General features: G+C 50.1%; 2 protein-coding genes and 1 long non-coding RNA gene across 16 annotated transcripts; 1 reads left to right on the top strand and 2 right to left on the bottom strand.

The window, feature by feature from the left end:
* Positions 1-28,595: 28,595 nt before the first annotated feature.
* On the top strand, positions 28,596-34,289 carry TPBGL (trophoblast glycoprotein like). 8 transcript variants are annotated; one of them, XM_044929365.2, is made up of 3 exons: positions 28,596-28,727; positions 29,133-29,326; positions 29,684-34,289. In XM_044929365.2, the coding sequence occupies exon 3, from the start codon at positions 29,850-29,852 to the stop codon at positions 31,014-31,016; it is 1,167 nt and encodes a 388-aa protein (XP_044785300.2). In that variant the 5' UTR covers positions 28,596-28,727; positions 29,133-29,326; positions 29,684-29,849; the 3' UTR covers positions 31,017-34,289. The 8 variants fall into 8 exon arrangements, with proteins under 8 accessions (XP_044785300.2, XP_044785301.2, XP_044785303.2 ...); XM_044929366.2 differs by having other exon boundaries at positions 28,607-28,727; positions 29,138-29,326; XM_044929368.2 differs by having other exon boundaries at positions 28,610-28,833.
* An 8,270-nt stretch (positions 34,290-42,559) lies between these two features.
* On the bottom strand, positions 42,560-120,216 carry ARRB1 (arrestin beta 1). Of its 7 annotated transcripts, XM_044929363.2 has the most exons (17): positions 88,948-89,039; positions 69,935-69,965; positions 68,067-68,127; positions 64,757-64,801; positions 63,833-64,029; positions 62,470-62,529; positions 61,587-61,654; positions 58,470-58,605; positions 57,306-57,390; positions 56,818-56,890; positions 55,732-55,869; positions 54,494-54,577; positions 53,242-53,265; positions 50,982-51,052; positions 50,141-50,192; positions 49,925-49,993; positions 42,560-48,806 (listed from the first exon to the last, which is right to left on the bottom strand). In XM_044929363.2, the coding sequence occupies exons 1-16, from the start codon at positions 89,022-89,024 to the stop codon at positions 49,972-49,974; spliced, it is 1,224 nt and encodes a 407-aa protein (XP_044785298.1). In that variant the 5' UTR covers positions 89,025-89,039; the 3' UTR covers positions 42,560-48,806; positions 49,925-49,971. The 7 variants fall into 7 exon arrangements, with proteins under 7 accessions (XP_044785298.1, XP_025122202.1, XP_044785296.1 ...); XM_025266417.3 differs by lacking the exons at positions 49,925-49,993; positions 88,948-89,039 and adding an exon at positions 120,059-120,216; XM_044929361.2 differs by lacking the exon at positions 49,925-49,993.
* LOC123465005 lies at positions 79,348-83,694 on the bottom strand. The gene is made up of 2 exons (XR_006640089.1): positions 82,931-83,694; positions 79,348-82,534 (listed from the first exon to the last, which is right to left on the bottom strand). It is a non-coding gene; the product is annotated as an uncharacterized LOC123465005 (long non-coding RNA).
* Positions 120,217-142,599: the final 22,383 nt, after the last annotated feature.

Genomic DNA, 142,599 nt, shown 5'->3' with positions numbered 1-142,599 from the left:
GAACTCAGAATTGAGAGATTCTGGCTCAGAATGTCTCATGGGGTTGCAGCTGAGTGTCAGCCAGGGGTGAGGTCATCAGAAGGCTCAACCAGAATCGGAAGATCCACTTCCAAGCTCCCTCTGTGATTGTTGTCAGGTCTCCATTCTTTGCTGGCAGTTGGTCAAAAATTTCAGTTCCATTTTACACAAGAGGCTCCATGAGACTGCTCATGACCAGGGGGCTAACTTTCACTAAATGAATGAGCCAAGAAAGAGAATCTACTAAGATGGAAGCCACAGTATCCTTTATAATCTAATCTCAAAAGTGGCATACCATTACTTTTATCATACTCTTTTGGTCACACAGACTAAACTTGGCACAGCATGGGACAGGAACACACACCGGTGTGGATACCAGGAGGAGTGTGGATCTTTGGGAGCTGTTGGAAACAAGCTACCACAAGTGTCAAAACAGGGCCTGGCACCCAATAGGCACTTATTCATTAGCAGCTGCTATTATTCTCCCAATGCTCACAGACTAGCCAAGGAGACAAGATTTGGACATGAAAAGATGAAAAGCTTGGCAAAGTAGACTGTGAAGTGAACTGGGCAATGTTCAATTACATGATGGAAGAGGATCCGCAGGAGAAAGGGGTGGAAATAAAGAAAAGCCACCTGGCAGAGGTGGAGCTGAGAAGGGAGGCTTCAGAGAGGAGACAGAGAGTAAGTGTGGCATGCACGGTTGGTTGCCTTCCAACAGCCAATCCCCTTTTCCTCTTTCCAATAGCAAGGTGCCCAGGCACAGGATGATCCAAGCTATTCATGGAGATGAATGGCTTTGCCAGTGAGTAGTCTAAGAATGAACGTGTGACTTTATTTTGGTCAGTGAGATATGAGGGGATGGTCTTCTTGGAAAGCGCCCCTCTTGGATAAGAGAGAGGCATGAGAGAAGATCCTTTTCTTTTCCATGCCCTTTCTTCCTGCTTGGGAGGTCATGATACTTGGTGCCACATCAGCCACTTTGTGATCATAAGGAGAACCTCTCTCTCAAGGGTTAGAATGGAAAAAGTATGGGTTGTCAGAGACATGGTTGAATAGCCAGACCAACCCTGACTCCACGTCCCTCTGGCTTCCTTGTTAAGGAAATTAAAAGTTTAAGCCATCAGTTGTTTTTTTTTTTTGGTGGTGGGGGGGCAGTTCTGGGCTTTTGTTGCTTTGCACGTGGGCTTTCTCTAGTTGTGGTGAGTGGGGGCTACTCTGTTGTGGTGCTTGGACTTCTCATTGAGGTGGCTTCTCTTGTTGTGGAGCACAGGCTCAGTAGTCGTGGCATATGAGCTTAGTTGCTCCGTGGCATGTGGGATCATCACAGCCCAGGGATCAAATCGGTGTCCCCTGCATTGGCAGGCAGATTCTTATCCACTGCACCACCAGGGAAGCCCCCCACCAGTCGTTTTTTGTTTGTTTGTTTGTTTTTGAGGTTGGGTGCTCTGTGTGCTCAGCTGTGTCCAACTCTCTTTGGCCCACCAGGCTCCTCTTTCCATGGAATTTTCCAGGCAAGAATACTGGAGCAAGTTGCCATTTCCTACTCCAGGAGATCTTCCCATCCTAGGGATCGAACCCACGTCTCTTGCATCTCCTTCATTGGCAGGTGGATTCTTTATCACTAGAGCCACCTGGGAAGCCCTTTTGAGGTTGGAGGAAAATATATTTAAATTGTGAAAAATGTATAAGAACTAAAAGAGAATTTTAAACTAACTGGAGTTGCTACTGTGTGGAGACAGGGGTGTGATAGATTGGAGTGGGTGACACAAGAAAACCTGAGACATCCTCTTATCTGGGAAAGGAATTTTGAGAGATATGAGAAAGAAAGGAATAAATACATCAGAGAGGGAGGGTGGCTGGTTACATGATACCTGAGTGAAATTTTTGACAAAGCAATATAGTGAAAATATTTAAATTTCCAGCTGGGCTGATGTGCCATCCAGTAAAGCAGGGAATGCATGTCTTGAACTCTTCAGCTAAGACTCATGTGATCAATAGTGTGGGGACTGAAGTGTGTTATTGTGATGGCCTCTGTTACCCGGAGGAGTGCACACAGGGTTAGAAGGCACGGTGAAGTGAGGATGGACAGAAAGTTATAGGAGCTTGATGATAAAACAGTACAGAGAATACTTTAAGGAGACACAATACCTTGCCCTGTCCTCCATGCTTATTTATGGATTTGATAGTTACCCCAACAGAGAAAGTTTCAAATATACACTCTGTTCAATATATGTCTCAGTATTTCCAAAAGTGTAGTAAGCCTAGTCATGGGAGCATTCAGAATCATTTTAGGTGGTGTGCCATAGACATTTGGCTTTTTGGTGTTGTTCGTTTTTAAATTTTATTTATTTCTTTATTTTTGGCTGTGCTAGGCCTTCATTGCTGCAAGTGGGCTTTTTCCTAGTTGCAATTAGAGAGGGGGCTGTTTCTTAGTTGTGGTGCATGGGCTTATTTTGCAGTGGCTTCTCTTGTCGCAGAGCATGGGCTCTAGGGCACACGGGCTTCAGTAGTTGTGGCTCTCATAAGCCACCAGGCTTTCTCTTACTTGCATTCTAACTGAGAGCAAAGAATTCCAGTCCCCTCTGAGTTTCCTTTTCCCCAGGAAAGTAGAGTGAATCTGTGGTACATGAAAGGGTCCTTGGCTGGGAGGCAGGAGTCCTTGGTCTAACCCCAGTCCTGTCTCTGAGTTGCTCTGGGATCTTGAGCAAATCCCTGCCCCTATGGACCTCCAATAATCATAGCTAATATTTATTGACTGCTTGCTGTGTGCCAAGCATTCTGCTAAGAGCTTCCCTTGCATTATCTCATTCAATCCTCCCATCAACTGTGCTATGTCAATATTATTATTGTCTTTATTTTTTAGATAAGGAGACTGAGGCTCAGGGATTTTAGGTAACTTGCCCAAGGTTACAGAGCAACTTGGATTCTGAATTTAGGCTCATCTCTCTTCTCAAAAGACCCGGCTCCTAAACATAATGCTATACTGCTTTGCAGTAAAAGGAAGTCTCTGGACAAGATGACCTCTAAGGGCCTTTCTAGCTCAATATTCTTTGACTTGCTGTCCCATTTCTAGCTACATGATGAACAAACCAGCTTATCCTAGAGAAGAAAGAAATAAGGACTGTCTTTAGCCATCTGAAAAGCTGTCGTGTAAGTGAAAGATTAGACCCAGTGTAGCTCAGAGGACATGAACTGGACTGATGTGGGGACACTACAGGCAGGCAGCTTATATAAGGGAGAGCTTTTTAGCTTCCATTCAGCCAGGGGTTGGGGTATGCAGAGAGGCAATGACGCCCCTGTCATGAAATTGACACAGGCTGTGCTTGATAAACATTTGTCAGAAGTACTGCATTGAGTAGGAATGGAGTTGAATGGCTTAAAACCTGGGGTAGGAATTAAATGGGATCATATACTCTAGTATATTCTAATACTCCCAGCACCATAACTGATACAAACAGAGTCAATAAATTGCTGTTTCTTTTCCTTTTTGACACTGAGATTCTTGGATTTTAAGATGCTCTAATATGGATTGTTGGCCCTTTGGCTTTAATATGCCACAGTTCTATAATTTCAACACACAGTAATTCTGCCCTGCTAACATGCTATGATTTTAATATTCTAACTTGCCATGATTGTGTGACTCTAGAAACTGCACAGTCTATGATTTTGTAATTTAATCGTCTCTAGCTTTAACAATTCCAGATTCAATAAGATGTCTCTTACCAGCTCCAAAAGCATGAAGGAGTTGCTCTGAATGTAGTGCTTCACTGGCCTGGACACACATTGGGCTACCTCCCTGCTCAGGTTATCATCCCACTGCCATCCCCCACCCAGCCTTGGGCACTCTATTCCAACTGACCCTCCTCCCTGATTCCTACCTCAGGCTCACTCTGCAGTCTCCACACCCACAAAGCAGGTATATTCACTCTCCATCTTCTGGTGATTGTTCATTAAATATGAACCTCCTCCGTGCCCAGGCTTATTCTTATTCCAAAAGGAATATAAGAGAATGAAAAGGCATGATTGTAATACCAAGGGCTCAAGTCCCTTGCTTTTAGTTTCAGCTCAAACTCACCTCTACCAGAAAGCTTTATTTGATTGACACTGAATATCTAGCACCATAAACTTTAATCACGAATGTGAAGATCTGACATCTTTGGTTGATTATAGAGCATATTTTAATGTATCTCATCTCTCTGATTATAATTGAGGTTCCCCCATAAATGAAGAGTGTCTCTTGAACCAAGCAGAGTTTTATAGAGGAAGACAATGTCTTCCCCATCAGAATGGAGGCTCCTTATAGGCATGGTCTATGCCTCTCTTCGGAGAAGGCAATGGAACCCCACTCCAGTACTGTTGCCCGGAAAATCCCATGGGTGGAGGAGCATGGTAGGCTGCAGTCCATGGGGTCGCTAAGAGTCGGACACGACTGAGCGACTTCACTTTCACTTTTCACTTTCATGCATTGGAGAAGGAAATGGCAACCCACTCCAGTGTTCTTGCCTGGAGAATCCCAGGGACGGGGGAGCCTGATGGGCTGCCGTCTATGGGGTCGCACAGAGTCGGACACGGCTAAAGTGACTTAGCAGCATGTCTCTCTTATATCACACTTGAGCTTCAGTTAAAGGCAGAATCTGGTTTCTCCACCAGATTAATAAATTCCCAAAGATAAATTCATTTCTCTGCCATAGACTTAGGACTTTATAAAAGCAGAAGATATATCTCCCCTTAATATGGGGAATCCCCAAAGATCAAGGACTGGGTTTTTCCCCTCACACTGGGGGCAACTTCCTGAAATCAAGGGGTTCAGGGTGCTTCCTTCTCTTTCTATTTCTTTAACCCCAGTTCAGGACTCTAGTCTTAATAAGGGATATTTTCTCTAAATCAGATAGACAAATGAAGAAAAGAAGATTAGACGCTCAAACCTTTCCCCCAACATATCCAGACCTTTTCTTGCTCTATCCTGGGCCATCTCCTAGGAGCTGCCGTCCCTCTGCCCAGATTGGGCCCCTCCCAGCAACTCAGAGCAGTAAGTGAAGATGTCAGCACCTTGGACAGCGCCCAACCCATTACAGGACTCGGAGCCAGCGGAAGCCAAGCTCTCCAACTCCCTTAGCCTCTGGGTGATGGATTTCCTCGTTCTCAATTTGATTAAAGCCCAGTAGATAACCAGAGCGCCTTGTTCCTTTCTCTTCTCTCTTCCTGATGAACATAATTAACTCCGTCAGGCTGGGAATACTTGCTCTTAAATACTGCCTGCCCAGCCCCCACCTAGACATGAATCAGGAACACATAGCCAGAACAACTGAAAGACTCACATTTTTTTCTTGGAGAATGGAGGTGGGAGAGGAAGTTCTCCCTGAAATGTATAGGGGGCTGTGACTGGAGATGAAATGTAGTGGTTGGGTAAAAAAAATCCCAAACTGAAAGTCAGGAAATCTGAAGCTTAGTTCTGACTTTGCCACTAATCTAGATAGGATCTACAGCAAGTGGCATGCCCTTTATGAGACTGTTTTTTTTTGTTTTTTTGTTTTTTTGTTTTTTTTCATTTTTAAGATGAGGATGTTGTATTAGGCAATCTCAAATGTTGTGTTCAGTGCTAAAATTATTTAAAACAGACAGGGGAAGAGATTTGCCCAAGGCCATATAGCAAGCTGATGGCAGAGGTGGGTCTGAATTCATGGCTCCTGGTTTCTACTTCAGTGCTATATCCCTTGCATAGAACTCCCCACTTTGTCCACATCACAGACTTTTTGCCTGGGAACAGGGCTGAAGAAGTCAAAGACAGGCGGGATTGAGTTCATTTGTACCAACAAAAGGAAATAAAGTTCAAGATATGTGGAAAAGCTAATCTCTCTTCAGAAAGCATGATAAAAATAACTAAGATTGGGGGAAAAGAACACCTGACAGACAGGAATTCAGCCCTAAACTCAGAGAAATCCAGAGATGTTTTGTGTTTTGCCCAAGGCCATCAGCAAGGCAACTGTAGAATCCTCTTAAACAGAAGAGTGAACTCTTATCTTGATCAAGTGTTGGGGGTGCCCCCATCAGAGAAGGAAAAAATATCAATCAGGAAGTATGTATTAGGTTACTAAAATGTGCCCAGATCTGCACTAGGCACTTTGGCGGGAACATACGAAATGGGACATGAATTCTGCTTTCTATACTTTGATGTGCTGCTTCTACTTAGAATTATTTCCAATACATCTGTATATGTCCAAATACTGCTGTCCCATCAAGGCTCAAACCAAAGTTTCCCCTGTTGGGAAAGCATCCATAATCTTATCCAGATGCCACTTCTCTCTTCTCTGAAACTCCAACACATTTTCTTTCTTCCTGTTTATTGCACTCAGCATCATCTGTCTTATCTGCTCCCATCCCCTCCCCTGAATAGACAGAGAGCTTGCATTTTATTCGGCTTTGAAGCACTCAGAATACTTAACACAAGATCTGAGATGTGATAGAATCTCAGAAAGTATTGGATGGATGGATAGATGGATGGGTGATGAATATTGATGTATGGGTGACTGGGAAAGAGAGTAGATGAAGGGATGGATGTGTGGATGGGTAAGTGGGTGTATGGGTGTATGGTGGGTGAATTTATGGATGGACAGCTAAGTAAAAAATATAGGTGGGGAAAAGGTTATCAGGTTGGTAGGTAGGTGGGAAGATGGACAAGTGAATGAGTACATGAGTGATTCTATGCACAGCTAAACGAAGGGTATGTAGGTGGACAGTGTGGTTGGTGAGTGGATAGATTAATACATAGATAGTTGTGTGGGCAAATGCTGTATAATTACATGATTATATGGTAAGATAAATGTCAGGGTATATGGAAAGAATAATTATGGGAAACATGGAGACATTCTTACATATCATAAAGATCATCATGGAGACTTTCTATTGCTAACATCAGAAAAATGACCATGGGGGTGAGCTGACTCTATCCTTAAATTAAGTCAAAAGTGTGCTAAGACCCCAAAAGATCTCAGGCTGATATCAGTGAAAGTCTAATAACATGATCAAAAAAGGTAGTGGTCTTTTTCCGGGACTTGTGTTCTGCTCTGTGCATCAGGAGGGATGATGACATCCGTGTCTTATCCACATAGTAGATACAGTGATGAGTAATCTGTCAAGTCTACCAAATGAGGAACTGGTGAAAGAACCAGGAGTATTCAGCCTGGAGAAAAGTCAGGGATGATAATCCCTATGGCTCAGGATCTGGCTGGCTGGCTGTCCTGGGGCATGCCCTGTGGCCCCAGAGGCAAAGCTAACTCCAAGAGGAAGTCACAAGACTGGGGTCTCAGCCTCATGGGAGAAAGGATATCATACAATGAGAAGGGCTTTCTTGGGAGAGCAAGATTTCCATCTCTAGGGCTGCACAAGAAGGACATCCTCTAGCAGAGAAGCTACAAAGTGGAGACTTGCTTCGTGTGGAAAGCAAATAAGGGCAACTCTACAGTCTCTTCCCACCCCGAAATTAAATCATCTGCTCATCTCTTCAATCCTCAACAATTAGGTTTAGCTGTGTCCTGTGTTCACATTAAAATGTGGGGAATTTCCATCTAGCACTGAGGGTTTGGGGAGATTTGAGACAGAAATAGGATCTAATGGAACCCTCAACTTTCTGTTTGGGTCTGGGGTATGAGGAATGAGGAGAAACTGAAAATGTCCTTTCAGAGGCCCAAATGACAAGGGAGGGGGAGAATCAGAGCCACCCAGAGCCAATCCATGACCTAGATTCTCTGTAATTAATGAGCCGACGTCACGGACGTGTTGGCTTCTGATCAACACTGTCTCCCCAACCCCGCCCTGCTCTCCAGTATGAGAAGATTAAATCAATTAGGAGGAGGAGGAGATCTGGCTGGCGCTGGTTAGGAACAGTGGATAATTCACTTACATAACAGGGGATTGAGGTTTAGACTTGGCCCCTGAGTAGTGGGCATAGATCCCAGACCCCAAGCTTTTGGGAAGAGACCTCAGGGGTTGCGAGTAAAAGCAGAGGGGGAAAAGAGGGGCTGCAGGGGAAAGGGCAGCCATGAGCCCAGACGGAGGCCCATATTCCATCTTCCTGCTGAGAACTAACTCCCTGTTCTCTGGTCTGGGAGAGGGGCAAATTGAAAAAATGACCCCCAAATGAGGTGTCCCAGCCACCAGGATTTTTCAGAAATGAAAATCTGACCAAGCCTCTCTCCTTAGCCTGGCATTCAAAGCCCTGCAAATTTGCCAGCTGCATCTCCTGTCTCCAAGGGGTGGGGGTGGGTAGAGAGGCAAAAAATACCTCCTAGTTTTTCTCTCTCTGCCTGGTCCTAGCTAGGCACTGGAGGTACAGAAAGAAACAGACCGAGAAGTATGGCCAAGTGGAGGGGACATATACCTACAATGTTCTATGCCAAGTGGTACAACATAGGCCCGCATGGGCAGGACCCAGAGAGGTCATGATGTGGAAGACTACCTGGGGCCAGTTCCAGAAGGCTCCCCAGGGAAGGCAGTAATTGCACTCACTGAGCCTTAAAGGAAGGATGGATTAGTGGGAGTTCACTGCGCTGACCTGGTTGAGGGAGGGCCTTGGGTGGAGGGAACGGCATGTACAAAGGCATGGCAGTGAAAGAGCTTGGCACACATTCAGGGAACTAGTTGGTGCGTCTGGAGCCTAGAGAAGGACATAGGAATGGGGGAGATGAGCCAGGAGAGGTAGCTGGTCCCAGTCTCGCTTCTGATGGCATGCCAAGAAGGGACTGAGGCAAGGACCCCAGAGTCTCTCTGATCAACCCTCACTTCCTGAGCACTGACGGTGTACCAGGCCCAGTGCTGGGACTGGGAGCAGAGGGGATTGGGGATAAAGAGATGAATGAGAACCAGGTCCTGTCCTCCAGGAGTTCTAGAAGTGCATGCAAATATTTCCCCTTACCAACCTCATAGTCCCAGCTTGGCTCTAGGTAGGACTCAGGCCTGGCTGATGTCTCTGGAGCTCTGTTTGTTGGCTGGATTTGCCTGCAACCCCTTGCCCAAGGACTGAGATACCCAGGCAAGCAGTCTTGCTGGTCAAAAGTGACCTGGCCTCTGGAGGCCTGTTCCTGACACCTAACTCCTGAGGACCAGTCCTGTGGCAAACAAGGTCTCCATGAACAAATTCAGAGAAGATAGGGGAGAGTGACCAGCTGAGCTGATGTCCTAGGGAGGGAGACAAGGCATGGATCAAGAAACATATAAGAGTTAGACTCGAAGGGTTTCAGGAGACACTAAGGGTTGTTATCTTGGGTCATGCCATCCTATGGGAAACAGGAGGATGTAAGGTCAGGAGCTGCAACAGTTTCAAGCTCCTCAATTACAAGATTCATTGGGTGGTGGCCCATGGAACCTTAGGAATTCAAGTGACCCACACACAAGCGGTCTGTAGGAAGTGGCTGGTGGAAATCCTTCCCTTCCCTATTCTCTCCCTTCCTTCAGTCTTTCCTTCACCAGCTCTCAGTACCTCTTCTCTTCAAGCAGGCTCTGGGTTGAACAATGAGGCACAGACCTAGGGTCATCCTGTTCTTTGTCCAAATGACCAGCATTAAGCACAGCATTCCAGCACATCCAGAACTTGTCTGCATCTAAAATGTTGTCTGGGAGTTGAAGCTAGGGCCTGGAATTTAGTCTACTTTTAAAGGATTTAGGAAGTAACCTTTGTGATTGCAAACAAAAGAAACGTACTGAAACTAAGCAAAACAGAAAAAAAAAAAAAAAAGATTAGCAGTTCCACTGGGCAGCTAAGAATGGTTGAGAAAGCTGGAGAACCAAATGAGCATGCAGCTGGACTCATAGCCAGGATTATATAATACCACAGGAACAACTGGCCCCAGCACTTCCACCAGCCTGCCCTTTGAACATCACCATACTGCGACCCGGACATGGCACTGCTACATGATGTAAGCACAAATGAATGCTAAGGAATCTTCTTTCCAGCCTCACTAATTGTCTCACCAAAGCTCTGAGACAGGTACAACTGGTCAAACTGGCAGGAGGTGGCAGCGGGAGAGAATCTGGCTCCTTTTGACTTTGAAATTGAAGATTGGGTCTTAGTTTCCATAAGGACTCGCCTAGTGGGAGATTCACTCAAAATACAATACAAAGCAATGGATTGGTCTTCAGTTCAGTTCAGTCGCTCAGTCGCTCACTCGTGTCTGACTCTTTGCGACCCCATGAATCACAGCACGCCAGGCCTCCCTGTCCATCACCAATTCCCGGAGTTCTCTCAGACTCACATCCATTGAGTCAGTGATGCCATCCAGCCATCTCATCCTCTGTCGTCCCCTTCTCCTCTTGCCCCCAGTCCCTCCCAGCATCAGAGTCTTTTCCAATGAGTCAACTCTTCACATGAGGTGGCCAAAGTACTGGAGTTTCAGCTTTAGCATCATTCCTTCCAAAGAAATCCCAGGGTTGATCTCCTTCAGAATGGACTGGTTGGATCTCCTTGCAGTCCAAGGGACTCTCAAGAGTCTTCTCCAACACCACAGTTCAAAAGCATCAATTCTTTGGCACTCAGCTTTCTTCACAGTCCAACTCTCATTAGGCAGGAGAAAATGTGACAAATGCCCACTACACCTTTATTGACGAGTCACTAAATGCTGGATGTATTCCAGGAGTTCTACATAAGCAAATCTGCAAAGCAAACTCTCTTTTAAACTAGATATTGGTTGATCCCATTTTATAGCTGAGGAAATTGAGATTTGGGAAGTGAACTAACATTCATTCAACTGGTAACTGATGGAACCAGGATTCCAATACAAGTGGATGGTTTTGTTGTTTTAAATACATTATGCTGTCTCCCAAATTGTAACTACAGAGAATTTGTGTTTATGACTCCTAATTTTTTTTTAAAGCATGGGGCAAATAAAAATGACTAGAAGTAAATGTTCCAATATCTTCACACAATGATTGATGGGCTAATAAAATTATGAATAATTTTTCCCTGCTTTTTTATGTTTTTCTGTACTTTCTTTTTAAAAAAAGAGTATAATTACTCTAATAATTATAAGACAAAATAAAATGACAATAGTTTAAAAGATTCTACAGGTATTAACACAATCATGGAGAAACTATGCATAGAAAAAGACTGGAAGGAAATTTGTCCAAAAAGTCTCTGGATAGTGGGATATGGGTCTGCTTATTTTTCTTTCAACTTCTGTTTTTCAAATTTTTTTATAGTGAGCACACTCTGAAACAAACAGTAAAATAAGTTTTATTTTAAAACCCAGCATAAAAACGGTATTAACTAAGAGACAGTACAACCCCGTCTTAATCCTTTCCAGTTCCTGTGTGTGTGTGTTAGTCACTCAGTCATGTCCAACTTTTTGTGACCCCAAGGACTGTAGTCCGCCAGGCTCCTCTGTCCATGGAATTTCCCAGGCAAGAATACTGGTGTGGGTTGCCATTTTCTTCTCCAGGGGATCTTCCCCACCCAGGGATCAAACCTGGGTCTCCTGCATTGTAGACAGATTCTTTATCATCTGAGCCACCAGGGAAACCCTTCAAGTTCCCATAGTCATGTCCTATAGTGGTTGGAAGCCAAGTTGGTTCTGGGTTTTCTGGAGCAGCCTGGCAGCCCCTTGCAGTGTTTGCAGCAGAGCTGGCATAGCTGGCATGCATCACCACCAGTTATCTCAGGCTGAACACTCTGAGCCATCATGGGAATAACCCAGCATTCCTACCTCTTGTTACAATGTACATGTTATCAGGCTCTACTAAACTCTGAGGATTTAGCTCAGGGGGCTGGGCTCTTCCTCTCTGCTGGTTTTATCTCTCGTTTCCCAGGCTTCAGGGTTCACCTTCCCTCCTATGAATGGGGTGGGGATGCTCAGTCATGGGAAGTTTAGGTCCGTCAAAGGTGCCATCTGCATCTCCTGGTCTGAGTTGCAGGTCCCCTATCCCCTCTCCTCTCTGCACTGCCCCAATGCCAAGTGAGGTTTGGTCCTGTCTGGCCCCTGTCTGGTGGGAGAGTCAGTCTTCCAACCTCAGGGAGACTCTAGACTATTCCCTGCCTTAGGAATGTCCCAATCAGGGCTTCCCAGGTGGCTCAGTGGGTAAAGAATCCACCTGCAATGCAGGAGGAATGTCCCAACCAGATGGAAGAGGCAGTGTTTTTCCACTAATGGGGAGTGGCATGGGGAGACAAGACAGGAGAGAGTAGGAGTTGATTCATATGGAAGAAATCAGCCTCAGCCAACCTTGATTCCTAAAGTTTCTGCCCCAGGAGCCCACTACCTCCTTACCCCCTCCTCCAGGGGGGACAATCCCAGTCATAGCCTCCTGGGCCCTCTGCTCCCTCCCCTCCCCCACCTCCCCCAGCACACAGGGGTTTCTTGTGCCCTGTGTATCATCCCCGGCATCCTCCGGTAAGTCACACACACCACTACCCGTCAATTCTACTTCCCCCTTCCTGCTCCCCTGGGCAAACAGAGGGAGCTAGATTATCTGACAGGTCCTCCATCTCAGTGGGGACATTCTTTTTTTTTTTTTTTTTTTTATTTATTTATTTATTTTTTTTTAATTTTATTTTATTTTTAAACTTTACATAACTGTATTAGATTTGCCAAATATCAAAATGAATCCACCACAGGTATACATGTGTTCCCCATCCTGAACCCTCCTCCCTCCTCCCTCCCCATTCCATCCCTCTGGGTCGTCCCAGTGCACCAGCCCCAAGCATCCAGTATCATGCATTGAACCTGGACTGGCAACTCATTTCATACATGATATTTTACATGTTTCAATGCCATTCTCCCAAATCTTCCCACCCTCTCCCTCTCCCACAGAGTCCATAAGACTGTTCTATACATCAGTGTCTCTTTTGCTGTCTCGTAGACAGGGTTATTGTTACCATCTTTCTAAATTCCATATATATGCGTTAGTATACTATATTGGTGTTTTTCTTTCTGGCTTACTTCACTCTGTATAATAGGGTTAGGGTCAGTGGGGACATTCTTATCTCACTGCCCCTTCCCGGACCCCTCCCCTTCCCCCTTCTTTCTCAGTTTCTTCACCAATCCGCTCCCTCTTCTTCTCCTTCCTTGTACACCCTCTTCTTGCTGAGCCCCCAGAATCTCCAGGTGGAGGCCCACTTGGCTCCTGCAGTGGCCAAGCTGCCGCAGTAAGGGATGCAGTAGGGTAGAGTAGAGGTGTCTGGGGAAGGGAGAAGGGCCCAGGCCAAGGCAGAGGTCGCCGAGGCTGGGCAGGGCGGGGAGCCAGCCTGAGAAGCCTCGGCCAAAGCTGCCTCAGCAGCTTCTGCTAAACTCCAGCAAGGCATCTACGCTCACTGCTCACTCTGCTCGGGTAGCCACTCCAGAGCTGAGAGGCTCTGGGGGAGGAAAGCATCTGCTGAGGTCAGCACAACCTCCAGAAACCTCTTCTGCAGAGGAGGAGGCCCCAGAGAGTCCCAGCCTCACCTCTGGACAGAGGGATAAGAGGAAATGACACTTCCTCCTCCTTAGGGAGTATGACTTGTGACTTAATTTCTGGCAATCTAGAATCCAGGGCTGAGAGGGTCCCCAAACAACACCTGCTGGATACAGGAATCTCTTCTACTCCCCAGTGGCTGTAGAGTACTCTCAACGTGCCTTCTGGGGTGGGAAGCACCTTCCCTCCTACAGCAGCCCAATCCACTGGGAAATTGTCCACACTCAGTTATCAAACTGCCACCAGCATCTCCTCTGTGCCAGGACCCGGGCTGGGCCCTAGGGATGCAGGGATGAACATGGTCCCTGCCCTCAAGGAGCTCTCCATCTAAGGAAGGAGACAGATGTTGAGCACACACAGTGATGGGGAAGCTGTGGGAACCCAGAGGTGGCCCAGAGCCAGCAAGGTGGGGGTCAGGAACTGCTTCCCAAGGCAGGCAGTGGATCCCAGGGGGCCTTGAATAACCAAGCAGCTTCAAATTACAACCTAAATGCCAACAACTCCCAGCCTTGCAGGTCCAGCCTTGACACGGCTCCCGAATGCCAGACTTAAATATCCAACTGCCCGTTCAGCATCTCCACTTGGATGTCTTGGCATCTCTAACACATCAGGATCAAGGCCAAGTTCACCCTCTCTGCCCACCCCGCACCTGGCCTTCCCTGTCTCAGTGTATGATCACATCATCCACAAGCTGGACACCCCAGAGCCATCCCTCCCCCAGCCCCATATCCAGTCTGTCACCAGGTATCAAGTGACAAACCCATCGCTACTCCCACCCCCATGCCACCACCCAGCCCAAGCACTGGCATCTTCCACCTGCACACCCCCAAGAATATCTTCAGTTGTTTTCTCACACTTTCCCCCCTTGTCCTGCAGCAACAGTGGTCTTTCCGAACAGCACATAAAATTGTCACCTTTCTGCTTAAAAGCCTTCGTGGCTTCTCCTTGCCTTTGGGAGAAAAGTTAACATCTTGGACAAGGCCTGCAAGGCCCACAAGGCCTGGCCTTTGCAGACCTCACCAACTGTATCTCAGCAACCCTCTCCTCCATCTCTTGATCTCTTGTCTCTGCCCCACCCGCAGCCTGGGGCCCTCACCTCAGAGACTTTCGTACATGTCATTCACACTGCCTCCCCCTTGGGCACAAAGACGTGGTCTGCCATCTTTTCCTTTGCCAAATTGACTCCATGGATGTCTGTTCTTTGCATGTTCACCGTCGCTGAACACTAGTCTCTGGCCCTTCTCACTTGAAGGAATAGCTTAAGCACACAGCCAATGGTCACAAAGTAACTGGCAGATTTGCTACCCAAGGTCTCAGCATTGCCAGAGGCACAGCCCCGACTCTGGCTCCCAGGTGCCTTCCAGAACTCCCACTCTTATCCTGCTTTTCCCCTCCATTTCTGGACTGGGGGCTGGGAGTGGAGGGTGGGCAAATCTCACCATCCCCTCAGCCCAGACACTTTCTGGGCCTTACAGTGAGCTCAGAGGGGCACAAATGAAGTGCCCAGGTTGGTACCCTCTGCCTGGGCTTGGAACCCTGGGCTCCCAAGTCACCCAGCCATCCTCAGGCCTCAGGCCAGGTACTGCCTTCTCTGTAGTTTTCCAGGACTCCCTGAGGCAGGAGGGCTGTCTTCCCCAGGCTCCCACAGCACTCAGTATGCCCAGAACTGCCAATCTGCCTGTGGTTGTGTTGGTTTCTCTGATCAGCTTGCTTGGGTGCTGGGTATTACATCTCTGCACCCTGAATCTGGCTTCAGGGTGATCTCAAAAGAGAATCTCACCTGAATAGAGATTTCTCCAAAGAAGACATACAGATGGCTAACAAACATGAAAGCATGCTCAACATCGCTCATTATTAGAGAAATGCAAATCAAAACCACAATGAGATATCACCTCACACCGGTCAGAGTGGCCATCATCAAAAAGCCTACAAACAGTACATGCTGGAGAGGGTGTGGAGAAAAGGGAATCCTCTTGCACTGTTGGTGGGAGTGTAAATTGATACAGACACTATGGAAGATGGCATGGAGATTCCTTAAAAAGCTAGGAATAAAACCGCCATATGACCCAGCAATCCCACTCCTAGGCATATCCCCTGAGGAAACCAAAACTGAAAAATTCACAGTGCCCCAATGTTCATTGAAGTACTATTTACAATTGCTAGAACGTGGAAGCATCCCAGATGTCCATCGACAGATGAATGGGTAAAGAAGTTGTGGTACACATACACAAAGGAATATTACTCAGTTATGTAAAGGAATGCATTTGAATCAGTCCTAATGAGGTGGATGAACCTAGAGCCTATTATACAGAGTGAAGTAAATCAGAAACAGCAAGATATAGTAATCTAATGCATATATACAGAATCTAGCAAGACAGTACTGATGAATTTATTTGCAGGCTAGCAATGGAGAAACAGAAAAAGAGAACAGACTTATGGACATGGGGAGAAGGGAGGGGAGGGTGAGATGTATGGAGAGAGTAACACAGAAACTTACATTACCATCTGTAAAATAGATAGCCAATGGGAATTTGCCGTATGACTTAGGAAACTCAAACAGAGGGGTGGGATGGGGAGGAAATGGGATGGAGGTTCAAGAGAGAGGGTATATATGTACACCGAAGGCTGATTCGTGTTGATGTTTGACAGAAAACAACAAAATTCTGTAAAGCAATTATCCTTCAACTAAAAAATAAATAAATTTTAAAAAAGAAATAAGAGAGAGTCTCAGAAAAGCCTCAGCTCTAGAATTTGGGACTAACATCTCATAAATGTGGACTTTTGTCTTTTTGCATCAAGTGCTGTTAAGTGAGAAGGTGGAGTCTGACCAGCCTTAGTTTTGACATAAGCTCCACCTGTTTTTAACCAAGAGCAAGTGCTTAGCTTCTCAGGGCCTCAGTTGCTTCCCCTCAAAATGAGAGCAACATCCCTCTCTTAGGGGTTTCATAATTGAGTGAGTGATTGTATGCAAAGGTTATGGTAGATAGTGGAGAATCCCATGGACAGAGGAGTCTGGTGGGCTACATTTTATGGCGTCACAAAGAGTTGGACACAATTAAAGCAACTTAGCATGCACACACATGAACGTGTGTTCAATAATTCCTTCCCCTCTCCCTCGCCCAACATCCTCCCTGATAGGGACTTGGCATTTACCTGGATGAACTTGAACCTACAGTTGTCATCTATAGGCCAAGTCAATTCAGATCATTTTGAAACCTAGTCTGGCCATCTGACATCGCCACACTCCCACCTATAGACTAGATACACATTTTATTTGGCCTCATCCAAGTCCTTCAAAAATACATCAGACCCACGAGTCAACCTGGGGGATGGAGCCTGAGCAGGCCTCTAGTCTGCCCTCCAGGCTGCCATTGATCTGCTAATCAATTCTCCTCCACCAGGTAGCTAGGCAGCTAGGGATTCCACTGGAGTGTCAGTCACTATTTGATCCTGCCCCTCATCTTGCTATAAAAATACCTTGGGAGATGTTCCAAATGCCTTTTGGGTTTTTTTTTTTTTTTTCATGATTATAGTTGACTTACAGTGCTGTGTTAATTTCTGCAGTACAGCACAGTGATTCAGTTAAACATATATATTCTTTTTTTATATACTCTTTTCCATATGGTTTATCAGGGTACTGAATATAGTTCTCTGTGCTATGCAATGGGACCTTGTTGCTTATCAGCTCTCTATATAAAAGCTTACATCTTCTAACCCCAACCTTGCACCCCATCCCTCCCCCAAACCCCTCCCTCTTGGAACCACCAACCCCAGAACCACCAGTCTGTTCTCTGTGTCTGTAATTCTGTTTTTGCTTCACAGATAGGTTCATTTGTGTCATACTTTAGATTCCACACATAAGTGATACCATATGGTCAAATGCCTTTTTGAAATCAAGATTTTTTCAAGACTCTGATAGACCCACTGACCTCAGGTTCACCCAAAGGAGGAGATGGGAGATTAGCCTGAAAGTAAGTCTATGCTGGGTCTTGATGACCACTGCATTTTCTTCTTCTTCATTTTTTAATCATATAAAGCATTCTGCTTCTGCTCTCTCTGTTAGTGTTGTGAAATCTGAAGAATTTTTAGTCCTCAGTGGAAAGTTGCACTTAGAAATGAGCAAATTAACCCAGGCTACTTGCTTACAACAGTTGACTAGTGGCTGAAAACAGCTCAAAACACTTAAATTAAAACCTCCCTCAACCACAGGAAATTTGCTTTCTGGATGAAGGTTTTCTATAGCCAGGTAAATTTCTGTCCTGCTCTTCTGACTCATGATAAATGTGGAATGGTAAAATTCAAATAATCGCTGTCTTCTTATAATACTGAGTCAAACATTCACTTGTTAAAAATATAACAACACTGTGCCTTCATAAAAGCTGAGCTGTATATTTTAAGACCTAGCGAATAAGCTGGGCCGATTATGATTTTCAAAGTTTTGTAAGATTACTGAGAACACAAAAAGCCAGTACAAGAGGGAGAATAATGAAATCCAGCAGGAATAATTTGTAATTAGAAAACCCCATGCAATTCTTCAGCCAAGGATAATGGTGATCCATCTTAAAAACACACGTGTCCCATGCTGGGCACTGATGAGGCTAATCAGACACACTCCACTGACGTTTTTCACAATACTGAGGGCCCCATAATTGCTGGTGGGTGCAGACAGGCAAGTTTCTCACTGCTCTTCTCAGGAGATCATGATGATTAAGAGCAGGCCTGGAGCCAAAGAGCCTGGGGTGGAATCCCAGCCCTCCTCCTACTCTGCGACCTTAGGCAACTTACTTGCTTCCTCTGTGCCTGTTTCCTCAACTTTAACAGCCGACTTGAGAACCACTACGTTTCAGAGTGGTGGTTGTGAAGACTGAACCAGGCTTTGAAGTCAGCCTGACCCAAAATAGATCTCTCCTATTCTCCAGTTGCTACCGGGGTGTTCATAAGACGGGGCCAAAGGAAGCCCTCCCCTTCCCCACCCTACTGGCTCTCTCCTAAGCGAGGGGCATTCCGGCACCTCCTGGAAGAAGCAGCCTGCTTGGAGGGGTTCTGCACCCACAGGGGTCCTGTCCTGAAGCCCAGTGCTACCCCCCTCCCCAGTGCTCCCCCTGCCACTGTGGAGCACGGCCTGGCCTTGGCCCAGCTGGCCTGCTGGTGATCTGCCCGGGCTAAGCAGGGGTGGCTCAGCTCCAGCAAGAGCTAAAGGCTCCTCATTTTGTCTCTACTTCAGCTTAACCATCTGGGGTGGGTTGGGGGAAGGAGGAGCGGCAAAATGGGGAGAAGAAATGTACCTCTGCCTCGTCTCCCCACCTTGGCTGGGGACAGGCTCTGTTCAGTCCAGCACCGTCCTCAGCCCAAGGGAAGCCCCCACCCCGAGGGTCCCCTGCACAGTGTTCCCGGGCATGGGGGTGATCTGCCTGTCTTGGCAGAGCTTCCACCGTCCCTCCATCTGTCCTCCTCTCTAAGTCCTTCCCTGGTTCAGCCTGTCCTGCCTGTTGAATTCAGCAGCTCTTCTCAGCACTTGCCACGCACCTGCCCCTCCCCAGGCTGGGCACTGGGGGCACAGAGGTGACGTAGACCAGGGCTCTGCCCTCCCAGGGCTCATTTTATAGTACCCAAGCATAGGTTGCAGAGCCCACAGCCTGAACTGGACTCCCTACTCGGCCCCTTTTAAGCTGTGTGGTCTTGGGTCAACTACTTAACCTGAGTGTCCACTTCTTTATTTAAAAATTGGGGCCAAAGTACCTCCATTTCAGGGCCACTGTGAGCATTAAACACAACTATGTATGTAAAGCGCTGAACTCAGTGCAGTCAGCCGGCCTTCCCTCCCTCCCTCCCTCCCTCCCTCCTCCCCTAGAGCCAGCTGCCTCTACCAGAGGAGAGGGCCATGACTGCTGTGGATGGATGTGGTGCCCTTCCCCAGCCGGGGGTGGGGGCGAAGAGTTCGGGGTCAGATGGGCCCATGCACAGCCCTGTGCTGGGAGGTGCAGAGCACAAATCAGGCACAGCTCTGCCTGCCAGGCGCTTTCTTTCAGAAGTAGATTCAGCCCTCTGACCTCCTTTTTTTCTCTCTCAGTGGCTCATTAGGGCCAATTGTGGGGTCCTTTTTAGCCTTTCTTTTTCTGAACTTCCAACTGGCTTCTCTTTTCCTCCCCAGGGCAGGGCAGGAGACACACTGGCAGAGCCGAGCTGCAGCCGCCACCGCAGTCAGGCCCTGCGCTGAGGAGGGAGAGAGGTCTGCAGCAGAGCTGCTGAGTGCGGACTGCCTCAGTAGGAAACTGCTTCTTGACTGTATGGGCTGCTGCCTATTGTCTGCCCTGGTTCCTGTCCTAAGTCCAGGAACATGAGGGGCAGCCAATAATCAATGTTCTGGCAAGGCTTCAAGGTCTTGCTACCCATCTGCAGCCTTCCATAAAGTGATGAACTCAGAGAGATGCCAGGGGAAATCAGGCTCTTATTAGGGTTGAGGAAATCTACCCCTACCACACCTAAGGTTGAATGCTTTCTCTACCATTTTGGGATATAGTTGGGAAAATCTAGGGACCTAGAATATGACCCACTGGGTAAATGGTCAACATGCATCTGGGAAAGTAGCAGAGGCTCTGGGGTGGCAGGAAACCACCAAGCCTAGGCCAGTGTGGCAATAGATGGTCTGTCTGCAGACAGCGGGGCTCTCTGGGGGCTGTTCCATGAGCTGGGAGTACCAGCACTAACATTTTCCATCACGAAGAAAGAACTGAAACTACAGTGAAGTAAAGCCGCTCCAGCTGGGTAGAGGGGGAGGGTGGCAGCGGCTGGAGCTAGACAGGGCTGTCACTTACCAAGAAGCACAGATCAATGGAAAGGGTAGGCAGGTCAGGGCGATGTCACATAGGAGCTCTGAGCAGAAGCAGAGAAAGAAAGACTTGGTGGGGTGATGGGGGAGGGAGCAGTGAAGTCATCAGGATGCCTTCTGAGAAGAAGAATGTCACCGTGAAAGTCAGGAAATCTGGTTCAGGAGGTAAACTGGAGGTGGGCTCACCCACAGTCTTGAGCACCAAGGCCTGTTCTGCAGTTACCTCACATTCCACGTGGGTGCTGGGGGAGTGATGCTGGAACCACCCAGGCCAAGGTGTCCTCCAGGATCCAGCTCCAGCTGGCAGGAGGCTGCCACATGTTCACATCACGCCTCCTCACCTGGAGCTGGAGCCTGCTGCCTGATGGCTCCTCTGCTAATGGCCTCCAGGTGTGTCCTTGGGCCCCTGGGGGGAGATATACTGGAGGACACACCCCCTCCTACCCAAGTCCCACCCCACCTGGTCACCTTCAGCCACAGAACCTGGGCTGGCCTGGGGCAGGCCATGGTGCACTGGTACAATCCCTCCCCAGGTGGGAGGCGTATCAAAGGTCAGACTGCTTTCTTTTCTGATTGGCTACTGATCTCTGAGCCCCCTCTTCAATGTCACTTCTGGGTCCTTGGTGTCTTCAGGACTTCAGCCTTCAGGACCCAGGGGTGACTTGTAAGTTGTCCTATGGAATAAGATGGCTGGATGGCCTGCATCTCTTTGGGGAGAGGGGCTATCCTGATACCTTTGTTAGACTAACTGCGTCTGGGCCTATGGGTCTCCATGACAATGGGCCTGTTTCTGTATATCTGTAATTCTCTCTGCATGTCTATCTTTGTAACCGTTTGTCTTATGTTGGAGGCTATGTGTCTATGTGTGTCTCTGTATATTTCACAGCAACGATTTCCTTGAGTGAAACAAGTTCCATCAATGTTTATTGTCTAATAAATGGAAGCCCAATATCACCCTTCCTGCTTCACCTCCCTAAGGCCTTAAATTTTCATTCCAGGGTTATTTCCAGCCTAAGTGGGGTGTGGGAGGGATCTGATTCATGCTCTTCTGGACTCAGGAAGGTGAGAGGCCCATGGCTGATGAACTGCAAAGCAGCAGGGGTGCCAGAAATCACTCTCCTGTGGCTTGGAGCCGGCCCCGAGCTCCAGACACCTTGTAGCCACTGGGTCTATCTTCTGGGTATTCTCCTGGTCCAGGCTGTGCTCCTGGCCATGAGCTTATATTGATCGCCAGCTTTATCATCACCTCCACCACTATCCTCACCACCACCACCACCTCCATAACCATTGCTGTTACCACCAACATAACTAGTATGCCATAGGCACCGTCACCGTCAGCAGCACTATTTCATCACTAATGTTAGAGATCTCTAGTTACTTTTCAGTAACTATTTCTCCTTCTTCCTCAGTAATAAGGACCACAGCTTTTTGCTGGGAAAATTGCCTCCTCCCCGCCGACCCAGTTAAGACTAAAGTTCCCAAGCCCCTTGAAGCTAGTTAGATGTGACCATGCCAGTGAATGTGTTGGATGAAACTATGAAAAGTAACCATAAAAGGAAAGGGCACCTTTATTTATCTTTTGCCTCCATCTGCTACCGGATGTGATGGCTGGTGCCCTAGGAGCCATTTTGTACCACAAGAATGAGGACCACACTCGAGGGAAAGCAGAGTGGGAGGCTGGAAGAAGTACTGATTTCTCATAACCATGGAGAAACCGTTCAGACTCTGAACTGCTACATCTAGACTTCCTTTTATGAAAGGAAAAAAATAACCCTCCTATTTCCATATCATTTAAGAGATTGTTATTTTGTGCATTCTGATGCCTACAGCTAAATCTAATCCTAATCAGTATACATCACCTCATATTAGTTTGCATTAAATAGTTCAGGCCAATGATCTGTATATGAAGGATGGGGCAGGGTGAGAAAGACAGGACATGAGGGGTGGTTTAAAGAGAGACAGGGAAACAGGGAGGGAGACTGAGTGAATTCCAGGACATGGGAGAGATTTCTTCCCTTGGGAAGTAGCCATTCTGAGACAGATAGAAGCAAGGATAGGCATTCAGCACCATGGACAGATCACAGAACTCAGTAAGGCGGGGACAGGGCAGGAAAAGATGAGAAAAGCTTTGTGGTGGTCGTGATGGTTGTTTTTCCTCAAGGTACGTTCATTCACCCTCACTCTATACCAGGCACTGTACCAGGAATTGGGATAAATATTACGACAAATTTCCACCATGTCCACATTTAGTTCCTAAGACCAGAGCAAGCAGATCAGCATGGGAAGGTTCTCTAAAGAATTAAGAACTGAGAAACCAACTGAGGAGTGCAACTGAGGAGTTGAAGAAGACTCTGTGACATGATGGACAGATACTGAAGAATCAGGGACCCTTGAGCAGGGAGCTCCAGGTTGGAGGAGAGTGAGTGGGTCAGTTGCTCTATGAATTAGAGGGCAGCACTGAGCAAGAGTTAAATGAGTTCTCAGGATCCTTCTATTCTTCAGGTACTGTATCAAAGAATCTCCAATACTGTGATTGTAGGGGTACGTGGAATCGGTGACAGATTCTACAAATCTAATGCTAAGGCTCTGAATCAGTTATCTACTGCCGTGTAACAAACTACCCCCAAAACTTAAAAGCTTAAAACAGAAACCACTTTATCTGTTCACAGTTCTGTGAGTCAGCAATTTGGGCTCAGGCCGGCTGGGTAGTTCTCTTGGTCTTATCTAGGGTCATGCAGGCAGCTGGCATCAGCTGGAAGATCATCTAGGAGCTGGTTGGTTTAGAGGGCTTCAGCAGAATGGCTCATTCCTGGTCTCTTCCCCTAAGAGGCTTACTGGGGTTTCTATGCCTGGAGATTTCAGCGGAGCAAGAACAGGGGAGGCCCCAGGGACAAGCACCTTTTAATCCTCTGCTTGCATCACATTTTCTGATGTCTGAATAGCCAAAGAAATTCACATGGCCAAACCAAACTCAGTGAAGGGACAGCATAAAAGTATGGATACAGAAAGACAGAGTTCATTGAGGAATATTAATATAACAACCTACCACAGGCTCTAAGTGCTTCACCACCATTCATACTACCAGCAGCATAAGAGTCTTATGTTCTGATTGAAACAGACCATGGTTCTATGGCTGCCAGCATCTGTGGTTCTTAAAATTCAGTGTTTTGATTCTAAAATTATGTAATTTTAGAAGCAGAAGCTTTGCTAGGGCTTCCCTGTGGCTCAAACAGTAAAGAATCTGCCTGCAATGTAAAGAATCTCCTCTGCAAAGACCAGGGGAGACCCAGCTTTGATCCCTGGGTTGGGAAGATCCCCAGCTTTGATCCCTGGGTTGGGAAGATCCCCTAGAGAAGGGAAAGGCTACCCATTCCAGTATTCTGGCCTGGAGAATTCCATGGACAGAGGAGCCTGGCAAGCTATAGTCGATGGGGTTGCAAAGAGTCAGACATGACTGAGCAACTAACACACACACACACACACACACAGAAGGCTTGGTACAGCTCAGGAGGATCATGAGGACCCAAGAGGATGCAAGGGAAGTAAAACAAAGCAAGGTCATTCCCAGACTAAGTGGGAACCCACTTGCCTCTTCCATTCCCATCCCTTGGCCCCCAGTTTCCTGCTAGAGCAGGCTGGGATGAGCTGGGAATCAGAAACCGTAGACTATATGCCCTCATTAGGGTCACCTCATCATGAAGTGACCCCAAGCACAGCTCTTAATCTTCCAGTGTTCTCATATAACCAATGCAGATATCAATCCTTGCCCTCCAAATGACACAGAACAGTGGTGAAGCCAGGAGAACTGGGCCCGCTAACTTTCATTATCAGGACCTTGATCCTGACACAACTTAGGAAGAGGGTTCTGCTCACACCTTCTCAAATTATATCTACAGCTGCTGAGAACCTTAGTCTTAAAAAAGCCAAAATTTAAATATTATTGCCCTTGGTCTGTCCTGACCTCCACCTGCAGAAGAAAGGAAGCGGGGTGGGGAGGAAGGGACAAAAGAATCCAACTCTGCTCTTTTCCCTTGCCCCCACCCACTCCTGTCTCTGACTTACACTGGAATCCTAGGGCCAGACCTTGCCTGGCCTTGAGCCTCAGTCTGCTCTGGCCTTTAACCTTCCCCAAGGAGAGTATGGAGGCAAAAAGTAGCTCCATGAGAGGAGACCTAGACCAGGGCACCAATTCATGAAACAAAAGGCGAGAGGGACCAGTGGCAACCCACAGGTTGAACCACCATGAAGCACAGGTGAGGAAATAGAAGCTCAGAGAGGGACAGGGACCTGCTCAAAGCCACACAGCCAGCCAGCAGCAGACCAAGACTTAAAGTCAGATGGGGTCAGTCCCCTTTTCTAAACTTCAGTTTCCAGTTCTAAACTTGTGACAACAAACCAAGTCGGGGGCATCACTTAGAAACTCTAAAGCACTGTGCAAAGCTGATAAGGAATCAGGTTTTCCTCCATGGCCTGGAAGCCTGGGTGGGGGAGGGTGGGTTGAGGTGCAGGCAAGAGCACTTATGACTTTCAGAGGATTCATCCAATTTTATTCTAGGCTTTCCCCAGAGGCCCTGGCCACAGAGTGGAGGAGGAGGGTATTAAATATCTGAGAGTTATTTAAAAGCCGGTTGCCAGTCCCTCAGAAGCAGAGTGTAGCCTCTGCTGACTCAATGGAGAAAATGGATCTTGGGTCTATGGATTTTCCTGTGTCTCGTGGCAGTGGGGCGAGGGAGGTGGGGAGTGAGAAATGGGAACAGTAAAGCCTGCAGTGGAGTTTCCCCCTCCCCAGCAGTGCCGGAGCTACAGGAGAGAACCTGGGGCCTCCCCCACTACCTAATGACTGAGCTTCATCATGTCAGGCCTGCCGGGCTGCTCCTCCACTTGCCTCGGAGGAACGGGGAGCAGATGGAAAGGCAGGCAGCATGAGGGCGACCAGGAAAGAGGGAGCCTGGATTGCAGGCTACTACAGCATGGGACTCAGGAGGAACCGAGGCCATCCTAGCACACTTTATAATTAAGGGTGGGGCCAGCTTCAAGGTCACATATTGAAAAGATGGGGGCACCAACTTGGGCAATTCCAGGACCCTCATCCCTAAAAGGCCATGGGGCAAAGTACTTAAAAGCCCTCCAAGACCATCCCCTGCACACACACATACACCTTTGCAAACAGGGAAACAGAGCTGGAAAGACAGACTTGCCCACAGGGTCCAGTAACACTGAGTCACCCCTAAGGGACAATATGGAACTGGACAAAATGGATGGGTAAGAGCTACCTGCTGGGTGACCTCAGGGAAGTTGAACACCTCTCCAGTTTCCCTATAAAGGCTTAGTGGAGGGTACAGAGGGTAGGGCCTTTGCAGGGAGAAGAGGATGTAGGAACTGGGGCTTAGCGGAGGGACAGCTCCTTGGAAGCCTGAGAGGGGGCTCTGGGACCTAGCGGGGTAACAAATTCAAGAATTCAGGTCCCTGGAGGCTGACATGGGTGCTTCACAACCTGGCGCATGGCAGACACGATCATTCTGCCTGGGCGGGGCTGTGGTGATCTGTCTCCTGAGTCCCAAGCAAACCCTGAGGGCCTGAGCTCTTTGCCCACAGGCTCCCCTGGAATCTGACCCAGTCACATTCCCTAGAGAGAGAACCTAGGATGGGGAGGGCTGTGGCAGAGAAGATGAGCAGGAAACCCGAGCTCCTGTCAGGCTCGGGTTCCAGTTCGCTGTGCAACCTTGAGGAAAGCACTTAACCTTTCTGGGCAGCTGTCTTCTGGTGTAAAGCAGAGGTGAAGGATCCTCACCTAGCCTGCTTCACAGGGGTGGATTGAGCCAGAGATTTTTAAATCGTTATTTCACTTAGTAAATGTTCCCTGGTGCCTTTTCCATGCTGAGCTCTAAGCTGTGTGCTGACAACACAAGAAATTAGACTTGTTGTGAGCTCCAGCTGCTGGCAGTCAGGGGGCTCAGGACAGCTCTAGCCCTCTGATCATTCAGTGAAATTCAAAGGAGAGAGAAGGAAGCCAGGAAGGCTTCTTGGAGGAGACAGAACTCAAGTTGAGCCCTGAGGGACAGTAGGCTAGACTGGAGGAAAAGAATCAAGGGGAGAGAGCACCCCATGAGAGTTAAACAGTGAGCAATCCACTGGATGCCTCAGGGAATAAACACACAGCCTCAAGACGCATTTACCAAATGCGTTTATTGAACACCTACTACATACTGAACAATGATATTCCCAAGACGCAGAAGGCTGTTCCTGCAGAGAACAGAGACCACCCAGATGGCTCACAGACTTGGTTCCAAGGGAAACTGGACAGAGATAAGGAACACCTGCAGAAAGAGGGGAGGTAGGGGAGAAGGCAGGGTAGAGGCACAGAGAGAGATGGCAAGTGGAGACTCATTCCTTCTACTATCTACCATGAATTTGAGGTGTTGGGGAATGAAGGAAGATGGAACAGAGCCAAACAGCATGGGAACTAATTAGTCCCAGAAAAGGGCAATGCCTCATCCAGAGTCAAGTGGGTGCTAGGTGCCTAGACCCTAATGATATGGCTTTTCTTGTTTCAAAACATTTTCCCTTCACATTATCACAACAGCTCTAAAAAAGACCAGAAATGACAAATTCAGAAGCCCACCTACTCTGCAGAAATAGAAGCTCACAGCCCAGAGGTGGAGAGAGGTCCAAGGTCACACCAGACCCTACCTGCCATCTGTTATTGGCCTCAGATCCCTGGGGTCAAGAAGAGATTTTCCTGTGGTGCTGGCCACTCAGACACACCTACTACCTTGGACAGAGCCCTGGGCCAGGTGCTGGGGTCAGGTTTCCAGGCAAAGCCCCGAGGACCACAAGTTTTTTGACAAGTCCCTGGCCTCTGGCCTCACCACCCCATTTATAAAAGACAGTCATTGTCTTGTTCTCTGTCCTTTGATGGTCCTAGGTTCTCTCTGGGCCTCCTTTCCCCAACTGAGGTGTCTAGTAAATGCACACACACCCCCACCCCCACCACCAAAGCTGCTGGCTCCCCCGCAGGGCTTCCCCTGGAGGGCCATCAGCCAATCAGAAACCAGCCACCATGGGGCCTGAGAAGGGAGATCTGGCCTTGACAGCTGGCCTGTGATGTCTTAGTGGCTGGAGGCTGAAGGGGCTGTACGCAGCAGGACAGGAAACCAAAGACCTTTTCATTCACTCATTCATTTACAAACATTTACTGCATAGTCTCTTGAGCTCCTGTGTGTACCAGAAACACAACAATGAGGAAGAGCCAGTGTCTCCCACTGGGGAAGATGTCAGAGCTGGGGCTTGGAGCTGACATGGGCCAGGGCTGGGGTGAATGCAACAGCTGAGGGCCCAGAGTCTATGGCATGCCTGAGCTCTTGTGCCATATAAGAAAAGACACCACACCCTGTTAACTCCATAGACCAAGGGTGTGGTGGAGGGCAGGAGTGGGCTCAGAGTGTGTTGGCTGACCTCTGGATGCATGTGCTTGCATAAGTCTGTTAGCTTGTCCCTCTGAAAACACACCCAGGCACCTGCATGGGCCCAGAAGTATGAATGTTCAAGTATGTACATGCTTATGAATCGATGGACACGTACCAGAATGCACTCAAATCTATGTTCACATGTGCACATATATGAATGCTCCTGCAAGTACGTGTAAGAAGCACATCTGAGCCTGCCTGGAACTGTGCACAAGCTTATGCAAGCCTTCCTGTGGATGTGTAGGCACACACAAGTGAGCATGAGTGTGTGTATGTGCTCACATGCGGACACACCTCAGCCTGCTACATGTTAAGTTTGCTTCTACACATACATGTGAGTATACAACCCCACTTCTGAAAAGACATGTCCAATATGCATGTGCAAGTTACTATTCTCATCTGCCAAACCTTGGGAGTGACAGTAGGGACAGGGGAGAGAGTGGGAAGGAGAAGGAGAAGGAGAAGGGGAGAGAGGAGAAGGTCTTCCTCCCACCCCCAGCATCAATAACCCTGGACTTCAACACTGACCCCTGTCTGAGACCCAGGCCTCTCCTTAGGTGGTACTGATCTGTTGGTTGATTAGTTAAATATACTTTCAGGGAAGGAGTCAACCCAGCAATCCCTAATTTCAGGAGAAAGAGACTGCTTCTTAGGTTGGGGGTAGCCTTTATCCCAACCAGCTCTGCTCATACCAGAAGGGCCTGAGGATCAAGTGTCAACTTCTACAGCCTGAATAATTCATGCCAAGGCCAGGAGAGCTCCCTTCTCAGGAGCCTGTCTCTTTAAATTAGGCCTGGAGCTTCCCAGTTCTTGGAGGGGGAGGGGGCGGGGGGGCGGGAATCCAGAACAAAACAAACCTATAAACAGCTCAGCTTTGGTCCCTTCTGAGACCCCCTACTCCAACAGTGCAAAATCTGCTTCTCGTCTCACCACCTCTGGAGCCCCAAACCCTCCTACCCATTCACCATTTACAGGTGGGGTACCCTGGAGAGGAGGAGGTGCAGCTGATGTCATCCAACAACCCTAAGGTCCTGAGACCCAGGACAACCAAGCAGGGGTCCAAGGTGCTGGGGCAAGGAGGTGGGCAGCAAAGAGCTGAATCACCACACCCACCGGGTCCCAGGGCCTAGGAGAGTGCTTGGGGGAGGAGTCCAGCCTGGTGGAGAAAGCCAAAGGGAAGAAATCCTGGCGGAGCAGCCAGTGACTTGGGGGGAGGAGGGATGGAAGGAAGAGGGGGTTGTCTTGACTTCCTCGGGTAGATGGGGTGGGGTGGAAAAGATGGAGGTCTCCCGGAACGTTCAGGGATGCTGACAGAGCCAGACCAGATGTAACTGGGGTGGCAGAAGAGGGGGCTGAGGCTGGGGATTTTCCTCTCCTAGCACAGCCCTCTCCTTGATCAGAGGAATTAGGAAGCAGCTGAAAAACGAGGAACTTTCCCAGCTGACCCCTCATCCCTGCCTGCACTTGGAGGAGGAACTCTAAAATCCTGCCCCTAAATTCTCCCTTGGAGATGCTGACCCACCTGCCAGCTCTCCCCAGCCCGGCCCCGTCCCGCCCCACACGTGCCTGAGAGGTAAGAGGAAGGAACCTGCTTAAACGCGGAGGGTGGGGGAGATGAGAGGGAACTAAGTCAGAACCTCGGAGAGTCAAACTTCACAGCAGTCTGGGAGCCGAAAGGGGGTAGAACAAGAGCAGCAGCCCAAAGACCTGGTTCTCCGGATCCTCCCACCCCGCCTCTCCGCTAGGAGGGCGCGGAGACACCGCTGGGGGCGGAGGAGGCGGCTGGGAGGCGGGGAGGGGGGAGGCAAACCCTGCCCACTCGGCTCTGAGCCCAGAACGGCCGCGGAAGTCGGAGGCCGGTGCGCAGGGCGAAGAGGGCACCGGGGGCGGGGGGCTCCGCTCCCTGCCTGTCCCCTCTCGCTCCAACCAGGAAAGTGAAGGTTCCTCGGACTCTAGAGCCAGCGGACGGAAGGACGACGACCGCCGGGCGCTCCGGGTCAAGGACTTGCCCCACCCGCCCCCCTCCCCGCCCCCAAGGCGCTCCGAACTCACTGGTGAGCGCCGCGACCCGGGCTCTGGATGTGGGGGCAGCTGCGATGGCCCCGCGCGCGGGACAGCCGGAGCACAGGGGCCCGCTGCTGCCGGGGCTGCTGCTCGTGGCGGCGGCGCTGAGCCGACCCGCCGCGCCCTGTCCCTTCCATTGCTACTGCTTCGGCGGCCCCAAGCTGATGTTGCGCTGCGCGTCCGGCGCCGAGCTCCGGCAGCCGCCGCGGGACGTGCCGCCCGACGCGCGCAACCTCACCATCGTGGGCGCCAACCTGACGGTGCTGCGCGCGGCCGCCTTCGCCGGCGGGGACGCGGACGGGGAGGCGGCGGAGGGCGGTGTGCGCCTTCCGCACCTGACTGCGCTGCGCCTCACGCACAACAACATCGAGGTGGTGGAGGACGGCGCCTTCGACGGGCTACCCAGCCTGACGGCGCTCGACCTGAGCCACAATCCGCTGCGCACCCTGGGCGGCGGCGCCTTCCGCGGACTGCCCGCGCTGCGCTCGCTGCAGCTCAACCACGCGCTGGCGCGGGGCGGCCCCGCACTGCTGGCCGCGCTGGACGCCGCGCTCGCTCCGCTGGACGAGCTGCGCCTACTGGGCTTGGCGGGCAACGCGCTTAGCCGCCTGCCGCCCGCCGCTCTGCGCCGGCCTCGCCTGGAGCAGCTGGATGTGCACCTCAACGCGCTGGCCGACCTGGACCCCGACGAGCTGCGGGCGCTCGAACGCGATGGCGGCCTCCCCGCGCCACGCTTACTGCTCGCGGACAACCCCCTGCGCTGCGGCTGCGCCGCGCGCCCCCTGCTGGCCTGGCTGCACAACGCCACGGAGCGCGTACCCGACGCGCGGCGCCTGCGCTGCGCCGCCCCGCGGGCGCTGCACAACCGGCCTTTCCTGGACCTGGAAGAGGCGCAGCTGCGCTGCGCCGACAGCGATGCCAACAGTCGCGGGGATGAAGTGGAACTCGCCGGCCCCGAGCTGGAAGCCTCCTACGTCTTCTTCGGGCTTGTTCTGGCGCTCATCGGCCTCATCTTCCTTATGGTGCTCTACCTAAACCGCCGCGGCATCCAGCGCTGGATGCGCAACTTGCGCGAGGCGTGCCGGGACCAGATGGAGGGCTACCACTACCGCTACGAGCAGGACGCCGACCCGCGCCGCGCGCCCGCCCCGGCCGCCCCCGCCTGCTCTCGCGCCACTTCCCCGGGTTCGGGCCTCTGAGCTTCTCCTGTTCTGACTTGGGGACTAACCCCTGCCAGCTGATGACCTTACTGAGGCCACCTCGCCCGAGACCGTGGGTATGGGACACCCGCGAGCTTGAGGCTTTGAGACCTGCCCCTGCCCTGAGACCTTTGGATTATGGCATCTCCCCCACCCAGAGGCCTGGACCTATACCCCTTCTCCCCAGCTTCTGAGCGCTGTCACCATCGAAGACCCAGAGACACCCTCTTCTGATTCCAGAACCTAGCCCCCCTCCATCCACTCATCCCAGGCTCTGAAAGCCCTCCTGAACCACCCGAAGCCCCTTCCCCCTTTCAGGACTCACTCGGAGACCCTGTCCCTCTATCCCAAGGCCCTGAGACTGCTTCCACCACCCTGTGCTTTGAACCCAGACCTCTCAGCAGGAAACACCCCCCCTAAACTACACTCCAGCTTGCAGCCCTCAGCTCCCTTCTAGTGCTCAGGGGCCCTCACATCCCATTCTAGTCTCAGAATCAGAGCACCCCCTTCAGAAGGTTTTTGTGGACTTTGAGCCTTTTTTCTTTTACCAGCTCATCCTGCATACAGACCTACATCTGGGGGCTCTGAGGGCTGGGCACCCTCCCCCAATCGGAAGATGTATTTCATGCCACCCACCACCCCAGCTCTAGCTCAAGCCCCTCCTTGGCCCAGGCTTGGCACTCAGCTCCTAACTCTCCCATCACAGGGACAGGGACACCTCGTTAAACCCTTAGTGTGGAGCCGATCCTCAGCATTTCCCACTTTGGGTTCTCATACCCCAATACTCAGTCCTTGTTCCCAATTTGAGACTCTCAGCTCTTTACCCGATCTGAGTTTCATCCCTCTACCCAAGTTCTGGGCTCTCAGTTCTCTCTAAACCCGTTGCTTGCACTCAGTAACCACACCTGCCGCTCACTGGGTCAGGTCCAGTGAGGACTCCATCCCTGGGAGATGCCCACCCCCCTTTCCTCTTAGGATGAGCTCTCTAGCCCTGCAAAACAGGCAGGTGCCAAGCACCGCCCCCCACCCCAACCATGCTAGCAGATCCTCGTGAGAGATCCTGGAGGAGAGAATCCTGGGGGTGCAAAGTAGATGGGCTGCCTTAGAACCAGGGTCAGCTGACCTTTGTGCCCACAGAGGGGGTGGAAGAGGAGGCTCTGAAGGACTGGGAGCTGTTGGCCACATCCTCTTTCCCATGTGACTCTTCTCCCCTGAAGTTTCCTTGCTGCCACCTTGCCATCCTTGCCCACCCCCTACCCCATATGACTTCTGGAAGAGGAAGGGGGCCTCTCCTCCTGTCTCAGGCACAAGCCCTCCTGTCCAGGGTCAGAGCCTCAGCGCCCTGCCTTCTGCATGATCCCAAAGCACAATTGGTGAGTGGGAGGGGGCTGCCTCTCCTTGACTCCCACCCCTAGGTCAAGCAGAATGGCTGGCCTGTGCTGCCTCTGCACACAGGAAGTCACCCTCCTCCAACATATTGGCTTGAGGCCTCCCCCTCCACCTAGAAATCTGGATCTCCTTTGGGCAGTTTTCTATAAAGTCTGCAATAATCTCATATACTCTGCTCTTGGAAGTGGTGCCATGTCATTCTTGCTGACCTTGGTCACTGAAGCGGGTGGGAGGGGACACTTAGAGCATTTTGGACCTTCCTGAGATGAAGCAGTGACTTTTGATGTCTTTTCTCAGACTGGGAGTGAAAAATGGGCTCTGACCGCACATCATAGGATTGGGGCTAGACATATGGAGGGACTTCCCATTGGGATGGCATGGCTCTCCAAACCAGTTTTGCTTTTCATCCTGAGGTAGAGTTATCCACAGCCAGGGTGGAACCCTATGCTTCCTCTTCATTCTCTTACCCTTTGACTCCTCAACACTCTGTGGAATGGGGGGTCGTGGGGGTGATGTCGTTAGACTGACAAATTAACTAGCATCAGATGAGTCTGTCGAGGGAGGAAGTCCAGCTACAGAGAATCAGAAGCAGTTAATTCAGGCAGGAAAGAGGAGGATGCGTGATCTGCTGCTTTGGCATCATCTCCTCTGTTGAATTGGGCTTCCCTGGTGGCTCAGACAGTAAAGAATCAGCCTGCAATGTGGGAGACCTGGGTTCGATCCCTGGGTTGGGAATATCCCTTGGAGGAGGGCATGGCAACCCATTCCAGTATTCTTGCCAGCGGAGCATGGCAGGCTACAGTCCATGGGCTCTCAAAGAGTCGGACACGACTGAGCGACTAAGCACAGCACCTCTGTTGAATTACCTGATCCTCCCTTATGTCCTGTGTCATGCCATGCTCTCCTGGCTACAGGACTAAGACCAGCACCTTGAGTATATGAGAGGCTGAGGGGAGGCAGCCTAGCAGTGTGTGTGTGTGTGTGTGTGTGTGTGTGTGTGTGTAGAATAGCCCCTTGAAATATGTGGACAAGAAGACAGGTGGGTTCTAGGCCAGTGGGGTTAGGACAAGAGGCTGTCTCCTCCTCAAGGTCCCCAGTCTGGATTATTTTACATTCAGGGTCTCAGAACCCTGGAACTGCGTGGCGAATGTCTAGAATTCTGGCATTTTAGAATCCTGAAGTTCTAGAATGTGTCTTCTAAACATTGAAAGGGACCTGCAAGGTGATGTGGGAAACCTGGTAAACTGTGTCAGCAAGGAGCACCCTCTCTCTGTGAAGAGCCCAATCCCTCCCTTCCACTTTTAGGGCCAGAGAAAGCAGCCTGGGACTCCTTGACAGTCCCAGCTTTGCCACGAGGCCAGGAACACTCCTCACCCCAGCTGGCTTTTCACCGAGTGAAAAGAGTCTCGAGTCTCCTTCTGTTCTCCCAGCAAACTTCCTACCCCTCCTCTCAGTCATTCCTCATGAGAAAGGGTTAAATTCTTTTGAAGCATTTCCATCTGTCAGTGGCCTTCAAAGAATGCTCTGCCAGTCCCGCAGGACAAAATAATAATGGGTTTCTAACAAGGTTAGAGAACTATGTCTCTAACAGGTCACCCCCACTCTCAGTTCCAAAGACATGTCCTCTGGCACTGTAACCTAAGACTGCAGTTAAGTCCTGGCATATAAAACATGCTACTAGCCGTGGCTCACTGTCAGCAAAAATCTTGGAGGGTTTTAGATGAGAGCTGATGCTAAGCTAAATATCAAATCAATAGTTGTCAAAAATCAACAAATTGAGTACCTAAGTTATGCCAGTTGACATTTAACCTTAGTATCATTCACTGATTCCCATTAAATGTTATCTCTGAGCTGCTTCCCTTTTTGAAGTCTTGCACTGGTCTTGAGCTTTATGGGATGATCAGCAAATCCCCAGGGGACCCAGCCTCTTCTGCAGATCCAGCCATTCGCTAACTCTCTACTGAATACAACTTTGCCAGTCCTAGAAAAGCTAATGACCCAGGGGAGAAATTATATTCAATCAAATTCTAGAGAAACGAAGTCACAGGAAACTGCGTGCTCAGAGTAGAGGCCCTTGTACCCAGCCTAAGGAAATTTCTTAAAGTCACATTTGAACAGGGTTTTGAAGGATGAATAGGAGTTTGCTGAACAGAGACAGATCAAAAGAATCAGCTTCTGCAAAGGCGTGGAGGCAGGAAGATCTATTAGTCTGAGAATTCAAAAAAACCACTTATGGCTGGGATAGATAGGAAGATGTTTGTGGGTAAGATGGTTCTGCATTCCTCTCACTCTCCACTGCACTAGAGGGACTTCCACCCTCAGAGGAGAACTCAGGGAAGCAGGGAGATGCGATATGTGGGCCAGGAGAACTGCATGCTTCTCTCACTTGTTCCTTCCTTCTTTTTGTGCCCATCCTTTTTGTGGCAAGCCTCATGCTGAGCACAGGAGACAGAGGAATCAGCTAAGCTGTGTCCACAGGAGGCCAGAGGGGAATGGGGGTAAGGGAAGGAGCTGCAAAGAGGCCTTGCAGGAAAAGGTGAGATGGAGGGGTCTGGTTGGTTCTCCCCTGACACCTTGATGCACCCCCTCACTGCAGACCCTCTCAGCAGCACCAAAGACCCACCAAATGGCCAGCCTCCCCCTCTAATCAGATGCTGTGAATGCTGCTGGAAGTTTGAGGTAGGCAGGGGACTACAGAGACCCAAGTGCCGGGGGTAAGCTCCATCCAGGATGTGCCCTTAAAGAGCAGGTAGGGTAAAGACTTCCCTGGTGGTCCAGTGCCTAAGATTCCATGCTGCCAATGCAGGGGACTGGGATTCCATCCCTGGTCAGGGAACTAGATCCCACTAGTTCTGCAACTAAAACTCAGCACAGCCAAACAAATAATTTTTTTTTTTTTTAAGAGCAGGTAGGATAGAGAGCAGGTAGAAAGGGAGAAAAAAGATGTGTGACTGTCAGAAATGTGACAGACAAGAGGCGGCTCTGAGGCAAGAAACCCGTCAGACTTCCTGGGGTTCGGTGACCCTGTAAAACCTGAAATTTCCTCTCAAAAACAGAGGAGAGCCACAATCACCATCTCCTTGAGAAGGCATTTACTTCTGCGACCCCATTCCTACCCAGGCCCCTCAGTTCTGGGATGAGAACCAGCGAGGGCCCAGCTGGAGTCCAGAGGGCTGGGGTTCAGTCTGAGCTCAGCATGACTTACCATGTCGTCTGGTTCCCTGGTCAGTCAGAAACACAGGTTAGGCCCCATTGTGTGCTTGGGTGCTGGGGATTCAGCAATGAACACCTAAGACCTGGCTTTTACCTACTTGGTTTGCCCCACCCCTGACCATGGACACCCCCTGCCCTTCCCTGGCTCCAGGTTCCTTCTGTCCAGACTGGGGCTGGACTTGTGACCTCCAGAGGCACTGTCTGCTCTCACTGAGGTCCATCTCCTTCTTCATTAAGTCTGCCTGGCAGACTCATGGCCCTAATTTATGGGCATGGCCTTTCCCGGGCTGGGAGAGGTAACCGGGGCAGTATTATTCCTGTGGCAATGCACTTGGCTGCCTTCAGAGTCCCCTTCTTGGCTCCCTCACCCCTCTCTCGCCGCCTCTACCCTCTTCCTTCAGCACCGCTTCGTGGTGACTTGCCCAGGGGTGGCCGCTCCTCTGGAGACCACCTCAGCTAACCCTTCTGTGTACTGATGGGGAAGTTGAGGCCCAGTGAGTGCAGGAGCCCAACCAGGTCACACCAGGTGTCAAGAGCAGAGCAGATCCACAGCTCCGGATGCCCCCTGGGGTCTTCCCTTGCCCTGCTCTGGGTCTGAGTACCTGGCAGGGCTTCCCAAACTCTGGACTCTGTATCTGTGCCTCTGTGGTCATTGCCTCCTGCGGCCAGGCCTGTGGTGACCTGGAGATAAAAAGCCAACAAAGGGGTGGGGAGCTCTCTTTAACTTCTGTCAGCAGCTTTCTGCAGGCCTCAGAAACCCCTCCAGCCCCCTACCAGCAGAAACCCTCCTGAGGGCTCCCTCTCAAAAGAAGGGAAATTTCTTCCCATCTCTGAGAGGAGAAAGGGGTTTGCTCTGGACCCCCAGGCTCCGAGGTCCCCCTGCCTGAAAATCATCCTTTCTGACCCTCTCATCTCTGCTAGCACCTGCTGAGATAGGCCACATCCTGTGCTTAGTAAAGATGGGGTCACTGGGATAGTGGAGGCAAGGGGGGTTAAGTCCTAACTAAGGTGACTGTCCAAACTAGGAAATCTTGGAGAGCGCAAGGAACCTCTATTAATAATTATGCTGGGACAAGAACAAGTTAGGACAGTACCAGGCTGCTGGCCCTGGACTCCAGTGACTAAGACCTGGAGGGGTAAAGAAAAAGTGCTAGACTGCTAGTCTGCCAGCACCAGATTCACTCCCTGTCCTTGACCCTGTCCTCCAGCCATGCTAGACGACTTCTTGAATGCCATTCTCCAGCCATACCAGGCTACTCAGATTTTTGGTATAAGAATCCAGCTATTCCAGGCCCCGCACACCTTTGCTCACACAGTACCCTCTGCCCGGGATCCTTACCCCCAACAGAGAGCAGCAGGATGTTTCAAGAGTCCCCTCTGCTTTCCTGACCTGTCTTCCTCCTGTCGCCAGACCCCCAGACCTCCGTGTGGGCTGATTTGCTTTCTGGCCCATTGTCTGCAGCAGACTAGACGCCCCTGCCCCAGGGGCTGGGCTCAGTTCCCTTTTGGGTGCCCGACCCTGGTGCTCCGAGATACGTGAGCACTGCCTCTGTCCCACAGAAATCCGAAGCACAGGGGAAAGCCATTACATGGGGCTTGTGGCCTCCCTCTGCTGCGTGTCAGATGTCCACACTCTCTAACTCCCACAACCTCTCACCTCACTGAACTGGGGCTGCAGTTACAGAAGGTGCCTGTGTGGCCAGCTCCTTGTTACTAGTCAATAAAGTGAGAAAACAGAAAACGCGGCTTTAGAATATATATGTAAAACATAATTTAGCTTTAGTTTCTAGACTTTGACTTTTTCATACGATTATCGCTTTCTGGTCCTCCGTTTGGGATTCCTGTCCAGCGTCCTATCTGGGCAACATCTACCTCTGGCTCTGGCTTGGTTCCTTGACCCAGGGAGCAACAGTGACATCTATTGGCCGATTTGTGTAAGAGCAGAACCAGTTTTAAAAAGTGTTTTCCATACATGTGCCATCTGCTGGTGGACATGGGAATGTGCCTTCTTTCATTTAGTAAAACTTGTTCAGCAAGTATTTTATAAAGTGCCTACTATGTGCCAAGCACTATGTTCGACAGAAGCTAGGAGTTTTTCTAGGCACTTTACATATATTAGCCCATTTTAGCCTGATGACAGTTCTATGAAGTAGGTATTATTTATTTTTGGCTGTGCCAGCTTTCTCTAGCTGTGGGGAGATGGGGGCTGCTCTTTGTTCCGGTGTGTGGGCTTCTCATCGCGGTAGCCTCTCTTGTTGCAGAGCACAGGCTCTACGCACTCGGGCTTCAGTGGTTGTGGCACATGGGCTTAGTCGTCCTGCAGTATGGAATCCTCCAGACCACGGACTGAACTATGTCTCCTGCATTGGCAGACTGCTTCTTAACCACTAGACCACCAGGGAAGTCCCTATGAAGTAATTATTATTATTCCTACTTTACAAATGAAGAAACTATGGCAACTGAAGGAGAATTTGCTAAAGGTCACAGTGCTGATAGGGGTCAAGGTAGGCTAAGAACTCAGAGCCCATGTGCTTGGACCATAAACAAGTACATAAGCAAGATACTTTTTAGGAGGAAAATAGAGTGATGGAAGAGTGATGGGCAAGGGTGTCCTTTGAATGGGGTAGTCAGGCAGGCTTCTCTGAGAAGGTGTCTTACCCTGAAGAACAGGAAGGAAGGAGCTCTGCAAAGAGCCTGGGAAAGATGAATCCAGGCAGGAGAAACCGAGTACAAAGGTTCTGAGACTGAATATTAAATATTGAGTGGGAAGCCAGTTCTGGCCATTCTACCCCTAAATACCTCACCAATCAGTTCTTCCCTACCTGGTTGCAGCCTCTGCATCTCTAAGCCAGATCCTTTTCCCAGCTTCCTGCCCGATCCTCTGCCTCTGGCCTTCCCCTCTGGTCCATCCTCTGAAATACAGCCACAGTGATCCTAAAAATGCATGAATCTGATCCATCACACTGTCCTGCTTAAAACCTGTCCCACTACCTACCTTCTGGATAAAAACAACAAGAAGAAGCCCTTTGGGCTAATTATCTGTAATCTTCCTCTCCGTGGCTATGGTTTGGTCCCATCTCCCATTAGCTCTTCTGGTTCCCTTCATTCTAGCCACATCGAAGTCCTTACAATTCCCTGAAGGTCTCAGTTTGTCTCACCCCTGAGGCTTCCCATGTGCCACCTCTTCTATTTGGAATGCCTGTAGCTTCTCCTCACTTAAGTGCTTCTCATCCTTCAAAAGTCAGTTGAAGGAATTCCTTCTCTAGGAAGCTTGCCTTAATTCCTACCCTATCCACCCCTCCTTAGTGCTCCATGGCATGACATGAGTGTGTGTCAGCCCTCATCCCCAATATCCCTCAACATCAAGTCCAAATCTTTGTCGTCATGCCTTATATTCTTGTGAATTTGTGAGCTCCTTGAAGTAAAGGATTATCTTATCTTTCTGTCTTCAAGGTCCAGCATTAGCCCCAGCAAATCGTACAAGCCCTATAAATATTGTTTGTAGTTTGTGAGCTATAAATTGTTTAGTTTTTTGCTTATTTTTTTTTTGCTTTTTATTGAGATACATATTTGCATAGAGTAAAAATACACTCTTTTCTGGCATACAGTTGATTTTGACAATCAAGATATGAAACAGTCCCATCACCCCCCAAAGTACCTCCTGCTGCTCCTATGTAGCCAACCCTTCAGATCAGCTCCAGCCACTGGCTACTAGTGGTCTGTTTTCCATCCCCATAGTTTTGCCTTTTCCAGAATGTCATATAAATAGATGTATATACATTTGTCCTTTTAAGTCTAGCTTCTTTCATTAGCATGATGCTTTTGAGACTCATCCTCATTGTATGCATCACTCATTTGTTCATTTTCATTGCTGAGTAGTATTCCATTGTATGACTATACAATAGTTTATCCATTCACACTAGCTTGAGCATTTGGGATGTTTTAAGCTATGTGTACATCCATTATTTATGTTCACATACAGGTTTTTGTGGGGACAGAACTTTTATTTATTTTGGGAGTGGAACTTCTAAATCTTATACTAAGTATCTTTAATAGTGGTAAAGAACCTGCCTGCTAATGCAGAAGACCTAAGAGTCACAGGTTCAATTCCTGGGTTGGGAGGATCCCCTGGAAGAGGAAATGGCAATCTACTCCAGTATTCTTGCCTGGAGAATCCCATAGAAAGAGGAGCCTGGTGGGCGACAGTCCATTAGGCTGCAGAGTTCAACACAACTGAAGCAACTTAGCACACATGCAGACTTATAAGATTATAACTGCCAAATTGTTCTCCAAAGCATCTGTACCATTCTCTATCCTTACCAGCAGTGTTCCAGTTCCTTAACAGCCTCACCAGCTCTATTTATGGGAAAGAACAATTAGATAGCCTTTGCACCTTTTTGGAAAATCAGTTGATATGTGCTGGCCTATTTCTGGAGTTCATTTCATTGATGTGTCTATTTTTTCACCAGAACCACCCTGTCTTAATTACTGTAGCTTCACAGTAAGTCTTGAGATAAGGGAGTAAACAACTCCAATTGTTCTTCCTTTTAAAAATTTCCTGGCTAGTCTAGTTCCTTTATTTTTCCATATAAATTTTAGGATTACCTTGTCTACATCTGTAAAAAAGATCCTGCAGAGATCTTGGATTGCACTGAATCTATAGTCAGTTTGGAAAGAAGCGATACCTTAACAATATTGAGTTTTCTAATCCATGAACATAGTACATGCCTCAATCTGTTCAGGTCTTCTTTCTTTCAATATTTGCTGCTTTAGAGATGTACATAGAGATCATGCACATATTTTGCTATACTTACACCTAAGTATTTCCATTTTGGTGCTATTGTAGGTGGTGTTGTCTTTTTATTTGGCATCGTCTTTTAAATTTCAAGATCCAGCTGTTTAATGTTACTATACAGAAGTACAATTGATTTTTGTATATTGAGCATGCATCCTCATTGAGGGCTTCCCAGGCAGTGCAGTGGTAAAGAGTTTGCCTGCCAATGCAGGAGACTCAAGAGACGTGGGTTCGATCCCTGGGTTGGGAAGATCCCCTGGAAGAGGAAATAGCAACCCACTGGAGTATTCTTGCCTGGAAAATTCCATGGACAGATGAGTCTGGTGGGCTATAGTCCAGGGAGTTGCAAAGAGTCAAACACGACTGAGTTACTGAGCACAGCACGTACTCATTGATCATTCATCCTCTTTTTCTGGTTCTTCGTACGTTGAGTAATTTCAGATTGTATCCTGGATTCTGTGAATGTTATATGGTGTAGACTCTGGGTTAATGTTGAGTTTTTGTTGTTGTTAAGAAGAAATCAATTAATTTAGTTTCAGACCCAAAGTTGTGTCTCACCTTCTGTTGGTGGTGGTTCTAATTTCCACACAAATCCATAAATGGGAAATTTAAACCATGCAGATTCCTTTTCCAAAGTTGTGCTCCCCTGGACCACCTGCCTGCTTTTGTTTGATTTTCAGAGTCATTAGGTAGTTGTGTTTTGTATTTTTGTCCAGAGTTTTTAAGTGATCAGTAGGAGAGACAGGTTTTAGTGGACTTTGTCTCGATTAGAATTTGAAACACCTATGCTGAAATTTTTAAAAAGCTAAGAGAAATGAAGTCTCAAAATGCCATGAAGACGGAGACAGCAGGAGAAAAGCTCAAAACTAAAGAGACAATAGTGAACACCTCTCCCATGTTTAGGCTCCTGTTCAGGTGTCAGGGCTCCTAAATGGTGGTATCCAGGCCAATAGGATTATTTCTGTTTTTTTTCGATGAGAGGATTAAAGAGCTGGTCATTTATTTGGTCTCAGGTCTAATCCCCTGATTTCCCCCTGTTCTATATTGCAAGACATTGACCATTGCAGGCTACATTTCCCCAATTCTGTGAATATTAGCTTCTAATTAAGAGTCTGCCAATAGGAGTGCAGGAGAGAAGAAACCAGAGTATTTCTCCCACTCTCTCTGCTTTGGAAGCATCCCAGGAACAGAGGTCTTTCTTCTATGGTCTGGATTCACCAGATACCCTCTCCCTCCACATCCCTACTGGGCTTCCCTGGTACTTGGCTCAGTAACACCACCTCCTCTCCCTGTCCTTCCACCCTACAGGTGGTAGTCATTTCCTGTGGTTACCTGGGTTGCCCTTTTCAACTCTTGCAACATTTTTATAACCAGTTTCTTCGTAAATACTGGCATAGGCTTTGTTTATCTGGACTTGGACTGACACAGACCATGAGGGAGGGCAGAATCAAAGCTCTAGCTCCTGTCTCCTGACTCACATGTCAGTGTCTTTCCACCACCCTTCTCTAGCTGGAAGAGAGAGTCAGAGGAAATAGACCACCTTCTGGCCAACCAGGAGGGCAATGCACTGATCTAAGCTGCACGTTATTTTATAGGAGTGTAAAAAAAAAAGTTTGTTTCACATATATGACCAATTTCCTAGAAGACTTATCTTGTAATCCAGCAGCACCTTCCTTTCATATGAATACAGTATCCTATCATTTAGGACTCTGAATCTTCCTCACCCATATCACCACTCCTCCATGAGTTCTTTTGAAACAGGCAGTGGGTAAGTCATACAAAACCCAAGTGACCTTGGGGAGATCCAACAGAGCAGGAGAAGAGACCTCAATGAGAACCAGGCTGGGACTGGGGCAGGACTCCAGCTGAAGAGGCCAGCAATGCCAAAGAGAAGATAGGATGGCTTTATCCTAGGAGCAAAGCAGGAGTCACGGGATCCAGTGGTGTCTGAGACGGGTCAGAGGTTTGGCAGCTCCCCCAGGCCCTAAGGCTGCTACGTGGCAGTGAGGGGAGGAGAAGCTGTGAGGAGCCTGGTTGGAGTTGGAACTAACACCTGACCCAGCCAGTCCAGGACAGCTGGACAGCATTTTCTGGTCTATGTCCTGCCATGGGCTTATGATACAGAAATAAAAGCACAGTCGGCATCTGTCACAAAAGACCTTTAATGGTCTCCTACTTAAGGTTCTTTTGTTCATTTGTCCTGTTAAGAGTTGATAAACTGTAATAACTTATCTGACATAATATGGAATGCCACAGGTAAAACAGATGAACCTGGAAGGTGGCCCAGGAATAAGGGTATCATGAAAGAATCACTTACAGAAGGACCACAGACCTGGAGACCAGTCTCAGTCAATTGTCACTCCCCATGCCCCGGCTGAGCACCGGCTCCCACTGGGAAGGAAGAGGCAGCCCCCTCCCCCAGCAACTGTGGCTAGACCCCAACACTGAGCAGAGATGCACCAGGAAGATGGTCATCCTACATGTATCCCAAGCGCTCTTGGATCTGCAGAGCAGGCCATGATACATCCTGAGTTTGTGAGTCCCCCTTCATACCCACCTCTCCCATGACCCTTGCAGTAATCCCTTTGAGGTGGGCAAAACCTGACACTGTCTCCACCTTACACAAGAGGGAACTGATGTCAGGACCTCAAGGGCACACTTGAACTGAACACAGAATAGCACTTGGCACTTTTTCTCCCACGCCACGTGGCTTGCTGTGGCCTAAGTCTCACATTTTCACCTGGGATTCCCTGGGTGGGGGCCAGGCAGGATTCTGTGCCAAGGGCTGGTCCAGGTCTCTCCAAAGTGCCCACCTCTTAGTCAGCCCTGGTGAGGGACCTGGGCAGAGGGGCAGGCCAGCAAGAAGAGAATTAGGGGGATGGCAGGTGGAGGGACCAGCCTCTCTTCAGGGACCCGCCTGTAGCCCACACACAGTTGATTGCAAATGTGGGAACAGAATCCTATTAGAATTGCTTCAGGGAGATTTGCTGCTTAAAGGGCATCTGGAGGAACTCTGCCTTCATAGGAGGGACTTTGGTCATAGTCTCCCTCAGCATTTCTTTTTTGAAATCTGGACTTTCCTCCATCTGGCTGTATATTAAAGAGGAACCCAACTCTATTTTCTCTTCCTATCACACTGCTCCTTTGTCATCTCATGGGCCCAGCTAAGGAAAGTCAGGTGTCACACTGGGGCATAGACACAAGTCCTGGGGTGGGGCTGGGCCTCTTTGCTTCATTCACGGTCCCCCACACTGCCTGGGCCAATATCAGGGACAAGACCCATCCTCACAGCACCAGGCCCCCACCCAAGTCAAACCCAGGCCAGAGCTTCAGTGGGGGTGAGCTACAAAACCATCAAATGTTTGCGTGTTTACTTGTGTGTACGTGTGTGTGTGTGTATGTGAATAAGCAAATGTTTGGGCCTGGGTCTGTGATGCAAGTTCCAATACGAAGATACTTTCTATTGGAATGCTAGGGCCATTCCAACATGAAAAGCAAGAATAGAACCTGTGCTTGCTGGTCTAGGATCAAACCTCAGAATGGTGGTTTGAAGTTCTTTTTCAAGAGAAGTTTGAAGGTGAAACCTTGATAGGCAAGACAGATAAAAGAAGAGTTGTTCCGGTGGAAGTAGGAATGATGGGGTGGGGAGGGCTGGAGACATAGCCTTTGCCTCCACCCCATCTTCCCACCTTAGCAGCCCCTGACAAAGCTCTGTGGGATACAGGGGTTCCACAGCACTTGGTTAGAAAACAAGTGCTTCAGAGTCTATGGGTCATGGGTCCCGGGGACCTGTGCTTTGACTTCCCTTTTGGGGTGAAGAGTTGGAAGAGAGTGATGGGTGGTGGAGGGGGAGAATGTTCCCCCTTCAATGGGCCTCTCCCCGGAGCCACTGTGCAGGGAGCCTGCAGAGGAGTGGTAGAGGTGGGGATCCTGCTCCACAGTTAGGCCATTTCAGTCCTGGAAGGAGGACAAAAGTGGTGGAGCTGCCTGGGCCAGGAGAACAAGGCAGGCTTACGTGTGAGGGTGGGGAGAGTCTGTTTTGGTCCATGTTGACTTTAAAAACATCAGAACGATTATAGGCCTATGTCCAAGGGACCCTAGGAGAGTTCAAGACTGGGGCCTAATGCCTTCCTCCAGGATGGGTGGAGGATGCTCAGTCCCCAGTCGCTGGCAGGAGGGAAGCTGCCTCTGTGGGCTGCTGACACCACCAGGGATGAGTCAGCTGGAACTCAGATCTGAGTTAAGACGCCTGGGCTTTCCTTGAGCCCAAATCCCTCCCATGTGTCACCAAGAAGCGACAACTGGCAGCTCTGGTTGATCCTGGAGGGGGCCTGACACTTTGAAGGGGCAGGCAATTTCTATTCCACCTCACCCTTGGGGTTCTTCAGCAGGGTACGGGGGGTGGGGGTGGGGATTCAGCCCCGCTAGGCCTGGGGGCTGGAGGCTCTTCCTAAACTGGGATCAGATCCAAGCCTTCCTGGCCTCTGACACCAAGATGCACCCAGCTCCCCAATCACTGACACCATCCATGTCTCTCTGTTTTGGTTGCTGGGATCACGGCCTGGGGGGGGGGGGGGGGCAGTGTCTAAATTCCTTCTCAGCTGGGTGATCAAAGCCAAACTGGCCTCCTCTCATTCTGGTTGACCTCTGCCTAAGTGAGACTGGAGCAAGAGATGGAGGAGGTGGGTGGGAGGGCTCAACTGGCAGCACACTTCTTGTGTGACCCTGGGCTGCTCCTGCACAGTGGCAGGGCCATGGCCTGAGCAGCCATTTGCAAATTACAGAGCTGATCTTCATCTCCTTTGGGCCTCACAAGTCCCTTGAGTTGGGTGGGAAAGAAATGATTGTCCCATTTTACAGTTACAGAAACCAAGCCCAGGGGGTTGAATGAGACATTCAAGGCTCCTAGGCTGCGTGGCGACAGCCAGTGGGGAGAGGCATCATGGACTTCTGGGCCAGGGTACTCTTCACTGCACCATGTGGGACCAGCTTGTCAGTAATTCCCCCAGCTGAACCAAGACCCAAGTGAGCTCACCTTGCTGGTCTGGGCTCTGAGACCAAGAAGGCTGGTGGAGTCCAGCCAAATAATTCAGTCCTTATCTTCACAAGGACTGCACTCCACTCTTGGTTGGGAAGGTGAGGAAATCCAGCTGGCTCTCTGCCTGTAAACTTTCATCCAGGCCATGCTCTTCCTTCCTGCCCAGACTGCTATCTACATGCCACCCACTGCAAAATCTCAGTGTGGAGAGATGTGGTCAGCACAGGCCACAAATGTGTGGACAGAGAGAGCAAGACTGTGGGCTGGTGCCTGGAGCCGAGTGGGGCTCCCCACCCCCAGTTTCACTGCAGGGGTTCACCGGGACAGGCTGACTCCAGATGGAGAGGGGCCCTGCAGAGAAGGGGCTGCAGGACGGGGTGGGGTCTGGAGCCAACCAGAGGCTTGGAAAGATAATCTGGGCCTTTCTCAGGAAGAAGCCTGTGTGTTCACTGTGCTGCCACGCATGGCTATGCAGGAGGGCACTCAGCCCATGGACGTGTGGGGCTGAACTCCAGCCTGTGACCACTTGGGAAGCTGTGCATTCCTAAGTGGGTTGAATCCACCTGGAAAAGGCAGTTTCTAACTCACATCAAGGCACTGTACGGGCTAGCAGCAACCATGGAGCCCTGAACGCCGTGGCCCCTCATTACTTCCCCTATAACTCTCCCTTGACCACTTTCTGAGGACAGGGGCTGGGACTGACCCAACTCTGTGTCTCCAGTGCTTAGCACCAAGTGGAGAAGTTATCAACCAAGCACGGTTAAGCCAAATGAACTTGACTACTGCTCATCTGTAGTCCTGGGCCCAAAGAGGAAATAAAAGGTTAAATAGGCCCATGATGCTTTTTGCAGCTGGAAAATTTCAGTTCAGCACTGTGATAAACCCAAAATGGTCAGTGTGATTTTGAGGTGGAAGGAGATTAAGAAACCAGCCTAACAAAGCTTTTGTGTGACTGCATTAGTCACATGGAGAGAGGTCTATTTGTAGGTAAGGGATCACCACAAATCCTAAAGGGTCTTGTACCAGCCCCAAGGTTCCAGAAGACAACCCTGAAGAGCGTATGCTGGCCATACCTGGTTCCAACAATTCATTAACTCTCCAGCTGCCCAATGAGGTACAAGCTGTCCGGCAAGCTCTGGGAGGGACTGGATGCAGCTGGGACCCTAGAATTGACTGGGGGAGTATGACTATCCCAAGCTGACTTGTTTCTGACCTGGAGTGGGGGTCCCTGGAGTGAGATTCAGCAGGGAAGGGCTGGGGTGCAGTGCCAGGCATATGAACTGGGTAATTTCACCATGGAAAATGGTTGCAAAGTCCATCCCAGGAGGGGCTGAACTGAAGAGCTGAGATCCAACTTGTATAATAAAACTTGGCCATCTCCCTTTTCACAAGTATGGGACACGGACAGAAGGAGGAAGAGATCCCCTTGCCCTGCTAATCAATACATCTGCTTGGGTATGAGGCAAACTTCAGGACATCCAAAGAGGGGGTGAAGTAGTGCAGGGCCTCTCACAAGCTCTCTTCCCCTCCCCCTGCCACGCCTCAGCAAATACAAATACCTTCTGTAATACTTGATCCCTAGGGCCAAGCGGCTCATGCGAACTACAGCCACAGCTTGCCATCAGGCAACCCCCCACCCTGGCCCAGCCCAGGGACCTTAGAAGGGCCCTTCTGAGGCCTGGAGTGGGTGTAGGGTGGTGGTGCTAGGTGCCCTCTATTGCCCTGCCACCCCTGGGGTTCAGTGAATCCTCGTTGGTGGCAGACAGACCAGAATCAGTGGTTCTGGCTCCACCCACCAGACCAGAAACTCTGATGTTCACAAATTCTTGGAGGCAGAGCTGGGAGGGCCCTTTGTGATCACCTGGTCGAACCCCTTGGTTTTCTAGGTGAAGTACTTGAGGCCCAGACATGGAAAGGAACTTGCCCAAAGTCACACGGCAATAAGCATCAAAGGTCAGAGAAAAATAGATAACTTTTAACACTTTCTGCCTCATTGTCTGCCTGCCCTGTTGCCCTGGAAGTATGCCCAATGTCCTAATCACACCAACATCAGCCCATGGGTACTGCACACCCATGAAACTGGGAACCACTGTGTGTGTGTGTGTGTGTGTGTGTGTGTGTGTGTGTGTTGGGAGGGGGGGTGGTCATCAGCTCCCCAAGAAAACAAAGGAGTCCCCCTTCCTTTTAGGTAAGGACAACTCAGTGGACCTTGCCATCTTCTATGGAAGGACCCCCTTTGACTGTGGACACAGTGGTCTCAGGGGCTCTCTTCAAGTCCAGCCCTGGAGACCTGCAAGGGCAGGAAGACATTGGTGGCCTCAGTCGTTCTGGCCCTTCAGCCTTGCCTCCCACCAGATCGCTGATCCCTCTTAAGGAAGGGGGCTGGGCAGACTCTCACCTTCCCACCCCGCCCCCATCTCAGAGTCACCCTTCAGGACATCTCCTCAAGACCGTGGTGTTTTCCGAAGGCCCCTCCCTTCTCTCTGTCGCACTCTGTGCATATCTGTGGATGACGCACACACAAAATACAAGGCAGCTAGGATATTACATCCTGATGGCACTGAAATAGACTTGGGCTACATCACACGACTTGCCTTAGACAAGGTAACTGCTGGTAAGAAAGTCAGCCCAACTGCTTTGCTCCATTCCTGGGGTCTACAAACCTTCACCAAGGTCACTGTCAGCCACAGAGGAACAGGGGGCAGGGACGAGGGAGGAAGAAGACAGCTGTTTGGTGGGTCTGAACTTCGAGCAAATCTGTGTGGACAATCTATCCATGGGTCTGTCCCCTCCCAGCCAGAGGAGGGTGGCCTTCAAAGCGGTTTTAGCTGCCAGAACTGTATTCATCACCTGGGACAGTGGCCACATCCTCTCACGCGTCTTGAGCCCCCATCCCCACCTCGCCAAGCCCTTGTGCCCCATCTTCCCCTTTCTGCTCCTCATCCCGAGTCAAATCCGAAGGCCAGAGCTGTGCTGGCCTGTCTGGGGGTCATAGGAAAAGAGGGGGAATGGAGAAGTGATGCAGTGAGAGGGTAAGGGTGCTGCCTGTGGCCCTGTTGGCATGGTGGTGGGGGCCAATCCTGAGGCCAGGGGTTCGCCACCGTGACCTGGAAGACCGCTGGGGCCCCCTGGTAGAAACTGGAAGAACAAAGGGGAGGGGGAGCCAGGACAGGAAGAAGACGAACAAGCATCCTAGTGCGAGAGAGTGGACCTGGAGCTGCCCGGAGGGAGGGCGGCCCCAGTCTATCTGTCGTTGAGCCGCGGAGAGCCGGTACCATCCTCCTCTTCCTCCTTGTCATCCTTCATGCCTTTTAGTCTCTGGCGGGCAAAGTCCTCAAACACAATGTCGTCATCGCTGGTGGGAAAGACAAGGAAAACAGGCATGTTTGCAGGGCAGGGGGAGGAGGCTTATCCAGAGGGGTCGGAGGGCCTGCACAGCCCGGCAGGACCCAGAGGCCGTCCTCCGGGACTGGTCTTGGATAGAAAGGCCTGCCAGGCCAGCACATCTGGATGCCCATCAACAACAGTGGGACCAGCCAGTTGCAGAAATACCAGAGGGAGGCATGAGTTTGCTAAGGGCTGGAAATTGACCCAGCTCCTGAGAAGCTGGGGTTCAGGCACACATCAAATTGTGGGTGGGGGCGGGGAGTGAGGCAGGGTTAGGGGCAGAGGAGGAACTTATTTCCACAAAGAGGCCAGGCCGACAGCGGTTTCACAGCATATTCTGAGTCCCCCAAGAACAGGCCCAGGAAACCCCATCCACCCCCACCCGAAGAACTACCCTCAGGAAGCATTCCTGTTTTCTGAGAAAACCCCAAAGGCCCTTTCTCCAGGGAAATGTCAGCTCACATTCTACCCTGAGGGATCTTGGATACACGGGGTCTGTGGGGGCTGGGGTGGGGGCTAGGCAAAGCCCAACAGGGGTGGGGAGCAGAAAAAATGTGAGTGGAGAAGAGGGTGCCTGAGAAGGGTTCCAGGGCTAAGGGCTGCCTCTAAGAACAGTGAGTTCCCTTCTACTAATAAAACATGTCCACGTGGGCCCACTCTCCAGGCCCCGGCCCCACAGAATTCAGCCAACTGCACGGGGTATCCTCCATGGGGTGACTTAAGACCCGACATATCTCCTGGAGGACAAAGGAAGCATAGATTTGGAGCTGGAGCGAGAAAGCTGCTTGGCCCTGGAGGTGGTTCATGTTTGCCCAGGTCCTCCCCTCCGGCCACTGTCCTGTGAAGTGACAGCCTTTGACCACAGGGCCACCCATACTGGTCCTCACGAGTCAGAAACAACAAGATCCCCAGAACCTTCTCCACCCCACAGCCTGATTCCACTGGCTGGACACCAGCCAAGCAGGAGGGTCCCAGCCCAGGGCCACAAACCAGCCCTGTGACAGCCGAGCAGGTGCTGTGGATGGACGAACGGAATGACGGACTGACGGACTGACGGACGTGCAAGGACGAGGGAGGAAGACAGACCCCACCAAGGCAGGAGGAAGAGGAACAGGCACCGAGGGTCCTTCAAGTCACATGCAGGCAAGCGGGTTGCTGAAGAGGCGAGCAGAGGCGGCTCTCAGCAGACGGGTTAGACCGCTGCTCCTCGGGGTTAATTAGCATAAAACGCAAATAACCAGGTAGCCCCGCCCACCGCCCAAAGCCCGCTCCGCCCATGTCTGCAGGCAGGGTTCTGCTTACTTGGTGTCAAGTTCTATGAGATTGGTATCTACTGGCGTCTCGTGCTCTGGAACTAAACACAGGGCAGATGACCGCCCATGGGTTACTGGCGAGTGGGTGAGGGGGCAGGTGGGCACAGGTCCTCACCCCGGGAACAACTAAGCTAAGGTAGGGGAGGGAAGGGAGAAAGCGGGAGTGAGGAAGCCAAGGCTGGTCCCTGGTCTCGGAAACACCCCAAATCAGCTTAAATGAAGGGAGGAGGGTCCAGGGAGAGCCAAGGAGGACTAGGGAGCAGCACCAGGGGAACAGAAAAATTTCTGGACCCTGCTCTTTTTGGCATGTCTCCAACACAACTTAGATTCATTTATTGCATGCCTGACTCACTAATATAACTATGTATCCACATTTTCACATCTCTGAACTTGTGTTATGTTTTACAGTCATTAGCATTTCATAGTTTAATTATGGGGACATTTTTCTTTCTTTGCAGTACGTGCTACAATGTCTCTTTTGACTGAAACAGTCTTAAGTTTAATGAAATATGACCAATCTGGTATCACTTGGAAATATCACTGGGATGGTGTGCCCAGATATCATCCTATCCATGCAGACCCTTCAACTGTGCCTGGATGCGAGACAAGGGCTCCTGGCATGGCCCTTCCCACCACCCTCACCACCCCCAGCCCACACAGAACACAGCCAGACCTTTCTGTCTACCAGGGAGTCAGATGCAAATAGGAGTGTGGGCCTAAAAAAGATCCTGTGAACTGGGGAAGAGGGGTGACCCTGGGCTGAAGGCTGATTCAGTGCAAGGTGGGGTGACAGGGAAACCCTGTTCCAGGAACCCACAGATTCTGCTTACCTTCCCGATGTGGGGGTTCCTCTTTGGGCTTGGGGTGCATTAGGGTGAAAGGCAGTTCCACGGCCACATCACTGAAAGAGACCCAGATAGGTTGAGCCTTGAGCCCAATCCCAGACTCAAGGCCAGACTCAATGCCCCATCAGTCTGAGGACTGGGAAAGGTTTTGTGATCAGAGGAGGTAGCTCTGGACCAAGAGGCAGGAAATCTGGCCCCAAGCCCCAGTCCCATCACTCTCTGAGCATCAGCCTATCTGGGATAATGGAAACTTCTCCTTATCTGAGAAGGCTCCTTGAATTTCCATGAGCTGGAAGGTGGCACGGGGCAGTGAGCATGCATCTTGCTTACCGGGTAGCTCCAGAGGGGCCCCAAGATCCTGCGGACCTCCAATGGTCACAGCCCAGCTTCCCCTGCCACTGCCCTTCCCAACTTCCTGATTGAAACTCCTCCCACCCTCACTCTCCTCTCTCTCAACATCTCCAGGGGGCTCCTATGAAAGCGCCCAGGTGGCCCGAGCCCCCTGCAATCTAGATGATGCACTGCTGAGGTCAGTTTAATCAAATTCAAGCTGGATGGGACCCAGGTCTCAGTTGTCTACAGAGCTGTCTACACTGTGCTCAGAGCCTTGAAGCCCTATGGGGGTGGAAGGATGGGAGAGGAGGTGCTACTGGCTAGAGCTTCTGACCAGGCTTCTCTGCCCTTGACCCTGATTGACAGAATAATAACAAGAACAGACACTGACAGGGTGCTGACTCTACACCAAGCAGTACTCTAGAATCACTCTTGTTAATCTTTACAACAACCCTACTATTAAATCCAATGTACAGATTGGGAAACTGAGACCAAGGAGAAAACGTATCTTGTCCAAGGCTCTACAGCTATTAAAAGAAAGTGACAGGCTGAGGATTCTGACTCCCTAATTCACACCCTTAACCCTGTGTGATAACAACTTGGAATTGAGAAGGTGATTCCACCCACCTTCTCTCTCCACTCTGGACAAAAGCAGGCTGGAAAGCTCCTCTACTCTGCAGGGGAGTGTCACCCTACAAGGCCCTGTCAACCTTGAGCACCTCCAGGCACATCACCTTCCTGACTTTGCTGCCAGGCCCGGGTTGAGGGAAGGATGGGGCAGGGGATGAAGTGGTCAGGGGAACCAACTATGCAACCAGGAAGGGATGCTCCCCCCCTGGCCCCTCTATTCACTGACGAGCAGTTTACATCTTTAAGTCTCACTGAGCTCACCTAGAAAACAGCGCTAACTCTACTCACCTTCTAGAACCACTTCCAGGAGGTAATGCAGGTAAAAGGCTTGGTTAAACTGTGAGGCTTGTGCCTGCCAGAATCATGACTTCCCCTCAACAGGGACATGGAGGTTTCATAAAGCTATTGAAACAATGTGGCTTTTTTGTTTGACTTTTGGTTTTGTTTTTTGCCTTTTTTTTTTTTTTTGCTTCCAAAGAGGACAGCTTCTTCAGTTCACTTGGGAAAGTGAGCTATCAGAATGGAAGCTGGTGGAAGACTGAGACCGCCATCCGGAATATGGATGGAAGAATGTGGACCTTAACCTTCCTTCCACCAGGTGACAAGCAATCATGGGCAGGGAGTGTGTCTGGTTCCTCTCTGGGACCTCAGTCTCCCTCATAAGGCTGGGCTCAAGCCTGGGTTCAAGAACTCCTTACTGAATTAGATTGAATCAAGTTGAATTGAATTAATTTCCCTTCTCCTAATGGACTAAGGTTTCTTGGGATGAGCAATATTAGCTTCCTGGGACAGGAGGAAGCAAAACCATTGGGTTTGGGGCACATGAATGTGTGGAAAATGCACGTGGATCCAGCTGGTTCCAAGGAGTCTTGTCTACAGAAGCAGAGCTCCTCAGGACTTCTTAGCAACACTCAGCCAGAAGTTAGTTCTCATTCATGTAGAAGGGTTTGAAAACCACAAAGCCTAAGTTTATCCAAAACATCCTGTAAAACAGACTGACTGGGGGCCAGTCCCCAGATCACTGAAGCCCATGTTGCTGTCTGCAAAGGTCCTTGTCACTTGGGTGGGATGGAAGAGCAGGGCAAGGTTTGAAAGGGGAAACAGCACCTCCCCAGCCCCTCCGGAGAGAGTCCTAGTCCCCGCACATGCCTGAGCCTGGCAATCAAAAACCTGAGTGCTAAGAGTCCTTCCTACCCAGGGCCCGTGGCTCTGGACGGTCAGGACAATGCTCTCTGGGCCCTTCGGGAAGGTGGGTTGATCAGGTTGAAGGGAGGGGCTTTACCTGGATGCAAGATCTCCCAACAGGCTGGGTGGGTCAGAGGAGGCGGAAGAAGTGGTCAGGAGAGAGTTCAGAGAGGAAGAAAACAGAAAGCACGTTCATTCACCACACTTAGGGGTAGTATAGACCCAGGGACACACTCCACCCACCCCAGGTGTAACTGCTCATCAGGGATATACGGAAGTGGTGTGAGCCCTGCCAGAGGGACTGAAACCAGGCCCGGTTCAGCCAAACTCCCTGCGAGGGCAGCCCCAGGGTCCTCATCTGTAAAGGAGACACACAAGTTCAGCCCTGTGCTGCCGGCCCTGGGGAAGCTGGGGCTATCCAATGGCAGAAGGAAGTACTTCAGGATGCCCTGAGGATGCCTCAAGAAGGAGCCTGAGGCACAAGACCCACAGAGTCTTGCAAGAGTCAGAGGACACAGGATTTGAGATCTGCAATTCTGAGATGTCCTGTAATACAAGGCCAGTATTATACACCACCACCGCAGGAGGCATTATTCTAAAAATAAAGGAGACTTGATGTTTAATGCTATTAGCTTTCCAATCTTTTCAAAGAAATTTATGAATTAAAAAAATCCCTCTGACAAATTAGAAATCCTAATTCTAGATTTATAACAACCTGTTGGCTCAGTATATGGGGAAAAGTGTGAATTCTTTCTGGGCTTCCACCTGACTCTGCTCTGGATCAGGGAATATGTTTGGTTTACTGTCGTTACCCCAGCACCCAGCCCGTGACCTGAGATTAGAGAAGGAGATTTCGGGAAATGTGTGAGGAACTGTTTTGGCCTCTGTTTCCCCATCTGTAAAATGGGACAGTCAGAGCACCCTCAAGCCAGCTCTGGGATTCTGAGCTCCTTGAGCCACTTCCCCAGCAGATCAGCCTGTGCATAAGTGGGGGTATGGTGGGTGCTGTGCCCTGATATGTGATGAGGGGCACAGCGCCCCCTTGGAAACCCCATGGCACAGACTCTTAGGAAGTTCCCGCCACCTCCCGTGTGCCCAGACCAGGGACAGGGAAGAGGAGGAGGAGGTAAAAGAAAAGGAAGAAGAAAAGGGGGAGGGGAGAAAGAGGGGAGGAAAAGAGAGGGGCTGAAAGCCTCTGAAGCAGGAGAGGGAAAAGGGTGGAGGAGAAGGAAGAGGAACAAGACAAGATCCAGCAAGTAGGCAGAATGGGGTAGTGGGTGTGGCCATCAGGGACTTAACCGCCCACCCTCTGGGGTCTGGGCTGGGCTGGGCTGGGCTGGAGCACTCACCCGCCACGAGACACCACCAGCTTCACTTTCACTTTGTAGGAAACAATGATGCCCAGGATCTCCCGGTTGGCTCCTTCCCTTAACCTGCAAGGTGACATAGGGAAGCCGGTTCATGGGTCTTGTGAGACACGGCAGGTGGGCTGCGCCAGGGCAGCACCGTAGGTCCCTCTCCTGACCACTCAGCCACCAGGTGCAGGCGGAGCCCGGTGTGTGAGAAAGGTGAGGTCTGCCCTTGGGGAGCAAGAACTCAGAGCACTGGGCCCCAAGTCTGGCTGTGCTGCCCTGGGAAGCAGCTCCTTCCCTCCCAGAGCCCAAGTCCCAGCAAGGAGGTAAGGGGTGGGCTCTTCCTGCTGGGTGGCTTCCCTTTCTCTTGCTGCTGGCAGAGAGGAGGGGGCAGTGGGCAGGGGAAGGGAGGTGCTGCAGAGGTGGGTCAGGCCCCAGGAAGGGCCAGACCTCAGCAGGTAGGGCAAGAGGGGTCCTCATATCCCCCGGTTTCCATTAAAGCAGGGTAGCCTCAGAGAGGCAGTGGTGACCTTGGGGTAAGATCCCTGGGATCCCTTCCTTCCAAGACACCTCCACATGTGGTTGAGCCCAGCTCACCACCCTCATCTCTCTGGACTCCCAGACCCCATCCTCATTCATCCTCTCCTCCCAGGATCCTTCCAGAAGCCCCTTCCACCCTTCCTTCCTTCTTGCCATCCTTCCTTCCAGCCTTGCTCTGCCTCAGGGATGCACTCTATCCAGCTGAAGACACAACCAGGTCAGGAGCTGCTGCCTCCTGCACAAAGCCTCTCCATGTCACCCTCCCCTGGGCAAGGCACCGACTAAGGGAGCCTGGTGGAGTGGTCCATCGTGTTCTCTGGGCACCCCTGGAGAGGGGTGGGATCAGGTGACAGCTGCCCTGGCAGTTCAAGCTCATGAGGACGGGCCCTCGACAATGGTCGGGGAGAGGGTAGCCTGAGCCTGTGCTGGCCCTGCTGGGACCAAGGTGGGTGTGGATCCATCTGGGGGAGGATGATAAAGAATCTGCCTCCAATGCAGACGACCCAGCTTCGATCCCTGGGTGGGGAAGATCCCCTGGAGGAGGGCACGACAACCCATTCCAGTGTTCTTGCCTGGAGAATCCCACAGACAGAGGAGCCTGGCAGGCTGCAGTCCATGGGGTCACAAAGAGTCAGACACGACTGAGCGACTAACACACAGTGGGGAGCCTGAGACCAGGGAGGGTGGGTCCTCACAGGGTGCTGGAGGCCAGGTTCGTGTCCTCGTGTTTGAGCTTCCCGTCCAGGGCGAGGCCCCGCTTCTCTCGATTGTTGGCCAGGAAGGGGGTCAGCGTGTAGACCTTGCAGAACGTAGAGCTGGGTGCCACTGTGTCACTGGAAAGAAGGGAGACTAGTGTGGAGATGCCCCCAGAGCCAACCCCAGCCTCACCCCCAGCCCATCCAGGACACAGAGCCCTACTCTAGCCTCCCTCCCCTGTGAAGGGCCCACCTTTAGGCCCAGCTCTGGCAGGGAGACCACTGCCACCCAAAAGGGGACGTCTCTGCTCCACATGCAAACAACAGTGACTCTGGGGTGACCCAACAACTTCATTCGTGGTTTCTAGGCAGCTGCAAGTTTTTAAAAATTCATTGTACTGTTTGCCCTGTGCTGTATGAGTAGGATAATTTTTTTTAGTGGAGAGAGTGTGGCCTGTTTTTCCCCTAACGTATTACTGTGAAAAAATTTCAAACATATAGGAAAACTGAAAGAATTGTGCAATGATCATTCACCTCCTAAGTTCTACAATGAAGACCTTACTTGCTGTATCTCATCTCTATCCATCGTGTGTAAGGTGTTTGGATTGTTCAGTTTTTACCTACTTTTGCTCTACCCCCCCAGCCCCTTTTCAACAATAAGAGAGCTGGGGTGCAGCAAGCCTTGGAGCCCCAGCTCTGCCACTGGCCAGCCCTGTGAGGTTGAGCAAGTCACATCTCTCTGCCCCCACTTCCTTCTCTGCACACTGCGGGCAGCAGCAACCCCGATGCAGAAGGCTCCAGGCAATCTAGGTTTCCATAGCCCCGCTCCTCGCAGATTCACAAGCTCTAGTGAATTCTAGTTTTGGTGGGTCTTTTCCCTGACTGGAGCATGTATTTCTTTGTAGCTAAACCAAGTGGCTGGGTGGTTTTTCAAAAAGCTATTCGGGGCCATCTACGCTGAGCAGCACGTCTAAGGCCAGACCCTCTGCCAGGTGGAGCAGAGCTACTGGACCTATAACTGGACCCAGGGCTTCTCTTTTCCCCAGCTGATTCCACCCATCCAAGGCTGGGCTTGTGCTCACTTACTCAGCCTCTTCCATGGCCACAGGGCACTTGTACTGGGCTGTGTTGAACAGACAGATGTCTGCATACTGGCGCACTGCAGATAAAAAGGGAAACGCGGTGGGTGAGTCCAGGGCTCCCAGGCTCTCTGAGTTGGGATGTTCAGCCCCAGGTAACAGCCAGAGGCCACCAGGAGTTTCTGCAGGAGATGGACCCCATCCTCCACCCAAAGGGCAGCCTGAACAGGCCCACTTCCTTCCATAACCAAAAATCTCCCTCTCAAGGACAGTTCTGTCAAGGGAACTTAGAAGAAGGGCTTCAACAGTAAACTCATTACCTGGCCAGTAAGCAGCCTCAAAAGCCTTACCCTTCAGCTTAGAGCAGGCCTTAGTCTTCCCTTCAGGCTAGTAGTTATTTACAGGGCTGTTAGCAAAGGGAGAGCCTTCGGCTGCCCCCAACCCCTGGGAGGAGTCCCCTTGCCCATCCCCTGGACTGGCCCTCCGCCTGGGTACCCGAGATCTTGATCTTCTTCACTGTCTTGTTGGTGTTGTTGGTGACATGGACGTTGACGCTGATGGGTTCTCCATGGTAGTAGATCTGGGGGTGGAAGAAGTAGCCGGGGAGGGGGGGAAGATTCCAAAGCTTTAGATGAAGGGGAGGGAGATGAGGCCCCACACACATCTCCTGGGGTTCCCCAGGCCTTGGCCACTCTGACGTTGGCCCCAAGCTCATCAGTCACTTCCCACTGATGCTAAGCCACCAGGCATGTTAGACTTAAGTTCCTCTGTGGACCTTGAAAGATAATTGAATTAGAAGGTAATAATCCTAGGCTCTGGGCTTCCCTGGTGGCTCAGATGGTAAAGAATCCATCTGCAATGCAGGAGACCTGGGTTGGGAAGATCCCCTGGAGGAGGGCATGGAAACCCACTCCAGTATTCTTGCCTGGAGGATCCCCATGGACGGAGGAGCCTGGTGGGCTACAGTCCACGGCGTTGCAAAGAGCTGGACATGACTGAGTGACTAAGCACAGTACAATCCTGGGCTCCAGTCCTGGGTCGGTCACCAAAAGTAATGATAACAGTAATATTAGCAATAATAAAGATGAGAGCGGTAAGGCCTTGGACAGGTTATCTAAGCCTAGGTTTCCCCCGCTGTCCATTGGAGGGGCTGGAGTAAGTGATATATCAAGTCCCTGCCAGCTCTGGCTGCCTGGAATTTAGACCTGGGAGGATCTGGAAGAAGCAGGAGAGAGGTGGGGAGGGGCTGACCCACTCCGTGAGGGAACTGGCTCTGAAACCTCACTGAAGAGCCTCGATTTATATCTTGGCCCAAGCACTTGCCTTCACTGTGCCCCTGAGAGGGAGAGGGGGTGTTCACACTTCAAAGGGGGATGGGAATGCAGGGAGACGGCCAGGACCCAGGACTCTTCAGAAGGCACACTGACTTCTGAAGTCAACTGCATCCTTTAGGCTCATGCCCACCCCGTCACCCCTTCAGTCCCTCTCAGAGGCTTCTCCAAATCTCCCAAGGGGGTCTCAGCTTCCCTGAGCCCTGTGGTCCTTGGGCTGGAGCCAGAAGCTCCTACCCAAGGAACCCCAGAGGCTGTGAGAGAGCTAAGATCTAAGGCTCCAGCCCTGGGAGGGCAGCCCTACCCATGCCAAGCCCCAACCTCCTACCTCCTTGTCCAGGGAGGCCTCCAGATGCAAGGGCTTGTCCGACATGAGGAACTGCCTGGTGGTCTCGGCCGTGGGCTGGGGGCCAGGCCTCTCTGGGGCATACTGAACCTTCCGGATGACCAGGCGCACAGAATTCCTAGTGGACATGGGCAGAGCAAATGATGACCAGAGTCCCTTGCCTCCATCCCCTTCCCTTGTGACCCTCACATCCTTCTCTTGCTCAAGAGACTGCCATGGTTCCCATCTCCTTGGACTCCAGTCCAAACTGCAAAGGTTGGCATAGGGCCCTGTTACCATCTGGTCCCACTCCAACCTCCTCCATCCTGGGAGTCCCCAGCCTCCTCTAGGTCCTCACTGTCATGCTTGATGGTCCCTTTAGTCCTATTTCTGAAGCTTTGCGTACCCTAGGTCCCAACCTATAACACTCTCTTCCAGCTTCTGCCCTCATTTGCTTCCTTCTGCAAGGCTCAGCCAAACACCTGTTCTTTCAGGAAACTTCCTAGATCCACCCACTCTGATCTTTTCCTGGTCTGAATGCCCACCCATCAGAGGCCAAGCCACCCCACGACAGTACTGTATGTGGATCTGTGTTTTGGTAGCCAGCAGGATGCTTCCCTGGTGGCTCAGTTGGTAAAGAATCCACCTGCAATGCAGGAGACCTGGGTTTGATTCCTGGGTCAGGAAGATCCCCTGGAGAAGGATCTTGCCTGGAAGATTCCATGTATTCTTGCCTGGAAGATTTCAGTATTCTTGCCTGGAAAATTCCATGGACAGAGGAGCCTGGCAGGCTGCAGTCTATGGGGTCACAAAGACTCAGACATGACTTAGCAACTAAACCACCACAACCAGGATGCTGAGAAAGAGACCATGTTCCACTTTCTGCATCCCTTATGTCGTTAATGGTATGAGCCCTTTAAGGCAGGGGTTCCCAGCCTCCGGTATCTAATGCCTGATGATCAAAGGAGGAGCTTATGTAATAGTAATGGGAAAATAGTGCAAATAAATGCAACACACTTGAATCATCCCCAAACTACCCCCCAGCCACTCACCGACCTTGGGCCACGGAAAAACTGTCTTCCTGTTCAGAAACCTGTTTGGCCAGAAACCAGTTCCTGGCTCCGAAAAGGGTGGGGACTTCTGCTTTAAGGACAGAAGTTTTTGTCTAAATTGTTCACTGCTGTATTCTCAGTATCTAAGACAGTGCTGGCTGCGATATAACAAATACCTGCTGCTGCTGCTGCTGCTGCTTCAGTCGTGTCTGACTCTGTGCGACCCCATGGAGGGCAGCCTACCAGGCTCCTCCATCCACGGGATTTTCCGGGCAACAGTACTGGAGTGGGGTGCCATTGCCTTCTCCCAAATACCTACTAAATAGCTATTAAATAAAAATATACACAGGGGACAAGGGCCCCAGGAAGATATGAGGGCGTGGAGAGGCGATGGAATTCAGTGACGGGGGGGCAGATTCCGTTAGCGGGAGAGAGGCCAGTACAGAGAATAAAGACTCAGAGAGGATGGACACTCAGAGATGAGGTGGGGCTCAATGAACATGATGGGCGCAGGGAGGAAACAGGGCCAGCAAGGTTTGGTGAGGGGATGGGGACTCAGTCAGGTGGAGTCCCAGCATTCCCACTTCTCAAATAAGCCACCTCCATTTCCTACAGCTGGATAACCAAGGTTGAAGTCCTTGCTCTTGGACTTCCCTGGCAGTCCAGTGGTTAAGACTTTGCCTTCCAATGCAGGAGGTGTGTAGGTTTGATGCCTAGCCGGGGAGCTAAGATCCTACACGTCTCACGGCCAAAAAACCAAAACATAAAACACAGGCAATATTGTAACAATTCAATAAAGTCTTTAGAGATGATCTACATAAAAAAGAAATCATTTTTTTAAAAGCCCTAATTCTCCCCATATGAATTATATGACCTTGAGTAAATTAACCTCTATGCTTCAGTCTCCTCATCTGTAAAATGGCGATGATAGCAGGACTGACTTCTTAGGGTTGTTGTGAGGATTAAATTAGTTTGTACATGTCCATCACTTTGAACTGTGTCTGGTACCTAATAAGCTGGTAAGTGTGAGTTGCTCTATCATTATTAGTAAATTCTGGTGTGGACTTAAAATGTCAAAATGGTAATAGGTTGAGAGTGCTGGCTCTCAATGTTGCCTCCCCTTCCTTGCTCTAGGTAGGCTACTTACCACAACCTACATCGCCCTTCCTTTCTCCTGGTCGCAAATCTTAAGAAGAAACGGGGAACGGAGAAGCAAGGGACAAAGGTCCCATCTCCCTACATGCTGTAAGTTGCCCAACTGGAGTTGGAGATGTGCAATGCATCATATGACCACCAGGTGGCAAACTCAGCCCACTCCCTAAGAGGATGCTGCGTCCTCTGGAAGCCTGCAGCAGGACGCAGAGTTGGGGACCCTGGCCAGCCTTGCCAGGAAGCAAAGCAAAACCCGACCCCAGGAGGGGCAGGTATGAGAGCAGGGTTGGGCAGCTCACCCCATAAATCAGGGCCAGCTATTTCTGGCTGCTGGCCTGGGCTGTCTATGCCCAGGGCTGTGTCTCTCCAGGAAAATGCTTCCCCTCTCTGAGACATGGCAGACCTCCTCTGCCTTGGGTGGGTTCACTTTCTCCACTTCCCTTCCCTGTTCAGAAGCCTCTATTGACACCCCCTACCCCACCCCCACAACCTCCTGCTGATGACCTCCCAGGAGAACTGGGAAATGGGGGTCCAAGCTGGCCGGGAAACATCTTGCTCACTGTTTAAAACAATCTAAATTTCAGATTTTTTTCCAAAACAAAATGAAAGGACATGCAGTCTGGAGAGGAAGAGATTAGAGGCAGGGCGATAAGGGAAGTGGGTACAGTGATGCAAAGGAAAAAGTGCTGAGGCCTGAGTCAGGGTAATGGAGCCACCTCCCCCAGGAAGCCCTCCCCACCTGCCAGCCTTCCCCAGTGCCCTTGGAGTTTCCAAGGCTGGAATGCAAGGCCCCTCCTCTCCCACTTCCAGGCATTGTTACTTCTGTCTTCCTCCGACTGAATCGTGCCTGTCTGTCTCCCTCCCTCTGCCAGAAGGCAGCCCGCACCCAGGCGGGTAGAAGCTGCACCCTCCTCACCGCTTGTGGATCTTCTCCTCCAGGTTCTCCGCACAGAAGGCTTTCACTTCGTAGTCCACACCGCAGGCCTGCAGGGAAGGGTCGCTGACCTCAATGGAGAGGGCCGGCTCCGTTGAGCACGGCCTACCCACCCTCTCATTTAACAGGGCTGCTGGATGCGAATATCAGTTCCCCAGGCCTGACCCCCTCGTCTGACTAGGAGCCCTGCACTCAGCCTGTGCGGAGCTGCCTCCCTCATCTGACCCTCCCACAGAGCTGCTCCGTGACCAGCTCCGCTCCAGAGTCCTGGCTGTCTGGGGGGCACGGTCCCCAACAAGGCAGTTGCCCAGAAATAACAACAAGCCTTTCAGCAGTCCTATTTAGGACCACCCACCCTCCCACCCCCACCCCAACCACACAGACCCTGCACTGGGCACTCCTTCAACATCTCGCCCTACCCTCTGGACCAAATGGTGAGGTACATCCCATCACATCCATTTCACAGATGAGGAAACAGGCTCCAAGCTCCGAGGCCTGGAACACTCGTGGGGTCACCTACGTCTGAGCCTCAGTTTCCCCACCTGTGAGACAGTGATGACTCCCCTCCACACAGGGTTTGTGAGGCCAGACGGTTTGCCAGAGAACATTCTGCAGCCAACACCAAGGCCAGCGAGAGTGACTTGGGAGAGGCCCTGGGCACATAACTGAGTGTAGGGTGTGAGGGTGATGCCATATGTGCCGCCCTGTCTGAAAAGACTGCTTATCTGAGGTGGGATCAGCCTAGCTTACACACGAGGAGGCTTCTACAGGGAGAATTCCAGCACCCTCCAGACAGAGAGAGAGCCGGGGACCTGAGGACACAGTGTCCTGAACCCAGAGGGATGCTCCCTGAGGGGTGACCCACCTTCCCTGTATCTTCAGGTCCCGGCTGCAAAGTCACAGAGCATGGGAGGTTCGGAGGGATCTGTTAAGAGGACAGAGAGACCTGTCATATTCACCACTGACCTCTCCAGGTCTCCCATCCCCACACACATTCATCAGACCAGTGCCCCTAAGGACTGACCACGTCCCTTCCATCAGACTAGGCAATTCACAGGACAGACCATGTTTACGCCATCAGAACATGCTAAGCTATGCCTCATGTTACACTAGAGGCCCCTGCAATAAAGCCAAGGGTTTCAGGGCATCATAGCCCCACAGAACAAGAGCTGAAAAGGTCTTTCTATGATGTGCACTGCAGTAGGTAGAATAATGGCCCCTGAAGATGTTCACATTCTAATCTCCAAAACCTGCGGTAATGTTACCTACAAGGGCAAAAGGGTCTTACAGTGTAATTCGGTGAAGCATCCTGAGATGGGGAGATCACCCTGGATTAGCCAGGTCGACCCACCATAATCACAGCATCTTTAACAGTGAAAGCAGGGAGCAGAAAAGTCAGCATCACAGTGATGGGATTCGAGAAAGAATGGACGGGCCATTGTTGGCTTTGAAGATGGAAAAGGGCTGGGCCAGGGGCCAAAGAATGTGAGCAGTTTCTAGCAGCAGGAAAAGGCAAGGAAGCAGTTTCTCTCCCAGAGCTCCAGAGAGAATGCAGCCCTGCTGACACTTGATTTTAGCCCATGAGAGCTGTTCTTGACTTCCGACCTTCAGAACTGTAAAATAACACATTTGTATTCTAATTGGCAGGTTTAATTATTACTAGGTTTGCAATGGTTCGTTACAGCAGCCATAATACGTCTATAACAGAGAGGATGGCTCCTTATCCTCTCTCCTTCTCTGACTCTCACAGTCAGGGGATTTCACTGAATCACAGAATCAGAGTCTGAGAAACTGAAAATCCAGAATCCTGGAATGGAAAGGCAGCTGAGCAGGGAAATCCAGTACTTGCCATTCTTGTTTGGGAGTTGGGTTGAAGCAGGGTTAGTGGGCAGCCAGTATGAAGGAGGAGACAGCCTTGCGGTGACCCAGGGGCCAGAAAGGACTCCTTCTTTCTCTGCAGCACCCCCCTCGACCCCTCCTTCTCCCACCGATGACCTGGACTTGGGAGGGTCCGGGTGGTAGTGCAGGGGTAAGGGTGACACCTCTGGCAGCGGCCAGAGAAGAGACACTTACCAGGCAGCCCAAGTGCCAGTGCCCTGGCCCCAGTGTATGCTGGGCAAACTGCGTGGCCTGGAGCTGCTGCCCCAGCTGCCCCCGTATGCCTGCCCAGAGGGCTTGCTAGAAGTGATGCTTCTGGAATGGGGCCCCGGGGGCTGGCAGTCCCTGACCTCAAAGGTGAAAGGGTAGGCGTGCTCGCCCAGCTTCTTGATGAGGCGCTCCTGCAGCCGCGTCAGGGGCTTCTTGTCCTCAGGGGCCGGCGGGAAAGACTGCACGTTGGCCACAAACAGGTCCTTGCGAAAGGTCAGGCCCAGGACATCCAGGTCCTCCCGGCCGTAGCGGAAGGCGCAGGTCAGCGTCACATAGACTGTGGGAGCAAGGGGGTGCTGAGGAGGGGCCAGGAAGGGTAGCAAACATGCCCCCCACACAGAGTGCCAGCTGCAGCCCGGGAACCGGCTCCCCTGCCAGTCTCTCGGAGGCACACGTCTGTCCCAGAGCTCCTGCGGGGAGGGCGGTGCTGCCCTTGGGACAAGGGTGTCAGGTGCTTGGCCCGGGAGGAGGCGAGGGCTGACTGCTGGATGGGTTCGTTCCTTCTCCACCCGCACTGCAGTCCAGGGCGTGTGCAGAGGGCCCGACAGGGTCGATGGGGGCCGGGAAGCACGTTGGGAAGATTAGAGGGTGGGGAGACCAGTGCTAGGTGGTGTCTGGAAGGTCCAGTGTCTTGTTCCACCCAACCCCCACCTCCCGTCTTCTTGCTGACCTTAGACAATCCCTTGACTGCGTCAGGAATAAGTCTTCTCTTCTGTACAATAAGACCCTAATTCCTGCTCCGTTTGCATCCCCCAGCCTTACAACAGTCACGATGGGTTGATGTAAAGGGCTCAGACATGAAAAGGGTCTCCCAAAGTGGGTACAGGCGGGGCTGCCCCAGGGGGCTGGAGTACCTGCTCTGATGCTGACTGGAGCTGTCATGGGAAGAACCAGTGGGGAGGGGCAGGGATGGGCTTGTTGCCTCTCTTATTGCCAGTGTTCTGCCAGGGAGTCAGAAAGGCCCCAGCCTGGAGGTCAGGCTGGGGGCAGGGGCCACAGCTCACCTCTCCTCTCCTTGAGATACTCTGGATCCACAAGAACCACTCCATCTGGAGGAAGGACAGGGAATGAGCAGACATGACCTCAAACTTCTGAGCCCCCAAAAGTGAAGTGAAGTCGCTCAGTCATGTCTGACTCTTTGTGACCCCATGAACTGTAGCCCTCCAGGCTCCTCCATCCATGGGATTCTCCAGGCAAGAATACTGGAGTGCGTTGCCATTTCCTTCTCCAGGCTATCTTCTCGAACCAGGGACTGAACCCAGGTCTCCCGCACTATAGGCAGATGCTTTGCCGTCTGAGCCACCAGGGAAGTCTGAGCCCCAAACACCATGTTAAATTCAAACCCAACCATTTGTCCGTTCACAAGCATCATGAGGGCTTCCCTGGGGGCACAGTGGCGAAGAATCCGCCTGCCAATGCAGGAGCACGGGTTAGATCCCTAATCCGGGAGATCCCAAATGCTGCAGAGCTACTAAGCCTGTGTGCCACAGCTGCTGAGCCTGTGCTCTAGAGCCTGGGAGCCGCAACTACTGAGCCCTCACACTGCACATATTAAAGCCCAAGCGCCCCAGAGCCCGTGCTCTGCAACAAGAAAACCACCACAATGAGAAGTCCGAGCATCGCAACTGGAGAGTGGCCCAAGCTCCCTGCAGCTAGAGAAAAGGCCAAACAGCAACGAAGACCCAGCACAGCCAAAAATAAATAAAATTATTATAAACAAAACAAAAGCATCATGAGAGAAACGCGAAGGCCAGCAGCCAGTGAATGACCCAGGCTGGCCTGACAAACCCAGCTCACGACTATAGGCAGGTTATTTAACTTCTCTTTCTTCATCTGTTAGTCAGAATAATAAGATGGGTTCAAAACCCCAATATCAGGTATACTGTGGAATTCAGAACTTTTGAATTATAGAAAGGCCATGTGGTCCCTCTTCCATATCTTCTCTAATGCCTTCTGCCAGTTCTGGGGCAGCATCCCTTGCCGAGCCCATTAAAACCTCTGCAGGGAAACTATTTTCACTAAGAGGTTAACTAAGGCATCAGTCACCTCCCATCAGTTCAGGCCAGGCTGCCACTAAATGAATTCTGTGTCAAACTCATGAACAATTTGGTGCTCTCAGGGCTTCTGGATTCGGGATTTGCAAACCTGTAGTACCCACCTCATAGGGCTCCTGTGAGGACTAAATGAATTAATACATTTAAAGTATTACCTGGTGCCTGGCACATGTGACCATGGAGAATGTCCCAAGGCCTGACCTTGGGAGTACAGAGTCCAGTTGAAGACAAAGGATGCTCTCTCTGCTCAGTGATGTAAGGGAGAAGTTTTTCTCACTGCGGGTCATTTGATCAACTTGATATGATGCCCCAGGACTCGCTGGGATCTACAGGGTCTAGCACAGGGCCTGGCATGAAGTAGGTGCTCTGTGAACACTGGCTGAATGGTTCTCAGGGTGCCTGTGTGTGCTAGGGGAGCCAGATCCCTCCTGCCCTTCTCCCCAGACCCCGTGATGCCCAGCCCCCGTCACCTTGTTGCTATTCTTAAAGGCTAATGGGTGTGAACAGCCCTGGCCTCAGACAGCCCATAGGAAACTCTGCCTTGGCCACAGGTGAGCAGGCCACAGGTGAACACGGGGATGTTTGCTCCCTGCCTCCAAGTTCACGGGGGAGATGGAAATGGCAGAGAGGCTGGTGAGCTTCAGAGAACACCCGACAGGCTGGGAGGAAAAGTAGGGCTGTCTGGCTCCAGGCCAAGAAGGGAAGGGCTCAGAGTAGAGCTGGACTCTGCAGCCCACAGCCTGCATAGTCACCCCAGGGACCCGCCAGGCCTCCCGCCCCAAGGTCACAAAGACCTTCCTCCCAGCGAGCTGACACCTGGCTCTCTGCTCCATCTGCTCCCACCTGGGCTCTCAAACCACACGTCTGTCCTGCCCTCTTGGCCCCAGGACAGCTCCCAGGCCACATTCTCTGTGAATGTTTCCCCCAAGCAACACATCCCACTTTCTTCATCTGGACTTAGCCTCCTGCAGTTTCCAGGGCCCAACCTCCCAACCTGTCACCTTCTTTGGTCTCACCAGGGTTTGTTCATGTCCCTCTTCAATCATTTAACCTCTCTGGGTATCACTGTCCACATCTGTAAATTAGGGCTAATCCCAGGCCTCCCTCCCTCAAACAAATTGTAGGAAGAGACAACGAGATTGAGGTTCTTTAAAGAGAGCTACAGTTCTTAGAATCCTAACCAGAGGTGATTTTGCCCCGCAAAGGGATATTTGGCAATGTCTAAAAACATTTCTGATTGCCATACCGGGATGGGGGGACTCCCAGTGTCTAATGGGTAGAGGCCAGGAATGCTGCCAAGCATCCTTCAACACGTGGGATGACCCTGCCAGCAAATGATCCAATCCAAAACCTCAAGAGTGCTGAGGTTGAGAGAAGCCCTGAAGTGGAAAAAGTCCTTGGAAGGTGCCTTCAGCCACAGCCCAGCCTCCTGGTAAGAACCCTATGTCAGTGAAGACAGCCTCCATTTCACAAGCCCCTAGGCTTTCTTTCAGAGAAGGCAATGGCACCGCACTCCAGTACTCTTGCCTGGAAAATCCCATGGACGGAGGAGCCTGGTGGGCTGAAGTCCATGGGGTCGCTAAGAGTCGGACACGACTGAGCGAGTTCAGTTTCACTTTTCATTTTCATGTGTTGGAGAAGGAAATGGCAACCCACTCCAGTGTTCTTGCCTGGAGAATCCCAGGGACGGGGGAGCCTGGTGAGATGCCGTCTATGGGGTTGCACAGAGTTGGACACGGCTGAAGCGACTTAGCAGCAGCAGCAGCAGGCTTTCTTTCCACCTCCCCACCCTTTGCCACCAGAAGGGAGCAGAACAAAGCATCTGTGGAGCCGGACTGCCCAGGTTTGAATCCAGGCTCCGCAGTCTACTAGCTCTGTGACCTGGAGGAAGTCACTTAACCTCTCCGTGCTTGGGATGGTAGTAACAGTAGGTCCCCCAGTGCTGGGCACAGTTAAGCCTCATGCTAAGTGGCAGCTGCAGTCATCAACATCCTCATTGTCCTTATCATCAGGATTCTTGCCCCACTTCTTACCTCTGTCCTTCCCACAGCGTTCTCTCACAAGCCCCGCAGCTGGAAGAGGAAAGCAGCTGCTTGGTTAGCCTTTGCTGACTAGAGCCAAAAGCCACACACATCCTATTCTTGGCACCAGGCCCCTCTGGAGACCTGCAGGCTATTCCTGGGCCACTTCAACCTGCCCTTCTCTGGGAGGGGTCAGGCCAGCCCTGCCTCCCCCGCCTCCCCGGCCTCCAGGGACTCACCCACGGGCTCCACGAGGTCGATGTGGTCCACAAAGTCCCGCTTTCCCAGATAGACGGTGAGCTGGGAAAGAGAGGCACAGAAGGCGTTAGCAGCAGTGGGCCCCCGCCCCGGAGGAGACCCTGGAAGCTGCCAAAACTCCCTGGACCCAACCCTAACCCTCATCATCGAAATCCTAACTGGGCGTGGACCTGATCTCCAGTCCTAATACTAGGAATAACAAGGCCTTGTATAAATTTTAAAGCACCTGTTTATCCCAAACCCTGCAAAGAAGTTCTTGTTCCCATTTTGCAGATGAGGACACTGAGGCCTGCAGGGACCTTCACACCAAGCACCACTGACGGTGGAGTGGCAGCAGCAAAGGTGCTTGCTGAGTGGGAGGGCTGGGCGCATCTCTGAGAGGAGGGGGGACCCCGAGCAGGGCCAGTGGCACTAAGAGGTGACGGGGCTCTGAACACTGAGCTCTGAGCCCTTCATAGTACCCCGCCTCTGTGCAGTCTGCAGGGATCCACTCAAACAAGGACTTGTTCCGCAAGGCTGTGAGCCTGTGCCCTGCTGGTTGCCAACCTTCAGGGCAGAACCCCAGAGCTAGAATCCAGAGTGTCATTCCAGATGTTCTCTACTCCTCCACAATCCCTAAATGCTGACGACTGACCCTCCATCAGATTTCTCTGTCTTCACAGCCACACTTGACAGGATTATGCACCAGCTCCTTGATTATCTACTGCCTGGAGCCTCCCACACCTGGGACCTTTCTCCCCACCTTAGCCAGACTGGTCATCCTAAAATACAAATCTAACCATAGAAGTCTGGTCTGAAAACACTCTAATGGTTCCTCAGTGTCCAGAAGCAAGATGACAAACGAATTTAATTCCAAATGTCAACTCTGATTGATTGGTAGGGGCTGCCTGGGGCCCTGGGTTGAGAAGAACCCAAGATGGAATATCACCTCAACAGGAAAGGGTGGCCAGTGATTAGTGATGTCTGCTGTGGGCGCAGAAGGGGGATGTGGGCACACACAATGATGTCATCTGCCAGCCCAGGCCAGGAGTCCAAGCTTCTAAGCCCAACTCCAAGACTCCAGGACCCAGCTCTGCCACACCCCCACCTCAGCTCCTGCTCCCTCTGCTCCCCGCTTGGCACCCAGATGCCCTGTGATTTATGTTCATGCCTCGAATGCTCTTTTCCTCCCTACCTTGCCTGGGAGTGCATCTCTCCTCAGGGAAACCATCCCTGACCGCCCAGGCTGCGTCTGCAGCCCCCATGCACTCCTCTATAACACAGTTGCACTTAATATTGATCAGTTTTTCTATGTCTGTCTTCCCCATCTGGCTGTGAGGGGCACAAGCTGTGCCTTATTTTTATCTCAGTACACCCTACTCCAGCCCCCACAGGCTCAGCCTAGACCTGACATGGAATGATGTCAGCCATACCCATTTGCTGACCTGCGAGGGAAGTAGGATCTGGCCTGGGGCTGTGTTAAGAAAGAGAGTGAGGTGGGAGCTGGGAGCTGCCCCGGAAAACAGGGCTCAGTAGAGGCTCCAGGGGCTGCTCATGCCAGAGGACTCAGCTCCCCTGAGGCCCTTGGCACTGGCTCTAATTACTGCACTCACAAGGCAAGGCAGCCTCTCTGGGATAGGCTGTGTCTCCCCATACCAGGGCAGGGGCGCCCTAAAGTCCAGGGGAGTTATACCGGCCCCCTCAGACAGTTTGCTGAGAGGCTCTCTGTTACTGTAGTCGAGAGAGGACAGGGCTGTGTCTCCCCCTCAGACAGGATGTGCCAGTCTTTCACGGCAGTAAAGATGCCCAAGAGAGGAGGAGGAGAGTTTGGGGACAGAGAGGAGCAGGGGTGGGGCTACCACAGACTCACCTTTCCATTGGGGCTCGCCTTCTTGAACACCCTGGGGAGAGAAAGAGTGGGAAGGTCAGGTTAGCATATTCCGCCCTGGGGGAAGGTGCCTACAGGGCATCTCTCAACAGGACCAGAACAAGGGGCCTGGAGTGAATTGCAGGCTCCATACAAGCGCTGAGAGCCGGAACAGTGCCCAGCACCATCGGATCTCCCCATCTCCACCACTCTGAGACACCGTGCTTGTCTTCATAGCTCCCCTGGGCGCCCTCGACAGCCCCCTTGGTCTATTCCTCACCCAGTAGGGGGAGGGAGTCTTCCAAGACACCTAGTCTTCCCAGCTCACCTAGAGGCACAGCCTTGCATGTCTGCCCGCCTCCTTTACCTCTCAGCACCACCTCTCCCACTCCCCTCCCGTCCCCTCCAGCCACAAGCCTGTTTGCCTTTCCTCCAACACACCAAGGCACTCCTTGCCTCAGCAGTCAGTCCCTTTTCCCTGGGACGCTCTCCCCCCATAGATCCGCCTGCACCCGCTGGCCCAGCCCCGAACCTTAAGTGATGAAGCTTCACCCTGCGCCTGCCTAGCAGTCCCAGTGCTCTCACTGTACTTGCCCTTCTCCCCAGCACTCACTGCTCCCTAACCCACTGTACAGCTGACTCTGGGGTTACATGGACCCCTGTCTATTAGCTCCACGAGGGCAGGGATCTTTGTCTCTTGCCCTCTGTTGCGTCCCAAGCCCCTAGAATGGCACACCTGGTAGGTATTCAATACACCTGTGTTCATGAATGGCAGGAAGCCAGCAGCCAGTAAATGTTAGTTGAGAATATGAATGAATGAATTAGGGAAGGAATCAACTGAAGCATGAGGCCAGGAAGGGAGGGGATGTGCCTGGGATGGCACAGCAGAGTGCAGGACTCGGAGTTAGGCAGAGGTGGTCCCCTGCAGCTCCTCCTGGTCTCTCCCTGAGCCTGGTCCGGGGGTCCTTCACCTGTCCCCCATCATCCAGCCCCAGAACGGCTCTGAGGAATGTTGAGCGGGGAGAGAATAAAGGTAGAGACAGAGACCCAGAGACAGAAGGTATTAGAGGAGGGTAGGGAGGGAAGGAGGGAGAGGAAAGGGATGCTGGCCCTGGAGGTGTGACAGTAAAAGATGGAATGAGAGATCATAAAACAAACCAACAAGAGAGGGAGAGATAGTCACAGAGAGACAGAGCAGACACAGAGCCGCAGAACAGCCACTAAGAGGGGCAGGAGGTCTAGCAGGCCTCCAGGCCAAGGCGGGGTGAGGCCCACAGTGCAACAGCAACAGCAAGTCCTCCCAGAAGGAGAGTGAGGTTGTGGCTCTGTGCTCCCTCCATAGCACGCCCCCACCCCCTCATCACTCCCACCCCTTACTTCTGGGGCCCAAGGGACCACTGATGGGTCTGAGCTTGGCTTGCAAATAGAAGCCTAGCATATCCCTCCCCCACCTACCCTAGGAGTTCTGGGTTTTCTCCTCCTCATAAATATTTATCATTGTTTGGAGTGTGAAGATGCCACAGTCAGCTGAGGCATAATAATTACTAAAGTGAGAAAAAAAAATACAGATGACACGATTTGAACCAACAGCTCCCAAATTAAGGCTGGCCCTGCAGAGGAGACCAGGGAAGTGACATGCCACCAAATCCCCGCTGCTTCTAGAAGCCTCAGTCCATCCCTTGGGAGCCCTGGGTCAGAGGGAAAGGAGAGGCCACAAACGCCTGAGGCCACAAAGAACTGAGTCAGGAGAAGCCATCCCAGTGACCCCTGAGAGGGACTAGGGGCACCCTGGTCACAAGAGACTGGGGGGCAGGGAGCAGCTAGGAGGAGTGATAGGGAAAGAGGGAAGGAAGGTGGGTAAGAAGAAAGTAAGAATTAACATTTAAAAGAAGGAACTAGTATTAGTTGAGTGCCCAATTAATACTTCTCATTACAGCACTGTGAAATGAGCAATATAATTCTCATTTTATGGATAATAAACTTAGGGTTCAGAGAGATGTAGGAATTTTCCCAGAAGCACACAGCAAGCAAGGGCTAATAAGTCAGGATTCAGACCCAGTTCTGCCTGTCTGCCTTCTGACAGTATACAAGGAGATAGGTAATTTTATGTTCAACCCTGCTGCTTTCCTAAAGCCGATGTTTTTATCAGCATCAAGAATAACAGAAAAGAAGGGAATTGACAGGAGGAGGGGGAAGTAATGAAAGAGTGAGTAAGGGGCGAGGAGGAGAGTGAAGGTGACCTGGGGCAGGAAGCCCGGCCGGCCCAGCACTGGGGGACGTCCTACTGCTAACTCAGTCCCAGGCCACATCCTCTGGGAGCTGGATGCTGATGGTTTCCTCAGACAACAAAAGCAGCAGCTGCCCGTGCCCTCTAGGCTTGAATACCCTTGTCATGGTCATGTCTCTGAGTATTTTCCCCAGAACACTGCTGTGGATCCTTCCACAATCCCATTTCAGAGATGAGAAAACCGAGGCTCAAAGAGGTGAATGATGGCTGCTTGTCTCCAAAGCCTGTGTCCTTTCCACTCTGTCCCACAGCCAAACCGTCCCTGAAACAACTCCACTGGCTTCCTGACCCCCAACACTGTCAGAAAAAAAGGCCCATGTAGGGGTGCTTCCAGTTCACCAGGACCCCCACCTGTGCAGCACCTCACAGATGGCTTCTGTCTGTCCACTTTGAAGAGCAAACACAAACATGCAAGACTGAAGTCAAAGGCAAACTTGCAGACTGTGGGATGCCTGGGTTTGGTTCATCCCCAAGTCCCATCTGTGCTCCGCAAGCCTGATCCTCAGAGCCAAAGCAGGGTCTCATACAAGAAATGCCAGCGGCGTTCTAGATGAGTAAGACTCCCTGGAGACAAGGAATAGAAACCCACCAAGCAGAGCTCAAGAAAAGGAGACAGTAAAGAAGGAAGCAAAAATCTCACGGGAAGGATATGCAGGCAGGACGCACGGGGGCTGGAGCCAGGAACAGGGAAGCCATCAACCTCTCAGGCGGCGGCTCTCTCTCTCCACCTTTCCCCCTGGAGACGCATGTTCTCCTGCCTGCGCTGCTCTCCTTGCGGCTGCTCCATTGTCTCTGTGGACCAACTCTCTCTGCTTACTCAGGGCTTTTCTGCCCCTCCATTATTTTGGCTTCCATGTGGCTCTCACTCTGACCCTGTTTCTACTTTGCCTCTGCTCTGCTTCCCACTGTTAACTGGCTGAATGGCCCAATTCCAAATTCCCAGGAGAGGAATTTGATTGGTCAGTTTTGGTCACGTGTCCCACGCCTGGGCCAATCAGCTAGGTGAAGGGTGTGTCATGTGGCTCATCAGGCATGGTCAGAGCAATGTGTTTCAAACCAGGGGTCACAATCCATTAGTTGACAATGAAATCAACTTATAGAATTGCCACTAGCACTTCTGCTGTTGTTGTTGTTGAATGGAATAGAAGATATAAGTATAAGGTGCAGATGGCAAGTAGTAGATATTATTGTATTTACCAATATTCTATCCCCTCTAAGGCTGGGCATATGTGTGGATCAAATTTCTCCAGTCTCGTGAAGTTAGATATGCCCATACAGCTTGCTCTGGCCAACGAAATAGGAACAGAAATGCCATATGTCACTTCCAGGCAGAAGTATTTAAGGGCTGGTGCATGATGACCCCACGCTGTTTATATTCATTTTCTATGGAAGCTACAATAAATGATCACAAACTTAGTGGCTTACAACAGCATAAACTTAGTATCTTACAGTTTTAAGTTCAGAAGTTCACTAGGTTAAAATCATGGGGCTTCCCAGGTAGCTCAGGGGTTAAAAAAAAAAAAAATCTGCCTGCAAATGCAGGAAATGCAGGAGATGGTGATTTGATTCCTGGGTGGGGAAGATCCCCTGGAGGAGGAAATGGCAACCCATTCCAGTATTCCTCCATGACTGAGCAACTGAGCATGCACGCACAGGTTAAAATCAAGGTGTTGGCAGGGCTGCGTTCCTTTCCAGAAGCTCTAGGAATTGATGTGTTTTCTTGCCCTTTCCACCCACATTCCATGTCTCAAGGCCTCTTCCTCCATCTTCAAAGCCAGCAACACCAGGTTAGGTTCTTATCACATTGTATCACTCTGACCTCCTCTTCTGCCTCCCTCTTCCACTTTTAGAGACTCACTGCATGAATACATGCAGCTCTCTACTTTAAGATCCACTGATTTTAGGAAACTCAATTCCATCTGCACCTGTAATTCCCCTTTTGCCACATAATATGACATATTCAAAGTTTCCAAGGATTATGGTGTAAACATTGTTGGTGGGGGCCGGTGGGGGGTGGGGGGGGGCGGTTCTTCTGCCTATCATGTCCTCTTTCCTCTGTCATTGAAACCAGCAATGATCTGGATGGGAAAGCCTTCAGAGACTAAATTCCAGGGTTCTCCTGCTAAATGACAGACAGGTAGCATGAGAGAAACCTCTTGAGCCACTAAGATTTGGGGGTTATTTGTAACTACAGCAGACCAGCTTCTCCTGACTAATTTTTTAAAAATTTAAGTATCATTTAGTAAAATTTCTATTTCAGGTGAACTGAGTTACAATGTAAAATGAATATCATGGTGCAAATTTTTAAATGTTTAAAACCCACTGTTGCAGAGCATGCCTAAAACAAACATGCTCTATCAGTGTCTGTGCAGCCTGTTAGATGCTATTTTCTGATTCTGCTGCTTTCCTGTGAAATACCAGCCCTCCCAAATATTCATGTGTGCCTGTAGGGAGAAGCCTGCATCATAAGGTACCCAGAACAAAGTACCTTCCTGGATAGATTACCCAACATTCAAGAGTTTGTCATTTTGTACAGTATAGCCAAACAGTGGAATATTGCATAGCACTTAAATTATGCTTGCATCTTTCATAACACAGGGAAATGCTTATGATAGAATACTAAGCAGAAATCAGGACTCAAAACAGTATGTTTGGCATGAGCTCAAATTTACACTCAATAAATATCCAAAAGAAAGAAGGAGAAGACTGGAGGTTGTTAAGATGGCAACACTCCTCAAACTTATCTATGAATTCAATGCAATACCTATAAAAATTCCAGCTCAATTTTTTTGCATTAATTGACAGGCTGATCCTAAAATGTATATGGAAATATAATACTGAAGACAAATCTTTTTTAAAATATAATTTTTATTGTAATTATTTGCTTGAGTGTCTCTGTCTCACTTTGCCCTCTTTTTCGTCTGTTTTGTTTTGGCGATACCTTGAGGTGTTGTGGATCTTAGTTCCCTGACCAAGGATCCAATCCGTGTCCCTGCAGTGGAAGAGCAGAATCCTAACTACTGAACCACCAGGGAAGTCCCAAGACAATCTTGGAAAAAAACAAGACAAAACAAAGTTGGAAGACTCAGACTTCCAAATTCAAAATTTACTACAAAGATACAGTAACCAAGACTGTGTGATCTTGGCATAAAGACAGACATAGAAATCAATGGAACAAAATTGAGAGTCCAGAATTAAGCCCATATATTTACAGTCAATTGATTTTTAACAGGGGAACAAAGAGAAGACAAAGGAGATAAAATAGTCTTTTCAATAAATGATTCTTGGACAACTGGATATCCATATGCAAAAAAATAAACCCCCCAACCTCACACCAGTTCCGTCCCTGATTGGGGAACTAAGGTCTCACATGATGCAAGGCCCAGCAAAAGAAACAAAGAGAGAAAAAGGAAAAACTATAAAACTCTTAGAAGAAAACATATGTATAAATCTACATGACCTTGGATAAGGCAATGGTTTCTTAGACATGACATCGAAAGCACAGGCAACTAAAAAAAAAGTAGATAAATTGAACTTTATCAAAATTAAAAATTTTGGAGTTTCAAAGCTCACTGTCAAGAAAGTAAAAAAACAATCCACAGAATGGAGCAAATATTTTCCAGTCATGTATCTAGTAAGAGTCTAGTATCCAGGATATATAAAGATATATATATATATATATATATATATATATATAAAGATCCTATTATGATTCAACAACAAACAGGCAAATAACTTGATCAAAATCAAGCAATGAATTTGAATAGTCATTTCTTCAAAGAAGGTATACAAGTGGCCAGTAAGCACATAAAAAGATGATTAGTCACTGGGGAAATGCAAATTGAATCCATAACAAGGGTATTCCCTGGTGGTCCAGTGGTTAGGATTCTGTGTTTCCACTGTCAGGGACCCCAGTTCGATCCCTGGTCAGGGAACTCAGATCCCACAAGCGATGAAGCGTGGCCAAACAAACAAAAAAGCCACAATGAGATATTTCACACCCAGTAGGAGACCTATAATAAAAAAAAGGACAATAAACCTGTGTTATCAAGGATGTGGAGAAACAGGAGCCCTCACACATTGCTGGTGGTTAGCAAAGTGGTGCAGTCACTGTGGCAGACAGTCTGGCAGTTCCTCTCAACAACACTGAGCTAACATGACCCAGCAATTCCATTCCTAGGTAGAGACCCAGGAGAACTGAAAATGATGTCCACACACACAAAAATGTTCATAGTGGCATTATGCATAACCGTCATATGCCACCAACTGATGAATGTGTTTTTTATCTGTGGCATATATATTCAATGGAATATTATTCAACCATAAAAAGGGATGGAGCAGTGATTCATGCTACAACATGGATGAACCTTGAAAGGATCAACATTGTATTTTAAGTGAAAGAAGCCAGACACAAAAAGCCATACATTGTTTGATCCCATTTATTTGAAATGTCCAGAATGGGCAACTACACAGAGACAGAAAGCAGTTTGGTGGTTGCCAGAGGCTGGTGGGAGGCGGGATGGGAAGTGATTGCCAATGGGTAGGAGTTTCTTTTTGGGGTGCTGAAAACTCTGGAATTAGTGGTGATGGTTATACAACCTTGTGAAAATACTAAAAACCACTAAAACTGCAAATACTATGGTATGTAAGTTATATCTCAGTTTTAAAAACAAACCCAATAAATGGATATAAGGAAAGGAAATGTGCCCAAATGTTAACAGGGGTTAAAGGATATTCCATCCGTCCACCCACTCACTCCTTTATATCCCTTATTTTTCCATGTTGTACAATGAGCACCAATTACTTCATAAAGATACAAGGCTTCCCTAACAAGATACGTCTCAAGTCTTAATGAAAAAATATTGTAAGTGAAGTAGAGAAAATATGGATCCTATCATTCTGAATGGATGTTAGAATCTCTGATATTGCAACTTTACAATCCCGAGTCCATGTCTCTGTGATTCCTCGGACCCTTCCCCAGACCCGCTGTGTCGGCTGTTACAACTGCGCACCATGCCTTCTCCTCAGTGTTCTCCTTCTCCAGGAAGCCTTCTCTGACTTCCCCTAAGTCGGGATTAGATGTACCCTGACTCCCACACCTGGTGCGTCCCCATCACAGCATCTACACACTGTAAAAGTCTGTTTACTCGCCCTGCGCTTCCCTTACAAAACTTATACGAGAGTGGAGGCCTTACTTAAGACACTGGATCCCTGGGGACACAGCATGATGCCTGGGCCACAGGAGGTGCTCAGTAAATAAATACAGGTGGAATGTTCTTGAATGAATGCCCTAAGAGAGAATTAGTCAAGAATGAGGATGAATGAAGTTTCAAAAGGTGGTGGTAAGGATCCTTTGCCCTGGGTGAGTGGACTCCACAGATTTCTCCTATCTGTGCTTCTCTTTGGCTGTCAGGATCAATAGGCACTGGGTTTAGAAAACACTTCATAGGGGCAGGGTCTCAGCCAGCATCAGGGTGAGCCAGGAAGATAACTGATACACCCAAATGGGCCTCTGCTCAGCTCTGACCAATGACTCTTCCATTTATCATTCACTTATCCAGTAAACATTCACACACTCCTACCACTGCCAGGCTCTGCAGGCACTAAGATGAATAATTCATGGTCACTGCTGACAAAAAACTGTGGTATAGCCAAGTGAGACAAACCCATCAACCACAACGGCCACCGTGCATTAAGCTTTCACTGTAAGCCAGGTGCTTTGCTAAGAACTTCAGCATATTAAGATATTATTCCATCTAAACATTCCCATTTTTCAAAGGAGAAACCTGAGATGCAGAAACCCTAAATAACTTAAAGTCTCAAAGCCAGTACCAGAAAACTCATACGGGAGAGAAACGCTATGAATGGGCCACCTATGGGAAATCACTTAGCCAAACATGTCTTACACAACATCAGAAAATTCATCCGAAGGAGATTATCCACGAATGCGGATTCACTGCCAGTGAATTGAGAGAGCACTGGCAACAATTCAAGCCTTTGTGAGCATCCGAAAATTCATGCTACGAATACAGTGAATGTGGGGAAAACTTCAGATATTAATCTCAATCAACAACAGAAATCTCTTCCAGGAGAGAAACCAGGTGCCAGTCACTGCTCTAAGTGTGTCTTAAACATGAACTCACTCGTTTTTCCGATAACATTTAAGAAGGTATGATTATAGTTCCCATTTCTCAGATGAGGAAACTGAGACACAGAGAGTCTAAGTCATTTACCCAAGGTCACAGAGCTAGTAAGGGGCACAGCTAGATACTGAAACCCAGGCAGTTTCACTCCAGAGACGACACTTTTCACCACTCACAATACTACGCTATAGATGGGATTGTGTGGTTCTGTCTGGAGGACCAGGAAAGGCTTCGAGGAAGGCAGTATATCAATGAGGGGGATCTTCAAGAACACACACAGGTATGGAAGAGGTGACGGCCCTGCTTGTGGAGGCCTGGGGAGGGCAACTGAGTCCACTCAGTGTTTGGGAGATAGTGGGCAATCTGAAGTATGTCCCTAGTGCCTAGGAAGAGTACCAGGGAGGAGTACGGGCCTGAGAAGGGTCCAGTCACCACCCTGCTAGTCACAGAGCATCTCCTATCCCCAGGCTCTGGGCAAGGTGTGCAGGGTCTCAAATGCCAGACTAAGGAACTCAGACCATATCCAGAAAGCAGTAACAGCCATAGACACTTAGTGGGGAAGAGAATGGCTGGGGCTGTCTCTTGGACGCAGAGATGCCATAACCCCACCCCTTTCCCTATCCCTGCCCCTGATGGCAGTCATGGTCAGCTGGGCAGGGTGGGGACCTGCAAGGGGGCGTTCGCCCTCAGGTACACCCGCCCTACATTCTGACCCACTTTCCTGGGTGTGAGAACAGCCATCAGGGAGCAGGGAGGTGTGAGGAGCAGGTGGCTGTAGCAGCAAAGAGGTTTCTAGGGCCCTTATCACACTCTCCCTGGTAGTGGGGTTATTTGTGTACAGGCTGCTCTGCTCTTCCAGGACTGAACAGCCCTCCCTGTGTCGGAACATTGCCTTCCTGTTTACCCACCATTAGCACACCTGCTTCTCAGGACAGCCCAGGAGAGGGGCAGGAGGCAGGAAGATAGGAAAGGTCACCCCTGTTTCACAGATTTGGAGAGTGTGCAGCCCGCTTTATTTCCCAGATGGAGACACTGAAGCCCAAGGGAGAGAAGAATCTTGCACCTGGGCCAGGAAACTAAAGCCCAGAGAGACTGGTGTGCCCAGAGTCGCAGACCAGCAGAGCCCCAAGCTGCTGGTTCTCTGGGTACAGGCCTGAGGGGTGAGGGGCAGTGGATGGGGGTCTGGCCAAGTCGAGCTCCAGGACTTCAGACTTCTCACAGGCTCCGAGGCACACAGCTATTGCTCCAGCCTCCTGCCCACATTCATGTGTCCACTTTTCTAGCCATGATCTGTATTTGTGAATACTTTCAGGAGCTGCAGAGGGAGGGAGGAGAAAAGCCACCAGGTGGCCACGGAGGTAGGTGGGGAGTTTCTTAAAGAAGCCTGGCCCATTTTCTAGTAACCCATAAAACCGGAGGTCCAAAAATCAAAGGCTAATAAAAATTTCACCAAGCAGGCCGACAGCTGGATCCCAGAGAGCCCACAGACCACACTTGAATGCTGTCCAGCCTTCTCGAGAGGCAGGAAGGGAAGGGTGCTGGCAGAGGAAACAGTGTGGACGCTGAAGCAAGCAGACCCCGCCTGGGTCCTGCGTGACCTTGACTTTCGCTTCCTCTCTGAAGCATGCTTTCAGTTGTCTGGAAAATGGGGTTGATGTCTACCCCACAGGTGAAGGCATATACAAAGCCTTGGGACCTAGTAGGGAATGATAAAGGGAAGCGGACGTCGCTACGGTGATGACTATTGTTATTATCACTCTGCCTTCCCTCCAGAGCCCAGTGGAGAGTTCTTGCCCAGATGTCCCTTAGGTGGGCCAGGATGGGTATGTTACCTCCACTGGAGAGAGAGAAGATTTTTTAGTTGGCTGTCTCCCTCCCTGTCTTGGATAGAAAACAGCAGTTTATGATATTCTTTTCCTAGTTTAGACCCTCACGTTCCGGAAATCTCCAGGGACACACCCTGCTATTCCCTCTCTCTGCACCAGCCTTTCCACCGGTTCCCCCACTGCAGTCCCTCCCATCCTTCCTCCCAAATACCACCTCATCCAAGAAGCCTTCCCTGACTGCTTCAGCTTAAAGTGGCCTTGCCCTGACCCCTTCCTCCTTCCCTCTTGCCACCCATCTTGGCTACTCTCCTCCTTGCTTTTTTTTTTTTTTCCTCCTTGCTTTTTGATTCCTTTTGTTTCTCCAATCTCTGAGCCTGACACTGTTCTTACCTCCAGGAGATACAGGCCCCTGTGTCCTGTCTCCAGAGCACCTACACTCTGGAGCAGGGGGAGAGAGAGAGAGATCCTCGACCAAGAAACAAAACCCTCTGTTAGAAGCACAGCAGGCGAGTAGGATGATTCAGTGTATGGTGTGCCCAGCTCGGCTCCAGGCACACAACCGCCATCCTACACACACACACACACACACACACACGTCTCTCTTCCCCTCCTCCACTCTGTCCATGTCCCCTCAGCACCCACATGAGCCTGCACATGTCCGCTCCCCAGTGGACGGCATGGAGCTGAAATACTGACAAACTCTAGAGAGCAGGAACCCCTTTCTCCATCATCTTCCTTGGTATATAATTGGTGCTGAGTAAATATTTTGAATGAATGAATAAACAAATAAACAAAAGCCGACCGCTGAGCTTGAAGATGGGTAAAAGCAGTACCTGAGCCAAGAGGCGAATCAGAGGTGGACAGCCTGGCCTCCAGAATGAGACATGGGTGTGTGCAACCTTAACAGGAGCACCTTACATGCAGGGCGGCCCCAGACATGCAGCAGCCAGGATTCTCCCTGTGGGAAGACTTTATCTAAAATTTTATTTGCTTGAGGCTTTTGGGGAGACAGAGTTGTTTGTTTGTTTGTTTGTTTTTCCAATTTGAACATATAAACTTTTGGGGAAGAGCATATTATATTAAAACTAAATATTAATTCAGAAGTATTACTTCCCTCACCATTCTCACATTTCATAGAACATCAGAACAGTTCAGCACAGTGGTGGGTCTCCAATGCTTCATCAACCACTCTGGGGACCAGTCAGGGGCTGAGAGCCCTCCGCAGTCAGAGAGCCCTCTGTCCAGACTGACAGCTACAGCTTAGGGTAGCGGCTCTTTCCAGAGAAAGAATTGTGGAGAGAAAAACCTAGGCCTTATATTTAGCCAGACACAGTGGTCATAATGTGCTGAAACTGGCTGGTACAGGCTCATTCAGAGCCAACTGTCACACTTGTAGGAATTCTGTGATCTAGTTGTTAAACATTGCCAATGGCTGTCTACTGGGGTTTATGTAACTGTCCACTGGGTTAAATTTGCTCCCCCCAGGGGACATATGGCTGTGTCTGGAGACATCTGGATGGTCACGACTTGGGGGAGGGGTGCTACTGGTGTCTAGCGGGTGGAGGTTAGGGATGCTGTGCGTGCAATGAAGCTCAGCCCCCTCCCTGCCCCCAACAAAGAACCTCAAGGCCAAATGTTAACCGTGCTGATGGTGAGACAGCCTGAACCAAGATGACAATTAAATAAACTATATTAAAAACAGAGAGGGGGAGGCTTCCCTGGTGGTCCAGCGGTTAAGAATCCACCTGCCAATGCAGGGGACACGGATTCCATTCCTGATCTGGGAAGATCCCACATGCCACGGGGCAACTAAGCCCAGGTGCCACAGCTTCTGAGCTTGTGCTCTAGGGCCCAGGAGCTGCAACTACCGAAACCCAGGTGCCTAGAGCCTGTACTTGGCAATGAGAGAAGCCATCACAACAAAGAGGAGCCCCTACTCGCCATAACTAGAGAAAGCACTTGCCCAGCAACAAAGACCCAGTGCAGCCAAAAATAATAAATAAATATGAAAAATATTTACAAATCAAAGGGAAGACATACTCAAAACTTATCACTTACTATTATTTTACTGAATTTTACTATAAAGATGGAATCCCACTGTGCATCTCTTCCCAACTCCATGTTCAATGACATCACATTAGTAGGGTGATGTCCTTGGTGGGAGAATTTACAAACACAGGAACTGGCAAACGCTATATCCCCACCTCACCCCCTTTTTCTGGACCGCCAGTTGTTACCAGTGCACCGCTGGGGGCAACCTGAGTAGAGAAGGGAAAGCCACAAGTCTGGTGGATGCTTCTGAGTTTTCAGCCCAAGCAGATGACTCAGCACCAGCCTCCCATATGCACTGCGGAACAAGGATCTGAATGTGGCCATATGGACAAACTCTACACACACACACACACACACACACACCACGCACACTATACCCACCACACACACAAAGACACACATACCCCACACACATCTACAGACAACACACCTATGTAAAACACACCACATTATGCACACACACCATGCACACCTGCACCACACCCCATGTATGCTTCACACCTCATACTACATGCATATCCCACACACTTATACACACCACACACACCAATACTAAGCACACTCCACGTGCACACCGGCATCACCCACCCCACACACACGTCATCTACAACTCTCGCAACATAAACCACATACACACCACACAAATACACAAGTGCTCCCATGGCAGCCCTCTAGCCAGCAGAGGACTAACCGAAATCATGAGAATGAGAGAAGGCCAAGCTAGAACTTTCATGGCGATCCAGCGGTAAAGACTCCACACTTCCACTGTAGAGGGCATGGGTTCAATCCCTGGTCAGGAAACATTGAAGATCCCACATACCTCACTGTGAGGCCAAAAAGAAAAGAGGATGCCAAGCTGACTGACCACCTTCTTTGATGCCTAGCACCTCTGCAGTAATTACTGCCTCCTCATCCGAAGGCCCATCTTTCCCACAGACCCCCACACCCAGCCTGCCAAAGCAAAGGTCTTGACACCCGCCACGAACACCACGCAGTGACCCCATCCCAGGCCCGTTTCTCTTGGCCACTGGAGCCCTGGCTGAGTGGTGGCCCATCCCTGCCCTGTGCCCAGCTCTCTGCTGTAGCCTCCAGGGCCTGACCTCCGCCCCCTCCCAGGACCCATGACAAGCAGTTCCCTTGGTAACTCTACCCACCCAGCCACTTTAGCTGCCACCGGATGCTGGTAAGCCAAACCTCCGTCTCCAGCCAGACCCGCTCTGACCCCAAAGCCACTAGCCTTGGGACATGTGTACTCCGATGTCCCCAGACTCCTCACACAAGTCCCAAACAGACTTCCTGTCTGCCCACACCTGTTCCTCGCCTACACTGTCCCCGCCCACCCCAGAGGTCAGCACACAGGAAGTGTTCAAGGTGAATCCCAGAGATAAAGGAATGCACTATGTAAATCCTATAAAGAGAGGACAAAACAAACTTCCTCATGAGGCAGATAGGAAGTCTTACCCCATTTTACAGATGAGAGCCCTGAGTCTCGGTGGAATTAAGGGACCAGCCCAGGAGCAGAAGCCGAGGCAGGTGGGGGCTGTGTGGGGAGGAGGGAGGCCGTGGAAGACCCAGCGCAGGGGGCTGCAGGCGGCAGCAGCAGGCTGGAGCAGGCCCGGCAGGATCCAGGATTGGCTCTCCCAAGCCCCAAGTGAGTGGGTTAGTTACAAAGAAAAGGAAAAGGCGTTCCTGATACGCGTCCTGTTTCCTCTTCTCTGGGCTTCTCAGGTCTTGGAGGGCGGATGTCTCTGGGCTCAGAGCACTCAGCCTGCCCACAGACAGGCAGAAGGTGAGGGTCTCCCAGGCTCTTCCCACCCCAGCAGTTTAGCCTGCAGGCAGACAGGGGCTCCCAAGTGACCCTCGAGTTTTGCTTTCCAGCCTGGAGGAGGCTCCCCCTTTACTCCCAGTGAGTACTCATCACAGCCAGCCACCTCCTTCCATCAGACTGCCGCATGGGAAGCCTCTTCCGTGTCACCTTTACTTGCCAGGGGAGCCCCTCTAAAGCACCCCCTTCTTCCCTGCCCCACGGCAGCCTAGCCCAGTATTCTGCCCAGCTCTCTCTGTGGCTATTGCCTGTAGACCAGGGCTCCCCATGAATCAGGCCAGGAAGGCAGGGAGCAAAGGCAGAAGCCGTCAAATGGGGCTTCTTGAGTGAGAGAACAAGATGAGCCTCTCCCATCAGAGAGACAAGGGGCCTTCCTGAGGACAGAGGTTGAATCTCCTCTATCAGATAAGAATTCCCCAGGGAAGAAAGTGGCCACGACTCCTCCATCAGATAGGAGGCCCCTCCAGACAAAGTTAATGCTTCCACCCTCAGACAAGGGGCTGCCAGAAGGCAAGAGGGCTATGTCCCTTCTGTAAGATAAGAAGTCCCAAGAAACAGAAGCCACATTCACCTCCCCGCTCACCACCCCCCTGCCCTCCATCAGACTGGTGCCTCTCCTGAATAAGACCATGCCTCCTCCATCAGACTATGAACCCCAGAGGGCAGAGAACGCCCTGTCTGCTGCCTCCTCAGCAGTTTCCAAAACAGACTTCACTTCAGCCTGAGACACAGAGAAGGACATCCCCCTAGGGCAGAACTGGGGGAAGTCTCGCCCACATATTCTCTTGCACAAGACCCCATATGCCAACTTCCCATTCCTGCCCATGACTGAAAGGAAACCGTTCTGCCATCCTTAAGACAGCCGTGTGTCTGGGCAAAGGCCAGCATCTGTCTGTTTCAGTCAGGAATGTTGACTTCTTGAGAGATGGTGATGGAGCCCACTGGGAGAGTCTTGACAAGAGGGTACCCAAGACAGGCCATGCCCCCAGATCCGGGTGAAAGTGACCAGATGTGTGGGCTGGATGGATCTATGCTCCTGACTCTGCCACGAAATGGGCAAATCTTTTCCCTATGTGGCCACTAACACTCCCCCTCCATCTCCAAACTCTGCTGGCACCCACTGCTGGCTAAGTGGCAGGAGGCGACAGGGAGGAGGGATGGCAGGGCCGGGCCCCGCCTGGAGGATATCACTGCCCTTCCCCAAGGGCCGCCCCTGAGCCTAGTGCAAGTTGCCTCTGTGATCATCTTCCCTACACGTGCCAGCTCCAGGGAGCTGCTATTAGTTAGCATCGATCCACAAAGTGCTTTGCCGACACTTTTTATGAGCTCAGCTTCACCCGGAGCCCTGGGGGCTAGGAGCAAGAGGCGAAAACCGAGCAGGCAGCCCAAGTCCCTGGGCAGAGAGCGAGGAGCAGCTGAGCCCCAAGATCAAGACCCAGACAAGCCCAGGACCAGCCAGTACTTAGTGAATGTTAGCTGAAGAGTATTGACTGAAAAGCAACCTGACTGGATTTAGTAACTGTATCTGGGTATATTTTCTTATAAAGAAATAGTAATAATTATTTTCAATATAACCTATTGTTATTGTTATTCTGCAACCCCATGATTTCCCAGGCACTACTGGAGTGGATTGCCATTTCCCTCCCCAGGGGGTCTTCCCCATCCAGGGATCAAACCCATGTCTCCTGCATTACAGGCAGATTTTTTTTTACCGCTGACCCACCTAGTCAGGTACTATTCTAAATACTATATTTAACTCATTTAATCCTCACAAGCACCCTGTAAGGTAGATACTCTCTTTCCCCACTCTATATATGATGAAACACAGAGAAATTAAATTACTTTCTCAAAGTCACAGAGCAGAAATAAGAAATATAAGCAGTTCAAACCATCTACTTGATATATGAGGAAGTAAAAATATAGTAACACTTCTGGGTTTTAAAAGAATTAGATACTGTTGAAAGGTACAATTTATCCTAATTGTGCTCCAAACCAAATACTTTCATTATTGGTCATCCTGCGGTATAGTTCCAATGTAAGAGGTTCTCTGAAATAGCTGTATTACAGATGTAAAATGTACACCTGTCAACTCAAAATCATGAAGAAGTTACCCTTCTTTTGAAACTTTTAACTGAGTAGTTTTATTAAACTTGAGAAAACAAATCCCCAAAACCACAATACCAATATTTTAAGATTTATCATGTATTTATTTGTCATATGCTAAGTATTTGATCTATTCCTCCTGTTTAATCTTGAGGACAACTCAAGTAGGGAAAAAGCATTATTCCTTCTAGGGGGGCTTTACCAAGCCTCCAGGCTGAGGGCACTATCTCATACACCTCCTGTGTGGGCATGATCCAGTGGGAGTTTGCCCCCCAGGATGGGAGCTGCTCCAGGGCAGGGACTGTGCACCAACAAGGGGCCACATAAAGGAGCTGTGGGCTGGGGTGAGGCAGGCCTGCTGCCTCATCAGCATGTGCTTCAGCCGTCTAGAGTGTTCAGCGAGGCCCTGGCACACAGTTAGAGCTCTGTCAGTGGTGATGATACTCACCATCATCACTATCCCCCACAAGAAACAGACTCACTGGGAGGCCCTGGACAGGTCCCTGATGGACAGGGTTCAGCTGGATCATGGGCTCTCAGTGAGGGTCACGTTACCTCGTACGGGTCCGGGCAGCACAGAGGAGGTGATGGGTACGAAGAGTTTCTGGGAGGCCAGAGTGCTGGGCAGAGACCAAGGCCTGGTATTGCTGAGCATTTTTAAGAACTGCATTTCCATGACTTCCAAGAACACACAGGCTTGCAGATGAGGTGAGCACAGTGAGGCCAGCCAAGAGCAGCTGCCCTCGGTGAGACAGCGAGCAGGGAGGGGCATTCTGGGGCACCTCTGAGCCTCTCCCCTCAGTAAGCCCCCTTCCACCTGCTCCTCACATGTCTTTGGGGGTAAGGTGGGGTGCGAGAAACCTGCTGGGAGGATCAGTGCTAGGTCTTAGCCACCAATCTGTCTGGAGCGACAGCTCAGTACCAGCTCCACCTTCCCCAACCTGGAGAACTCTGGTCATCTTTCCTCAAACCCCAGGAAGACCACGCAAATATTGAAGGAAATGGAAGAGAGTAATTGGGAACAGGGTCCAGATCTCTACCCTGGCACTTCACGGCTCCTCACCTCACCTATCTTCACCTAGGTAAGACCACCTCCAGGGTGTGGAGAGGAATGAATGGGCTGATGTCTGCCTATGCCTGGAACATAATCCAAGTTCACTATATGGTAGGACTAGGGCACTGAGAGGCACCAGAAGTGCCAGGATGAACAAGACCGCCCAGGGCTCTGGAGAGATGGGGGAAGACCAGAGAGGAGGTGGAGGCACCTTTAACCACCATGCCGCATCTCCCAACATTTATCCGGCCCTCTCTGTGTATCTGGTGGGCCTGAGGCACTGGGATATGAGCCTGCTGGGGATCCTGGAGTGTGGTGAGTGAAAGTTGCTCAGTCGTGTCCGACTCCTTGTGACCCCATGGACTATACAGTCCACGGAATTCTTCAGGCCAGAATACTGGAATAGGTAGTCTGCCCCTTCTCCATGGGATCTTCCCAACCCAGGAATCAAACCCAGGTCTCCCACATTGCAAGCAGATTCTTTACCAGCTGAGCCACAAGGGAAGCCCAAGAATGCTGGAGTGGGTAGCCTATTCCTTCTCCAGCGGATCTTCCCGATCCAGGAATCAAACTGGGGTCTCCTGCATTGCAGGCGGACTCTTTACTAACTGACCTATGAGGGAAGCCCAGAGTGTGGTAGGTGAGCTTATGGAATACACTCCTTAGGGCCTAAACAGCCTCTCCCCCTCCCTTGGTTCAGGTTTCACTCTTCCAGAAATGTTATGGCCAACATGGCCCTTTGGTATCCTGATTACGTATAGGAGGTCCTGGGCAGCAGGCATGAGTATGTACATCACAGAAAGCGAAGGGCTCTTATACATGGATGAATGGCCACCTGCTTTGAGCAGAGTCCCTGAATCTGACTGAGTCCCTCATGGGAATCTGCTCGATTCTAAGGACTGGACTGCCACGTGGGGACTTTGCCAAGCCCAGACTCCGGGAGATCAGCTCCCCAGCGCCTTCACCATCCTGCCTCTGCTCTACCACAGCCACTGTGGCCTTGAGAACTGGAGGGGCCTGTGACGAACGCACTGCCCGCAAACAGTGGAGGAGGCCCACTGTGAACAACCATCCTTGCATAAGGCACCCACAGAGGGTTAGAGAGAGGGTAACTCGGGGGAGGGAGCAGCTTCCTTCTTCCCAGGTGGACAGGGGGCTGCTGAGAGAGTTACAAAGAGCAGGTGACATCTGAGCTAGGACTTGAAGGATGATTAAGAATTTGCCAGGTCGTCAAGGTGCAGAAGAGAGAACGTCAAAGTGATGTGCGTATGTACGGAATCACACATCCTTATATAGCAGAGTGTACATTTCAAAATCACTATCTCACTTGAGTCTCTCAAATCCCCAAATGGTGTTATTACCCCCCGACACACACACACACCCACACATGCAAATAAGAAAAGAGAAGTGCAGTGAAGGCAGATGAAGGTGACCAATTTCTGGGCAGAGGGAAGGGGCAGGGATGTATGCTGGCTGAAATGGCCCTCTTCTCAGGAAGGGGACAGTATTCCTCTCTCACTTGCAGTTCCCGCTGGCCTGTGACACCCCCCTCCCATCGCCAGCATACATACACACTCCCTCGGACCCCAGGGCCTCTTAGAAGGAGCAGCTGGCACACACACGGAGCAGCACAGAGGAGGCTGAGGAAAGGCTGACAGTTCTCCAAGGCTCAGCCAGGAGGCCGGCCTCACCCTCTCCCACTCCCCCTGAGCACCGACAACCTCACCTCTCCCTCTGTAGATCTCCTCTGCCCTTCTCTCCAAGCAGCTGCCGCCAGCCTCTCCCTCCCCTCCCTCCACCCATCGCCCTCCCCAGGGAGCAGTGAGCTCAGCCTTTCCCATCAGCCATCCCTGGGAATGATGGGAAATGCTCAGTGGGCCAGGAACTGAAAGGAGGCCTGGCTCCGAGAGGGAGGGGAGAAGGGAGGCTTTTCCGAGGGCTGTCGGGGGGCATCCTCAATTCTGCTGCTTCCTATGCATCCCGGGCTAAGGGTGCAGTCTGCCTGACCATAAAACACGCTCGAGAGAAGGTGGGATCCAACTGTTACAATGGGCCTCTTTTTTCAGCTGGGGACTCAGAGGCCCAGAGAGAGGACTGAAGAAAATGTGTCTAGGGACTGACTGCCATGTCCCTGGTACCGTTTGATCCTTTCACAGTTCTCGTCTCATTTAATCCTCATAGCTACCCTGCAAGGAATGTGTGACAGGCTGAATCATGGCCCCCTGAGATGCTCACATCTCAATCCCTGGCGCTGTGAAGCTGTTACCTTACATGGTAAAAGAAACTCTGCAGACATGATGTTAGTTAAGGATCTGGAGATGGGAAGATAACCCTGCTTTATCTGGGTGGACCCAGTGTAATCACAAAGGTCCTTGTAAGCAGGAGGCAGGAGGGTCAGAGGGAGAAAAGGCAAGGTGAGGATGATGGAAGCAATGAGAGAAACTGGAAGATGCGCTAATGGCTTTAAGATGGAGGATGGGGCCAGAAGCCAAGAAATGCAGGCAGCTTCCAGAAGCTAGAAAAGGCAAAAGAATGGATGCTCCTCTGGAACCTCCAGAAAGAATGCAGCCCTGCCAATCTGTGATAGGACTCTGACATCCAGAACTATAAGAGGATAAATGTATGTTGTATTAGGCCACTAAATTTATGGTAATTTGTTACTGGAGAAGGCAATGGCACCCCACTCCAGTACTCTTGCCTGGAAAATCCCATGGACGGAGGAGCCTGTAGACTGCAGTCCATGGGGTCGCTAAGAGTCGGACACGACTGAGCGACTTCACTTTCACTTTTCACTTTCATGCAATGGAGAAGGAAATGGCAACCCACTCCAGTGTTCTTGCCTGGAGAATCCCAGGGACGGGGGAGCCTGATGGGCTGCCGTCTATGGGGTCGCGTGGGGTCGGACACGACTGAAGTGACTTAGTAGTAGCAGTAGCAGTACAGGAGCAAAAGAAGACTAACAAAATAGGTAACCCCATTCCCATTTTGCAGATGAGGAAACTGAGGCTCAGAGAAGGCACGTAATGTTCTCAGGTTCTGCATGCTCCCCTCCATACCACACTGGCTTACTGGGCATCTCCATGAGCTCTTAAGGGTGGGAGCCCCCTGGCCAGGGCACCAAAGCTAGGGGAGAGTCTGAGGAGGAGGTGGAGGTCTGTTGCTTGTGGAGTCAAGACCAAGGACAGAGGAGGGATCTGGGGAAGGTAAAGCCCTGCCTGAAAGGGGCTGCATTGTGACTGGGGGCTTCTGGGGCCAGTGGCTGAGTCCTACCCTGCCCCAAATTGGGAAGCAGGCAGGCATGTGACACAGAGGAAGGGCCCTGGCTATAAAGCTGGGCTCGGGGAGCTGAGTGTCTTCAGCATTAACAGAGATGAGATGAAATCCCCCCATTATCTCTCTTTGATCTTGATAAAATCCTTGGGAGAAGGTTCCATATCCTTCTTCCTACATTACTGGTGTGAAAAAGGAGGTCCTAGGGTTTCGTGACTGGCCCAAGTTCTCACAGTGGCTAAGAGTAGAATCTGGGTATTCATAACGTCCCATATAACAAAAAGCATCAAACCATGATGAATGGCTTTGAATGCTGCTTGCCTGACACTGTGTTAACTATCATTGGCATTTTTCTCAGTCATGCCAGACACAGACTTAATCAAGTCCTTTCTCCGCCTCAAACCCCTTAACTGCTCCCCACAAGCCCTTCACAATCTGGCCCCTGCTCAGCCCTCCAACCCTTACTCCACCACACTCCCTCACACCCCCATATCTTGCAGCCACACTGTCGGTCAGTTCTCTGGAGCCATCAAACTTTTTCCCCTTCCCACAGGGTTCGGCACCTCTGCCCGCTTTGCTCCAGGCCACTTGTGGTGGAGAAACCACGGGTCCTGGCCATTCCTGCTCCTCCTTGTGGGTAAGAGAGAGAGAGCAGGGCCAGGGGTCACGATGACAGGCCTGGGAGGCTGGAGCTTAGAGGGCATGGGTAAGCTGGTATTATTCTACACAGTAAAGAAACAGCGGCCTGGAAGTGTGTGGCAGACGTCCCCCCTGGGGACAGGCCCTCCCAGAGACACAGACCATAGGCCACTGCAGCTGAAGGGGCCTCTAAGAATGGCGGGTCCCGTCCTTCAGGGCACAGAAAAGTCTGGACTTGACCCCAGTTTCACAGTGTGTCACTACGGGAGTAGGAGGCAAAGCTTTGGGGTCTGCCACTCACTAGCTGGGTGACCCTGGCCAAGGAAAGAGTCGTTCTGGTCCTCCCCTCTGAAACGGGAATGGCAGTGCCTTTCTCTCCCTGAATGCACGGGAAGCGCCTGGTGCTGTGAAGACGGCGATAAATCAAAGTTGTGTTCACCACTGAGAGAGCGGGACCTGAACTCAGGATGCCCATAGGGGAGCTCACTCCCTCTCTGTGACACAGCTGGGGGGTTTAATTTAACCTGGGAGAGCACTGGAGAGGTGGGCACTCAGCTGTCTCCAAAGCCACTGCTTCTGGGCCCCCAATGGTGGTCCTTGATCATCTCCAGAAGAGGGCTTGTCAGCCTCATCTGTCTTACAGTTTAAGAAAGGACTCACCCAGGTCAGCTAGCTTAGGCTACAGGGGCTCCTAATTAAAAACCTGGGCTCCCCTGTGGTCCAGTAGTTGGGACTCCACATTGCCAATGCAGGGGGCATGCATTCAATTCCTGGTCAAGGAACTAGCATCCTACATGCCATGCAGCTGCATCAAAAGATTAAAAAACAAAACAAACACCAAAACCAGGGATCCCACTTGCACACCAGCAGAGGGAAACAGGAATCAACTCTGTACCGAGCGCTTCCTGCCGGTGGTGCTGTGGTGGGGCTTGTGTGTGCTCATCTCACTAGACCATCACCACAGCCCACCCAGAGGGGATTAGGAGGCCCGTCTACTCAAGAGGAAGCAGAGGTTTCCAAAGGGAGAAGAACTTGGCCTGTGGCACCAGCCGGCAAAGCCACATTCCTACTCTGCTCCAGGAGGCCTCTGGGCAAGGGTCTGTTTCTACTGCAAATTATTGCTGTTCTAGGGCCTTTGTGAAGGGAAGGGACCCAGACTGGGAGATGCGGCCCCACAGTGGCCTCCTGCTCCACCTGCGGACTCTGTGGCCCATGCCCTCCCTCCAGCCCTCTCATCTCACCTCAGCTTCCCCAGAGACCTGTGGTTAAAAACTGTGAAAATACCACAACACTGTCCAGCCCCACACCAAGTTCACATCCAATCCAGCTCAGATTTTTGCTCATCTGGCACTTCCTCAGCTTCCCAGGTGACGTTAGTGGTAAAGAACCCGCCTGCCAATGCAGGAGACATAAGAGACATGGGTTTGATTCCTGGATCAGGAAGATCCCCTGGGGGAGGGCATGGCAACCCACTCCAGCATTCTTGACTAGAGAATCCCATGGAAGGAGGAGCCTGGTGGGCCACAGTGCATGGGGTCCAAAGAGTCAGACACAGCTGAAGCGACTTAGCACACATGCGCACGGAAAGCCTTCAGGGACCCCCAACTAGGGCAGATCCCCCTCCCTTAGCACCCCCAGAGCACTCTCACAGTGTTCATCTCTTGATGTCTGTATCCCTGCTCCAGACCGGAAGCCCCATTAAGCCAAAGACAGTGTATATTTGCTGTCATGGCATCTCCAGAGGTGCGGGCCACATGGCCTCTGGAAGCTACCCCATACTAGCCTGGGCCAGGCCCCACGCCAACCGCTGAACCCACATGTAACATTTAATCCTCACCATCACTCTAGGCAATGGAGATTATCACTCCCCTGTACAGATGAGGACAGTGAGGCTCAAGGAGGAAGTGACTTCCCCGAGGACACCCAGCTAACCTGGAACATGCTGGGACCAGTTTAATAATCTGTGGTCCGAAGTGCAGAATGAAAACGCAGGGCCCCTTGTTCAGATTTCAAGACAGAGACAGAAGAGCATTAAACCAATCAGAGGTCCTCCTGAGTTCAGGCCCCTGAGTGAAGGCACAGGTTACATGCCCCTGAAGCTGGCCCCTTGGGCACCCATGTGCTCTGACTCCAGGCCCAAAGCCAGGCTCCTCCCACTGAAAGGCCCTTGGGCATCAGACAGTGGTTCTCACACTCGAACATACATCAGAATCACCTGGGAAGCTTGTTGAAAACCAGCTTGCTGAGCTCCCCCACCAGCATTCCCATTCAGTAGGTGAGAGGTTGGCCTGGGAATCTGCATTTCTAACCACTGCCTTTCTAGAGGTGATGTTGCCAAAGCTGGCGCTGTGGCCTGAGCGCAAAACCACTACCCTAAGGAATGCATACATAACTGGGGCGTTTTGAATCCAGGGCCTCCAGGAAGGAGAGGTTTCAGGTGAGTTATCAGGGCTGAGGGTGTCCAGTATCCTTCAAATCATTCTCAGGCCTCAGTCCAAAAGCCCGGCTCTCCTAAGAAGGGGAGAAGGATAGGGAGGACAGGGAGAAGCAAGGAGGAAAAAAGGAAAGCTTTCCACAGGTTACTTTGTTAGTTGTTGTAACAATCTTGAGAGGTAACATCTATTATCTTTATTGTAGAGGAAACCTCAGCATAAAGAAATCAACAATTTGCCCAGGGTCATAGCCAGGAAGTTACGGACACCATGACTAAATCTAGTTCTAGCTTACGTGTTGTCACAAAGCCTGCTTCAATCAGCTGGCCCTGATGGGTTCTAATCTCACAACCAACTCGGCCCAGGGGAGCAGAGCCAGTAGCCTTGGGTTAGATTCATATAGTCCCAATCCCCGAATAACTCTGACAAGCCCTGGCAACCCCCCAGGGCCCTCCACACATGGTGCCCTTCAAGGCCAGGCCCAAAGCACAGACCTGGGACCCAGCTGAAGGGGCCAACTTCTGACAGCATTTCAGCAGGTCAGGGTGCCCACTCCCAGACTGGAGGTTCTTCCCATATTCAGGTCCTTATCTGCAGCCTCCTCTCTGGTCACTTACTTACACTCCAAGCCCTAGATCACACACCACCTGTGCCTAGGATTTGCACAGGCTGTGTTCCTTCTTCCTGGAATGCCCTGCCTGTGTGTCCAACTCCTATCCATCCTTCAAAACCCCAGGTCAGCTCTGCCTCCTCTGAGAAGTCCTCCCTAAGCACCATTATGCCACCTTCTGCTTCCCTAGCTGCTCTCCAACCATTCATTCTATAAATATTTACTGAGCATCTGCCCTGCTGCAGGCACAGTGCAAGGTGCTGGCGAGGCAAAGGCCAGACCAAGCTCTATCAGGTCAGGGTACAGGTCTGCTTTACCCCATGAGCCTCTGCAAGGAGGGCGGACAGGGCAGGGGGTGGGTGAGCAGAGAGGGTTCTCCAGGGAGTGACGTTAGCTCAGCCGGAGATTTGAAAAGGTGAGGATATGAGAAGTAGTACAAACTTTACACTCCAGGCCCCTGCCAAGTTGTGGGGAGCAGCTCCCCAATGCCCTTGGCAAGCCCACAAAACTACTACCAAATGAACATAAGACATGCTATGTACCTCTGTGCCAAGGGTCTGTGCTGGCTGTGGGTTCCCCAGGAAATCAAGGCCCAGAGGGGGAAGGGATGAACTCCAAGCAGGAGGCAGCCCTGAGTGGGCCCCTCTGCCGCCTCCACCAGGAGATGTGGGCTTTCAACAGTGGATGGAGGAGGAGGCAAGGGTGCCCTCCCTCTGATGTCCTTGCCCTGTGGACCCCTCCTCTGGGGGCGGAAGGTATTAAGGGCACACTCTGGAAAGCCACAGCCCGCAGAAGCCCCAGGCAGGAGAGGGATGGCTGCGGCCTGCCCAGGGAGGGGAGAGGCTGGAGTGGAGCCAGGCTGGCAGAGGAAACATCTTGAGAGGCAGGAGGGAGGAAGGGAGGAGGAATAAGAAAGGAGGAAAGAGCCAGACATGCAAACACCTCCGCCTCCTCTTTCCAACCAAAACAGAATCCCCAGCAGACTGAGACCTGTGGGGAAGGAGACAAGAAACGAAGCTGGGGCCTCAGAGGGGCGGGTGGCTGGGAAGGCACCCAGGGGCTGGAGCCTCTGGAAGTTCAGTAGCCCTGCCAGGCATGGGGTAGGGGCAGGGGAAGCCCCCTCCATCACCAGAGCCCACCCAGCTCTGTGCCGCAGGAGCCGAGGATCAGGGAGGAAGGGGATGGGGACTCGACCAGGTCACTCCTATTGCTCCTTCAAGGCCCACTCAGGTACCAACTTTTCCCAAAGCCCCTGGGCCCCACCCCTGGGCTGGGCTGGGCTCCAACCGCAGACAGAACACAAACTCAGAAAGTACTGTGCTGCGAAACTGATCTGATGGGGGAGTCCAGGCCCAGTCCTTAGAAAGCCCACAGCCTGGTGGGAAACCCAGGGAATTAATTCAAAGGAGGGAACAGTCCCAGGCTGCGGGGCGGCTCTGGACTCCCAGACGACCAGGACCTGGCAAGCACCTGGCGCCAGTCCACAGAACCTAAGGGAGGTCTTTTCCTCTAATAGGACACACTGCTGGGATGGGAGTCAGGACAGAGGAAGAGGGAGGCATCATCTCTAACACACAGCCCCACGACGCGCGCGTACACACACACACACACACACACACACACACACGCTCAGCGCCAAGAGCTGAGGGGTTTCCAGGGACCCGGGCTCTGGGCCTTGGACAAATCAATCCCCTGATGTCTCCAGGTCTCTCCACTCCCTCACCCGTACCATGGGGGCTCCTGTCCCCCACCCCTTCCTCCCTGGGAAGGATAGACCTCCAAGTAGGTGAGAACTGAGGCCTCTGGTATGGCTTCAGCACTTGGGAGAGAACCTCATGCCCACCCCACCCCATCCCTGCTGGCACCCTCCTTCCTCGGGCCTCCACCCGTGGTACAGAGCCTGGGAGACAGAGGATGCAGACAGAAGAGGAGGCGCCCTGGCACCCAAAGGGGAGAGTGGCCCCAGAACAGATCCACCTTCTGTCTGGGGGCCCTTCTCTCCTTCCTCTCTCTCTGCTGGAGGAAAGCCCCGCCTCCCCACACATCCTCGCCAGCATTGCGATGACCTTCGTCTGGGTTTCCCCTCATCTGACTGACTCTAAGCTGCTGGAATGCAGGGGTTTTCTTTCATTCATTTTTTTTTTTTTTTTTTTTTTGGCCACACCGAACAGCATGTGGAGTGTCAGGTTCCTAAGAGTGATTAAACCAGAGGCCCCTGCATTGGAAGAAGGAGTCTTAACCACTGGGCTACCAGGGCAGTCCCTCATTCACTTTTTTATCACAGCGAACTAATCCGCCTCAGTTGAAACCTTCACTCACTAGAGGACATCAGTCAAATGACTCCCCCTCCCTCAGCCTATTTCCTCTTCTAAAAAGAGGGGACAACAATAGGGCTTATCCCATTGGATTGTTCTGAGGAATAAGTGTTCTTAGCGCCTGTTGCCCAGTAATACATATTTTGTTGTTGTTAAGTTGCTCAGTCATGTCTGACTCTTTTGCAATCCCATGGACTGTAGCCCACCAGGCTCCTCTGTCCCTGGGATTTCCCAGACAAGAATACTGGAATGGGTTGCCATTTCCTTCTCCAGGGGATCTTCCCCACCCAGGGATTGAACCAACCTACATCTCCTACACTACAGGTGAATTCTTTACCACTGAGCCACCAGGGAAGCCCTAATACATGTCAGCTCTCATTATTAATAATCGTAATCAACAAATATTCATCAGATGCCTGTTGTGTGTCAGACGCTACTGGCCACAGTGACTAGGGCAGATCCACGCAACAGCCCCCGCCTGTATGAAGTTTCCCTTCAGTGGGAAAGGCAGCGGGGCCTTGTGTTGCCCAACTCTGGGAGGATGCATGGCACAGACCATAGTGCCTACGGCATCCCCTGTACACGTGCAACACAACAGCCCTGCAAGAAAGACAGCAAAACGGAGCCAATAGTACAAAGTGACTCTCGGGCTACATGCTGTCAGGGGCAGGGCTCCACCAGCGGAGGACCCATCAGCCTGAGAAAGTCAAGGCTTCCCCAGCAAGTGACAGGTGAGTTAAGAGCTGAAAAAGAAGCAGTGATGTAATTCTGGAGGGGGCCAGGGTGGGATGCTGCACTGAACCAAAATGAAACAGAACCTTCAGTGGGAAGGCTCTGGGGGAGGAAGGCGCTGAGGGAGACGGGTAGGTGAGGCCAGCAGGGGCAGGGCAGCAGGGTCCAGTCACCAGGTGGCCTGGTCAGGAGGTGGATTTCACTGTCACAGTGATCAGACGGCAGCAGGGTTTCAGTGAAGAACAGACACGAGGCAGCTGTACTTTAATAAGCTTGCTTCGGCCACTGGCTGGAGACTGGAGGGCACAGAGGCCATAACGCACACAGGGAGACTAGCAAAGGGGCGGAATTAATAAGGAGGCTGCCCCAGGTTCAGGTCCCGGATCTGCCATTTATTTGATAGAAGAGAGATCACAACAGCATCTGCTTCCTTGGGTTGTTGTGAGGATTAAGTATTTTTAATATACCTTTTGGCCATGCAGTACATAAGATCTTAGTTCCATAACCAGGGATTGAACTGGAGTTCCCTGCCTTGGAAAGAGGCGTCTTAACCACTGGAGCACCAAGAAGGTCCCTGTTGTGAGGATGACATAAGCAATTTCATGTGAGTAAAGAGCTTAGGACAATACCTGGCTCGTGGAGAGTGCGGTGCGCTTAGTTGATATTATTCATCCAGGTGAAAAATGAAGGTAGCCTAGATTAGAGAGGCAGCCATGAGAGAGAAAGAGTGGGACAAGGCCAGACGCCAGGGATAAGATCACCAGGTCTCGCTGGAAGCACCCAGCGGCCGCAGCCTCACACCAGCTGCAACCACAGGAGAGCCCTGAGCTGGAACTGGCCAGCTGAACTCTCCCCATGTTCGTGACCCATGGAAACCGGGAGATAAAGAGATGAATGTTGTTGCTTGAGCTACTAAGTTATCAGGTGATTGGTTATGTAGCTAAAGATAAACGGAACACCTCATGTTGAGAGTTACCTAGAGGGAAACTCCTTTCCCCCAGAGGGAAGAAGGTGGCACTTACGGGCAGGAAGGGAGGAGGTGGTGGCGTGAGCCTGGGACCTCTGCGGCCTCCAGCATTCCACCCTCCAGAAGCGGTCGGATGACTTTAAAGCTAATCATTCCGACATTATTTACCATAGCAAAAACCCCGAAATAACGTAAATGCCAAATAAGGGGATGGTTCAATAAACTGCTGAGCAGTCACACGAGGAACTCTTATGTGTCATTAGCAAACACGGATATTAGGATAAGTTAATGACACGGGAAATGCTGAAGGAAAAAAAGCAGTAATCCAAATGTCATACACAGCTTAAGCGCAACTGTGTCTGAACACAGGTACGTGCATGCACACGAGGACACATACACACATAATAGCAAGGATCGCAAAGACGAAAAAAAAAATTGTTTTGTAAAGTTCTAAGTCACGAGATTATGGATGACTGCTATCTTCTTGTCCAAATGTGAAGCATTTTGTGTTTTTAAAATAATTACCGAACGATAAATGTCAGCTCTTTTAAATGACCCCTCAAAACTCTGGTCACTCCCGTCTCTAGGATGACAGCCTGGTGAGGCTGGTGAGGGTAAGGATTGTCACCTGCTTTGGTCGTGCTGGTGTCCCAGTGTTAGAACAGTGCCAGGGACGTGGCAGGCACTCAGCCAGCATTTGCTGAATGAGGGAATGAATGAATGGCACATATCAGAGGCAAGGCATCCCGGTGAGTACAAAGCAGCCTCTCTCATCGGCCCTCGGCAGGAACCAGGTCCCACCCCACTCTGTCCCCAGGGTTCAGCACAGGGCCTGGCACAGAGCAAAGACCGATGAATGAGCGAAGGGCTGAATAAAATGAATGTTCTGGCAAAGAAACCCTCCCTGATCACAGTGTGCCGAGCTCTCCAGGTCCGGGAACAGTGTCTATGAGAATGAGATGCCTGTGTCTTTAAGAAATAAGGGGAATACGAATACATCGGGGCTTTCCAAGACCCAGAGAGCCTGGCTTGGCCTGACTCTGCCCCTCCCCTCCTCTCCTTGTTCAGCTGCCTGCTTGGTACCTCCTTCCACCACCAGGGGGGCAGTTCTGGAAGGCCCGACTCACGCTACTCAAGACATAGCTTTGTTTTTAAAAGGAAACTGAGACAGCAAGCTCCTTCCTGGAAGGACTTTTCTGCCCTTCTGCCCTGAGACAACCTCAGTGACAAGCATCTGGGAAGGGAAACCAACGGTGGAGACCAAGCTGGGATGAGGGGCGGAGGGCAGGTGGCTGGAGAGCGAGGGATGGGGGGCGGGGGGGGGGGGGTGTGGATCCAGGTGTTGGAGGATGAGAAAGGGGAACAAGCGCTCAGCAAGACTTTGCTGGGGGTGAATGGGAGTGCAAGTGGCCAGGTGATTGTGTGTGTGTGTGTGTGTGTGTGTGTGTGTGTGTGTTGGTTGTCCCAGGGAGGGGGTAGGGCATATGACCGTGCAGAGGTCAGTGGAAAGGGTGGAAGGAGGTACCAAGACTGTGCCATAGACTGGAGGTCCCATAGACTATGGATGGCAACAGAAGAGGTGCCCACAGGGTGGCAGCAAGAATCAGATGGTTTGAGTCTAGGAGAGCTGTGGTCAGACTCTGCCTGAGTGATTACTGGGGGGTGGGGAATACTGACGGGGGCTGGTCATACCCAAAAGCGGGCAGGAGCCCAGTCCTTGAAGGCTAGAGCTCAGGAAGGACCACCTGTCCCCCCACTCCCTGCCAACCCCTACTGCCCCAGATGCCAGCCCAAAAAAAGACTGTCTACTTTTTATAAATTAAATCTCAGCAGATGTGACACCTTAGACCCATCCCAAACACTGGCTGGTGAACTATGTGACTCAGAGGTCTGGAGGCCACAAGAGGCTGAGAGGAACCCAGGGCACGGCCAGCTTGCCCTCCTCCTTGACAGGTAGAGAAACTGAGGCCCCGGAAAGCCCTCCCTCCAAGTCCAAGGCGCGAGCCCCCAAACCCAGGGGGAGTTTTCAGGAGGAGACCTGACTGATCCCAGGGGAGACATTGCCTGCTCAGGCAGCTCCGGAGAAGCGGGAAGTGATGAACAATTTTCATTAACAGCTGAAGCTGCAGGCACGGCCGGACGTGAGGGAGCTCCTGAGAGCTGACCCTGAGTCACGCTCACAGCTGTGTCCCCAGAATGCAGCCCGGGGGCCTGGCTCAGCAGGGGTGCTCAGTAAATGAACAAATAAATAAAAATGTGAATGAGCCATAATAAACGTGGCTAACACTTATGCAGATCTTACTTTGTGCCAAGCACTATTCTAAGCATTTCACAAATATTAACTAGTTTAATCCTCAAGAAAACTGTTAAGCTTTCCATCATAAAAGATTTCAGTTCAGTTCAGTGGCTCAGTCGTGTCCAACTCTTTGCGATCCCATAGACTGCAGCACACCAGGATTCCCTGTCCATCACCAACTCCCAAAGTTTGCTCAAACTCATGTCCATCAAGTCAGTGATGCCATCCAACCATCTCATCCTCTGTCGTCCCCTTCTCCTCCTGCCTTCAATCTTTCCCAGCATCAGGGTCTTTTCCAATGAGTCAGTTCCTCTCATCAAGTGGCCAAAGTATTGGAGCTTCAGCTTCAGCATCAGTCCTTCCAATGAATATTCAGGACTGATCATAAAAAATTTAGATTGCCATAATAAAAACTTAATGATTCCCATTTTCCAGATAGGGGAGGCTGAAACAAAGAGGGGTTGAATAACCCGCCCAAGGACACATCTTAGCCCCCAACCATTCTTATTCTGGAACCCTTGGTCCTAATCAGGCTCCCTAAGTGCCGCCCACTGGACACCTTTTCCCTGTCACAGCCCCTCCCTCTACCCATCCTTTCTCCATCAGCCTCACCCCCGAACACCCGTATCTCATCTCCAGGGCCTCCTCCTCACAATGCTGCTTTTATTATTAGCAATTAAAACAATAATTTATTGAGGTGAAATTCACAAAACAAAATTTACCAGCTTGAAGTCAACAATTAGCAGTATTTACTGCAGTCACAACGCTGTGCAGAACTACCACCTCTACTCGAGATCCAAAACATTTCCATCCCTCCACACTAAAATCCGTCTCTCCCAAGTGGTTTCTTCTCCCAGCCGCCCCTCCTCCCAGGCCCCAGCAACCACCAATGTCGGCTTTCTGGGTCTATGGACGAATCTATTCTGGACATTTCATATAAATGAAATCACACGATATGTGACCTTTGTGTCTGGCTTCTTTCACGTAACACAATGTTTCTAAGGTTCATGTTGCAGCATGCATCAGTACTTCATTCCTTATTTTGACTGAATGATGCTCCATGGTATAGACAGACCTCAGTTTGTTTACCCACGCATACACTGATGAACGTTAGGGCCACTGGTTTCCACTTTTTGTCCACTGTGAATAGTCACTCGCTGCCTTTTGATCCTCACCACAGCTCTGAGGGTGAGGACTATCATCTCACCTCGGTTCCCAGAAGATCTATTCCTGGGAGAGACAGTGCCATGGACTGAAGCCCCCTGCCTCCCAGACCACAGTGTCCTTCCTACATGTCCCATCAGCCGGTCACTTCTCCCCCAGGTCACATGTTTCCTGGGCATCAGTTACCACACACGAGGCTCTTGGCCAGGATCGGGCAACACGCAGTGGATGGCTCAGCCTGGTCCCCAGTCTCCACTGTGACCTGAAGCCAAGGGGTTCCAGGATCCAGGCACACCATATCCAAAACAGATACCTTTTCCTCCCTGGTCTCAGCTCTCCTCTCTGCAAAGACAGAAGACGGCCCCCAGCAGAAGGCTCCAGAGAGCTGCATGGTGGGGCTGTGGAGGGGAGCAGGAACTGCTGGGCTGGAAGAGGGGCCTTTAGAAAACACAGAATTCACAGTCCCTCTGTGGGGCAGGGCCGGGGGATCAGGAGAGCAAGGAAGGTTTCCCCTGCCAATCAGCCATTTCCCTCTCAGACATAAAGAAGGGACCCTGCTATTCCTGGAGATAAACCTTTTCTGAGGTTTCTCAGCCCAAAGGCAGGGGGCCAAGGTTCTGGGATTCCACATTCCAGGTTGGGATAAGGAGGCCGACCTTAGAGGCTACTTCCACTGGAGCCATCTCTTGGCGTAAGATGAGGCGGATATGACCACTAGAGACTCACAGAGGCCGCCCCCTTCCTAGCCCTCCAAGAAACCTCCTTCAGCCAAAGCTGGTCTGTTAATGGACATCCTGAGGGAGTTTCCAGCATTCACTGGGGACCAACAGTCACTAAGAGTCACCACCGCCTCCTCACGCCCCCTTCACACGCGACAGGGGCCGACACATACACGATGAATGAATGACCAAACGATCAGATGAATGTTCACTCCCTCAGTGATTTCCCACTGTTTGTCCTCTCGTCTCTAGTCTATTGCTCTACACAGCTGCTATGGGAACCCTCAGATCCTGCCCCTCCTGCATGCTGTGTGTCCTTGGTCAAATTCCTTAATTTACATGAGCCTCAATTTTTTCCATATTTCTTCATCTGCAAACAGGGACTCTACTTGTGGGGTACTGAGGAAGATTAAAAGAGAAGGCAGATGCCCAGCACCTCAAAGGCTAAGGTGGGGGCCCAGGAAAAGCTGCTGAAGGAAAGTTGTTTGTCTTTGGCCCCACCCCCCACCCCATCCCAGCCCTCCCAACCCTAATCCTCTAACCATTCTCTGCTCCTGAGTCTGGAAGAAGGAGCCTAGCCCCTGGGCCGGCCCCTGGCTGGATGTAAATGTTTATGCCAAGCCCAGCCTCCCAGGGACAAGTTATTTGCTCGGCTCGTAATTAATTGCAGAAGGCCCAGTTGGGTAATAAACTCTGCTGGGGAAACATAAACAGCTTGCACAGAGCTCCAAATCCATTGTGAGACCAGTGCAGAGGGTCTGTGAGGAATGCAATGTTCTCCCCAGTCTCCTCCCAGCCAGAGGCGGTGAGGTCACTGAAGGTCAGAAATGCGAGGACCCTTGGAGATCATTTTAAAAACAGGAGCTGATGTGATGGAGTCCTTACCTTGCTCCAGGCCCAGCTGATCACTTGATTAGCTGGGACCACCATTATGCCCACATTAGAGATGAGGAAATTGAATCTGAAAGAAGCAGGAAGACTTGCCCCAGCTGGAAAGGGGTTGGGCTGGGAGGGATACCAAGCCTGAGCTCAGAGAAGGGAAAGAAAAGGACAGCCAACAAAAACGTATGCGTGTCCCCTGTGCCAGGCATGGGACCTGGGGACACAGCTCCTGTGGCCCCTTGCATTCCAGTGGGGAGAGATGGATCTTAAAGGCTGACCAAAGACTGATTTGATTATATGAGTGCTAAGTGCTTGGAAGAAAAGAAAACAAAGCGGCCAGTGCAGAGGATTCCAGCAAGTTATCAGCAGCCACTCAAGCTCTGCAGAGTAGATTCCACACAGTAGGCCTCGGCAGGAGCGCACAGTGGGTGTGCACTCAGTTAGGGCTAAAACTTAGTCCTCTTTTCTTGGGGCCAGTGCAGCTTCTCACCAACCAATTCAAAGTGCATTGAAGGTGCTGTGCCAGGGCTGGAGCATAAAGGTGGATGAACTAAACACAACAGATGCCCCCAGGGAGTTCGCAGCCCAACTGAGGGCACTCTCAAAAGGGTAAAGGATGGAGTGCGAGACAGGATGATGAGGTTCACGGGGCAGAAGAGAGGGACAATCAGCATTTACTGAGCACCTACTGTGTGCCAGGCACTGTGCTTAGCCTACATTATCTCCTTTAGGCCTTACAGCAACCCTGGGGTGTTGGGGGAGGATATTATCACCTCCATTTGGGCAGAGGGAGGGGGAAGCATCATGGCTTGCCTCTTGCAGGGTCTTAGTTCTCCCAACCAGGGATCAAGCCTGGCCCCTGGTAATGAAAGTGCCAAGCCCCAACCAGCAGACTGTGAGGAAATTCCCTTATCAACCCTATTTTGAAGATGAGAAAAACTGAGGTCCATAAAAATTATGTATAACTGTCTCAAGGTCACAGACATAACACGCAGTAAGGGTGGGATTTGAAACCTGACCTGACACCAAAACCCATGTTCTTACCTCATAGCTCCCGCCTGAGCTCCTCCTTCCCCTACTCCCTGAAAGGGGCACTGAGGTTGGAAGTTGGAAGGGACAGGATGCAACCACCACTCAGCCAGCTTTCCCCAAATCTGCAGGGGGAAGCAACGCACCCTGCCGGCTTACCTTCCTTTCTGAGCAGGAAAGGTCAGCTCAGCCCGCACAGGCAGCTTTGCTCAGGCACAAACTCAGCTAGGCTCCTCACCACCACCAACCACCACCCCTCCACCCGTGGGAAAGGACAGTCCAGACTACCACCCTGCCCCTCCCACACAAAAGGGCCACTCAGTTGACAAAGAGAGCTGTACTTCATAGCTTATAAACCCTTTCCCTCCTCTTAGCTCATCTGACCAGCACCCCCTGCCCCACATCGTACAATGCAGGTGAATCTGACAGCTAGCAACACTATCCCAACAGAAGGGGTGGGCTCCCTGCATCATGTCCATCCAGCTTCTGCCAACATTTACTGAGCTCCCATGACAACCTTTCCGCAGCCTTTTCTGGTAGGAGCTATGCCCATTTCACAGATGAGTAAGGTTGAGGGCAGAGAGACCTTTCCAGTCTGTTACTGACACAGCAAGCAAGAGCTATGAGCTTGTTGTTGTTGTTGTTCAGGTGCTAAGTCACGTCCGACTCTCCGCAAAGCCTGGACTGCAGCACAGCAGGCTCCTCTGTCCTCCACTGTCTCCCAGAGTTTGCTCAAATTCATGTCCATTGAGTCGGTGATGCTATCTAACCATCTCATCCTCTGCTGCCCCCTTCTCCTTCTCCTATGAGCTTGGTCTGGCCCAGAACTGGCTCTCCCAGATGTCTTTCAGGTCCTGCCTCAGCAGTGAGGGCTCTAAGTGATGACCAGGTCCACAGTGGGATGAGAACTCCCTGAGGACATGCAGCGACGTGACGCCAACCTCCTGGCACAAAGGACTCCTGGCCAGAGCAGGGGCAGATCCAGGCTTGAAAGGGACTGAAGCTCATGTAGTTTGGAAGCTCTCTTATAAAAAACAAAAATATCTTCTTCCTTGTGCACATTTCTCAAGCCCTCTGAGCCCGTGGACACATTGCTGGGCCTTGGAAACGGCCCTGGAACGTGAAGGCCTGAAGTTGAAGCGGCACCAGCCTCACGGTGAATCCGCCTCTGGGCTGGAGGAAGGGCCCAGAGGCGATCTGAGCACAACCCGCCTTCACAAAGGCCCTGCCTCCAGCCCAACAGACAGACGAGGCTCCGGAACATTCCTTCTTCTTGTCCCGCGTCCTGCTGCTACTAAACCCTGCCATGTCTGTCTAGCCATCTCTCTCTTGCCATGGTTTCAGAAGGAGCAGAGCCACCCGAGCACAGGGCCTGGCACAGGGTTTGTGTGGTCACACGGACAGCAGTGCCAAGGCACACCCCAGAGGGTCCCTCTACGCCTGGTGGGAAGGGCCTGCCTCCACCTGCAGCTGGAACCCCGGAGCCGGCAGGAGCAGCTGTTCTGAGACCCCCTCCTCCCCAAATATTTAAAGGCTATGACATGGCTGACAAGTGTTCCCACCTCCTACATCCCACTGGGCCCACACGGCAGTCCTGCGAGTTATACAGAGCAAGTTTTATCGTCCCCATTTATAGACGTGGACAACCAACAACACTAGTTATGCACACACTGGGCTCCCCAGGTGGTTAAGAACCCACCTGCCAATGCAGGAGACACAAGGGACACGAGTTTGATCCCTGGGTCAGGAAGATTCCGTGGAGGAGGGCATGGCAACCCACTCCAGTATCCTTGCCTGGAGAATTGCATGGACAGAGGAGCCTGGCAGACTATAGTCCATAGGGTCGCAATGAGTCGGACACAACTGAAGCATCTAAGCACAGCCCAGCACATGCACATAGTGTTAGACACGCCACAGAGACTTCCACAAGCAACACCCCTCAAACGCCCCGGCAGGAGGGGCTGCCTCCCAAGGAACAGGTGGGGAAACGGAGGCCCCACTCTCTCTGGGCCTGAGCTGACGAATGGGGCTACAGCCCTGCTCTCCCACCTCCAGGCCCAGGCCTCCACTTCATCTGGAGTGGACATTTCAGAAGGCAGTGGGCAGACGGACCGAACAGGGCAGGCGGAGGAGCCAAGGCCTCCAGCTTCAAAGGCAAAGGAGAAACTAGGCGCTCGTGACAGACCCGCCAAGTGAAAGTGGACCTCAATGACTGCCTTCTCCCTGGATGAGTCTGACAAAGAGCACATGGGCCTTGGAAGCCTGAAACCTACTTGAAAGCAACAGCCTTACAGACTCAGGGCCTCTGTGTTCCCTGCAGAGCAGTATAGGGCCCGGTGGCCACCTCCCACCTTCTACCTGCTGGCCTTCTAGACCCTTCACAAGACCACTTCTCATGCCACAAGCCAGCCACTTAATGCAGGCTTTTGCTCTCCAAGTCCTGACTCTGTCCCTCATGATTTATTCATCCGTATATCTATTCTACAAACCCTTATGGAGACCATGGTATAGGGTGACCAACTAATGGTCTCCATTCACCCAGGACTGAGAGTTTTCCCTAGATGTGGGACTGAGACAGACCAGGGAAACTGGGATAGTTGATCACTCTAATGTACTGCGTGCCTGGCCCTGTGCTGGGCAGAGAGGACGCACTGGACACGCTCCCCCTCCTCAGGAAGCCTGCGGTCTGAGAGCAGTGCTCACTCCAAGACGGACCACTGTCAAAGGCACTTGTGCAGCCCCTCATACACATTACAAAGTGCAGCCTTACCGGGATGTGTTATTACCTCCATGGTGTGCATAGGAAGGGCTTCCCTGCTGGCTCAGCGGTAAAGAATATGCCTGCAGGGCAGGAGACCCAGGAGACACAGGTTTGATCCCTGGGTCAGCAAGATCCCCTGGATGCATGGCATCCCACTCCAGTATTCTTGTCTGGAGAATCCCATGGACAGAGGAGCCTAGAAGGCTACAGTCCATGCGGTTGCAAAGAGTCAGACACAACTAAGGCAACTTTGCATGCACGCATGCATAGGAAAACTAGGGTTTAGAAAAATGATGTGACCAGTCCTCAAGTCCCAGAGCTGTAAGTGACATGCCAAGACTTGGACTCCAACAAGACAGATAAAGGGAAGGACATTCCAACATGAACATTAAGACAGAAAAATACAAAGACATGTTTTATTTAATCAATTTTTGTAGCCCTAGTGCTTGGCATCTCCTCGAGGTTCAGAAAATGTATATGGAAGGAAGGGAGGAGGAGGTATACACCTATTTAATCATCTCTAGGCTAGGAGATCCCAACCCCTAGTAGAAAATGTATGCATTTCCCTTTCGATGGTTTCAGCTGTTTGCTTTCAGTCAGGCTCAGTAGGGAAGTGAGAAGAAGAAAGAGTGCTTCTCCTTCAGGTCAGCAGCCCAGGGTTCACTTCCTCCAGAGAATTTTCCTTGACTCACTCCTTACCCAATACCCAATTCTGGCCCCCATTTATTTAACAGCTGTGTGTGTGTGTGTGTGTGTGTGAGCTGCTTGTACTCTGTTTCAATGCACTTCTGCAAACCCAGACCTTACCCAGGTTGGCCTCACCCACAATCAGGAACTGGAGGTCCACTAGGTACCAGACACATGCCTGCCCTCTAGCACCGGAATCTGACATGACAGTAGCCAATTACAATACAAGGCTCTGTCTTGGAAACCTATAAGGCTCCAAGGGAGCATGGAGGAGCACACTGATTCTGCCTGGGCAGTGAACACAGAGCCAAGGGAAGGTATCATGTCCAAGCACACAGTAGGTACTCAATGCAGCTCAACTGCATTGCATTTAACTGAACTGCACTGAGCTCAGGTTCAACCTTAAAATACAAGGGAGATTTCACCAGGCAGGAGAGGAATGCATTCCAAACAAAGAGACTGGCTTGAACAGACACATATGTGTAGAAAGTACAAAGGCTGTGGGGGAAGATCCAAAAAAGTCAGTGTAGCCAGAATGTTAGCTGTGTGGTGGGGAGAATCGGGATAGGAGCCTGAGAGGAGAAGGCCTCCAATGCCACTGGAAGAATACGACCTTCTCACAGGAAACAGAGGAAACAGGTCAGTGTTTTCTTTGGGCATGCCACGCAGCATGCAGGATCTTCCCTGACTGGGGATCAAACCTGCGCCCCCTGTATTGGGAGCATGGAAATCTTAACCACTGAACCATCATGGAAGTCTCTGATTGGTTTTTAAGCTGGGGAAGGACAGGGTCAGATGCGAATTTCAGAATGAGAGGAGGGTTTGAGGGGTTTAGACCAAGCAGAAGACCACTGCGATAGTCCATGCCAGATGCAGGGGTTGGACTGAGCTGGTGGCTGTGGAATGGGGAGAAGAAAAGCACTTTGGTGATGGAACCATGTATCTATCCATCACCATCAGGCTGAGTGCCCTGACGGTTAGGAGAGGGTTTCTCTTCTCCATGGAGTTCGGAACCTTCCCCACCACCACCCCACCTCTACAATTCGATGAAAACTCATCTGTGCCAGGGCTCAGTTTAGGACTGGGTTATGGCTCTTTGTTCGAAAGTTCTACTAAAAAGCTTTATTTATTATTAATTTTTTTGGCAAAGTTGACTCTGCAAAGTTGTGAGCGTCAGAGATGGCTGAGATGTTTCAGGTATGCATAGGGAGTCGCTGCTGCCAAAGTGAACACTCTAAATAATATAAGAAATGAAAATGTGCATATTAACCATTCCATTATGCCATGTGATCATCTCTGTCATTTTTAGGATATTAAAATCTGTTTCAAAAAAAGAAAGTTCTCCTTACCGAGTTTAAAAATGCTTCCAGGTTTCTTCCACTGCCCTGGAGCTATAGAGACCCATAATAAAATCAACCTCCTAATGTGCTGGGTGCTTTCATTAGCATAGATACAGAAAGGATGGAAACTTTACGCCCAGAGGCAGAAAAACTCAGCACACAGACACAAAACTACTGATAGGGAGGGAAGGTGAGAACCCCAAGAGCTTCCTCTCTCTACCGCCACTACTTGGCCTCGGTGTTCCCAGATGCGGCCCTTGGAGCTGCAGGCATGTGCCCCACCCCCACTCTATGACCCCCCAAGGGTAGAGCTGTTTCTCATAAGACATGGTTTCTCTGCTCTTTCACGTCCATCACCCCTCTGGGAACAGTCATCAGACCTCTGCAGGGTCTTCTCAGCTGGAGTGAAACCTTTGCCCCCTCAACCCCCGCCCACCACCAGAGGAGACCCAGGCAGCCCCTGGTTTCCATGGAGGGCTTGCTGAGCCTGGTGTCTCCTCTTACACCTGCCCCATTTCTTCTCTTCAGGCCCGAACACTCACTTTGATGTCACGTGGCAGAACTTTTACTTTTCACCCTAGATTTTGTGTCCTCTAGCAGTCCCACCACACCCCTTATTGACACCAGAGGAAGAGAGTGTCTTGACTCGGGTGCCTGGCACATAGTGGATGCCCAAGTATCTGATGAAGGAAGTCAGTCCCCACTGAGAACATCAGTCGCAGGCACCACCAAGACAAGCGTCACTTCTGGTTCAAGTCAAACTCACCTTCCTAAGCTTGCTGCCGTGACCTCCCCGTTTCTGTGGAGCTGCCTTTAACCCTTATCCACCGGGCTTGCTCTGCCCGGGTTATAAATGAATGGGCTTGCTCCGCACCCGGTATAAACGAATTCCCATCACCCCACTTCTGACAGCATCCTGGTATGATCTCTTCCCTCTTCCCCAATGATAAGAGGGTGGAGACTTGTCTGTTTCCTCCTCATACCTCAAGGCCCAGCCTGGGGCCTGCGGTGAGGCAGGTACTCACAGAGGTATCTGTCCACAGGAACCTCCTAGGGAAGGCAGGGTTGGGGGAGGGGGGCGCTGACCGGGAAGGACATAAACCAAGGGCATAAACCAACCGTAAAAAAGCTTAGCCCAGAGGAATCCCCATGCTTCCTGTCATGAGGCCCCTGACACCCCAGAACCCAGGACAGCCAGACCCCAGTCTGCAAGAAAGGGCATGGTCTTAGCAGGAAGATGGGAGCAGAGCTGACTCTTAAGTCAGCTGCCCACTGGGAGAGACACGCCACAGCGGGGCCAGGGGCAGGGTGGGTGGGCAGATGGCTTCGGGAACATGCCTTGAGTGGAGGTCTGGGCCTGGCACCCGGCAAGTGCTGGGGAAATGTTTGTAGAACTGAGTTGAACAAACTGGAAAATGCTGATTATCTGTTCCTCTAGCTGCAGAGAGGTCAGCTTCCCTCCGGGCCACTTTGCAGGCAAATTATCTCAGGACACAGCCTGTTTCCTCTAATGAGGCTTCTCCCCTTTGCAGCTCTGCCCCAGGAGCATGGGAAGGGGGGCAGTGTGCAGAGCCGAGCCGGTGCCTGCAGCAGGGCAGCACGCGCAGCTCTCCTCCCAAGATGGTGTGGGCAGCGCCTATCACTGCCCTCGGCAGGGGCACGGTCTCAATGACCTCTTGGGCCCGGGAATCAAAGCAAAGCGGCAAGGCAGCACCTCCCAAGGCCTCTCTGGGGAGAATGGAAGAAGGAAGCAGGGAGTCCGGCTGAGTTATGTAACCAGCTTCCTTGGAGTCAGAGGCCCTGGCTTGTCACAGCCCAGCACTGCGGGGAGGGGCACGGGAAGGGACAAGGGGAGGCCGAGGCGGCTTTGGTCCCCTTCTTTGCTGCCTCTCCTCCAGACCTCACAGACCTCCGAGGCAGGCACTGCCTTCCAAGTGCCCTGGCTTCAAGCAGGCACCTCCCGCTAGGGGTTGAGAACCAGGAAGGGCTGTTGTCTGAGTGTGTGAAACAGAGGTCTGCTGGCTTCTCTGGCAGAAAATCAGGGCCTTGGCTCTACACCCGGCCCCTGGGGGTGGGGATAAAGGAGAGAAGCCTGGGACCCTCCGTGACGCCCTCCCCTGCCCCCAGCTTCCTGACCCCCAAGTTCTCCCCACTTCCCCGTAGAGAACCCACCATAAGTGAGGGGCCAAAAGGGAGGGGGGCCCGTCTGCCCTAGCACCAACTGCTCCACCCTCCCCTCCCCTGGGCAATCTCACTTCCCTTTCCAGCCATCATCTGACCTTCTCCTCCTGCCCAGCACAGCCCCCCACCCCCGCATACCCAGCAGAGCACACAGTCCTGGGCAGGACAGGAAGGGGGAGGGGATGCAGGAGAGAGGAGGCAGAAAGAAAAGCTTGAGTCCACTGCCAGTGTTAAGAGTCACAATGACTTTTATCAAATCCCTACCCTCTCTGCCCATAGCAACTACTTGCAATAGAGGATATTATTATCCTTATTTCATAAATGATAAAACTGACACCCAGAGAGTTTAAAGGTCAGGAAGCAATACTGCTAGACAACAAAGCCAAGTCTCTGTGATTCTGAGATCCATACTCCAAACCTGTGGCTTTACCTTCAGGGAACCCCATTCCTACACTCGTAGGGTGCGTCTTAGGAAATTTCTAGACTGTTGGAAAGGATACTGCACAACCTTAAATGGTCACTCGCTGAGGACACTAATTTGGGAGCCACAGGACGTCAGGAGGACAGAGCAGGGACAAGGGCACGACAGAGGCTGAGGACTTGCCCAATGCCATCTACGCCCTTCCCTCGTGATTAACCTACAGAGACTCAGTCTCAGGTTGGGTCAGTCCCGAGCAGCACCTGCCCCTTTCAGAAGACAGAGCTGCAAGAGGCCAGGCTACTGGGCAGAAACACAGTCTGCTGTTGACGCCTCCTCCCCTGCAAGCCGTTGAACCGAATCAAAGGGTTCCAGGGACCTTCCAGGCCAACCCTTTCGCTGCTTGACACACAGAGAAACTGAGGTCCAAAGAGGAAAAGCAGTTTGTCCATGATGTCACAGCGACAGTGACCAAGTGGGATCCCTGCCTGCCAGACCAGATGGCTGCTCTGATTCATCTCATTCGAGTGTGGCCCCCAGATAGCATCCTCTCTCATCTGGCTGCCCCTCTCCCTGCCTGCCCCCCACCCTCTCTCCCCATTTCCTGCTTCCTTTCCCAGCTGGGCTCAGCAGGCCCGGTGTCTGAACTCTCCCTGCGTGGAGCATCCCTCTCCTTCCCACGACTTTTCACCACCCCTCTTTCTCCCGTCTGCTGGACCGAGAAGCAGTGTTCGGGTGGTTTAATTAGCTGATTATGACCGCAGCCTGCTGGATCCGGTGCCCAGAACTCTGTCCTCAGTAATTAGATGGGTTCTGAGTACTTGCCCAGTGGGAAGCCGTGGGAGAGAACTGTGCTCTGCCAGCAGGCCAAGGGAGGGCTCTCCAGGTGCATAAAGAGCTCCTTGACCACCTCCGGGTCATCGGAAGCCATGGTCCCCTCCTCACGTCAGGTCAAACCACACTGGACATACTGTAGCCAGATTCCTAAGGGGTGATGACTACCCAGACCCAGGAGAGGTTCCATCAATGTCTGAGGATGGGTGTGGTGAACAGAGCCCACCCTCTCCAACAGGCCAGGAAGTGATGGCTGGGCACATGTTGAGGAAGTAGAATTTGGACAAGCAGAGAGAAGAAAGGATAACATTCTTGATGGTGGGAGCAGCAGGAACAAAGGCACAGAGGTTGGAATGAGCCACCGACCCCCTCGCCAGGTTGCCTGAACACACATTCTCCTAGCGAAGGTAAAGCCGTCATCCTGTGCCTTCTGTCCTTTGGATTACAGAGAACAATCGAATGCCTGTGACTCTGGGCCATCATTAGACATTTCAGAATCAGCAATGGTGTCCTTCTGTCCTCACCCACCACACTGCCCTCCCCAAGTGTATCTTTTCTCGGTGGAACACCTACATTAGCTTCCTTCACTGAACAAATATTTATGGAGCTCCAGGTCTACACAGGTGCAAAGGGACAACAGAGTCGGGCCAAGTGCCCTTGGTCTCACACAAAGGACATCATGAGTGTGCAAATAACCAGGACCTACAAAGAGACAGAGGCATGAGTGCCAAAAGAAAGAGAGAGAATGAATATACAGTTAAAAAAAAAGTCACAAGGCACTTGGAGATCAGTGAGGGCTTCCTAAAGGAGGAGGCCATGAGTGATCCATGAGTGATCCAGGCTTTGAAGGATAGGAAGGGGATTGTGAACCAACCTCATGTAACACTGCACTTGTGCCAGGAGCTTATCTCCTAGCTGTACCTATTTTAACTCATTTAATTCTTAAGACAACCTATAAGGCAAACACCACAGCTACCCCATTTTACAACTGAGGGAGTTTCTGCAGAGAAGGGGTTAAATAGTCACGAGAGGTTGCCAGGCTGGGAAGTGGCAAGCTGGCGTTTGAAACCAGGAAATCTGGTTCTTCCTAGAGCCTAACCACTATGCTAATCAGCCTTAATATATGCTAATCAGATCACAGAGGAGGCTGTGGGCACCTGAGGAGGGCATGGCCTGGGCAGAGAAAATGAAATGTCCCAGGACCTGCCTGCCAGTTCCTGCAGGTGCTTTGAGGGGTGGAAGGCTGCTGAGGCAACGACCTGGTCCCACAGGGAAGAATGCAACCCACAGCCATCTAGGCCCAGCTCCCCAGTGATCTCAGTCCCACTGCTGTGCAGCAGAGGCCTGAACTGCCCAGTCTCCCATTTCTTCCCTCCAGAAGGAAGGTCACCCCCAAACCCACTACCAGCACACAGGAAACACTGACTCCAGGAGAAGAGCTTCACATCCTCTGGCAGATCTGACTTCCATAGGGACACCAAGTTTCAGAGAGGGTGAATGTCGTGCCCAAGGTCACACAGCACTGAGAAAGCATTAGAGCGAATCTCTGAGCCTCCTGGGACAGCACAGCCTAGCAGTCCACTCCCCACCCCTTCTGTGGTCCTCTACCAAAAATTATCCACACCCACTGATTGCAACGTCTGGGAGGGAAGGGGGTGAGGCTGCAAAACGACGAGGATGACCAGTTGGGGGCCAGAGGCTCAGGGCCAGGATGAAGGGAGCACCTGCCTCGTGTGGGGCCACATTCATTCACCTTCTGGGCCTCTGAGCGTACCTGGAGAGAGGCTGGAGCCAGCATGGCCACCGAAGCACTCAGACCTTGAGTAAGGAGTCCTGCCTCCTGCTGCCCTGACACGGACCCCAGCACCCCCACCCCCACCCCTGCTCCAGATCTCTCTCCAGTTACATGAGGACCCACTGGCTATGGTCTCAGCCAGGCCAGACCCAGCCCCAGGCAGAGGAAAAGCAACTCCCAGGCTGTGGTGAATTCAATCACACAGAACTCCAGGACCTGTCTGGTCTGATCCCTGGGGCCGGGCCTCCCGGGGGCCTCATCTGGCACTGGGTCTCTTGGGAAGGAACAAGCAGTTCCTCTTAAGTGGGACTAAAGACGGGGCCAGGCCCAGGAAGGGGGGGGTGCGTCTCCAGAGAGATGGCCCTGCCAGGGCCCCTTGGGAGGGAGGGGGGAGGGGGCTGGGACAACAGTGTCCTTTGTTCCCCTCTCTAAAGCAGCCGCCCTGTCTTGTCCCACCCACTCTGTTCTGTATCCCCCTACTAGGACTCAAGCCACCCCCAGGGTAGGACCCATCCTGCACATAGGAGGGAAGGACGATGCTCAGGACCCATCAGGGTCCCTGTTCTAATCCCAGCAGGGCTCATCCTGAAGACATGTCCCACCCCCAGAAGTCCCCTGCCTGATGTCGGAGTCAGGGCTCCCACCTGCAGAAGCCTGTCCAATGTGGGAGAACCAGGCTTCACTTGCAGGAAGCCCATTCTGATAGGAGTGGTACTCTTCTCCTTCAGGACTTCTCAATCTGATGGAGGCGATGCCCCAGCACCAGGTCTCATCTGGGAAATATGGCTTCCATCTTCAGCATTCCCTAATGGGAAAGACCTAGGGAGCCCCTGGGCTGACAGTAGAGGCAAAAAGGGAAGAAGTAATTCAGTCCAGCCAACACATCCCTGCCAGGCATCTCCTATGAACCAGATCCAGAGCTGGACAATGGATGAGACAACAGGAAACAGAAATAGCCCCAAATCACAAGGAGCTCACCAACTGGGTAACAAAGACATGTGAGATATGAAAACCTGAGTAGAAAGTGCCTTGAAACCTACTCACTTCAGCATCCAGAGCCCACTCGCCATGGCTGCTGCCTCACTCCTCACGTGGACCTTCCCTGCCCTGTGGCTCCCAGGACACAGCCTCCCCTGTTCTTTCCCTTCTCCTCCTTCCACCCTTATGCACACGTGCTCTCCAAAGCCTCAAATGCCCCCAGCCACCATCTCTTCAAACTCTATATCCTTCTCCCTGTGCCATGTCATCCACAATCGTCAAATCAAATACCATCTCTAAACTGAAGACTCTCATAATGCTTGCCTCCCATGTCCATCCCTACCCTGAGATCTGGACCCATCTATGCAGAAGACCCCCGATATCTTCCTCAACTTCCAGCCTGGCTCCCTGTCAAGCTGCCACCCACTGCAGGTCTCATTAGATGGCCAGCATGGTCACTGTGGAGGATGGCCTGGCAGAGGCCAGAGGCCACTCAGGGTGTGCTGACTCCTGGCCTGTTATTCTTCCATTGCTGAATCCCCAGTGTATGGCACACCCACAACTCAGGACCCCTGAACCCATGCCAATGGGAGGCTTCAACCCTGGGGAAGGAGGCCCAAGCTCAGAAGGAACACAGCTGTGGAGAGGTCTGAAGCCCAGAGGCCAGCCTAGAGCCAGGGATCTGAGACGATGGGTCAGGCTCAATGCTTCCACTCCCGGCAGTCCCATAAGTGACCCTGGCCAAAGCCACAGGACTTCCCCCATGTTCCAGCCAAGATGGGTCACACAGAGCTTAACCACCGAGACCACAGCCAAGTTTCACAGAGAGCTGGTGATTACGTGTCCCCAGCACACCCACCCTCCTTCCTTGCCAAAAAAGAAGAGTTCATAAACATCTGTAGAAAAGGAAATGTCGCTCCATCCCATTGTCTCTCGGGAAGTCCTTCTTATTGTCTAACTCTGATCCTTTACATTGCCAGTTGAGTTGGTAGGAATAGGAAGAAACAGAAGGGATGCTCGACTTGAGAATGGGGCTGCCAGGAAGGTAGGGGAGGTCACCTGTGAGTCAGACAATCCCCTCCTTCTGGGTGAAAGCACAGAGCAGCACGGCAGATAGGCCTGGGTTCAAAAGCTCATTGAATGAATGGCAGTGCACAAATTACTTAATCGCTCCTAGTCTGTTTCCTGGTGTAGAAAATGGGAACAGTCCTCGCACTAATAGAATCAGAGGGAGGACCATGAGATCATGCATGTAAATCTGGCACATGTCTGGCACCGGACGAGTAGGGCTAATAGACTCTACCTCCTTGTTCATCTTTCTCAGTTCCATTCTTGCCACAGCCTTAATTCAAATCTCACTTTCTCCCAGGCTCCTCCTCAGCCTCCCCACTGGGCTCCCTGCATCCAGGCCTGCCCCACTTTCAGTTCAGTTCAGTCGCTCAGTCGTGTCTGACTCTTTGCGACCCCATGGACTACAGCACACCAGGCTTCCCTGTCCATCACCAACTCCCAGGGCTTGCTCAAACTCATGTCCATTGAGTCAGTGATGCCATCCAACCATCTCGCCCCCTGTCATCCCTTCTCCTGCCTTCAATCTTTCCCAGAATCAGGGTCTTTTCCAGTAAGTCAGTTCTTCACATCAGGTGGCCAAAGGCACCTTGCCACTGCCAAAGGCATCCTTCTGCAACACAAATCTGCTCCCATCCCCGCCCTCCCCACACTCCTCTCTGAGTCACTGGGGACTTCAGGAGAAAACCTCTCCTTAGCCTGACATCCCAGGCTGTTGATAACCAGCCTGTGCTCACTCTCGTCACCCCAGCCCAACCGGTAGGCGGCACATGTTGCCTCATGTCTCTAAACCTTGTCACATTCCTCACCCCACGTCAGGAATGACGTCCCCAGCCCCACCTTCTTGCTCCAATGCCATCTCCTTTTCAGGAAAGCACCCCTCACCATGCCCCCTGCCAAAACTGTGTTGGGGACTCCTCCTTTGGCCTCCCACAGCACATGTCACCCTGCAGGATAATCCCTCGCTCTGCTCTCAGTCTTTTGGAAGCTGAGTAGAGCCATTCATCCCTGAAGCACCAGCCCCAGCACTCAGTCAGCATTTGCAGAATGGCTGTATGATCGCTCCGTGAGCGCGTGTTAGAAGAGACATCACACGACCTGTAATTTATCCTATCCAGATATTCTCTCCTACCCTCTTTCCCCCCGACCCTGGACCTTCCTCAGGCCCAGTGACTGTTTCTGATTCATTCCCGTTGTCACTTTCATATGGGGGTGGCAAATCCAGATGCAGGATGGCTGCACGACTCCTGATCCTTAGGGTATTAGACATTTGCCATCTCCTCGTCTAAGTCAGAGATAAAGTAGAATCCCATGCTTTACAGAAAAGGCAAGGCACGGCCTATTATTGATTGTGTCTTTCGCTTCCAAATTACTCAGGAAATCTGTGTGGAAGGGAGAGGGAGGCCTCCTGGGACTACAGAGGAGCCCGGGAGAGAGAATGGGGCCACCATCCCATGGACTACAGCCAGGTCTAGGCACCAGGCTTCCAGCAGCACTTCCTCCACTGCCAGGTGTATTCAGAAAACACAGGGAGGGCCCTGAAAATGTTAGGTATGGATAGCTACGATTTACAGGTGGGAAAGCTAAGGTCCTCAAGCTCCCAGTGACTTAGAGACACAGCAGGGAAGTCATGGAAAATACCTAGCTCCAGAGATAGGGTCTCCAACAGGTGCCCATCCTGCTGACAACCTATGCCAGCAGGAGAGCAACGACACTTCCCCCAGTCACAGTGAGGCTAACCAAGGCCCAGGAGGGGCTGAGTCACCCTGATGGCGAAGCAGCACAAGAGGGACGACGGGGAGGGGGAAGGGCTTCTGGCTCCCTGCAGGGAGAAAAGTCCCACCTCCGTGATCAGGAAGATCCTGTCACTGGGGTACCTGGACGTGGTGGAAGAGACTCACACATGCTCCTCTGAGGACAGAGACCTGGGTCCCGGGTCAGCCGACTGCAACGGGGGCTAGCCATCAAGGTGAATGCAGATGCCTCGGCATCTTCTGCAGCCTCCACCACCAGCTGGGCCTCCACCCACAGAGCCATCCATCCCACCCGGACCTCAAACCAGGGTCCACGAGGGGCTTGACAGTGCCCAACAGTGAGCTCCAGAGAAACGGATCAAGCAGACTCCAGCCTCTGGCCCCTCTTGACCTTAAGCAAATCAGGGTAACCTCTCTAAGCTCTGGTTGCCCCTCGGGAAAACAGGAAGAGCAAAGTTAACCTCCTGGCAGAGCCAGCAGGAGGCAGTTTTTAAACCTTCAGAGCACAAGTTATCTCTGAGCCCCAGTTTCTTCTTCTGGAAGATGGAGCTAATCTCTGCACGACTTTTCTCAGGTTGTTGAGAGTGAGTGTCAGATGGCAATGAGTGTTACACTGCTTTGTCAGTGGTCCCGAAACATGATGGCCACGGGGGCCCTTTCTCTCTGGTCTATGAGCTCCATGGAGAAGGAGTGGGTCTTGCACACCTTTGTGCCCCACATTATGCCTCATACACACCAGGTGTTCTGTAAATAGTTATTGGAAGTCAGGAGAGAGTAAGGCAGGGCATAGACAAAGAAGAGACTGGGGAGAAGTGAGGTACAAAGACAGAAGAGGGTAAAGGAAGAAAAGAATGAATAAGAGGGCTCATGCTGTAAGCGTAAGAGGAGATACGGGAGAAACTTCTATCTGAACTGAAGGGAGTTGGTGGAGTGAAAGGGCGGATCTAGGGTGACAAAGATGCCTGCCTGACAGGGGCTTGTCCTGGGCCCCAGCCCCCCTCCCTTTTCTGTCCCAGTTTCCCATTTCAGAGGCAGACCTCTCCCTTTCTGCGTCAGGGCAGGCTCCTAGGGAGACCTGAGCCCCCTCTCCCCACCCCCTTGCTGGAGGAGATCTGCAGCCCTTGGGGAGGTCAGAGGGAAAGGAAGCCCTGGAAGGGAAGCATTTTTCCCAGGCTCCAGGGGTCCTCCCACCCGGTGTGGTGTGTGCGTTTCCACTTCACTTGTGGGGACTGGAGTGAGTGTGTCAGAGGCCCAATGGGCTGTTGGCATGCGATCCGGGGTGTCTGTCTGGGCATGAGTCTGATGTGTGTCTGTGGGGGTCAGCACCAGTGTGGTCTTTTGAACACTTTGTTGGTGACAGACATGCCCACCTAAGTGTTCCTGTTGGTAAGGGAGGCAGCATGGGTGTCTCAGTGAGAGTGTTTGCTACCATTTGTGTAAGTGTATGTATCAGGATAGGTCAACATGTGTACATGAGCATGAAGGTGTGTTAGTACTGGTATGTGTTGGAGTGTGACCTGTGTGTCCCCCCACACACAAGAACGTGTCAGCAAGAACGTATTGATGAGTGTGTACCAGTGAGTGTGTGACAGTGTCACTGGATGTGCTGACATGTGGCAGTGAATGTCAGTGTGTGCCAAAACAGAGCGCTCATAGATGAGTGTGCCTGTGTGTCCACATGAGCGTGTGCCATTGTGTGTCAGCCTGCCCCCTGCGTCCCTGAGCCCGGGTAGCCGGTGCTGGGTGTCAGCGAATGAGTGCGTGTGCGTGTGTCTCCGCGGCCAGGTCCCCGCGCCCCCAGCCCTGCCGGCGACCACACGGGAGACCTCGGGTGGAGCAGAGCCGAGAGCCGCGGAGCCAGAGGTGGCGGGGTGGCTGCGCACGCACAGCCGGGACACGGACTAGGACCCCCGCCCTCTCCCGGCTAGCCCCCACGCGCGCCAGACCGGCCGCCGCCCGCACTCACCGCGTCCCTTTGTCGCCCATGGTCCGAGGCGGCCGCGGGGAGGTCCGCGGCGTCAGCGCCCAGGCTGGAAAATCCCCGGCCGACAGGAGGGGCGCGGGCCAGCCGGTTCCCGGCTCCTGCTCCGCCTCCTCCGCGCTCCGGGCCGCCGCCCCCGCCCGGTCCCGCCGCGCCGCACAGCGCCCGCCGCGGCCGGGGCGGGGAGCCGGGGAGCCGGGGAGCCGGGGAGCCCAGCACCCGAGCGGGGAGGGCCCGCGGGGCCGGTGTGCGCGTGTGTGCGCGCCGCCCAGCCAGCCGCTGGGCAGGGCTCAGGCGCGTCAGGGCCCGGAGGTCGGCATTCAAGGTCCACACGGGTGCTGCCCCGCGTGTGTGTGTGTGTACGTGAGGGCGCACGCTGGACGGGTATACGTGCGCGTGTGTGAACGCGAGGGTGCGGGTGCGTGTGCACCGCTGTGTGCGCTGCCGAGTGGGGTGCGTTTGCCTGGCTGGAGTGGGGTGCTCGTCTTTGTGCAGTGTGCGTGTGTGCAGGCGCGCTTCCCTGCGCACGCCGGGGGCTGGTGGGGGGCAGCCTTTGCGTGTGCGGGGGCGTGGACGCCGAAGGTGCGCCTGCAACCCCAGGGCGGAGCTCCGGGCGGCTCCCCGGGTAGGGTGGGGGGTCGGTGGGAAACAGGGTGCCTGCGGTGGCGTTCGCCCTATGCCCCACCCTACCCGCACCCCACCTCCCCGCCCTTCTGGAGTGAGAACACACTACCACACCACAGGGACAGGAAGAAGGGGCGGAGGGGGCTGGAGCAGGCAGTGTCAGCGGTGGGGAACTGATGAGGGTGGGAGGGGGACCCGAGGTGGCTGTGGTGACTGCCCCGGAAGAGGAAGCGTGGTGAAAAGAGGAGATAAGGAAGGGGGCCTAAAGCTGGCCGGCTGTGGCCTGGGAGTCTGACCTGGCTGAGTTGCATAAGGGAAGAGTCCCTATCTAGCTTCATGTTCTGTTGTGGGTGACCCTGGACCCCAGCCCTCTCAGAGCCAGTCTACAAACATGTGAAGTAGGATATTAACACCAGCTTGCAGAACCGTCCCTAGATGTTGGCTAGACTACCCTGAGTGCCTGATGCACAGTAGGTATCCAGTGAATGTAAGCATGTCCTTTTGCAGGCTTCTCTGGTGTCCTGCAGAATCCTGCCTGGGACCCTGCTTTGTCTGAGATCCATTCCCCCTTTGCAGGTGGTAGGAGCGTGTGAGGTCTTTCCCACCCCCTCACTGCTGGGATTTGGCTAATTGGCCTTGTTAGAGCCCTAATATTGGTATATTAATGGGAGGAAAGGAAGCTATCATTTACTCTGATGTGATTGTGGGTCTGTAAACATCTCCTGTAATTATGCTCAGAAGCAGTTACCTATGCTGCTTATACATAATTGGGAAAGGATATCCCAGTACAATCACTATAATTGTGTTCAGATGGGCAGATGGTTGTGCAGGGGCCCTGTTGATGGGCAGACGGCGTGGTCCAGGGTCTGGGCAATGTTAGGAATTGGGAGAGTTGGATTAAGGCCCAGAACCCCCCTCCTGGCCTTGGCCTCTGGGCTTCGCCCTCACTCCCACAAGGGAAGGAGAGGAAGCCACCTGCTGTTTCTGTTGAGGTTGGGGACTTGAGAGAAGCATGCCAGAGTCCAGCATGATGACAGGAGGCTTATCGAGTGAGCCAGAGAGGACTTGAATCACTTTGGAGGGGCCAGGTCCGCCCATTCTCTGCATCCATTTCCCCACCTAGAAAACATTGGTTCAGCCCTACCAAATGATTTCCAGGGCCTCTCCTCATGATGATGCCTAAGGCACCTGGATTTTAAAATTCAGCCGAATTCTGCATTTGACTCAATAAGTCTTTGTGTTTAGTTAACTATAAGACATGTTATATGGGGCTTCTCTGGTGGGCCAGTGTTTAAGAATCCACCTTGCAATGCAGGGGACACCAATTTGATGCCTGGTCTGTGATGATCTCACTTGCCACAGGGTAACTAAGCCCTTGCACCACAACTACTGAAGCCTGTGCGCCTAGAGCTCATGCTCCACAACAAGGGAAGCCATTGCAATGGGAAGCCCGTGCACCACAACTAGAGAGTAGCCGCTACTCTCTGCAACTAGAGAAAGCCCATGCCCAGCAATAAAGACTAAGCACAGCCAAAAATAAATAAATATATATATACATTTTAAAAGATAATGTTCTAAATTACTTCCAAGAAAAACAGTCCAGAAAGATGTATCAGATGGTTTCAGGTAACTCCTGCTCCCACATAGCTCTTCCGAGCTCAGTATGGAAAACGTGGCTCTAACGTTCTAGGGACACTGAACATTACAGGGTTTCAGGTACATCCCCCTCTCCACTAACCTATAAACATCATGAGGGGGGCGTATGGGTACCTGGGACTACTTCATGTTCACAATTCTATGAGATCGACATTCTTCTCCTTTTTAAAAAAATGATATGAGCAAACTGACACTTGGAAAAACTAAGTATTTTGCCCAAATTCATTGCCTCCTCTGAACCTTGGCCTCTGATTCTTCCTCCCCACTGTGTGAGTGCATCTTCAGTCACTTCAGTCGTGTCCACCTCTTTTCGACCCTGTGGACTGTAGCCACCAGGCTCCTCTGTCCATGGAATTCTCCAGCAAGAATACTGGAGTGGGCTGCTGTGGCCTCCTCCAGGGGATCTTCCCGAACCAGGGATTGAGCCCACGTCTCCTGCATTGGCAGGTGAGTTCTTTACCGCCAGCACTACCTGGGAAGCCCTCCGCTCCTAGCCCTCCCTAAAGTGAAACTTATATTGGTAGAGTCAGAATCTGGCCCTTGATTCACTGTTGATTCAGTAACTGTTTATTGAATGTGCCATGCATGGTTCTAGGAACCTACAAATCATGGTCAGTAAGACAAATGAAACTGTCATTTCAGTGAGGGTTCCTACTGAGAGGAGAGTTTACTTGTCAGGACCTTTGGATAATATAGTTATTCCTAGTAGAATTAAAATTAATAAAAATGTAGAAGTAGTGATGTGGAGGAGACCTCTATAAATATAAAAAGTCTACTTTCAGGCAGTGATAGGTGTTATAAAGGAAATAAAAGTGATAAGACAAAGAGTGATGAAGGCAACTGTCCTAAGAAAAACGTTCTTCAAGGAGAGGACCTCTGGAAGGAGATCTGTAGATGAGGACTCGGCGATGTGTATCGTATGGGGAGAGCCAGGAGAAGAGCCACCCAGGCAGAAGGAGCAGCAAGTAAGAAGCTGGGCTTTCCTGAAGCACAAGAGCAAGGACAGGGTACCTGGGTTTCTGTGAACAGGGAAGAGTGGTGGGGATTGTGCAGGGCTTGTTGCTGAGGCTGAGGAGTCTACGGAGCCAGTGGAGGACTTAGGAGATGAATAACTGTGCCTGATTTACATTCTTAAAGGTCACTGGCTGTTGGATGGAGATGTTTTGGAGCAAGACAGGAGCAGAGGCGGGGCATCCCATTATTGTAGCAGGTCAGAGAGAACTGCTGGTTGGCCTAAGGTGACACAGCAGAAATGAAGAGAAATAAAGGGGTTCATCTATGTTTGGAGGTAGAGTCAACAGCTCCTGCTGAGGGATGTACTGTGGACAGTGGATGGTCCAGGAATGCGCTGAGCTTTGACGCGGGTCTGCTTGTTCCACCCTCCATGCAGCCCACCTCCCCACACATTTCTCCAAGGGCACTGATGCTTGAGAAGACTGGAGGCCCCCTTCCTTCCTCTTTCAGTTTATTTGTAATATATCCTCTGCTTGAAAACCAGAGTGAGTTTTCTAAAGGGTAGATAGATTCTGTAACTGAGGTGGTCATCTCTAGGTATGTCCCAACTTGGGCCAGTCACATCCCTGAAATTTATTACTCACAATAATTTTTTTTTATCAAGGAGAGAGGGAGGGAGAGATGGAAGGAGGGAGAGAAGGGAAGGGAAGAGAAGAGAGAAAAGAGCTATTCTTGGTTTATAGATGAGAAAATAAATGCTCTGGGAGGAAAAGCGTCTAAGCCAAGGACATAACAAATAAAAGAGCTGCAGCTCACACCTAAAACCTCTGCTTAGCTGGTCAGGTAGATGAAGGTCAGACTGAGGTGTGAGTGGGTCGGTGGGCGGGTGGGTGGGTAGATGAGTTTTCAGCTCCCTCCCCAACAAAAGTTGTGAGGCTGACTGGTACCCACCTTTGAGGTCTTAAAGGTGAATAAACTTTTCACCTAAGGAGCTTCCCTACCTCTGCCTCGAGCAGAAATCTGCATGTCATCTTTGACATTTCTATTTCCCCCCCTCAATCCATGTCAAGCTAGTCCTCTACTTCTGCCTCCTAAGTGTCTCCCAGTAAGCCTGAGATGTAGGCAGGAGCAAGACCATGCTGATCCTGGAGGGTTGTGTTAAGGAATTTGGTCTTTATCCAAAGATCAATAAAGAAGCTTTGAAACATTTTAAACAGAGCAGTGACATGCTCAGACATGTGTTTTGAGGAGATGGCTCTGGGTGCTGTATGAAATGTGGATTGGATATGGGCCAGGGCGATGTGGAGGGGGAGATCAATTAGGAGGCAATGTCAGCCATTTAGGGAGGAATGATAACTGCATTCCAGGGAGAGAACACTCAACAGCTGCAAAGCCAGGAGGGAGGAAGGAAAGGGCATGACACTGGAAGGATTCAGATGAATCTCTGGCCAAAACACAGAGAAGGGAGAGGAGGAGCTGCAAAGGAGGATGGGGGCCATATCCTGAGGAAGCAGGCTTACAGATGGGTCAGCTCCCCAGTAAAACAGCAGGGGCTGTTACAATTTGTCTAACAAGATCTGCAGATCGTCCAACAAGATTGCTTTGTGGTGAGATTATGACGGAGGACAATTCAAAGTTCCTTTTTTTTTTTTTTAACTTAAAAATATTTTATTTTTGGCTGCTCTGGGTCTTCATTGCTGTGCACGGGCTATCTCTAGTTGCAGCAATGGGGGCTGCTCTCTAGTTCTGGTGCTAGGGCTTCTCAGTGCAGTGGCCTCTCTTGTTTCAGAGCATGTCTCCTTCACTGGCAGGCAGATTTTCAACCACTGGACCACCATGCAAGTCCTCAAGGTTCCTACTTAAGATCATAGAAACCAATTCTGATTGACTTACTTATACAATGAGCTTATTGGCAAGACAGTCATGTAGCTACTACAGCTGAATGATGGATTCCACAACTTGTATCCCCACTATTGCCAGAACCAAATCTAGCCCTCTTGCTGCCTTAGAAAAAAAATATGGCCACTGCCACCTCTGTCACTAGAATGGATTCTTAGCTGGCTCTGCTCCTTTGAGTCAAAGTCCCCCATGCATCTGATTGGCTGAGCCTAGTCATGTGCCCTTGCCCTAAGTCATGTGATCCTACCCTTGCTATAAGGACACTGAGAAACTGTGTAGTTGGCATTTGTGATTCCATACTGCAAGGCAGGATTTCACTTACTCCAGTACCCAAAAAGGGGAGGATTCCCCAAACAGGAGTAAGGAGTTTCGAAGGTGAGTAGCAAAAAAATATCTGCTTTACTGTGAAATACAGTAGAAGGAACTTCCTCAACTTAATAAAGAAAAACTTTGAAGAGCTTACAATTAACATGACACTAAAGTTGAAATACTTACTGAATGTTTTCCCTGTAAGATTAGGAATAAGGCAAGGCTTTCAGTCCTCACTTCTATTAAATTTGATACAAGAGAGCCTATCTATCACAAAAGGAATAAAAAGAAATAAAAGCCACAAAGATTGGAAAGAAATAAGTGCAGCTGTCTATATTTGCAGATGATATGGTTGTTAGCATAAAAATACTAAGAAATGTACAAACAACTACTGGAATTAATAAATGAAGTCAATATATAAGAATAAGTTGTGTTTCCATATACTAGCCGGAAAGAACTGGAAATGAAATTAAGAATTCTGTTTACAAGAGTATGGAAAAACATAAAATCCTTCTGCATAAATTTAACAAAAGACATTCTAGATCTTTACCTTTCACTGAAAAGCATAAAACATTGTCTAGAGAAATTAAAAGAGATCTAAATAATCAGGGGCGGCAGCCGAGACGAGCTACCACACGCCCAAATGTCCAAGGAGCGGCGGCTATGTGGGCGCAGGAGGGCCGAGAGGAGCTACTCCACGTTCAAGGTCAGAAGGGGCGGCCCTGAGAAGATACCCCTCGTCCAAGGTAAGGAGCAGCGGCTGTGCTTTGCTGGAGCAGCCGTGAAGAGATACCCCATGACCAAGGTAAGAGAAACCCAAGTAAGACAGTAGGTGATGCGAGAGGGCATCAGAGGGCAGACACACTGAAACCATACTCACAGAAAACTAGTCAATCTAATCACACTAGAACCACAGCCTTCTCTAACTCAATGAAACTAAGCTATGCCCGTGGGGCCACCCAAGACGGGCGGGTCATGGTGGAGAGGTCTGACAGAATGTGGTCCACTGGAGAAGGGAATGGCAAACCACTTCAGTATTCTTGCCTTGAGAACCCCGTGAACAGTATAAAAAGGCAAAATGACAGGATTCTGAAAGAGGAACTCCCCAGGTCAGTAGGTGCGCAATATGCTACTGGAGATCAGTGGAGAAATAACTCCAGAAAGAATGAAGGGATGGGGCCAAAGCAAAAACAATACCCAGTTGTGGATGTGACTGGTGATAGAAGCAAGGTCTGATGCTATAAAGAGCAATATTATATAGGAACTTGGAATGTTAGGTCCATGAATCTAGGCAAATTGGAAGTGGTCAAACAGGAGATGGTAAGAGTGAATGTCAACATTCTAGGAATCAGCGAACTAAAATGGACTGGAATGGGTGAATTTAACTCAGAGAACCATTGTATCTACTACTGTGGGCAAGAATCCCTTAGAAGAAATGGAGTAGCCATCATGGTCAACAAAAGAGTCCGAAATGCAGTACTCGCATGCAATCTCAAAAATGACAGAATGATCTCTGTTCGTTTCCAAGGCAAACCATTCAATATCACAGTAATCCAAGTCTATGCCCCAACCAGTAACGCTGAAGAAGCTGAAGTTGAACGGTTCTATGAAGACCTATAAGACCTTTTAGAACACCCAAAAAAGATGCCCTTTTCACTATAGGGGACTGGAATGCAAAAGTAGGAAGTCAGGAAACACCTGGAGTAACAGGCAAATTTGGCCTTGGAGTACGGAATGAAGCAGGGCAAAGGCTAATAGAGTTTTGTGAAGAGAACGCACTGGTCATAGCAAACACCCTCTTCCAACAACACAAGAGAAGACTCTACACATGGACATCACCAGATGGTCAACACCAAAATCAGATTGATTATATTCTTTGCAGTCAAAGATGGAGAAGCTCTATACAGTCAGCAAAAAAAAGACGGGGAGCTGACTGTGGCTCAGATCATGAATTCCTTATTGCCAAATTCAAACTTAAATTGAAGAAAGTAGGGAAAGCCTCTAGACCATTCAGCTATGACCTAAATCAAATCCCTTATGATTATACAGTGGAAGTAAGAAATAGATTTAAAGGACTAGATATGATAGAAGAGTGCCTATATGAACTATGGATGGAGGTTCGTGACATTGTATAGGAGACAGGGATCAAGACCATCCCCAAGAAAAAGTAATGCAAAAAAGCAAAATGGCTGTCTGGGGAGGCCTTACAAATAGCTGTGAAAAGAAAAGAAATGAAAAGCAAAGGAGAAAAGGAACGATATAAGCATCTGAATGCAGAGTTCCAAAGAATAGCAAGGAGAGATAAGAAAGCCTTTCTAAGTGATCATACAAAGAAATAGAAGAAAACAACAGAATGGGAAGGAATAGAGATCTCTTCAAGAAACTTAGAGATACCAAAGGAACATTTTATGCAAAGATGGGCTCGATAAAGGGCAGAAATGGTATAGACCTAACAGAATTAGAAGATATTAAGAAGAGGTGGCAAGAATACACAGAACTGTACAAAAAAGATCTTCACGACCCAGATAATCATGATGGTGTGATCACTGACCTAGAGCCAGACATCCTGGAATGTGAAGTCAAGTGGGCCTTAGAAAGCATCACTATGAACAAAGTTAGTGGAGGCGATGGAATTCCAGTTGAGCTATTTCAAATCCTGGAAGATGATGCTGTGAAAGTGCTGCACTCAATATGCCAGCAAATTTGGAAAACTCAGCAGTGGCCACAGGACTGGAAAAGGTCAGTTTTCATTCCAATCCCAAAGAAAGGCAATGCCAAAGAATGCTCAAACTACCGCACAATTGCATTCATCTCACACACTAGTAAAGTAATGCTCAAAATTCTCCAAGCCAGGCTTCAGCAATACGTGAATTGTGAACTTCCAGATGTTCAAGCTGGTTTTAGAAAAGGCAGAGGAACCAGAGATCAAATTGCCAACATCCGCTGGATCATGGAAGAAGCAAGAGAGTTCCAGAAAAATACCTATTTCTGCTTTATTGACTATGCCAAAGCCTTTGACTGTGTGGATCACAATAAACTGTGGAAAATTCTGAAAGAGATGCGAATACCAGACCACCTGCCCTGCCTCTTGAGAATCCTATATGCAGGTCAGGAAGCAACAGTTAGAACTGGACATGGAACAACAGACTGGTTCCAAATAGGAAAAGGAGTATGTCAAGGCTGTATATTGTCACCCTGCTTATTTAACTTCTATGCAGAGTACATCATGAGAAATGCTGGGCTGGAAGAAGCACAAGCTGGAATCAAGATTGCTGGCAGAAATATCAATAACCTCAGATATGCAGATGACACCACCCTTATGGCAGAAAGTGAAGAGGAAGCCTCCTGATGAAAGTGAAAGAGGAGAGTGAAAAAGTTGACTTAAAGCTCAACATTCAGAAAATGAAGATCATGGCATCTGGTCCCATCACTTCATGGGAAATAGATGGGGAAACAGTGGAAACAGTGTCAGACTTTATTTTTTTGGGCTCCAAAATCCCTGCAGATGGTGACTGCAGCCATGAAATTAAAAGACACTTACTCCTTGGAAGGAAAGTTATGACCAACCTAGATAGCATATTGAAAAGCAGGGACATTACTTTGCCAGCAAAAGTCCATCTAGTCAAGGCTATGGTTTTTCCAGTGGTCATGTATAGATGTGAGAGTTGAAGTGTGAAGAAAGCTGTTCAGTTCAGTTCAGCTCAGTCGCTCAGTCGTGTCCAACTCTTTGCAACCCCATGAATCAGAGAACTTCAGGCCTCCCTGTCCATCACCAACTCCCGGAGTTCACTCAGACTCACGTCCATCGAGTCTGTGATGCCATCCAGCCATCTCATCCTCTGTCATCCCCTTCTCCTTCTGCCCCCAATCCCTCCCAGCATTAGGGTCTTTTCCAGTGAGTCAACTCTTCGCATGAGGTGGCCAAAGTACTGGAGTTTCCGATTTAGCATCAGTCCTTCCAAAGAAATCCCAGGGCTGATCTCCTTCAGAATGGACTGATTGGATCTCCTTGCAGTCCAAGGGACTCTCAAGAGTCTTCTCCAACACCACAGTTCAAAAGCATCAATTCTTCGGTGCTCAGCTTTCTTCACAGTCCAACTCTCACATCCATACATGACCACTGGAAAAACCATAGCCTTGACTAGACGGAACTTTGTTGGCAAAGAAATGTCTAGAGCAGAAGAATTGACTCATTGGAAAAGACCTTGATGCTGGGAGGGGTTGGGGGCAGGAGGAGAAGGGGACGACAGAGGATGAGATGGCTGGATGGCATCACTGACTCGATGGACATGGGTTTGGGTAAACTCCGGGAGTTGGTGATGGACAGGGAGGCCGGGCGTGCTGCGATTCATGAGGTTGCAAAGAATAGGACACAACTGAGCAACTGAACTGAACTGAACTGAAGATGGATCAAAAGTATTATTGCCTTGTTTTAATTTACATTTCCCTTTTTTAAGGATTTGTTCCCAGTTATACTGAGATGCAGCTGAAATATGACACTGTGTAAGGAAGGTGATGATGTGGCAACTGTATATATTGCAAAATGATTACCATGGTAACATCAGTCGCATAGTTACCTTGTGTGTGTGTGTGAACTTCTAGGACTTACTCTCAGTCAGACATCACTGAACAACTGAACTGAACTGAACTGAAATAAAGGAAGAGACATACCAAATTTATGGCTTAGAAGACATTACTAGGGTGTTACTGTCCCCCCAAAAAATCAATCTATAATTCCGTATAATCCAAATCAAAATCCCAATAAGCTTTTATTTTTTTAATAGGCCTTTATGTGAGAAATTTATATGGAAAAAACTAAATCCATCTTGGGAAAAAAAGAGACAAAGTTGGAGACCCACACCCATGACTTCAAAACCTAATATTAAGCTATAATCATGAAGATGTAACAGTCCTGGTACAAGGACAGACAAATAAATTAAGGGAAGGGAAATAAGACCACAAATCAATTGTCGACATCCCCTTCAGTCAGTTCAGTTCAGCTGCTAGTCGTGTCCGACTCTTTGCGACCCCATGAATCGCAGCTGCCAGGCCTCCCTGTCCATCACCAACTCCCAGAGTTCACCCAGACTCACATCCATCGAGTCAGTGATGCCATCCAGCCATCTCATCCTCTGTCGTCCCCTTCTCCTCCTGCCCCCAATCCCTCCCAGCATCAGAGTCTTTTCCAATGAGTCAACTCTTCGCATGAGGTGGCCAAAGTACTGGAGTTTCAGCTTTATCATCATTCCTTCCAAAGAAATCCCAGGGCTGATCTCCTTCAGAATGGACTGGTTGGATCTCCTTGCAGTCCAAGGGACTCTCAAGAGTCTTCTCCAACACCACACTTCAAAAGCATCAATTCTTCGGAGCTCAGCCTTCTTCACAGTCCAACTCTCACATCCATATATGACCACAGGAAAAACCATAGCCTTGACTAGACGAACCTTTGTGGGCAAAGTAATGTCTCTGCTTTTGAATATGCTCTCTAGGTTGGTCATAACTTTCCTTCCAAGGAGTAAGCGTCTTTTAATTTCATGGCTGCAGTCACCATCTGCAGTGATTTTGGAGCCCAAAAAAATAAAGTCTGACACTGTTTCCACTGTTTCCCCATCTATTTCCCATGAAGTGATGGGACCGGATGCCATGATCTTCATTTTCTGAATGTTGAGCTTTAAGCCAACTTTTTCACTCTCTACTTTCACTTTCATCAAAAGGCTTTTGAGTTCCTCTTCCCTTTCTGCCATAAGGGTGGTGTCATCTGCATATCTGAGGTTATTGATATTTCTGCCAGCAATCTTGATTCCAGCTTGTGCTTCTTCCAGCCCAGCGTTTCTCATGATGTACTCTGCATATAAGTTAAATAAGCAGGGTGACAGTATACAGCCTTGACGTACTCCTTTTCCTATTTGGAACCAGTCTGTTGTTCCATGTCCAGTTCTAACTGTTGCTTCCTGACCTACATATAGATATCTCAAAAGGCAGATCAGGTGGTCTGGTATTCCCATCTCTTTCAGAATTTTCCACAGTTTATTGTGATCCACACAGTCAAAGACATCCCCTTATGGATTGTAAACTTCATATTTGTATCTGAATTTGTTTGGTCCCTTGATTTGTCTTCAGAGTCTAAATAGGGCAGAGTTAATGAGTGTAATGTAACAACAGTCAGAATGTAGTACATAGGAGATGCCCAGTAAATAATTATTAAATAAGTGCATTTTAGGGAATGAAGTGGGAGTGACAATCTGGTCTCCTACCAAGGTCAAACTATTCTCCATCAGACATGCAGTTTTGGAGGCAAAGAAACTACTGTACCTTAATCTACCCCACACCACCTCTCCTAGCTCCATTCCTTGGAGAATGGAATTGTCTTTCTTCACCTTAGCCATCCAGAAATCAGAATCACCAGCTCCTGGAGCTCCACCCTGCCTACCCTACTACTGCAGACCCTCCAAAGTTCAGGAAGCAGATCATGCTGTCAGCTCTAGAGGTGACACCCACAAGTCCTGGACTCCTTGGTCTCCTCCAGTAGAACACAGACTCAGAAGAAGTGACAGGTAGAGCTAGAAATCACCCCCTTAGGAAGGGTGACCAAATGCCTAGGTTTACCCAGGACAGAGAGTTTTTCTGAGACAAAGGACTTTCCATTTTAAAACCAGGATGTGCCTGCGTGTATGCTAAGTTGCTTCAGTCGTGTGTGATTCTTTTCGACCCCATGGACTGTTGCCCTCCAGGCTCCTCTGTCCATGGGATTCTCCAGGCAAGAACCCTGGAATGGGTTGCTGTGCCCTCCTTCAGGGGATCTTTCTGACCCAGGGATTGAACCCACATCTCTTATGTTTCCTGCATTGGCAGGTGGGTTCTTTAGCACTATTAAAACCAGGATGTGTTGTTGTTCAGTCGCCAAGCAATGTCCAACTCATGCAACCCCATTGACTGCAGCACACCAGGCTTCTGTGTCCTTCACCATCTCCCAGAGTTTGCCCGAGTTCATCTCCAATGAATCAGTGATGCCATCCAACCATCTCATCCTCTGTTGCCCTCTTCTCCTTCTGCCTTCAATCTTTCCCAGCATCGGAGTCTTTTCCAATGAGTCGACTGTTCACATTAGATGGCCAAAGTATTGGAGCTTCAGCTTCAGCATCAGTCCTTTCAAAGAGTATTCAGTATTGATTTCCTTTAAGATTGACTGATTTGATCTCTTTGCTTTCTAAGGGACTCTCAAGAGTCTTCTCCAGTACCACAGTTTAAAAGCATCACTTTGGCACTTTGCCTTGTTTGTAGTCCAAGATTTTGTTGTTGTTCAATCACTCAGCGGTGTCCAACTCTTTACAATCCCATGGACTGCAGCACACCAGGCTTCCCTGTCCTTCACCATCTCCTGGAGCTTGCTCAAACTCATGTCCATTGAGTCAGTGATGCCATACAACCATCTCATTTTCTGTCGTCCCCTTCTCCTCCTGCCTTCAATCTCTCCCAGCATCGGGGTCATTTGGGGTCTTCGTAGTCCAGAATACTGGTGGGCAAACAAGAAGAGTTGGTCACCATACCTCCCAGGATTCCTGCCTCAACCTTCTTCATCCTGAAAAGGGAAGTCAAATGGACTATACCCTTCCCATGGTGGGGAGTACCCTTCTAGGGTCAGCAGTCTACTGTAAGGATCGATTTACATTTCAAGAACAAATATGGCTTCATGTCCCCAGCTCCAAAGCAGAGCCTGAAGCTCAGCAAGTGCTAGGTAAGCTGTTGGACGGACGAACATGCTAGAGGAGCAGAGGAGAGGGACCCTGCCTCTGGGAACACGTCTACCCAAGCGGGGCTGTGTTCTGCAGCCATAGTTTGCACAGGACAAGCCTCATCCAGACCTATCATTTCCCTTCCCATCCTACACATTCCATCAGAGACCCAGCTTTTGAACCAGTGTTCAGCATTTACATACATTTAAATTATGTTTATGAAGCAGTGTTTTATAAAAGCAACATATATTTGTAATACTTTAATACAGAATGTTACTAAGGAAAAGCTCAGTCTTACTCCACCCCATCCCACCCAGCTCTAGGCCCCCTCTTTAAAGGAAACCAGTGGGAATTCCCTGGCAGGTCCAGTGGTGGTTAGGACTCTGTGCTCTCATTGCCATGGCCATGTGGCCAAAAAATAAAACTAAAAAATAAAAATGAAACCAGCAAGCTTTTTTTGATTTGAGATGTGGTGGCTTTACTATCATTGAATTCATCAAATCTAATTAATGTGCATATACTTCTATTTCTTGATTTATCAACTGGATTAATATTCATTGACCCCCTCATGAAAAAAAAAAATGAAGACATTTGCTCACTCACACTACTGCTCATCTTCCAATTTCTTCCATGTTGTGTTAATTATCGTGCTAGTTTATTCTGTTCATTACTGCTTTAAGCTCAGCGAATCTTTATTTCCACTTTCATCTACTTTAGCTATATTCTATGATTTCTACTATGTAAAATGAAGAAATTAGCCCCTGTACTCTGCTCCACCTCTCCTCAACCCCCAGCTTCTGATTCTGACTATAGCTATACTATTATTTTTACATTCCCAAGAGTTAAAACAACCACAATTAACCATAATTAACTCTTTTGTGCTTTACCTAGAGAGTAATTCTGATCATTTAAATCCAATAAACAGCATTTACAACCTTATGTTTAGAAATAAATTCTAGGGAATTCTCTGGCAGTCCAGTGGTTAAGATTCAGCACTTTCACTGCCAAGGGCCTGGATTCAGTCCAGTCAGGGAACTAAGATCCCACAAGCTCTGTGTCATGGCCAAAAGAAAGAAAGAAAGAAACTCCAATTTGACATTATACTGGATCTATTAAACAAGAAAAGGCTGTTAGTAAAAAGAATCAGAAAACAGGAAAGAGTTCTGGGAAATGAAATATATGATTGCCAAGATTAAAAATATGATTTAGAAATCTAGAAACTAGTGCCAGAAAGTAAGGAAGTGCTTAAATAAATAGAATGGGGTGTGTCAAAGGGACATAGGAACCAGCCTGAAAGAGCTCTCAATAGCCAGAGCTGGGATAATTTGAGCAACAAAATAGTGGAGTACTAGAGTGTAATCCAGAGTATAACATAAATACACAGAGCACATGCTGATCTAAATAAGTGATTGAATAAATAAATGCGTGGAGAGAAGGGACAAATCTTCCTTACAGAAAAATTCCAAATAATGTATGTGGACCCTCCCCTCCAGAGAGAGCTTAATTGGCTCTCTGCCTGTGAATGTGTGCTGGACTTAGTGACTCACTGCCAAAGAAGAAAGCGTGGAAAAGGAAAAAATAATAAGTTCACACTGGACAAATCTGACAAACTAATCAAGTGATCATGGGTACCATCACCAGCTGATTGCATGTGGTGAGAGGGGCAACTCATCCCAGTCTAATCATGAGAAAAAAATCCAAATTGAGGGACATTCTACAAAATATCTGACAAATACTCTTTAATACTTTCAAAGTAACACAGCAACAAAACAAACGAACAGAGACAAAAAGCAAGGAAAGACTGAGAAAGTATCCCAGAGGAGACTCAGGAGACAGGATAACTAAATACAGTGGTATGCTGGATTGAGTCCTAGAACAGAAAAAGGATAGTGGAAAAGCTGTTGAGATTCTAATAAGATCTAACAAAGATTTGGAGAAATAAGAACAAAAATAAATAAATGGAACTACATGAGCTAAAAGGCTTTTGCACAGTGAAAGCAACTATCAACAAAACAAAAGAACAGACTGCCAGATGGGAGAATACATTTGCAAATGGTATATTCGATAAGGTGTTAATATCCAAAATACACAAACGCCTGGAACTCAACATCAAAAAAGCAAGCAACCCAATTGAAAACGAGCAGAGGATCTGAACAGATGTTTTTCCAAAGAAGACATACAGATGGCCAACAAATACATGAAGAGATGATTGTCACTAATCATGGAAATGCAAATCAAAACTGCAATGAAATATCATCTCACACCTGTCAGAATGGGCATTATCAGAAAGACAACAAATAACAGATTTTTCGAGGACGTGGAGAAAAGAGACTCCTCTGTGCACTGTTGGTGGGAATGTAAACTGGTGCAGCCACTATGCAGAACAGTCTAGCGATTCCTCCCCAAATTAAAAATAGAATTACCTTTTGATCCAGCAATTCCACTCCTGGGTGTTTATCCACATAAAATGGAAGTACTAATTTGAAAAAATATACACACCCTTGTGTTCATTGCCTCTTTATTTATAATAACCAAGATATGGATGCAATCCAAGTGTCCATCGATAGATGAATGGATAAAGAAGATGTCACACACATAGAATGGAAACTCAGCCATAAAAGTGAATGAAATCTTGCCATCGAGGATGACATGACCTGGAGGGTATTATGCTAAGTGAAATAAGTCAGACAGACAAAGGCAAATACTGTGTGATTTCACTTATATGTGGAATCTAAAAAGCAAAGCAAATGAGCAAACATAACTAAACAGAAACAGAGTTGTAGATACAGAGAACAAATAGGATTGTTGCCAGAAGGGAGGAGAGTGGTAGAAGAAGAGAAACAGGTGAGGGAGATTAAGGGCCACAAACTTCTACTTGCAAAATAAGTCAAGAATTATGTAATATCTTTGTATGACGACAGACAGTAGCTAGACTTATTATGTTGAACATTTCAAAACGTATAGAAATACTGAATCACTATGTTGCATAACAAGAACTAACATAGAGTTGTAGGTCAGTTGTACTTCAAAAACAAACATATAAAAAGAGACCAAGACTTCCCTCAGGTACAGTGGTTAAGAATCCACCTGCCAATTCGAGGAACACAGGTGCGATCCCTGGTCTGGTCTGGGCAATTAAGCCAGGGCACCACAACTATTGAGCCCACATGCAGCGACTCCTGAAGCCTGTGCGCCCTAGAGCCCATGCTCTACAACAAGTGAAGCCACAAGATGAAGTCTGTGTACCGCGACTGGAGAGTAGCCCCTGCTCTCTGCAACTAGAGAAAGCCCGCATATAGCAAAGAAGACACAGCACAGCCATAAACAGATTATTAAATAAATAAAAGAGATCAGGTTTGTGGTTACCAGAGGTGGAGGGTTAGAGGAGGGAGAATTAGATGAAGGTAATCAAAAGGTCCAAACTTCCAGTTATAAATAATTACTAGGGATATAATGTAAAACATAATATGTATAGTTAACACTGCTGTATGTTTCATATGAAAGTTGTTAAGAGAGCAAATCCTAAGAGTTTTCATCACAAGGAAAAAATTATTTTCTACTTCTTTAATCTTGCCTCTGTATGAGATGATAGAAGTTCACTAAACTTACTGTGGCAATGTAAGTTAAATCATTATGCTGAACGTCTTCATGATATATGTAAGTTAAATCATTATGCTGAATGTCTTAAACTTGTGTAATGTTACATGTCAATTATATTTCAGTAAAACAGAAGGAAAAAAATTTAAAGCAGAGGATTATATCATGGCCATAGGTTTTATATTTCTATTTGTTTTTACTAAGGATTATTTTATCTTTTTTTCAGGTTTCTTCCAACTGTTAAGCCCATGGTATCTTAGACTATCAAAGGTATCAAGGGCAAAAGATGCTGCTTTCCCACCACCTGGAAATCTTGGAATGTTCTTGTTTTTAATGATCATTTGAGAGTTTTCTTTCTATGTAAATTAATCAAGTGACATATTTATGGTGTCAGAAACTTGATTTGCAATTGGAATTGCATTTTATTTCAGTTAATGAAAATGAATTAATCTTGATATATTCTTTAAAAAAACCTGAAGTTTAGGTAATAGTAATGAATGAATGTTAATATGTTTATTTTGATGTACTATAGTAATGTAAGATGCTAATTTTATTTTTTTTAATATTTATTTTTTTGACTGTGCTGTGTCTTAGTTGCTGCAAGATGCTAATTTTAGAGGAAGCTGGGTGAAGGGTAATGGGAACTCTGTATTATCTTTGTGACTTCTATATGAATCTAAAATTACTCCAAAGTAAAAAGTTTATTTTAAAAATGCTTAGAAGCAAAAGCCATGGAGTTCTCTAAGAATATAAACACAAAAAAGAATTTTTTTTAACTAAGGGGGGAAAATCGAATCGTAGATCATTTCAAGAAGCCTGATATTTTTCTAATGAGAAAAACAGAGAAAAGAGAAGCCAGAAGCAAGAAAACAATCAGAAAGATAATAGAAGGGAAATTCTCAGAGTGACAAAAACAAAAAAACCCAAACCACCTTTAGATTAAAAGTGCCTGTTGATGGGAATTCTCTGATAGTCCAGTGGTTAAGACTCTGGTTAGGTGCTTTCACTGACAGGGCCTGTCTTCAGTCCCTGGTCAGGGAACTAAGATTCTATAAGTCATGCCATGCAGCCAAAAAATATTTGAATGCTGAACAGAATCAAAGGGAAAAAACACACACACAGCTTTGGGCTCATAAGTTTTCAGAAAGCCTAATACCTTCTGAAACATAAAAACAAACAAGCAGGTTTTATGTAAGGAAGTAGAGATCAAGCTGGCATTGGGCTTCTCTGAAGCTAGAAACTATGAAATGACCTGTAAAGTTCTGAAAGGAATGTGTTTGAACTAGCTTAATTAAAAGACAGTCAGAGAGGGCTTCCTTGGTGGCTCAGTAGTAAAGAATCCACCCGCCAAAGCAGGAGACACAAGTTTGATCCCTGGTCCGGGAAAATCCCATACGCTGAGGAGAAACTAAGCCCGTGCTCCAGAGCCCAGGAACCGCAACTACTGAAGCCCACGTGCCCTAGAGCCTGTGCTCCGTAACAAGAGAAGCCACCAACACGACAAGAGAAGCCACCGCAATGAGAAGCCTGAGCACCACCAGCTGGAGAGTAGCCCCTGTTTCCTACAACTAGAGAAAAGCCCATACAGCAGTGAAGACCCAGTGCAACCAAATTAAATTAAAAAAAAAATTTAAGTCAACAATAGTGGCAAAATAGACTTTCACGTCCCATGCATTCATGCTGAAAAAAGTTACTTGAGTTTGTAGTTCAGAAAAACGAAAAAGGAAGATATGATTTACTGCTTTGATTCTCAAAGTATAGTTCCAGAAGCAGCTTCTGGCAATATGTCAGATATGCAAATTCTCAGGACCCCACCCCTGACCTATTGAATCAGAAATTCTGGGGAGGTCCCAGTGATCTGTGTTTAACAAGTCCTTCTGGGGGATTCTGGCCCATGCTCAAGATTGAGAACCACTGGAGTGGTGGACGGTCCTCTCAAATCCCCTCCACTGGCCTGGTACACCCATTGCCTTTGCTGTGAGTTGCTACACAAAGGCCTCTTTGTCTCAAGGGAGAATGAACTCCAGCATCTCCAGCCAAGAATACTTCCTTGCTTAGCTCTCTTCCCTTCTTCTATGCTGGAGATGGTGGTTAACTGAGAGAATGGTCTCAGTTTCACCAGAATTCTTGTCTCAGGCTCTGCTTTTGGGGAGCCTGACCTAACACATTCAGTATCCAAGAGACAACAAAACTAATCCAGACACACACTGAAAAGAAATCCCAGAATGATAACTGTTTGCCTAGAAGTACTTGCTTAAAATTAGAACAGGAAAACAGAAGGTTCGGAAAATGTCTTCAAAAGGTCTTCAAGAATGAAGTGAATTCCTGTCAATAGATAGTACTATTAAGAAGTTACAAGCTCTGAGTCACATGATAAAGAACGCACATGTCTCTTTTCTCCTAAAGGAACAGGAAAGGTGCCAAGAAACTCCAGGAAAAACGTAAAACTGTACCAGAAAATTGTGATTCAAATATGAAGGAAACAAAAATGTAGCATGATTTTAAGCAATTGATGATGTATAAGGAAAGGAAAGTATTTGAACTTAAGATACGAAATAGTCTACTTGGAGGCCTTATTTTACCTTTATTATGGAATAATTCTAATATATGCAAAAGCAAGGAAAAAATAGCAAAAAGGAACATGTACCCATCACTCAGTGTCAACAATGATCAAGATCTGCTTCATCTCAAATATTCAGTCAGTTTTCAAACTTCCCTAAATTTCTCATACTAAGTACATGCTAAGTCACTTGAGTCATATCCGACTCTTTGGGACCCTGAGGCCCACCAGGTTCCTCTGTCCATGGGATTTTCCAAAAAAGAATACTGGAGTAGGTTGCCATGTCCTCCTCCAGGGGATCTTCCCAACCCAGGGATCGAACCTGTGTCTCCTGCAGCTCCTGCATTGGACAGGCGAGTTCTTTACCACTAGCGCCACCCGGGAAGCCCTAATGTCTCATAACTTTTCTTTTTTACAGTTGTCTTGCTTGAATCAGCATCCAGACTACTTGTTGCATTTAATTTCTGTGTCTCCTGAATCTCTCCCAGGCTCCAGGAGACCCTCCACTTAGGACAATAATTCAGGAACTTGAAGTGACACTTGGTTCTCTAATGATCCAGTCACCACCTCAAGTGTGCAGGGATTGTTTTATTCCTGCTTTAAGGCCAAATTTCTTGTTTTAATCACTATTATCTCATGAAATAGTCACTAGGAAGTCTTCAAGTTCAGGCTACTTCAAGCTGTCTCAAATCATCAGTTTCTTTAGGGTCAAAAGAATCTCACGTTTCTTTCGACCATAAAGGACCTTTGCTTGGTGGTCCTGTCCTTATAGAAATCTGAGCTCCCCCATTCCATCATAAACACTGAGGCAGGTATCTAGCCTAGAAATCTTCTGGACTTTTCTGTTTACCAAAGTTTATTAGGAACGCCCTGGTTACACATACTGTGAATACTCGAGTGCCAGATGTGGTTAAAGATATCCGAACAATGCTCTAATTTACAAGTGAACTCCTCAGAAAATCCAGAAAGTTCAGGTTCAAAGACAAAAGGTATTTGGAGCTGTTGTCTTGGATCCCAGATTTTGTTACAAACAGCCCACCTGACCATGAAGATGAAGGTGGGGCTTGTCCTGGGGCACACAGATTCACATTATGGAATCTTCTGTCTCTGGCCCAACCCTGGGTCATGGGTTCTGGAGTTTACCCCTTCCCTCCTCTTTATTGGGGTGGTTGGGCATAGAAGGGGCTGGAAGAATAGGTGGGGCTGGGACATGAGATGGAGGCGCTTTGAACTTAGGTGCCCAAGACCTCACGGCTACTAAGTTGTTAGGCCAGAGTGTGAACCCAGGTCAGTCTGGTTTCATATTTTAACCCCTTCTTCCTCCCCATTCCTATGGAAACTGGAAGCCAATAGGAGAAGTCCTCGTGGGACCTGGGGCTTCCCCAGAGGCCCAAAGGGAATCAGAATGGCCAAGTTTCCTGCAGTTAAAGTTAGCTTAGACTAATATCAACAGACTCACCTAGAAATGTGAAACCAACTAACAAAAGCGGTCCTTTTAACAGATGAGGGAAATCAGGGAATTTTTCAAGTCAACCTCTTCACCGTTGCCACAGAGGCCTGCAGGCTCAAATATTAACCTGCTAGTTGGGGGGAGGCAGGCAGGGGAAGTGGCTATCTTGAACATGCCAGAAGCTGAGTCCCTGCCTGCAAGGAGACTTGCTGAGTGCTCTCTCCCTAGGAATGATGAGACCTGCCAGCAGCCACAATTTTCACCATGTTCTCATCATCTATTCTCATGGCCAGCACAGAGCCAGGTACCGAAGACATACTCATGGACTTCCCTGGTGGTACCATGAATTGGAATCTGCCTGCCAATGTAGGATGACTTCCCTGGTGGCTGAGACAGTAAAGCGTCTGTCTACAATGCGGGAGACCCGGATTCAATCCCTGGGTCGGGAAAATCCCCTATAGAGGGAAATGGCACCCCACTCCAGTACTACTGCCTGGAAAAATCCCATGGACAGAGGAGCCTGGTAGGCTACAGTCCATGGGGTCGCAAAGAGTTGGACATGACTGAGAGACTTCACTTTGCCAGTGTAGGGTACAGGGGTTTGATCCCTGGTCCAGGAAGATTCCACGTGCCTCGGAGCAACTAAGCCTGGGTGCTGCAGCTACTGAACCTGTGCACCTGGAGTCCGTGCTCCACAACAAGAGAAGCCAGCTCAGTGAGCAGCCCGTGCACCGCAACTAGAGAGTAGCTCCCACCTGCCACACCCAGAGGAGGCCCGAGTGCAGAAACAGAGACCCAGTGCAACCAAAGGTAAACAATTTTTAAAAATACATACTCACTCCATGAATGAACTTCACTTTTGAAAATTAGCCGACTGTCTGCCACTTGATAACTCTTCAAGTGTTTGGGTATATTATTGGAAACTAATTGTGTATATTATTAGCAAAGAAAACTGGAAATTCCCTGGAGGTCCAGTGGTTAGGATGCCATGTTTCCACTGCCAGGTTCGATCCCTGGTCGGAGAACTAAGATCACACAAACCATGCAGCGCCAAAAAAAAAAGAAAAAGAAAAGAAAACTGTAGTCAGGAAAAGGAATTTAGAGGTGAAATGATGCATGCTACTTAGTAGATATACTTTTAAAAGCTTTCCTGGGTGAAGCGGAGGAGAGAACAACCAACCTTAGTACAGTATCTCTCTGTATTTGCTGAGGGAGAGACCTTCACTTTCTGGAGGGGATGTGGGACTGGCAGGAACAATGTGCTGTATCCAGGGGTCTCCAAGAATCTCCAACCCTGAGTTTGGGGAAGAGGCATACTCTAGAATGGCTTCCAAAAATGGGTTCATTCATTTGCTCAGAACGTATTAATTGAGCACTTACTAGGTGCCAAGCCTTATTTCAAGCACTGAGGATATAACAGTGAACAAAAGTTTAAAAGTATCTGCCCTGTCATGGCGCTTATTCTAGACATGAGAGCCAAAAAAAAAAAAAAAAAAAAAATGTGAGCTGTAAATGCATTTACCCCTTGATCCAGCAATCCCACTTTTGAGACTTTAGCCTAGAGCTTCATCTATACAATGAAATGATGCAGGCACAAGTTTATTCATCACACTGATATTTTGTAATAGCAAAAGACTGGACACAACTCTGAATCTTGAACCATGTGAATATATTATCCATTCAAACCAAAATATTTTAGACATTCAATATAGGCTTTATGAGATGACGACAGATGTGTTATGGA

The sequence above is a fragment of the Bubalus bubalis genome, chromosome 16 (genome assembly GCF_019923935.1).
Source record: "Bubalus bubalis isolate 160015118507 breed Murrah chromosome 16, NDDB_SH_1, whole genome shotgun sequence".
NCBI classification, from domain to species: domain Eukaryota; kingdom Metazoa; phylum Chordata; class Mammalia; order Artiodactyla; family Bovidae; genus Bubalus; species Bubalus bubalis.
Note: the sequence above shows the minus strand (reverse complement) of the source record. Positions and strands in the feature narration are given on the sequence as shown.

Excerpts from the sequence above, each read along its gene's own strand:
- ARRB1 (XM_044929361.2), bottom strand. The coding sequence starts at position 89,024 with ATGGGTGGAGGGAGGGGAGGGAGAGGCTGGCGGCAGCTGCTTGGAGAG. Across the intron at positions 53,266-54,493 it reads CTGGTGGTGTCTCGTGGCGG|CCTGTTGGGAGATCTTGCAT; the intron begins GTGAGTGCTCCA and ends TGACCCACCCAG. Across the intron at positions 51,053-53,241 it reads TTGGGAGATCTTGCATCCAG|TGATGTGGCCGTGGAACTGC; the intron begins GTAAAGCCCCTC and ends GGTCTCTTTCAG.
- TPBGL (XM_044929365.2), top strand. The coding sequence starts at position 29,850 with ATGGCCCCGCGCGCGGGACAGCCGGAGCACAGGGGCCCGCTGCTGCCG.